A 133,935-nucleotide genomic window follows, 5' to 3' on the forward strand; every position below is an offset into this window, starting at 1 on the left:
GACTTCTTCCCTGGTCACTCACAGGCAGTCCCTCTGGCCATCGAGGCTGCTCGTGAGGCGCGAAGGGCAAGCGGCAAGGAGATCGCTGCTAATGCCCCCCGAACCGTCGACGAGCAGCTCCTGAGCATTGAAGCCTGTCTTTGTCCGGCCCACCGGCAGATGCGCCGGCTTCAGCGTGCCGGCGCCCAGGCGGTTGTCGCTTTGTGGCCGGACATGCCGGCTCTGCGCACCGCCAGTCGGACCGCCGACTGGTTGGAAGTCGCCGCCGGCCGTCTTGAAGCTTGGAAGGGCTCCTCAGCCTGGGCCGGAGCGCGCCGGGCCTTGGAGTTCGTCAAGGCGTGGTATCCAGGGCTGGACCTAGACCGTCTGGCCGCGTTCCGGTCAGAAGCCCAGGCCGAGCTGGAGGCCGTGGAGGGCGCCCTTATCGAGCGTGCGGCGGCCATCGCCGAGTACACAGACACGAGTGTCTTCGTGCCCGAGCGGGCTGAAGGCGGCGAGGAAGTGCCGCCAGAGTGGTTCGGGATGAACCCGGACTATGGCGAGGACTCGGCGGAGGTGATCGACTCAAGCACCGAGGAGGAGGACGAGGCGGAGGCCGAAGGCGAGGCGGAGGTGCCAGAAGACGGAGCAGGCGGCCAGCCTTAGCTCGACCGCGCCTCCAGCAACGAGCCGCGTCGAGAGAAGGCGACTGCCGCCGGAGGCGATCAAACCGAGACCGCCCAGCCGACTGCCCCGGCGCCTGACACCGCCGTCTCCTCCGATCCTCCGATCCCAGATGCCGCCTCCTAGGCTGCTTTTTTTGCCTCTGCTAGTCTGTCTTAGTAATCTTTTGAAAACTTTGTTAGATTCGAACAATTCCACCCATGGGGTGTATCTTGAACTTCTATTCGAAGATTCGGCCAAGGGCCTATGTAAATATTTATCCAATTTCTGTCTTTCCTTGCTTACTGCTCTTTAGGCTTTTCCCTTTGCCGCCTTCCTTTAGTCGCTGCCTTGCCAGTCGGACAGCCGCTCTGCGGACTGTCGCTGGGTCAAGTGCTTGGCTACTTCGGGAAGGCAAGTACTTGGCCGTTTAGAGTTTCTTTAGTAAGTTGGATAGAAAGCGACAGGCCGACTACCCAAGAGTCGGCCGTCCTTGATAGAGGTTAATAAAGACGGTGAGCCGACTACTCATGAGTCGGCTTTCTGCTTCAGAAATGCTGGGGGCCGTCTTACGCTATGTTCGTGCTTTAGGTCCTTAGCCATTTTTCGTGTGGGCGCCCGTTCTTCCTCACTCCTGCCTGCCTCACAGTCGCTCTGCGAGCTGCGGCTTTGCCAGGAGGCGGATTGGGTACCGCGCACTACTTGTCTGACTGCGGGAAGCTCCTCATAGCGCAAGGCGGCGAGTCCCCGGGCCGACTAGTCTGGCCCGGTGCCAAGCGTCTTGTAATGAAAGTAATGTACTCGAAGGCATAATTCTTATCATACAGATAACAAAAAGGGCAGTCCCCGAGCTCGTCTCGGGGGGCCCAAAGTCATAGTACTTTAATACAAAGGGGTAGTGTGATACATACTGCATCAACTGTAAAATCTTCGAAGAAGATTTGCATTCCACGGGCGCTCTGTCTCTTTGCCGGAGTCGTCCCTCTTGCGCGCTTGGGGCTTCTGAGCGTCGATCAGGTAGTAGGCGTCGTTCCCTAGCACCTTGCTGATGATAAAGGGGCCTTCCCAAGGTGCCGACAGCTTGTGCTGGCCGGCTGTTCGCTGGATCAGCCGGAGCACAAGGTCGCCCTCTTGGAAAGATCTTGGCCTGACCTTCGTGTTGTAGTATCGACGCAGACTCTGCTGGTAGATGCTGGACCGGCTGAGTGCCAACAGCCGGCCCTCTTCCAGCAGATCGACGCCGTCTTGACGTGCTTCTTCTGCTTCTTCCTCGGTGTACATGGTGACTCGTGGGGAGTCGAACTCTATGTCCGTTGGGATGACAGCTTCGGCACCATAGACGAGGAAGAAGGGTATGAAGCCGGTTGACTTGTTTGGAGTCGTGCGCAGACTCCAGAGGACGGCTGGCAGCTCCTCAAGCCAACAGCCGGCAGATCACTCCAGCGGTACGACGAGTCGAGGCTTGATGCCGAATAAGATGAGGCCGTTCGCTTGCTCCACCTGGCCGTTTGACTGCGGATGGGCAACGGACGCTAAGTCCAGTTGGATGCCCTGTGTCGCGCAGAAACGGGCCAAGGCGCCTTTGGCAAAATTCATGCCATTGTCGGTGATGATGCTGTGTGGGATGCCGTACCGAGTTGTGATGTCAGCAATGAAGGTCACTGCAGTCAGACCATTCAACTCCTTGATGGGTTTCACCTCCACCCACTTGGTGAATTTGTCCACTGCGACAAGTAGGTGAGTCAAGCCACCTCGTGCCGTCTTGAATGGTCCCACCATGTCCAGGCCCCAGACTGCAAAGGGCCAGGCGATGGGGATAGTCTTGAGTATGGAAGCTGGCTGAAGTGGCTTGGAACGGAAAATCTGGCACCCCTTGCACTTTTGGACTAACTCTTTGGCCTCTTCCAGGGCGGTTGGCCAGAAGAAACCGTGCCGGAAGGCTTTGGCGACGAGTGCCCTGGAGGCCGCGTGGTGACCGCACTCGCCTTCATGGATGTCTCTGAGGATTGCTTGGCCTTGTTCTGCCTCGACGCGGCGTTGGAAGACGCCGGTAAAGTTGCGCCTGACCAGCTCTCTGTTGACTATGGTGTAGGCTGCTGCTCGGCGTTGCACTTGTCGAGCCAAGATTTCATCGGTTGGCAGCTCTCTATTTACTAAGAACCTGAGGATGGGCTGGGCCCATGAAGGTGCTGCTATTTCTTCAACTGCCACTAGTGCGATTTGGACAAGGGCGGCCGGGCTGGGAGGCGGCGGGTTGGAGTCCACAGCCGCTTGCTGATTTGAAAAAGTCCCGGGGCCGACTGGAGCAGTCCCCGGGCCGAGCTCTGGAGTCTTTGATCTTGCCATTGCAGTCCCCGGGCCGGGTTCTGAAGTCCCCGGGCCAGCTTCGACTGTGTGTTTCTTGTAGTCGGATCCGTCTTCCTCAGGCGGAGTCGGCACAAAGATTGAATCCGATTCTGGTGACGGCTTGATAGAAGGCTTGAGGAGGCGCCGGAGGGCGACACCGGATGGTATTGCCTGGCGGGTGGAGCCGATTCGTGCCAAGGCGTCTGCTTGGTCGTTGTCGTTCCTTGGCATGTGGAGGAACTCGCACCCCTCGAAGTATCCGCTGAGTTGCTGGACGAGGAAACGATAGGTCGCCATATTTGTGTCCTTGGCGTCCCAATCGCCAGATGATTGCCATTAATTATTCACACATACACATGTATATACATATACAATTTCTCCTACATATATATGTTGCCTTTGGTGCCTCCGGAGCACGATGACAAGTGGTTCATGGGGGCAGTAGCGGGTAATAGTATTCTCCTGTGGGATATATGACCTGGTCGAGCAAAAATCCGGCTATTTCCTCTTGAAGTGCTAGTATGCGGTCCGATGGTAGGAGCTTATCCCGCACCGATCTGAACTGTTAAGAAGGAGATCAATATGCATGTGTGTTAGTTGTGTGACTAGATATCAATAATGGTGTGAATAGTGTTCTGACAAACGTACCCAGTCATGTCTATCAGATCTGCTCCTTTCGCACGTCATCATGCGAATGTTCTCGCAAACGTAGTATGCACACAGATTATTCCCCGGCGCCTACCTCAGGGCCTTTACGAGAATGGAATTGAATTAGATAATGATTAAGCAATCATAATAATTAATTAATGATATCGAAACAAGAATTAAAGAGATGGTAGCTAGCTAGTACTACTTAATTACTTACCTTGGGTCGATGCCAAAACAACTTTTTTGGCTACGTGCCTGGAGTCACCTTGATGAACTTTGCCCATGCCCTGCCCGCCGGCAAAGAAAATTAATAAAGGGGTTATTAAATAGTTCATATCAGGAAATGACGAACTAATAATTAATAGGCCGAGATATAGTTAATAATGATTGAAATTACCTGTTGACTATCCCCTTCACGATGGTGTAGTCTTTATCTTCTTTAGTTAGTGAGTCCAGTAATTCAACTTTTCCTTCCTCAACTTTAATGTCTAACAAGACCCAGTGCCAACTGCATACGCACACGTTTGCATTTCTTAATTAAGCGGGCATGTGCATAAAATTAATCAACTACCGTAAACCGTATACACTTAGCTAGCTAGTAAGCAAAAACAGAATTTGTAGTACAAGACAGTGTGACTCATGGGAAGTTGTAAGGAAGTAGTATATCTTCATTGCTATTGAGGCGCTTCAAGAACTCTAGCATGCTTTCCTCTACAGCATCTTGACAATGTTCAATCTGCCATATGTCTTGATTAATGGTATTTGGGTCAATGAACCCAACGCCATAGCGTGCAGCTTTTTTCATTTCATACATCTTCATCCTACATATAATACCACAGAAAAAGAATATAGTGAGGATAATTACATGTAACGATTGATCAAAATTATCACTACATAACTAGCTTGAGACTTAAATTACAGAAAGAAATCACTTACAGACAATAGCAACTGACGATAGACTTGTCGAGTGCGTCTTGATTGTATAACTGAAATAGTTCTGGATACTCAATGCTCAGAGCTTTCTCATGGTAATAATGCTCATGCTTGACATTCACCATGAGGGACTCTCGATTGGAAATCTTGGTAATGTTCATGTACCATTGATGAAATTGATACATTCTCGTTGGGAGGTCCTTGACCTTGTCTGGATGGACCAAAGGTTTGCCCCGGACATATTGCCATGCTATTTCTGATTCTTTAAGCGTAGGCGTGGGCTCGATTTCGAGGAGTTGTCCAACAGAGATATTGAGCATTTGAGCCTGCATTATATGATCCTCCGTTATTACCACATCGCCCTGCTGGGGAACGCTAATGGTTTGCCCACAATAATATTTGGCGCGCGTACTACTCCTCTCATGTGTTGTTGGCACAACAAGCGGGGGGATCACTTGCGCCGCCTGTTCTCCCGACTGGGGAACAGTTTTCCCGCATTTTTTGCCAGCTGCTTGTTGGCTCGAGCTCGAGCTCGCTTCCTTCTTTAGCCGTTCTCGATGTAGTTTCCTGATTTGGCGCTCATAGTCCGAGTCAACATGCTTGGGAGCTGGTTCTCTAGCCATACGAATGAAGTGGTCAATTACTTTCTCAGGCACTTTCTCCTTTGGCGGCGGTGCCGGTTTTGGTCCAAAATGGGCGTCCACTTGGACCTGCACTATGGCTGCATTTTGCTCCTCGGTCATGTCGTAAGGCCTCTAAGGAAGAGGAGCGAGGCTTGGACCATATTTATATCGCTTGTCTTCGCCTATACTTCCTGAACTACCTCGACTCGTACCGCTACGCACCAAAGTTGTGGCATGTCTCTTCTGTGATTGCTGAGACGGCGGAGATGGCTGACGTGGAGTTGGACCAGGAGAAGTGGCCTAACGATGTGCTGGACTTGAAGTAGGAGGTGTGGCATGACACGATGCCGGACTTGAAACCAGCGAAGGAGGTGGCGGACTTCGAGGAGGAGTCGTCTCACGCGTTCGTGGACTTGGAGGAGCGGGAGTCTGCTGACTCAGTGGCGGACTTCGAGGAGTCGGCAGACGATGCGGTGTCGGTGGACTTCGAAAGATGATGCAATCCTTTCTCCATAGGATGATAAGATGTATGGCCTCTCCCAGTGTGCACTCGTCTTCACCTCCAGGAATGTCAAGCGTTAGCCCCGAATATGGGTCCACCACTTCATCAACCATGACACGAGCATAGCCCTCTATAATCGGGATGCAATGGTAGGTTGCTTCGGGGGTCACTAGAAAAGCAACGCCGTCCGCCACCTTCATGGATATGTTCTTCATTTTGGAGTGTAGCTCACAGTTAGTGTTCTCTATGATATCATCCACATGGTATGTATCCAGCAGTGTGTCGCTTGGGGCAGAACCAACGCTTCTTCTCGGCATGGATGGGATGGTGCTATCCAATGATGGACGATCATCCGCTTGCTGCTGTCGCTGTTGAGACCCCCTTTCCTGGCTAAGTGAGTCGATCTGCTGCTGCTGCTGCTGGAATTTGAGTGCCAGGTCTGCATGCCTTGCTTCTAGGCCTTGAAGACGTTCTACGTCCTGCTTCCTCTGCTCCTCCTCTAGCTTCCTCTTCTTCTCCTCCTCCATCTTCTTTCTTGCACGGGACCTGTAGTCGTCATTCCAGTCCGAAAAGCCCTCATACCAGGGAATAACACCCATGCCTCGTGTTCTTCCCGGGTGTTCAGGATTTCCCAGGGCGCGCGTAAGCTCGTCGTTCTCTCTGTTGGGCGTGAACACCCCCGCTCGAGCTTCTTCTATTGCGTCAAGTATCTTTTGTTCGGCTCCTTTTAGACTTGCCTTCTTCGAAACCAGGCTTGTCTTCGGGTCCAACGCCCCCCATGCGCATAGAACCAAGTTCTGCACCTAGGGGGCAGCTCCTAGTAATCGGAGTGACCCCTGCACCCTCCATCTCTTGCTCAGACTTATCCCACTTAGGCAATCCCACCGCGTAGCCACCTGGACCCAGCCTATGGAACTGCGTCTTTCTTGCGGCATTTGCCTTGTTTTTCATCGACCGTTCCTTAGATAATTCTGAATCCTTGAAGGTCACGAAATTGTCCCAGTGTTCTCTTTGCTTCTCCAGTGTTCCCTTGAAATCTGGAGTCTTCCTTTCATTAGGGAGGTAGTTGGCCCATACAGTTTTCTTGTGGGTGTTGAATGCAATTGCCATCTTCTTAAGAGCAGCGGCCTTGACTTTCTCCACATCTGCTTTAGTAAAATGATCTGGTAGGGTGAAATGTTCCATCAGAGATTTCACCAGGTCTTCTTTGGCTCTGCCATCGACCCAAGTAACACCTGGACGTTTAGCCTTTGGATCTTTCCATTCTTGAATGGAGATCGGGAGTTTGTCCTTCACAAGAACTCCGCACTGACGAGTCCACTTGTCCGCAACGTTCTTAGGCGTGAGGGGTTCTCCACTAAGTTTGGTGGATTCGATGTGGTACTTTACACCATCCTTCAAACTGGTCAGGCACCAAAGACACACGATTTTATTCACCTCCTTGAAACTGGTCAGGCACTTGTTCCCCTTGGGAAGACGTTCGTGCCAGAATGGCATGTTCTCATCGAAGCATGCGTCGGTCATTTTGCGTTTTACCTTTATCTCCAGAGCCATGAGCGTTACTTTGAGGTGGGTATCCTCGGGCCTGCATCCTTCATACAATGGAGTAACCATGTCTATCTCCAGTTGATCCAGCTTGTCTTTCTCTCAGGCGGCAGCTCTTGCGTTATCCATTTGCTTGAGAAGCAGCTCTTGAATATGAGGGTCCTGCACCCAGCCCATCGATGGTCCATCGTCGTCTGCTCCGGCATCTTCATCTTCATGATCATGCCCTTCGTCTTGATCTTCATCAACATCATGTCCAGCATCTTCTACATGATGACTGTGTACTGCATCTCCTTCGTGATCATGTCCTAGAGATTCTTCGTCTTCTCGCTCGCCCTCGCCGCGGTTGTCTTGCTGCCCTTCCTCATTTCTTGCCCGACCCCCATGGACGACTTCATAATCATATTCATCACCTTGCCACCGATAGCCATCCATGAAACCACGCAAGAGCAGGTGGTCCCGCACCTTTACGGAATCCGGGTCCATAAGGCTCTTCAGCTTGCATCTTCGAAACAAACATCTTATCTCCGTCTTGTTCTTTTGAAGCATCTCGGCCTTCGCGGAGCTCAAAAACCTATTCACGATGCCTTCGGTCATCGTGCGGACCATGGTCGCCTGCAGGGTAGAGCAAAACGATATTTTAAAACCAAAAAAAATTGGCATGACTTTGCCTAAAAATAGGACCAAAAAGAATGCATAGTGCCAAATTCTCGCCGAAACGGAAATGAATCAACATTCCGGCAAAATATTGGCAACTATCGCATTTCAAATACCGGTACCTCCAAGCACAAACATATGCAACACCACAAAGATATGCAACACCACAAACATACGTAGATCTAGGCCATAAAAAGTGCATGTGCACGTTGTTGGAGGGAGAAAAAAGTAGATCTAGAACATAAAGAAAGCTTTCCCCTTACTTACCTATCAAAAAAAGAGAATTTACCACTTAATTTGGGTGAATCTATGGTGCAAATGAGGTGAGGAGGAGGACGCAGCCGAGACAAGCTTGGAGGAGGAGGTGGACAGAATGAAGTGGGGAAAGTGAGTGTGGTAGGTGGCTATCCAAAATATCTAGCTAGTCCCAGGTTACCAATGGCGCACCTCCTAAGAATGCGCCATTAGTAACCCTGGTTACTAATGGCGCACCTGGTATGTGGTGCGCCATTACTAGTTTTGAAAAAAAATAAAAAAAGTAATTGTTAGTAGTGGCGCACCGTGGTTCTAGTGCGCCATTACTAGTTTTAACTAGTAATGGCGCACTGTACCCAGGTGCGCCATTACTAGTTTTGAAAAAAAAAGTAAAAAAATTTGTTAGTAGTGGCGCACAGAAGGTGTGGTGCGCCATTACTAGTTAAAACTAACTAGTAATGGCGCACTGTCCCCTGGTGCGCCATTACTAGTTTTGAATAAATAAATAAAAATGTTAGTGGTGCACCGTGTGTGTGGTGCGCCATTAGTGATATGGACACTAATGGCGTACCTACACATGGTGCTCCACTGCTATATAGCAGTGGCGCACCACAAACATGGTGCGCCATTAATGTCCATATTAGCTATAGCCTTTTTCCTAGTAGTGAATGACCATATAATCCTCTATTTTCATTGTGTTTGTTGGCCATACATTGAATGATGTAAATAGGAAGGTCGACCTTATTTACCTATATATGTACAGCTATAGTCTTGTATCATTCCAAAGTATCACCGTCAAATGACAATACTTTATTCATTGTTTTTGCTAATCTTTTTAAGAGAGTCAATTTACCGATTAAAACACCAATTTGGGCAATATTTTCCACAGCAACGTGCGGGGAATCATCTAGTTATTTTGAAGTGCTAGCGCCGATAGTAAACATCATTTAGCAACTATTAAATTTGATCGACTAGTAATGGTACTAAGCACCATCAACGGTGTCTCAACTTACTCATTCGTATCAACCATGGTGAAAGGAAGCGCCGAGCAATCAATTTCTTGTGTCCTCGGCTAGGTCAAGATTGCTGCCCTCTCCCCCCTCCTCGAAAGTGGTCGTCGGCCACCAAATCACCCCGCCGCTTAGGTCAGGCTGCTGCCCAAATTAACCATGACACTTGGGTCATGCTGTTGGAAATATGCCCTAGAGGCAATAATAAATTAGTTATTATTATTATATTTCCTTGTTCATGATAATCCTTTATTATCCATGCTATAATTGTATTGATAGGAAACTCAGATACATGTGTGGGTACATAGACAACACCATGTCCCTAGTAAGCCTCTAGTTGACTAGCTCGTTGATCAATAGATGGTTACGGTTTCCTGACCATGGACATTGTATGTCGTTGATAACGGGATCACATCATTAGGAGAATGATGTGATGGACAAGACCCAATCCTAAGCCTAGCACAAAGATCGTGTAGTTCGTATGCTAGAGCTTTTCTAATGTCAAGTATCATTTCCTTAGACCATGAGATTGTGCAACTCCCGTATACCGTAGGAATGCTTTGGGTGTACCAAACGTCACAACGTAACTGGGTGGCTATAAAGGTGCTCTACGGGTATCTCCAAAAGTGTCTGTTGGGTTGGCACGAATCGAGACTGGGATTTGTCACTCCGTGTAACGGAGAGGTATCTCTGGGCCCACTTGGTAGGACATCATCATAATGTGCACAATGTGACCAAGGGGTTGATCACGGGATGATGTGTTACGAAACGAGTAAAGAGACTTGCCAGTAACGAGATTGAACAAGGTATCGGGATACCGACGATCGAATCTCGGGCAAGTACAATACCGCTAGACAAAGGGAATTGTATACGGGATTGATTGAGTCCTTGACATCGTGGTTCATCCGATGAGATCATCGTGGAACATGTGGGAGCCAACATGGGTATCCAGATCCCGCTGTTGGTTATTGACCGGAGAACGTATCGGTCATGTCTGCATGGTTCCCGAACCCGTAGGGTCTACACACTTAAGGTTCGATGATGCTAGGGTTATAGGGAATAGATATACGTGGTTACCGAATGTTGTTCGGAGTCCCAGATGGTATCCCGGACGTCACGAGGAGTTCCGGAATGGTCCGGAGGTAATGATTTATATATGGGAAGTCCTGTTTTGGTCACTGGAAAAGTTTCGGGTGCTATCGATAACGTACCAGGACCAGCGGGAGGGTCCCGGGGGTCCACCAAGTGGGGCCACCAGCCCCAGAGGGCAGCATGGGCCAAGTGTGGGAGGGGACCAGCCCTAGGTGGGCTGGTGTGCCCCCCCCACCAGGGCCCAAGGTGCCTAGGGTTTGGGGAGGAGGCGCCTCCACCTTGCTTGGGGGGCAAGTTTCCTCCTTTCCCCCCTTGGCCGCCACCCTAGATGGGTTTTGGGGCTGCCGCACCCCTTGGGGTGGGAACCCTAGAGGGGGCGCAGCCCCTCCCTCTCCCCTATATATAGTTGAGGTCTTTGGGGCTGCCAACATAAGAGTTTCCACCTCTCCTTGGCGCAGCCCTACCTCTCTTTCTCCTCGTCTCTCGCGGTGCTTGGCGAAGCCCTGCTGGATTACCACGCTCCTCCATCACCACCACGCCATTGTGCTGCTGCTGGATGGAGTCTTCCCCAACCTCTCCCTCTCTCCTTGCTGGATCAAGGCATGGGAGACGTCACCAGGCTGCACGTGTGTTGAACGCGGAGGTGCCGTCTGTTCGGCACTAGGATCTCCGGTGATTTGGATCACGACGAGTACGACTCCTTCAACCTCATTCACTTGAACGCTTCCGCTTAGCGATCTACAAGGGTATGTAGATGCACTCTCCTTCCCCTCGTTGCTAGTCTCTCCATAGATAGATCTTGGTGACTCATAGGAAAATTTTGAATTTCTGCTACGTTCCCCAACACATGCATCATGACAAATTGCTCCAACTGAGCGGAGACAATCACTTCACACAAAGTTATGAGTTATTGGTACAAGGCCTAATTAAGAGCAAGTACAATAGGATGATGTAGGCAGGATGTACGACTTTAAATAATATAATTTTGTTGAGTTGGAGAAAAGAGAAGATAAGTGGGTTACAGATTAACACTCGACTGCAGCTTGTGCTCCTCTCGACTTTATGAGAAAGGGAGGCAGTTCGTCTATCAATAAAGTACTACTTTCGTCCCCCATACATGGTGTATAGATTGAGTCATAAAGTCAATATACTTTCTAAATTTATCAAATATATAGATGAAATTGTTAACAACTATAATATTGAGTAAATGCATTACAAAAATATATCTAAATGATAGATATATTGATATTGATATTGGTTTGTTATTTTTTATCTTTATATATGCCATGTATTTAGGGAAGGAGGGAGTAGTACCTATCTAAATCTAACTATTGTACTTACCGACTATAAACTTGGCTATGGATGACAAGAAAACATCATACAACTAGCAATTGTTTATACTATTAACCATGTTCTAAAAGTTAAGGCAAACCAACATAAAGTTATGACTTTGGTTACCTTTTCTTTACAAAGTTAATAACATAATAAGTTGACAAAAGCGGATTACACAATTCCTAAAATAGGCAAGTTGATTAATAAAAAGAACTATCTAATCCATTGTAGCATATGTAGTCAAATATATTTTTAAAAATGGCCATTCTTCTATTTGTTCTATTGGATCGACAAAACTAGCTTTGGAACACCCAACGACATGCTAGTTTGGCTCAACTAAATGGTAGAGCGCATTAAATTCAATGAAACTTCAAATCATGTATAAATAAAATATAAATAGCAAGGTAAATTCCCATCTGTGTCAATTTGTATAGCGTGTAAGTTGTTATGTTCTAGTATGTGATGACCCACAAGTATAGGGGATCTATCATAGTCCTTTTGATAAGTAAGCGTGTCGAACCCAACGAGGAGCAGAAGGAAATGACAAGCGGTTTTCAGTAAGGTATTCTCTGCAAGCACTGAAATTGTAGGTAATGGATAGTTTTGTGATAAGATAATTTATAACGAGTAACAAGCAATGAAAGTAAATAAGGTGCAGCAAGATGGCCCAATCCTTTTTGTAGCAAAGGACAAGCCTGGACAACTTCTTATAATGAGAAAAGTGCTCCCGAGGACGCATGGGAACTATCGTCAAGCTAGTTTCATCACGCTCATATGATTCACGTTCGGTACTTTGATAATTTGATATGTGGGTGGACCGGTGCTTGGGTACTGCCCTTACTTGGACAAGCATCCCACTTATGATTAACCCCTATTGCAAGCATCCACAACTACAAAAGAAGTATTAAGGTAAACCTAACCACAACATGAAACATATGGATCCAAATTAGCCCCTTACGAAGCAACGCATAAACTAGGGTTTAAGCTTCTGTCACTCTAGCAACCCATCATCTACTTATTACTTCCCAATGACTTCCTCTAGGCCCAAATAATGGTGAAGTGTCATGTAGTCAACGTTCACATAACACCACTAGAGGAGAGACAACATACATCTCATCAACATATCGAACGAATACCAAATTCACATGACTACTAATAGCAAGACTTCACCCATGTCCTCAGGAACGAACGTAACTACTCACAAAGCATATTCATATTCATAATCAGAGGGGTAATAATATGCATACAGGATCTGAACATATGATCTTCCACCAAGTAAACCAATTAGCATCAACTACAAGGAGTAATCAACACTACTAGCAACCCACAGGTACCAATTTGTGGTGTTGATACAAGATTGGATACAAGAGATGAACTAGGGTTTGGAGAGGAGATAGTGCTGGTGAAGATGTTGATGGAGATTGACACCCTCCCGATGAGAGGATCATTGGTGATGATGATGGTGATGATTTCCCCCTCCCAAAGGGAAGATTCCCCGGCAGAACAGCTCTGTCGGAGCCCTAGATTGGTTCCGCCAAGGTTCCTCCTCGTGGCGGCGGAGTTTCGTCTCGTGAGCTTGCCTCTAATTTTTTTCCAGGATAAAACACCTCATATAGCAGAATATGGGCACCAGGGGGCCACCAGGGGGCCCAGGAGACAGGGGCGCGCCCTGTAGGGGGGGCGCGCCCTGTAGGGGGGGCGCCCCCCACCCTCCTAGCCAGGGTGTGAGCCCCCTCAGGTACTTTCTTTGCCCAATAATTCTTATTAAATCCAAAAATGACTTTCGTGGAGTTGCGGGACTTTTGGAGCTGTGCAGAATAGGTTTCCAATATTTGCTCCTTTTCCAGCCAGAATCCCTGCTGCCGGCACTCCCCCTCTTCATGGTAAACCTTGTAAAATAAGAGAGAATAGCCATAAGTATTATGACATAACGTGAAATAACAGCCCATAATGCAATAAATATTGATATAAAAGCATGATGCAAAATGGACGTATCAACTCCCCCAAGCTTAGACCTCGCTTGTCCTCAAGCGGAAGCCGAAATCGAAAAATATGTCCACATGTTTAGAGATAGAGGTGTCGATAAAAATAAAATATGGACATGAGGGCATCATGATCATTCTTATAACAGCAACATATATAGATTTTGTCATATGATTTCTTATGCTCAAGTAACAATCGATTCACAATGTCAAGTATGGAACATAAACTTCATTGGAAACTAACAAACTATAATCTTAATCATTAAAGCAATTGCAATTTATCATAACATCAAAAAGAGTCAAGAATAGAGCTTTTCAGCAAGTCCACATACTCAACTATCATATAGTCTTCTACAATTGCTAACACTCACGCAATACTTATGGTTATGAGGTTTTAATCGGATACTGAGAAAGATAGGGGCTTATAATGTTGCCTCCCAACGTATTCACCTTTAGGTGATGTCAACAATAATAATTCATGCCAACGAACATCCAATTGGATGTATATATCAGGATCTTTCTAACACGAGGTGCTTGCCAAAGGATAAAATGAAAAAGGGTAAAGGTGGAGATCACCTTGACTCTTGCATAAAGTAACAGACATAAAGCAGAAGATAGGCCCTTCGCAGAGGGAAGTGGAGGTTGTAATGCGCTTTTAAGGTTGGATACACAAAATCTTAGCGCGAAAGAACGTCACTTTATATTGCCACTTGTATATGGACCTTTATTATGCAGTCCGTCGCTTTTATTGCTTCCATAACAAGCTTGTATAAAGTTTATTTTCTCCGTACTAATAAGTCATGCATATTTAGAGAGCAATTTTTATTGCTTGCACCGATGACAACTTACTTGAAGGATCTTACTCAATCCATAGGTAGATATGGTGGACTCTCATGGCAAAACTGGGTTTAAGGATATTTGGAAGCACAAGTAGTATCTCTACTTGGTGCTAGGAATTTTGGCTAGCATGAGGGGGAAAGGCAAGCTCAACATGTTTGAATGATCCATGACAATATACTTTAACTGAGATGCGAGAAAACATAAACCATTACGCTGTCTTCCTTGTCCAACTTCAACTCTTTAGCATGTCATACTTTAATGAGTGCTCACAATCATAAAAGATGTCCAAGATAGTATATTTATATGTGAAAACCTCTCTTTCCTTATTACTTCCTATTAATTGCAACGATGACCAAAACTAAGTTTATCAGTTCTCAACAACTTTTAAGCCTCATACTTTCTATGTGTGAAGTCATTACTATCCATAAGATCAATATGAACTTTTTTATTCTTTTTATTATTTCTATATATTTTTTCTCAAGATCATAGCAAGATAGCAAAGCCCTTTGGCTCAACAACATTCTTTATTATAGATAACTCACAAACTCGATTACATAGTGATCACAAAGCAAAACTCAAAACTAATTTATACCAATACTTCAATCTACTAGATCAAGATATACTAAAAGGATCGAACTAAATAAAATGGTAAAGATAGGAGTGTGATGGTGATACGATACCGGGGCACCTCCCCCAAGCTTGGCAGTTGCCAAGGGGAGTGCCCATACCCATGTGATTATGTCTCTGGAGGTGGTGAAGTAGGCGTTGTAGATGATGTAGGCTTATCGTCCATCTTCCAAGGCATTGCTTCACCATCATAGAAGGATGATCAAGTCTCCGGGATCCTCAAATCTGCAGCCAAACTCATCCTTTTGAATCTATATTCATACTCACCGTTTTCGTTTTGCAGGTCATAGATCTGAGCTTGGAGGTGTTCAATTTTATCTTGAAGCTTGAAGATGGTCTCTCCAATGAAATTGGCATCCAGCTTATGGCTGCTGGTAAACTCCGTGATCATCATCTGGTTGGCGTTGAGTCCATGCTCCACCATTCCTTGACACTTGAAAACTTGCTGCTCTATGGCCTCGAGCTTTGTCTCCATGCTTCTGGTAAGCCTTGGTCCCTCCACATCGCGGATGTGGAGCATCCCCTCACGCATCTCAACTGTTTGAGGGTGTTGGAGCACCTCCGCGAGATAGGGGTTGATAACCCTCTCGAAAAACTTGTCCTTGGGAGCGCTTGGGGACGTCATGGTGCTGTAGATCTGTCAGAAAAATAGCTCGAAACAAAGACAGAAGATTTTTGCGTGAAACGGTGGTCAAAACCTTCGGGAGATTATATAATAATTTTTTACCGACCAAAATACATAACGTGCAAGAAAACGGAGTCCGGGAGGCACACGAGGTGTCCACGAGACAGGGGGCGTGCCCTGTAGGGGGGGGCGCCCTCCACCCTCATGGATGCCTCGTGTCCTTCCCGGATTACTTCTTTCTTCCATAAATTTTTAAATATTCCAAAACAGAGGAAAATTGCCATTAGAATTGTTTTGGAGTCGGTTTACTTACCGTACCACATACCTATTCCTTTTCGGAGTCTGAAATGTTCTGGAAAGTGTCCCTTATGTATTCCTCCGGGGTTACGGTTTCAATAATATTTGTTTCAACATTAATATGATTACCTGAGATATAATGTTTGATTCTTTGACCGTTTACCACCCTCGGACTTGTGCCTTTGAAGTTGTTGATTTTTATGGCACCGGAACAATAGACCTCCTCGATAACGTAAGGACCTTCTCATTTAGAGAGAAGTTTTCCTGCAAAAAATCTTAAATGAGAGTTGAATAGCAACACATAATCACCTACATTAAATTCTCGCTTTTGTATCCTTTTGTCATGCCATCTTTTAACTTTTTCTTTAATTAGCTTGGCATTTTCATATGCTTGGGTTCTCCATTCATCAAGTGAGCTAATGTCAAATAACCTTTTCTCACCAGCAAGTTTAAAATCATAGTTGAGCTCTTTAATGGCCCAATATGCCTTATGTTCAAGTTCAAGAGGTAAGTGACACGCTTTTCCATAAACCATCTTATGCGGAGACATACCCATAGGATTTTTATATGCAGTTCTATAGGCCCATAATGCATCATCAAGTTTCTTGGACCAATTCTTTCTGGATCTATTAACAGTCTTTTGCAAAATTAATTTGAGCTCTCTATTACTTAACTCTACTTGCCCACTAGACTGTGGGTGATAAGGAGATGCGATTCTATGATTAACATCATACTTAGCAAGCATTTTACGGAAAGCACCATGAATAAAATGTGAACCACCATCAGTCATAAGATATCTAGGGACTCCAAACCTCGGAAAAATAACTTCTTTAAGCATCTTAATAGAGGTGTTATGATCAGCACTACTAGTTGGAATAGCTTCTACCCACTTAGTAACGTAATCAACATCAACTAAAATATGTGTATATCCATTAGAGGCAGGTCCCATATAATCAAAGCCCCAAACATCAAATGGTTCAATAACAAGAGAGTAATTCATAGGCATTTCTTGACGTCTACTAATATTGCCAATTCTTTGACATTCATCGCAAGACAAAACAAACTTACGGGCATCTTTGAAGAGAGTACGCCAATAAAAACCGGATTGCAATACCTTATGTGCAGTTCTGTCTCTAGCATGGTGTCCTCCATATGATTCAGAGTGACACTTGCGTAGGATCTGTTCCTGTTCATGCTCAGGTACACAATGTCTAATAACACCATCTACTCCTCCTTTATATAAGTGTGGGTCATCCCAGAAGTAATGTCTTAAGTCATAAAAGAACTTTTTCTTTTGCTGGTATGTGAAACTAGGTGGTATGAATTTAGCAACAATGTAATTAGCATAATCAACATACCATGGAGCAGTACGAGAAGCGTTAATGACTGCTAATTGTTCATCAGGAAAGCTATCATCAATAGGTAGTGGGTCATCAAGAACATTCTCTAGCCTAGACAAGTAGTCTGCAACAGGGTTCTCAGCTCCCTTTCTATCAATAATATGCAAATCAAATTCTTGAAGCAAGAGAACCCATCTAATAGGTCTAGGTTTAGCATCTTTCTTTTCCATAATATATTTAATAGCAGCATGATCAGTGTGAATAGTGACTTTAGAATCAACAATGTAAGGTCTGAACTTATCACAAGCAAATACAACTGCTAAGAATTCTTTTTCAGTAGTAGCATAATTTCTCTGGGCAGAATCAAGAGTCTTACTAGCATAATGAATAACTTTTAATTTCTTATCAACTCTCTGCCCTAGAACAGCAGCTACAGCATAATCACTAGCATCACACATAATTTCAAAATGTAAATTCCAATCAGGTGGCTGAACAACGGGTGCAAAGATCAAAGCTTTCTTAAGTATTTCAAATGCTTCTACACAATCATCATCAAAGACAAACAGAATATCTTTTTGCAATAAATTAGTCAGAGGCCTAGAGATTTTAGAAAAGTCCTTAATGAACCTCCTATAAAAATCGGCATGGTCAAGGAAACTTCTTATACCTTTAATGTCCTTGGGACATGGCATCTTTTCAATAGCATCAACTTTAGCTTTATCAACTTCAATACCTCTTTCAGAAATTTTATGCCCCAAGACAATGCCTTCATTAACCATAAAGTGACACTTTTCCCAATTTAGGACGAGACTAGTGTCTTCACATCTCTGCAAAACTCGATCAAGGTTGCCCAAGCAATCATCAAAAGAGGATCCATAAACGGAGAAGTCATCCATGAATACCTCACAAATCTTTTCGCAAAAGTCAAAGAATATAGCCATCATGCATCTTTGAAAGGTAGCAGGTGCATTGCATCAACCAAAAGGCATACGTCTATAAGCAAATGTACTAAAAGGGCAATAAAAAGTAGTTTTTGATTGATCTTCCGCTGACACAGGTATTTGAGAGAAACCAGAATAACCATCTAGAAAGCAGAAATGTGTATGTTTGGATAGTCTTTCTAGCATTTGATCAATAAAAGGTAAGGGGTAATGATATTTCTTAGTAGCTTTATTTAATTTACGGAAATCAATTACCATCCTATAACCTGTAATAATTCTTTGCGGAATCAATTCATCTTTATCATTAGGAACAATAGTAATACCTCCCCTTTTAGGGACACAATGGACAGGGCTTACCCATTCACTATCAGCAACGGGATAAATTATACCTGCCTCAAGGAGCTTTAATATCTCCTTTCTTACCACTTCTTTCATCTTAGGGTTTAATCATCATTGAGGATCCCTGTAGGACCTTGAAGTATGTCTAGAGGGGGGTGATTAGACTACTTGACCAATTAAAAACTTAACCTTTTCCCAATTTTAGTCTTTGGCAGATTTTAGCTATCTTAGCACAAGTCAAGCAATCTTCACACAATTCAAGCAAGCATGCAAAGAGTATATGAGTAGCGGAAATTAAAGCATGCAACTTGCAAGAATGTAAAGGGAAGGGTTTGGAGATTTCAAACACAATTTGGAGACACGGTGATTTTTGATCCGTGGTTCCGATAGGTGGTGCTATCGTACATCCACGTTGATGGAGACTTCAACCCATGAGAGGTAACGGTTGCGCGAGTCCACGGAGGGCTCCACCCAAGAAGGGTCCACGAAGAAGCAACCTTGTCTATCCCACCATGGCCGTCGCCCACGAAGGACTTGCCTCACTAGCGGTAGATCTTCACGAAGTAGGCGATCTCCTTGCCCTTACAAACTCCTTGGTTCAACTCCACAATCTTGTCGGAGGCTCCCAAGTGACACCTAGCCAATCTAGGAGACACCACTCTCCAAGAAGTAACAAATGATGTGTTGATGATGAACTCCTTGCTCTTGTGCTTCAAATGATAGTCTCCCCAACACTCAACTCTCTCTCACAGGATTTGGATCTGGTGGAAAGAAGATTTGAGTTGAAAGCGACTTGGGGAAGGCTAGAGATCAAGATTCATATGGTAGGAATGGAATATCTTGGCCTCAACACATGAGTAGGTAGTTCTCTCTCAGAAATGGTAAGTTGGAAGTGTAGGTTCGTTCTGATGGCTCTCTCTATGAATGAAGAGGAGGTGGAGGGGTATATATAGCCTCCACACAAAATCTAACCGTTACACACAATTTACCAATCTCGGTGGGACCGAATCAACAAACTCGGTCAGACCGATTCAGTAAACTTAGTGACCATTAGGATTTTCGGTGGGACCGAAATGCAACTCGATAGGACCGATATGGTTAGGGTTAGGGCATAACGTAATCTCAGTGAGACCGATTACACAAACTCGGTGAGACCGATTTTGGTAATTAGCTAACTAGAGAGTTGGTCAGGCAAACTCGGTGGGACCGATTCGCTCTTTTCGGTGAGACCCAAATGTCATGAAAGGGAAACAGAGAGTTTACATTGCAATCTCGGTGGGACCGATCGCTCACTTCGGTTAGACCGAAACGTTACGAAGGGAAACAGAGAGATTACAATCCCATCTCGGTGAGACCGAGATCCCTATCGGTGAGACCGATTTGCCTAGGGTTTGTGGCAGTGGCTATGACATCTGAACTCGGTGGCGTCGGATAGAAAGAATCGGTGGGGCCGAGTTTGACTTTAGGTTTAGGTCATATGTGGATATGAGAAAGTAGTTGAGGATTTTTGGAGCATATTACTAAGCACTTGAAGCAAGAAACTCATCAAGCAACACCTCATCCCTCCTTGATAGTATTGGCTTTTCCTATAGACTCAATGTGATCTTGGATCACTAAAATATAAAATGTAGAGTCTTGAGCTTTTGAGCTTGAGCCAATCCTTTTGTCCTTAGTATTTTGAGGGATCCACTTTTATCATCCATGCCATGCCATTCATTGAGCTTTCCTGAAATATTTGTCTTGGAATAGTATTAGCTCAATGAGCTATATGTTGTTATGAATTACCAAAACCACCTAGGGATAGTTGCACTTTCAATCTCCCCCTTTTTGGTAATTGATGACAACACATAGATCAAAGCTTCGACAAATGATAATAAGATTGGAAAACATCGTCGCTTTGAGAAGTATGTGATAAGCAAGATCTCCCCCTAAATTTGTGCATAGTTTAAGATTTGCTTTGGACTGCAAATGCACAAGGAATTAGGCTCATGGGTTACTCTCCCATGTCACATACATCTTGGTGGAGCGCTCAAAATAATAAAGATTGAATACATGCACTCATCACCAAGCAAAGTGAATGATCATATAAGGATAAATAAGATAATATCATCTAACAAGCATACGTGTAGCTAATGATCAAACACATGATCATCAATGTCTCACAGATAATAGCATAGTATCTCAAGTAAGCAAAAGCAAACAAAGTTCAACCAAGAAGACAAGAGAGAACAAAAGCAAACTCTCTCTCTCTCTCTCGAAGCCTATGATCTATACATTTTTCTCCCCCTTTGGCAACAAGTTACCAAAAAGTTCATAGGAAATGCATAGTACTATATCGTCTCTCAGGCTTGGTCTTCAGTTGGTGGTGTAGAGATGGCTCCTTGGACGAAGACTTTAATTGATGTGGATGTTGCTGAAGGAGTTGTTGCTGGAGCTGGTTGCACTGGAGTTGTAGCTGGTGCAGATGAAGTGGCTCTGGTGTCTGTCACTGGCTCTGCAGCTGATCTCTGAGCTCGAGGCACTCTGGAAAATGCATCAGTAGTTGTCCTACCTTTCCTCTCCTGCATGTCATCCTGTAGCTGCTCCACAACTTACTGAATCTCAGTTACTTTTACATCAAGGTCATAGAATTTTTGTGCCATGATTCTTTCCAGGCTCTCTTGGTTTTGAGTTAGAGTGGACAACCCCTTCTCAATCCTCAGAGTTGATGCTGTCAAGTAACCAAGCTGGTCTTGCTTGCTCTTCAAAAAGTACTCAGATGCCTCCTCTAGAGTTGGCATCTTGGCAGCCTTCTCTTTCTTTGCTTTCTCCTTCTTCTCTTGAGCTTGCACTGAGGATGGTTCATTCTCATTCATGACAACTTGATTGTCCACAAAATCTGGATAGATAACAAAGTGTTCCTTATCCAACAGATATTTGCATGTGCCCATCTTTGAGTTGATCAGCTCCTGCATTTGTGGGGCATACCCACAACTTCTCTTTTGGTCTGCTGCTGTCCTTTTGATTGTCTCAACTATGAGGCTCATGACCTTGAATCTCTGTGGCCCATCAAATATGTGTAGCAAATTAATTGCATGCCCTCTGATCATGTTGTGGTCACCTGACTTGGGCAAAAGAGTGTGCCTTAGGATCCAGTTGATCGTTGGCAGCCCTGATAGAAGAAAATGGACAGACCCAAAATTGAAAGTCTCAAGTGCCTTGTCTGGGATCTCCTTGTACATATGGGACATGGAATTGTGATCCTTCTTCTTCTTGGAGTAGACATCCAAGTCATCTTCTTTCTCCTCTGGGGCATTGATCAAATTTGCCCATTCCTAAATAGTTGATTGGTACCTAGTACCTTCAGACATCCAGACAATTCTGCCATCGGGATAAAAATGAGCTATGGAGTAGAATTGCATAACTAGCTCATCATTCCAGTTTGTGAACTTCTATCCAACAAACTCATCAACTCCACAAGCCTTAAAGCTGTCAAATACTCCTAGGTAGTGTTCCTCATTGGCCTTCATGTATTTCCAATCTACCCACCTCATGTCATAGACTATGGGCTTCTTATCCAATAGCACAGTCTCATAGAAGTCCTGATGTTCCTTAGTGTGGAACCTGTAATCAACAGCAGTTCTTCTCCTGATTGCATATGGATCAAATAATCTCCACTGCCTAAGCCCTGCATCTTTCCTCAGCTTCATATTCTCAGCCACTGGATGAGCATCGTTGTGGTCTAGAATCTCGGGTTTGAGCTTCCTCGGGACTTGTGCTTCATCATCTTGCTCAGCAGCAACTTCAGGCATTGGGGCCTTGTTCTTCTCAGCAGCTGGTATGCTCCTGGTATTTCTCTTAGGTGCAGACTTGGCCTTGGAGGCAGCTTTGGGTGCTTCTTTGGGCTTTGATAATGCAGCCCCTGACCTTAATTATAGCATCACCCATCAGCTTTTGTGCCTTGGGTGCTGGTGCAGCAACCTCTTCTTCCTCCTCCTCTTCCATCATGGAAGGTTGTCCAACAACTCTGGCCATGGTCTTTCTGACCCTTTCCTTTCTCTTCTTTCTTGTTCTGGCTGTCACTTTGGTCTGACATGCTGAAAACACTGACTGCTGACCCTGTGAATAGTTATAGATGAGATAGAATGGATGAGCATCACAAAATGCAGAGATTTTTTGCAAAAGAATGATTCAAAAACTTAGCTTTAGTTTTCCACAGAAAGCATTTCGGATCAACCAATTTTCAAACTCGGTGATACCGAAGCAGCTTTGGAACCTAAACTAGTGATCTAGGTCAGACCGAGTCATAGTTCGGTGGCACCGAGACTGCTAGGGTTTCACTGAGTTCTAAAATCGGTCACACCGATTAGCAATTCTCGGTCAGACCGAGAGTCACTTGTGCAATGGCGTTAGCTGAATCGGTGGGACTGAGTTTTTCAACTCAGTGGGTCCGAGATGGTTTCGGCGGAAACCTAACCCTAAATTTTCAAATCTCATCTAATCTAAGGATTATTTTGACTGGATATATGAGTTTCAATCGTGGCAAGAATCATAATGAACACAATGTGCTGGGAATCAGACGAGGATAGCACTGTGATCGAGTTCATACCCTAATTTGGCGATGAACTCTCTACGGCGGCAATGGCGGGGATGAATTCCGTTGACGGCGGCGGAGACCAGCGACAGGAGGCGGCTGGCGACAAAGTCGACGATCCAAAGACCTAGGAGGCAAAGCGAGCTATGCGCGGGCGAAAGGTTTGGAGAAAGTTTTCCAAAATTTTGCCCGTGTGTATATATAGCCCGACCCTGTTGGTGTGACCGAGTGGAACAACTCGGTGGCACCGAGATGCATAACTGTTAACAGTTACAGCAACTCGGTGAGACCGAAAAGTTCAAATCGGTTGCACCGAGATTGAAAACCTAGATCGACTTAGTGATCTCGGTATGACCGAAATGGAAGAATCGGTCAGACCGAAACACACAAAGAAGTTTTGGAAGTTTAAGTCTATGACGAATCGGGGACTCCAAGTGCTCCTCACACAGAGTGGTTCGAATCTGACTTGATCAAATTTTGTGATGTAGCATGAATAGAGTTTGAAACAAGAAAAGCATAGATAGCTAGAGAAGGTTCTTAGGCATTCTTGTCCATCCACTTGGCAAAAGAAAAAGAAACCAATCAATCAAAGCAACAGGTGGATGTCCTCGAATGAGTTAAATATGCAACCAACATGCTCACACAATAAAATGGCAAATGAAATATGTGGCAAAGCATGCACAATCAATTCTAGCATCTATCAAACAATTGGCGATGACTAGGTCATCTATATATGAGTATATTGACTTAGGAGTCAAATGAGAACATTTGATCATAGGTCATACTCACCGTTTAAGCTCAAGTGGGGTTACCACTTTTACATAATGCATTGATGTGTTCACATCATTAGAGTTGCTTTGACTCAATTCTTAGAGTTAAGCTCCCCCTAGATGTGAGATCCCCCCTGTGAGGGATGAACTAACCTTGGGTTTTGTCGATGATGACTTCATGTAGGTGTTGAAGATGTGGATGCTCAATGTTGATGTAGATCATTTGGAGCAATCCTTTGGAGTGAGTTGCACTTTCAATACCTACACGGGTTAGTCTCACAAGGAACTAACAAGTATATCCATAGACATAGAGTGATGCACACACAAGATGATGTCCATGAAAGCATTAGGTTACCTTGTCCCTTGTCTTACCAACATGAGGGTTTGTGACTCCTTAAACTAGTGCAAGATGTGGAAGTTGATTGCACTTGTCCTTGCCAAAATGATATGAGTGAAGAATGTTGGCGGAGTCACCCTCAAGAACTCTCTAGTTCTTCTTCTTCGGGATCCACATCATCTTGATGGGAATCCTTGGAGTTGTAGTTGTGCTTGATGAAGTAGAACTTGGCGTAGTCTTGGGAACCCACTTAACCAAGGCCTTAGGTGCTTCTTCAAATGCATCAATCTCCTCTTGAAGCTTGTCCTTGCCTTTGTGCTTGTGGTCTTGTGGTGGAAGATCATCTTGAGCTTGTGTTCACTTGAAGGAAGTAGGATCATACTTCTCTTTTTGAGGAACAAACTTTGTCTTGGGGTATTGATCTTCTTCCCACTCAACTCCATTGGCATTGAACTTTCGTTCAAAACCAACACCGTGATTCTTCCGGTGCCTTCCTTGCTTGCATACAATTTCCTCGAATTGCTTACTTCCGGCAAGGCTCTTTTAAACTCCTTTCTCTATAATTCCCTTTAGTAAGCTATTTTCTTGCTCAAGTGTAACTTGGATAAGAGAATCATTAGTGGAATCAAGAGAACTACTAGAAGCAACAATATTGGATTTAGCATGATTATTCTTACTACTAGAGGAAGAATCCTTCTTGTTCTTGTTACTAGACTTGACTTGAGGCATGTAAGTAGATAAGAGTAAACGCTTGGCAATGTAAGAAGAACTTTTCTTGCGAAGATCATCATTGATTGCCTTTAAGAACTCATGCTCTTGCTCAACATTGAGCTTTTTAAAGCGTAACTTCTCATGAGTCCTCAAAAGTTCTCGATGATCCCCTAAGATAGTTTCATGAGATAGCTTAAGAGTGTTTAGTTCTTTGGTTATAAGCTCAATCTTATCCTTATCATTATCATTCGTTTTATCTTGTTTAGCATGATTAATTGACGTTTCATCATAGTATTCATCACTAGAGTTGTCAATAAGTAAATCATCATCACCTAACAAGTCATCTTCATCACTATTGAAATCAACATACTCGGGGTGAGTTACCTTTGGGCCTTTAGCCATGAAGCATCTTCCAATTCCTTCATTTGGTGAATCAAATATGTCGTAGGAGTTGGTCGACACAAGTGCTAGACCGACAACACCTTCATCTTGAGTATGTTCGGAGTCGGAGTGATAGCTTCTCTCGGAGTGATGTTCAGAGTTGGAACCGGATACCCATTCACCAACATGAGCTTGATGTCTTTGTTTTGTGTAGCTCTTTGATGACTTGTCCTTCCTTTCCGAATCCTTGCTTCTCCGTGATGTTCTTCGTTCATAACGATCATCTCTACTCCTTCTCTCTCTTGGCGGTGATTCTTCTCTTGGGAGAATCTTCTCTTATTTTGTAGGGTGCCGTACACTCATTGGAATAGTGTCCGGGTCTCCCATAATTGTAGCAATTGCGCTCTCGACTGGAAGATCTTTTTTCATTGTAGGACCTTGACTTAGAGCTTCTATCTTTGCTTCTACTCTTGTAGAATTTGTTGAAATTCTTCACCATTAAGCTCAATTCTTCATTGAAGATTTGTTTATCACTTGATGATGTAGGGGCTTCACATGAGGCTTTGTAAGCACCACTAGACTTGTTGTGAAGTTCCTCCTTATCTTTGAGTGACATCTCATGAGCAACGATTCTACCAATGACTTCTGTTGGATTGAGATTCTTGTAATTCGGCATCATTTGAATCAATGTGCACACGGTATCATACTTTCCATCCAATGCTCTTAGGATCTTCTTGATGATGAATCTGTCGGTCATCTCTTCGCTTCCTAAGCCCGTAATCTCATTTGTGATAAGAGCAAGCCAAGAGTACATTTCAGCGACACCTTCACCATCCTTCATTTTGAACTTGTCAAGATGACTTTGGAGCACATCCAACTTGGATTCCTTGACAGAGTCGGTACCTTCATGCATATCAATCAAAGTATCCCAGATTTCCTTTGCATTCTCAAGACGGCTAATTTTGTTGAATTCTTCAAGGCACAATCCGTGGAAGAGGATATCACAAGCTTGAGCGTTGTATTGCAGCATCTTCAATTCATCTGCACTAGCTTCACGGTTTGGTTCCCTCCCATCAAAGAATTCACCTTGCAAGCCAATACACACAATAGCCCAAACGGCGGGTGAGGGAGTCCTGGACTAGGGGGTGTCCGGATAGCCGAACTATCATCACCGGCCGGACTCCAAGACTATGAAGATACAAGATTGAAGACTTTGTCCCGTGTCCGGATGGGACTTTCCTTGGCGTGGAAGGCAAGCTTGGCGATACGGATATGTAGATCTCCTACCATTGTAACCGACTCTGTGTAACCCTAGCCCTCTCCGGTGTCTATATAAACCGGATGGCTTTAGTCCATAGGACGAACAACAATCATACCATAGGCTAGCTTCTAGGGTTTAGCCTCCTTGATCTCGTGGTAGATCTACTCTTGTAATACCCACATCATCAATATCAATCAAGCAGGACGTAGGGTTTTACCTCCATCAAGAGGGCCCGAACCTGGGTAAAACATCGTGTCCCTTGTCTCCTGTTACCATCCGCCTAGACGCACAGTTCGGGACCCCCTACCCGAGATCCGCCGGTTTTGACACCGACATTGGTGCTTTCATTGAGAGTTCCTCTGTGTCGTCACCGATAGGCTCGATGGCTTCTTCGATCATCAACAACGACGCAGTCCAGGGTGAGACCTTTCTCCCCGGACAGATCTTCGTATTCGGCGGCTTTGCACTGCGGGCCAATTCGCTTGGCCATCTGGAGCAGATCGAAAGCTACGCCCCTGGCCGTCAGGTCAGATTTGGAAGTTTGAACTTCACGGCTGACATCCGCGGAGACTTGATCTTCGATGGATTCGAGCCACAGCCGAGCGCGCCGCACTGTCACGATGGGCATGATTTAGCTCTGCAGCCGGACAGTGCCCTGGAGGCCGCACACGAGTCCGCTCCGATCCTCAATTCGGAGCCGGCTGCGCAGATCGAGGACGGGTGGCTAGACACCGCCTCGAGGGCTGCAACCTCTACGGCGATGGAGCCGAACACTGACCTTGTCCCTCATAAAGCTCGTGACTCCGAGGTGCCGGACTCCTCGCCGGACTCCGAACCTCCCGCGCCCCCTCCAATCGAATCCGATTGGGCGCCGATCATGGAATTCACCGCTGCGGACATCTTTCAACACTCACCTTTCGGCGACATCTTGAGTTCGCTAAAGTATCTCTCGTTATCAGGAGAGCCCTGGCCGGACTGCGGTCAGGACGGTTGGGATGCGGACGACGAAGAAATTCAAAGCCCACCCACCACCCACTTAGTAGCCACTGTCGACGATCTAACCGACATGCTAGACTTCGACTCCGAAGACATCGACGGTATGGACGACGATGCCGGAGACGACCAAGAACCAGCGCCTACTGGGCACTGGAAAGCCACCTCATCATATGACATATACATGGTGGATATCCCAAAGGATGGGAATGGCGAAGGAACAGCGGAGGATGACCCCTCCAAGAAACAGCCCAAGCGCCGGCGTCAGCGGCGCCGCTCTAAATCCCGCCACAGCAAGAATGGAGATTCCGGCACCGGAGATAATAACACCCCAGACAGTGCCGAAGACAACCCCCTCCAGCAAGATTCAGCACAGGAGGACGGAGATGCCAGCCCTCATGAGAGAGCAGCAGACGAAGAGGTAGAGGATTACATGCCTCCCTCCGGAGACGAGGCAAGCCTCGACGACGACGAATTCGTCGTGCCTGAGGATCCCGTCGAACAAGAGCGTTTTAAACGCAGGCTTATGGCCACGGCAAACAGCCTCAAGAAAAAGCAGCAGCAGCTTAGAGCTGATCAAGATCTGCTAGCCGACAGATGGACTGAAGTCCTTGCGGCCGAAGAGCATGAGCTCGAACGCCCCTCCAAAAGCTACCCTAAACGCAAGCTGCTCCCCCGATTAGAGGAGGAGGCATATGAACCTGCATCACCAGCAGACAATACGGCTGACCGACCACCCCGTGGCCGCGACAGAGAGGCCTCTAGGCCCTCCACTAGAACCGTACCCCGGCATCGCTCGAAAAGCACAAGGCCACAGGGGAACGCTCTGGACTTGCGAGATATATTGGAGGATAAGGCAAGACAATCAAGATCGATCTATGGATCGCGTGGGCGCCCCATGATACGTGACGACAACCGTCGCGCCGGACACAGTAAGTCCGGCCGGGCCGAACACAGTAGACAAAGCTCTTTTGAACTTCGTCGTGATATCGCCCAATACAGAGGCGCCGCACACCCACTATGCTTCACAGATGAAGTAATGGATCATCAAATCCCCGAAGGGTTTAAACCCGTGAATATTGAATCTTATGATGGCACAACAGACCCCGCGGTTTGGATCGAAGACTATCTCCTTCATATCCACATGGCCCGCGGTGATGATCTTCACGCCATCAAATACCTCCCACTCAAGCTTAAAGGACCAGCCCGGCATTGGCTTAACAGCTTGCCAGCAGAGTCAATTGGGAGTTGGGAAGACCTGGAAGCCGCATTCCTCGATAACTTCCAAGGCACGTATGTGCGACCACCAGACGCTGACGACCTAAGCCATATAATTCAGCAGCCAGACGAATCGGCCAGACAATTCTGGACACGGTTCCTAACTAAGAAAAATCAAATCGTCGACTGTCCGGATGCGGAGGCCCTCGCGGCCTTCAAACATAACATCCGCGACGAGTGGCTTGCCCGGCACCTAGGACAAGAAAAGCCGAAATCCATGGCAGCCCTCACATCACTCATGACCCGCTTCTGCGCGGGTGAGGACAGCTGGCTAGCCCGCAGCAACAACCTCAGCAAAAATTCTGGCAGTCCGGATATCAAGGACCGCAATGGCAGGTCGCGTCGCAACAAAAACAAACGCCGCATTAACGGCGACAATAGTGAGGATACGGCAGTCAATGCCGGATTCAGAGGCTCTAAACCCGGTCAGCGGAAAAAGCCATTCAAAAGAACTACTCCGGGTCCGTCCAATTTGGACCGAATACTCGACCGCTCGTGCCAGATACACGGCACCCCCGAAAAGCCAGCTAACCACACCAACAGGGACTGTTGGGTATTCAAGCAGGCAGGCAAGTTAATTGCCGAAAACAACGACAAGGGGCTGCATAGCGATGACGAGGAAGAGACCCGACCGCCGAACAATAGAGGACAGAAGGGTTTCCCCCCACAAGTGCGGACGGTGAACATGATATACGCAACCCACATACCCAAAAGGGAGCGGAAGCGTGCACTCAGGGATGTATACGCGATGGAGCCAGTCGCCCCGAAGTTCAATCCATGGTCCTCCTGCCCGATCACTTTTGATCGAAGGGACCACCCCACCAGCATCCGCCACGGCGGATTCGCCGCATTGGTTTTAGACCCAATCGTCGATGGATTTCACCTCACCAGAGTCCTGATGGACGGCGGCAGCAGCCTGAACCTGCTTTATCAGGATACAGTGCGCAAAATGGGCATAGACCCCTCAAGGATTAAACCTACAAAGACGACCTTTAAAGGCGTCATACCAGGTGTAGAGGCCAATTGTACAGGCTCAGTTACACTGGAAGTGGTCTTCGGATCCCCTGGATAACTTCCGAAGCGAGGAGTTAATCTTCGACATAGTTCCGTTCCGCAGCGGCTATCATGCTCTGCTCGGACGTACCGCGTTTGCAAAGTTCAACGCGGTGCCGCACTACGCATACCTCAAGCTCAAGATGCCAGGCCCTCGAGGAGTCATCACGGTCAACGGAAACACTGAACGCTCTCTCCGAACGGAGGAACATACAGCGGCTCTCGCGGCAGAAGTACAGTGCAGCCTCTTAAGGCAATTCTCGAGTCCGGCCGTTAAGAGACCGGACACGGCTAAACGCGCCCGGAGTAACCTACAACAAGACCACCTGGCACGTTCCGAGCACGCGTAGCAATGCGGCCCCAACCCCAGCCCCTGCAAAATTTCAAGACAGGTCCTTCGTGTACATCATTACGCTCTGGAGATACCATGGGCATAGGGGGAGGGGCACGACCACGATAGGCCCAGAATGCGGCTTAACCACACCAGGGGCTCTCAAGTGTGTCGTTCTTTTTTTCTCTCTTTTTCTTTTTTTACCCACAGGACTCCGTTCATCAGAGGCCCTGTCCGGCAGTAGACCTGCCGAACTCACGATGCAACAGCCAGGAAAGGAGAAAGGCTATGACGAATATCCAGGTGGTCTCCATTACGAGCATTAAATCTGTTTAATACACCATTCCGCAGCCTACCCCTGGAGGGGGACATGTTTAATAGTCCCATCCCTTGCTTATCGCACCATTTGTATCGTTCTGCATTCACAGCAGTATTTCTTGAATAAACAATGCAGCACCTTTTTGCTTATAATTGCATTTCTTTCTTATACATATATGACATGTTGCATCCGTACACTTTGGTACGGCTAAATACACCAGGGGCTTATGCTTCCCGCATCATGGTGTGATAAGTCCGAACACTTTCACAAGTGCGGCACCCCGAACTTATAGCATTATATGCATCGGCTCCGAATCATGTCTTGGGTCAATAGTTGGGTTTGCCCGGCTCCCATGTTTTGGTACCTTATGTTCCGTTGTATCGGCTAAGGTAGCACTGGGAGAACCACTGCGATTGCGCCCCAGTTGAGCTGGGCGAGCGCCTCAGTGGAGAAAGCTAAAACTGACCGTCATGATGAGGCGAGAGCCGGTCGCTGTTCGAGAGGTTTTTTCGAGTCCCTAAAGACTTATGCCGCTTAGAGCGAGGAACCGGCTTTGTCCGGCCCAGGCGTGGATAGCGCCCCAAATTCGGCCTTCCGAACACTAGGGGCTTCGCCGAAATTTAAAATTATAGAATTCTATGGCTAAGTGAGAGTGTTCAAGCATTATAAGTCCGGTTGCCTTGTTCGTTGTGTTGAGCGCCTCCCTAGATGGACCCAAAAATGGGAACAAGAGTGCTCAAATTTATCCCGAACACCCCAGCACTCGTGGCATGGGGGCTGAAGCCGACGACTTGCCATCTCTCAGATTTGATAAACGGCCGCACAGAAGGTAATATTTTAAATTAACAAGCGTTGCTTAGCGCATATGAACAAAGTTTTCAGCGCACAGGATAACAAAATGCGAGTCTACTCAAATATTACATCTTTGGAGCACTCACCCGCAATAATGCGGGCACCCTTCAGGACACTCTTATAATACATCTCGGGCGTGCGATACTCCTTGCCCGGCGGTGGCGCGTCCGTCACAAGCTTCTCAGCATCCATCTTGCCCCATTGCACCTTTGCGCGGGCAAGGGCCCGACGGGCACCTTCAATGCAGGCGGAGTGCTTGATGACTTCAACCCATGGACACGCATCCACCAGCCGCCGCACCAGGCCGAAGTAGCTCCCAGGCATGGCCTCCTTAGGCCACAGCCGAACTATGAGGCCCTTCATGGCCTGTTCGGCCACCTTGTGGAGCTCGACCAGCTGCTTCAGCTGGTCGCTAAGGGGCACCGGATGTCCGGCCTCAGCATACTGAGACCAGAAGACCTTCTCCGTCGAGCTCCCCTCCTCGGCCCTATAGAAAGCGGCAGCATCGGACACGCTGCGGGGCAGATCTGCGAACGCTCCTGGAGAGCTCCGAATTCGGGTAAGTGATAGGTAATTCACACTCACATGCTTACTTTGCATGAAAAATGCCTTACCCGCCGCTATTTTCTTCAACGCCTCGATTTCCTGGAGGGCCTTGTAGGCTTCGGCCTTAGCGGCTTTGGCACTCTCAAGAGCCGATGCAAGCTCGGACTCTCGAGTCTTCGAGTCACGCTCCAAACTCTCATGTTTTTCCACGAGAGCCTGGAGCTCTTGCTGTACCTCCGCCACCCGCGCCTCCTGCTTCTCTCGCTCGGTGCGCTCCGCGGCCGCATTACGTTCGGCCGCGGACACCGCCTCCTTCAGGGTCGCCACCTCGTTCGTGGCCCCTGCAATACCCATGTTATCCTTGTCATCCTTCTTGCAACCAAATCCTTTTCTGTAAGGTACAATTTTAATAAGGTGTTACTCACCTTCCTTATCCTCGAGCTGCTTCTTGGCACGGCCGAGCTCGTTCTCGGACCGCTCGAGGCTTTGCTTCAAAGTATTGACCTCCGCAGTCAGGGCGGCAGAGGTCAGCAGCACAGCCTGCAATCCCATATTGACATATTTTTTATGACTCCTGCGTATATCTTTTTAGATCCTCAGTCCGGCTTTTCTTTCCGAATACCGAACCGAGCATCAGGGGCTACTGTCTATGCGGTACTATTTTACATATATCAAAATTCTTACCTCAAAGCCTGTTAGAAGGCTGCTGCAGGCTTCGGTCAGCCCGCTCTTGGCGAGCTGAACCTTCTGAATCACCGCACTCATGACAGTGCGGTGTTCCTCTTTGATGGAGGCGCCGTTGAGCGCCTCCAGCAAGCTATCCGGCGCCTCCGGTTGGACGGAGGCCACCGGCGTCATGGTCTTGCCCTTCTTACGAAGGGGCCGCCCGCCGGACTCCGGAGCCACTACAGGTTCCGGGGCGGAGTCCGGTGCAAAGTCCGGGAGGTTGCCCTGCGGCACCTCCGGGGCCTCCTCCTCCTGGCGGGTCCCTTCCCGGGATCCCACCTCGGCATCGTCTGCATCACGGGGGGTGGAGGCGGTCGGAAGAGAATCCATATCCGACGCACCCAAGGACCCGCTCGACGAAGCGGGAAGATCATCCTTGGGCGGACTGCAGGGTAGTATGCGGCATTAGAAAGACACCATGTGGCGAAAAGAAAAACCATGAAGTTATTCGGGAGTCCGGATACTTACGATCTCGCCAGGGGCTTGGCCCTTGGAGGCCAATCCTCGTCGTCGTCGCCGGCGTTGGCAGAGCAGTCCGGGGGAAGAGTCCTTCCCTTCTTGGACCCTTCGGCCTCCCTCGTTGGGGAGGCCTTCCTTTTCTTCCCTCCCCCCGCTGGGGGAGAGGCCTCCTTCTTCTCCTCCTCGCCTTTGTGGGAGGAGTCTGCCTCGGAGTCATCGTCCGATGACACCTGAAAACGGGAACTCTTTCGAGTGCCCGTGGCCTTCTTCTTGGCCTTCTTCTCCGGCACCACGTGGGGTGCCGGAGCCAGCAGCCCCGTTAAGCGGGCGTCCGCTGGGTCTTCTGGCAATGGGGCCGGACAGATAGTCTGTTCGGCCTTCTTCAGCCAGTCCTGTCAAAGGAGGGGGAGTTTAGATCCCGCATAGAGTCAAACTATGGAAAACAAGTGTCCCGTAAAGGGCAAAATCGCTTACCTCGCTAGCCGGACGCTGCGAGCTGAATCCGCGATCTTCGGTAGCGGATGCGGGAGCCTCGGCGCCCTTAAACAGCACCCTCCAGGCCTCTTCGTACGTAGTGTCGAAGAGCCCGCTCAAAGTCTGGTGCTGCGCCGGATCGAACTCCCACATATTGAAGTCCCGTTGTTGGCACGGGAGAATCCGGCGGATGAGCATGACCTGGACTACGTTGACAAGCTTGAGCTTCTTGTTCACTAGCTTTTGGATGCAGGCTTGAAGTCCGGTCAGCTCCTCCGAATCACCCCATGTCCGGCCACTCTCTTTCCAGGAGGTGAGCCGTATGGGGATGCCAGATCTGAATTCGGGGGCCGCTGCCCATTCAGGGTCACGCGGCTCGGTGATGTAGAACCACCCCGATTGCCACCCCTTAATGGTTTCCACGAAGGTGCCCTCGAGCCAAGTAACGTTGGGCATCTTGCCCACCATGGCGCCTCCGCACTCCGCTTGGCTGCCCTTCACAACCTTCGGCTTGACACTGAAGGTCTTGAGCCACAAGCCGAAGTGGGGCTGGATGCAGAGGAAGGCCTCACACACGACGATAAACGCCAAGATGTTGAGGATGAAACTCGGGGCCAGATCATGGAAATCCAGGCCGTAGTAGAACATGAGCCCCCGGACAAAGGGATGGAGTGGGAAGCCCAGTCCGCGGAGGAAATGGGAAAGAAATACTACCCTCTCATGGGGCCTGGGGGTGGGGATGAGCTCCCCCTCGTCGGGGAGCCGGTGCGCGATGTCGCTGGACAGATATCCGGCGCTGCGCAGCTTCTGGATGTGCCCCTCCGTAACGGAGGAGGCCATCCACTTGCCTCCCGCTCCGGACATAGTTGGAGAAGGTTGAGGTGAGATGTGCGGACTTGGGCGCTGGAGCTCGAGTTCACGGAGATGGATAAGCAAAGGAGGAAGAAGGCGTAGGTAAAAGGGTTGGATCTTTATTCCCTTATATGGGCGGACGAAAACATGCGTCCCCACCGGCCTGATAAAACTCGCTTATCTCCCAAGCGCCGCAATCAATGGCGCGGTTGGGTTACCCACGTCCGTATTGATGGGAATCCCGGAATAAGGGGAACACGATCTCTGCTTCGACAAGACGTGCCAAGGAAACCGCTTCGCTAAACACGCTGAGACAATTCGAGTAAAGGCTTGGTAGTGGTGTGACGTCACGCCACAAAATACGTCAGCAGATTGAACTTGTGTAAATATTATTCTCTCTACGGTGGTATGTGGAATTTATTTTGCAGAGCCGGACACTATCCTGGTGTTCACAATCTTCTATAAATTATTCGGAGGAGGAACCCGCCTTGCAATGCCGAAGACAATATGCGCGCCGGACTCGTCGTCATTGAAGCCTGGTTCAGGGGCTACTGAGGGAGTCCTGGACTAGGGGGTGTCCGGATAGCCGAACTATCATCATCGGCCGGACTCCAAGACTATGAAGATACAAGATTGAAGACTTCGTCCCGTGTCCGGATGGGACTTTCCTTGGCGTGGAAGGCAAGCTTGGCGATACGGATATGTAGATCTCCTACCATTGTAACCGACTCTGTGTAACCCTAGCCCTCTCCGATGTCTATATAAACCGGATGGCTTTAGTCCATAGGACGAACAACAATCATACCATAGGCTAGCTTCTAGGGTTTAGCCTCCTTGATCTCGTGGTAGATCTACTCTTGTAATACCCACATCATCAATATCAATCAAGCAGGACGTAGGGTTTTACCTCCATCAAGAGGGCCCGAACCTGGGTAAAACATCGTGTCCCTTGTCTCCTGTTACCATCCGCCTAGACGCATAGTTCAGGACCCCCTACCCGAGATCCGCCGGTTTTGACACCGACAGCGGGGTTATGTCCGAGAATATGCATTTTCATCTTATGCTTCCAACTAGAAAAATTAGTACCATCAAAGTAAGGACCTCTATGGTGATAATTTCCCTCGCTAGACGTCATACTCTCCTAGGTTGTGAAACCAAGGCTATGACCACCAAAAGCTATGGAAATCAAAGCAAATGGAGACCAAGGCTCTGATACCACTTGTAGGACCTTGAAGTATGTCTAGAGGGGGGGTGATTAGACTACTTGACCAATTAAAAACTTAACCTTTTCCCAATTTTAGTCTTTGGCAGATTTTAGCTATCTTAGCACAAGTCAAGCAATCTTCACACAATTCAAGCAAGCATGCAAAGAGTATATGAGCAGCGGAAATTAAAGCATGCAACTTGCAAGAATGTAAAGGGAAGGGTTTGGAGATTTCAAACGCAATTGGAGACACGGATGTTTTTGTCGTGGTTCCGATAGGTGGTGCTATCGTACATCCACGTTGATGGAGACTTCAACCCACGAAGGGAACGGTGCCGGTCCAAGGCCCCCAGAAGGGTCCACGAAGAAGCAACCTTGTCTATCCCACCATGGCTGTCGCCCACGAAGGACTTGCCTCACTAGCGGTAGATCTTCACGAAGTAGGCGATCTCCTTGCCCTTACAAACTCCTTGGTTCAACTCCACAATCTTGTCGGAGGCTCCCAAGTGACACCTAGCCAATCTAGGAGACACCACTCTCCAAGAAGTAACGAATGGTGTGTTCATGATGAACTCCTTGCTCTTGTGCTTCAAATGATAGTCTCCCCAACACTCAACTCTCTCTCACAGGATTTGGATTTGGTGGAAAGAAGATTTGAGTGGAAAGCAACTTGGGGAAGGCTAGAGATCAAGATTCATATGGTAGGAATGGAATATCTTGGCCTCAACACATGAGTAGGTGGTTCTCTCTCAGAAACAGCAAGTTGGAAGTGTAGGTTCATTCTGATCGCTCTCTCCACGAAGGAAGAGGAGGTGGAAGGGTATATATAGCCTCCACACAAAATCTAACCGTTACACACAACTTGCCAAATTCAGCAAATCTAGTGACCGTTAGGATTTTCGGTGGACCGACATGCAACTCGGTAGGACCGATATGGTTAGTGTCTAGGGCTTAACGTAATCTCGGTGAGACCGATTACACAAACTCGGTGGGACCGATTTTGGTAATAAGCTAACCAGAGAGTTGGTCAAGTAAACTCGATGGGACCGGTTTGCTCATTTCGGTGGGACCGAAATGTTATGAAAAGGAAACCGGGAGTTTACATTGCAATCTCGGTGGGACCGATCGCTCACTCGGTGGTACCGAAACGTTACGAAGGGAAACAGAGAGATTACAATCCCATCTCAGTGAGACCGAGATCCCTATCGGTGAGACCGATTTGCCTAGGGTTTGTGGCAGTGGCTATGACATCTGAACTCGGTGGCGTCGGATAGAAAGAATCGGTGGGGCCGAGTTTGACTTTAGGTTTAGGTCATATGTGGATATGAGAAAGTAGTTGAGGGTTTTGGAGCATATCACTAAGCACTTGAAGCAAGAAACTCATCAAGCAACACCTCATCCCTCCTTGATAGTATTGGCTTTTCCTATAGACTCAATGTGATCTTGGATCACTAAAATATAAAATGTAGAGTCTTGAGCTTTTGAGCTTGAGCCAATCCTTTTGTCCTTAGTATTTTGAGGGATCCACTTTCATCATCCATGCCATGTCATTCATTAAGCTTTCCTGAAATATTTGTCTTGGAAGAGTATTAGCTCAATGAGCTATATGTTGTTATGAATTACCAAAACCACCTAGGGATAGTTGCACTTTCAATCCCTAACCGGTTTAGTGTCTTTCTCCACTTCTATTTTGTGCTGGCATAGAGTAGGACTAATGCCCTTAAGATCATCCAGAGTATATCCAATAGCAGCACGGTGCTTCTTCAGAGTTTTCAATAATCTTTCCTCTTCCTGTTCCTAAAGGTTGGCACTAATAATAACATGATATATCTTCTTTTCATCAAGATAAGCATATTTAAGATTATCGGGTAATGGTTCTAGCTCACACATGGGATCACCCTTGGGTGGAGGAGGATCCCCTAGGATTTCAACAGGTAAGTTGTGTTTCAAGATAGGCACCTGATGAAGGAATACTTCATCTATTTACCTTCTTTCATTCATAAACATACCATTTTCATGGTCTCGCAAATATTATTCTAACGGATCAGTAGGAGGCATGGCAATAGAAGCAAGACCAATTATTTCATCTTTACTAGGTAACTCTTTATCACGGGGTTGTCTACGAAATTTAGAAAAATTAAACTCATGGATCTTATCATCTAAGCCAATCGTAACAACATCCTTTTCACAATCAATCCTAGCATTAACATTATTCAAGAAGGGTCTACCAAATATAATGGGACAAAAGTCATCTTGTGGGGAACCAAGAACAAGGAAATTAGCAGGGTATTTGACTTTCCCACACAAGACTTCAACATCTCTAATAATCCCAACTGGTTTAATAGTATCTTTGTTGGCAAGCTTAATTGTAACATCAATATCTTCCAACTCAGCGGATGTAATATCGTGCATAATTTCTTTATATAAGTCATAGGGTATTGCACTAGCACTAGCACCCATATCACATAAGCCATGATAACAATGATCTCCTATTTTAACAAAAATAACAGGCATGCCTACAACAGGTCTATGTATCTTAGCATCTGGTTTAACTATATTAGTAGTTTCACCACAGAGGTAAATAACATGCCCATCTATATTATCATCCAGGAGGTCTTTAACCATAGCAATACTAGGTTCAACTTTAATTTGCTCAGGAGGTGTATAAGTTCTAGTATTACTCTTACGAACAATAGTTGAAGCTTTAGCATGATCCTTCATTCTAATAGGAAAAGGAGGTTTCTCAACATAAGTAGTAGGAACAATAGGATCATTATAAGTGATAGTATTTTCTTCAACTGTAATAGGTGCAACTACTTTTACTTCAATGGGAGGATTATATTTAAACCACTTCTCCTTAGGGAGATCAACGTTAGCAGCAAAAGATTCACAGAAAGAAGCTACTATCTCAGAGTCAAGTCCATATTTAGCGCTAAATCCACGAAAAGCATCGGTATCCATAAAAGATTTAACATAATCAAACTCAGGTGTTATACCTGACTCCTTACCATCGTCGGAACCCCAATCTTCAGAGTTGCGTTTAATTCTTTCCAATAAGTCCCACTTGAATTCAGTAGTCTTCAGCATATAAGAAGCAGCACAGGAAGTATCGAGCATGGTGCGATCATTGAGAGAAAGCCGAGCATAAATTTTTTGAATAATCATTTCCCTTTAGAGTTCATGATTGGGGCATGAATATAACATTGACTTAAGCCTCCCCCAAGCTTGAGCGATGCTCTCTCCTTCGCGAGGCCAGAAATTATATATGTAATTACGATCACGGTGAACAAGATGCGTAGGATAGAACTTCCGGTGAAATTCCAACTTCAATCGTTTATAGTTCCAAGATCCCGTATCATCACATAGCATATACCATGTCAATGAATCTCCATTCAAAGATAAAGGGAACACCTTCCTCTTAACAACATCATCAGGAATACCTGCAAGATTAAATAATCCACAAACTTCATCCACAAAGATAAGGTGTAAATCGAGATGCAATGTTCCTTCTGGTGCAAAAGGATTAGCTAGCAGTTTCTCTATCATACCTGAAGGAATTTCAAAGTAAACATTTTCAGTAGGTTCAGTAGGTTGAGGAGCAACTCTTTGCTCTACTGGTCGGGGCGAAGATACCTCGAACAAGCCCCTCAAAGGATTAGTTTCCATAGTAACAAGCGACAAAATTTTTTAGCACACTATATAAATGTTTCCTTACCAAGTTCCACTACCCAAAGGCGCTTCACTCCCCGGCAATGGCGCCAGAAAAGAGTCTTGATGACCCACAAGTATAGGGGGTCTATCGTAGTCCTTTCGATAAGTAAGAGTGTCCAACCCAACGAGGAGCAGAAGGAAATGACAAGCGGTTTTTAGTAAGGTATTCTCTGCAAGCACTGAAATTGTAGGTAATAGATAGTTTTGTGATAAGATAATTTGTAACGAGTAACAAGCAATGAAAGTAAATAAGGTGGAGCAAGGTGGCCCAATCCTTTTTGTAGCAAAGGACAAGCCTTGACAACTTCTTATAATGAGAAAAACGCTCCCGAGGACACATGGGAATTATCGTCAAGCTAGTTTCATCACGCTCATATGATTCGCGTTCGGTACTTTGATAATTTGATATGTGGGTGGACCAGTGCTTGGGTACTGCCCTTACTTGGACAAGCATCCCACTTATGATTAACCCCTATTGCAAGCATCCGCAACTACAAAAGAAGTATTAAGGTAAACCTAACCACAACATGAAACATATGGATCCAAATCAGCCCCTTACGAAGCAACACATAAACTAGGGTTTAAGCTTCTGTCACTCTAGCAACCCATCATCTACTTATTACTTCCCAATGCCTTCCTCTAGGCCCAAATAATGGTGAAGTGTCATGTAGTCGACGTTCACATAACACCACTAGAGGAGAGACAACATACATCTCATCAAAGTATCAAACGAATACCAAATTCACATGACTACTAATAGCAAGACTTCACCCATGTCCTCAGGAACGAACGTAACTACTCACAAAGCATATTCATGTTCATAATCAGAGGGGTAATAATATGCATAAAGGATCTGAACATATGCTCTTCCACCAAGTAAACCAATTAGCATCAACTACAAGGAGTAATCAACACTACTAGCAACGCACAGGTACCAATTTGTGGTTTTGATACAAGATTGGATACAAGAGATGAACTAGGGTTTGGAGAGGAGATGGTGCTGGTGAAGATGTTGATGGAGATTGACCCCCTCCCGATGAGAGGATCGTTGGTGATGATGATGGTGATGATTTCCCCCTCCCGGAGGGAAGTTTCCCCGGCAGAACAACTCTACCGGAGCCCTAGATTGGTTTCGCCAAGGTTCCGCCTCGTGGCGGTGGAGTTTCGTCTCGTGAGCTTGCCTCTAATTTTTTCCAGGATAAAACACCTCATATAGCAGAAGATGGGCACCAGGGGGCCAACAGGGGGCCCAGGAGATAGGGGGCGCGCCCTGTAGGGGGGGCGCCCCCACCCTCCTAGCTAGGGTGTGGGCCCCCTCGGGTACTTTCTTTGCCCAATAATTCTTATTAAATCCAAAAATGACTTTCATGGAGTTGTGGGACTTTTGGAGCTGTGCAGAATAGGTTTCCAATATTTGCTCCTTTTCCAGCCAGAATCCCTGCTGTCGGCACTCCCCCTCTTCATGGTAAACCTTGTAAAATAAGAGAGAATAGCCATAAGTATTGTGACATAACGTGAAATAACAACCCATAATGCAATAAATATTGATATAAAAGCATGATGCAAAATTGACGTATCAGTATAGGCAAGTGACTTGCAAAACACCCATGTCTACCGACATGGAGGACATGAGGGAGACCAAGAAGGTATATGTTCGGGATTGCCCTAATGAGATAAATAAAACAAACTAATATACACATACTTACCATTATTTTTTTACGGATGTGTCCATACTACACCTCTTCAAGAAATGGAAATTGTTCATGTAAGTCTAACATAGTCACATTGGACACAACACTTTAATCCCAAAACGGTAATCAAGGCTTCATATGATGCAACTTGCTGGTATGCAACTTAGTTAGTAATAAAAGAAAAGGAGCGAGAAGTGAGGCATGTGCATGATGAGTGCCCTGACCACACCGTGAATAATTTAACTACCATGGCAATGATGTGTACTATGAACCCTCACCATGTAGGACCAAGGAGTAGGTTAGGTTAGGACCAAACTCCTCAAGTCCGTGAAGATATTTTTACTATTATATGATTTATTCGGAGATATCGATGTTTGTGTTGAGTAACGAGAAGGTGGGGGAGAGAAAAATGGAAAAAAGGGCATAGTTGCTCAACATAGGAGGAAACCATAAATTAATACCGAAAAACAAGGGAACCAATGAATGATTGTTATAAGCTTGTTTTCAATCATGCTTAGTGGATGAATATACATATTGTTCTACGAAGGATGATGGCTATAAGCCTGACCACACTGTGAATAGTTTAACTACCATGTCAATGATGTGTACTATGAACCCTCACCATGTAGGACCAAGGTGTAGGTTAGGTTAGGACCAAACTCCTCAAGTCCGTGAAGATATTTTTACTATTATATGATTTATGCGGAGATAACGATGTTTGTGTTGAGTAACGAGAAGGTGGGAGAGAGAACAACGGAAAAATGGCATAATTGCTCAACATAGGAGGAAACCATAAATTAATACCAAAAAACAAGGGAACCAATGAATGATCGTTATAAGCTTGTTTCCAATCATGCTTAGCGGATGAATATACATATTGTTCTACGAAGGATGGCTATAAGCCTGTCTCAGTGGATGGTGTTGCGCTTAGAAGATGGCAAAGGGTAGTTTGGCACGGATGCAAAAAGGGCTCGAGCAGCTAGCTCGAGATCCTCCTCTGCTGATGTGACCTCACCTTTTTGAAGTCTAGAAGTGATAGTTGCCATCATCCGATTACATGCTGAAGTGAACCAGGTGCTCCCCATTATGGCTCATGAAATTATCGTCGGGTCATGCAGAAGTGATCCAACTCGTCCTCGTCATCCACTCCCAGCTCCGCGACCCCCTAAACTGATGAAAATCATGATCATAGATTTTATGTTTTTGTGTGCAATAATTAGAGATATTCCTTTCGGGGGTTGTACTTTCAATTTTTTTGTGCTTAGTGGGCATGTGCCGAGGCAACACGTTGGCTGTTGTCTACGAAATGGATGATGTGAACTGTTTGATTTCATTGTTGCAATGGAGCCAGTGCTGGGGCCATTTTCCTCTAAAACGTGAGAAGTTTCTTACTACTAATTCACGACAAGAACGGTCAGGTCTCGCCTCCAACTCCAAGCGCAGAAGGTGGAATCCTCACCCTGGTCAGTGGCTATATGTACCATTTTCCCCTTCCATTAAGACGGTATAATTACTAAACACCATGCTTGCGCTTGTTGTCAACAATGGAGAAAAGAACAAAAGGGAGAGAGCGCCATCGAGGGAGAAGCGCGAGGGCAGGTGGAGCAAGTAATATCTTTCCTCTTATGTTGGTTCGGAATCAAAGTAACTCGTTTGTTCGACCTTAAGATTTTTTTCCTCTTCGAGTTGATCTCTCCTATATATGAAACTAGGCAACCAACTCCAATTCCGAATCGCATTCGGACATCACCAAGGATGGCCTGAAATGACCCATGGCCTATTCAAAAATAAAAAAGAGATCAATCCACTATGTTCCCTACATGAAGAACGAAGCGCCATTTAAACTAGAACAAATAACCCTAACTATGTTGCCAATGACACACAACACAGTGAAAGACAAATATATCAAATCAATTCTATAATAAAAAAAACCAGTAAACATGTGAGGTATCACACCTTTAGCACAAGGGAACACACCATGAATCAATCAACCACACCCAAAACTATCAAATCACCAACCAATCATAGAGCGGCAACTTAAACCATCACCCCATCCCACCCACAGCAACTCCCGATCCAGGCCGTCCAACACTCCAACGGACGGCCAGGATCGTCTCAGCCCTGCCCATCGCACCCCTACCCCACCCTACCCTACCCCGCCGGAGGTTTCCTTTGGAAGCCATCCGCAGGAGTCGGCGCGTGGGAAGCGCGGCCCAAAACCTCCCCCAAGGTGAAAGAATTGCAGAGAGCGACCGAGGCGGAGGAGAGTGAGGAGGAGCGGCCCCACGCGCCAGCCAGCCAGCCAGCCAGTCAGCCGCAGACCCCATGGCCGCCGGCGACGGCGCCGACCCGATGGAGCTCGTGCGGGGGCAGTACGACGCCGACGAGCTCGCCATCGCCGGGGAGTTCCTCACCACCTGGCTCCCCTTCCTCTCCGCGGGCCTCTGCCCCTCCTGCGTCGGCTCCCTCCGCGGCCGCGTCGCCTCCCTCCTCCCCCCGCCGCCGCCCCCGCCGCGAGGTAATGATGACGCCCGCCCGCCGCGCCTGTGGGGGAAGGGAGGGAAAAGGGCCGCTTTTGCTAGGGTTCTTGCTGGGTTGGGTTCTCACGTCTCCCACCTAACTTTTTCTTGCAGCGGAGGAGCCGGCGCCGCCGCCGCCGGTCGAGAGGGTCGTTGCCACGGGGTGGGACTCGGATCCGGCCGCCCCGCGGCATCTCCCGTTCGAGCCCAGCGGGTGGGACTCGGATCCGCCCCCGCCGCCGCCGCAGGGGCAGCAGGCGGATGCGGAGAAGCCCCGGATGTCGTGGGCGGACATGGCGCAGGAGGACGAGCTCGCCGCCGCGGCGGCGGAGGAGGCGGCCGCAGACGAGGACGGGGAGGAGGGGGAGGAGGAGGAGGCCGGCGGGGCGGGGAGGCCGAGGGCGAGGCTGACCAGGGAGCAGCGGGAGCTGCATCGGTTCCGGAACGTGCTGCGGAAGGACGACTTCATATGCCTCGAGAGGGTCAAGGGCAGCCTCGTCAACATCCTCGCCGGCCTGGAGCTCCACGCCGGCGTGTTCAGCACCGCCGAGCAGAAGCGCATCGTCGACTGCGTCTACGGCCTGCAGGAGATGGGCAAGCGCGGGGAGCTTGGAGGTGAGCCTTACATACTGGCTTTCCTCCTGCTGTGTTGTGCTCGACTGTATGCCCGTTGCTTAAAATCCAGGGAAACGTTTGCTTCTAGTTCCAGGGGTGGTTAGAGAGGTTGTCTGCATTAGTTCAGGACGATGCAAAGTTCATGCCAAGTCTTTTTAGCTTTACTGCAGATGATGTGTTCCAAGTTCAGTTACATGACTGCTACTAAGGCTGTTTTACCCCGGGGGATGCGATGCTTCGGTTGAGTATGGACTATTCAACCTATTCCGTTGTCATGTTAACCTAGGAAGGTCTATCTGGACACAGTAGCCCTGTTGCGTAGAAGATTTTTATCTTCTCTCCGTCTTTCATTTTCGCGGGAATTCTTAATTTCTCCATCAAGGGTGTGACTAGAACATCTATTTTGGGAGCTATGACTTTCAGATTCACATTTGTTGTGTTAACTGTATGGGATCTTGACCCGAAGTTTCATAGATTTACATTTGTTATGTTAACTATATATGGGATCTTGACCCAAAGTTGGAAACTTTTCTTAAGTCATATGTTAGATTACCAGATCTATGAAAACTATAGCAGATTCAGCTTTGCTTGACTGTAATTAATCAAACTTGATGAGGAAGATGAATCGGTATTTGGTAATTTTTGCCTGTGCTTTCATGGTAGGAGCCAGTCATAGACTAAAATACCATATAATGCCAACTCTAGATATCTGGAAGTATCTTATTATGGAGAAATCTAGTGAATAGTAATGTACATAAAAAAATCCCCATCTTTTGGCACCTACTCCGTATCTATTTAATTTGCTCACATACTTCTGATTTTGTGATGCCTCCATTCACATAAATCTTAGGGTGTCTGTTTGTGTATCATTTGTGGAATTCTCTCTGATGATTTTGGCTTCATGTTTCTGTTCTCATATAATGAGTACTGACACTACTACAAATTACTCCCTCTCTAAAGAAATACTCCCTCCGTTCGGAATTACTTGTCGCAGAAATGGATGTATCTAGACGTATTTTAGTTCTAGATACATCCATTTCCGAGACAAGTAATTCCGAACGGAGGGAGTATAAGAGTGTTTCTTACAGTCCTGTATCCCATGATAATCATGGCTGAACTAACAATAGTGTGTAGGTGTGCTGTTGTCTCGCTACTTTCCTTTTTTTCTAAAGAACATATTTTTTGGTTGTTCTGACTTCTGACCACAGTTGCTTCTGGTATTTAAATCCACTTCTCTTTTGTTTTAATTTTTACGTACTATTTTAGAATGGGCTGTTCTCACAGTTGTTTTGCTGCATCACATTCTAGCATGACCTATTCCTTGGAAGCACATGTCCTGTTTGTGTCACCTATGATCATTAGCTGTACTAGAATTTCCCATAGCCTAGTGCACCAGTACACCTCAAGGTCAAGGGCCCAAGGTGCTAGTGCACCTAATATGCCCCCACTTCCATACCAAAGTTGATGACCATTGTGACCCACACGCACATCCCCTGGCGTGAACCTTGTAACATATAACCAAAAACTGGCAGAAATGTAATAAATGTAACTTTTCCTGATTCACCTTAATATGTTCCGTGTTCTTATTATTACTAGTGGTATCTTATTTAAGTTTATCCAATTTCATTATGTAGTTTCCACTTTATTTACAGAGAAAATTCTATGAAAATAATAATAATCATTTGCCTAACTGTTAAAGTGATTTTTGAAAACTTGTTACTTTTGTATTTCCAATGCAATGCTAATAATGTTTATTCCTTAATTTATGTTTCAATTGTTAGTAACATATAAATGTTCTCGAACTCTTAAGTTTTAATTGCATCTCCCCCAACAGTTCTGCTTTACTTTCTATGGCTAAACTTTACAACAAATATTTCCCCCTTGTCAGATCGTACATATACAGAACCTGAGAAATGGATGCGTGGTAAAGGGCGGGTAACAATTCAATTTGGATGCTGTTATAACTATGCTACGGTACTTACCTTATTCTTAATTCCATCTTCTTGTAAGCTACATTTCAACATTAGTGAAGCCTATTCGTAGATCTATCTCAAGGTGAAATTTCTAATGGCAGGACAGGAAAGGAAATCCACCAGGCATCATTCGAACTTTTGTTTCTGATCCGATCCCTGAACTATTTAAGGTCATGATCAAGAGATTGGTAAGGTGGCGTATTCTGCCAACGGATTGTGTGCCAGACAGTTGCATTGTCAACATGTATGACCCTGGAGATTGCATTCCACCACATATAGACAGCCATGATTTTGTTCGACCATTTTGTACTGTTTCATTCCTCAGTGAATGCAACATACTTTTTGGGTCTAGTCTGAAAATCGCTGGTCCTGGAGAATTTACGGGCTCATTTGCAATTCCTCTGCCTGTTGGGTATGTTGGTTATCTTCTCTCGATTTTCCTCTATGCTTATGAATATCATGCAGAATTGACACTTCCTTTTGCATGTAGTATTCACACTTAATTATGTAGCGTATGGATAGGTCTGAAACTCTGAATTGATTATATTTCTGGAGATTTGAGAATTTTGATTGCATATGAATTCAAAGACCTTGTCTGATTCATTTGCTTACTGCATGACATCTTGTTGTAGTTGCACACTTGCACTTGACTGTATATGTGTGGGTAGTTTCGATTTTATTTTTGGACATTCCGAAGTTCTGATCTCATATGAATACCAATATCATGCAAAGTCCGTTTGATACATGTAAATGATATTGCTCGATGCATAACACATTGAGGTGCTGAGCTTGTTAGCTTTGATCTGAAGTTGTTTTCTCAAGTTTGTGCCAAGATAAGCTATTTTCTAATGATTATGAGCCATTTTCTAGTGATTTTCTTTTTTATTGTTATCTTGTTTTCGTTTCTTTACCTGGGTGTCATGAATTGTATGTGATGTGTGCAGTGATCTCTCTAGTTTTATGCTGGAATTCTTTGCTTCCTTTGCTGAACACTAAATGTGAACATTCACAGGTCTGTGCTCGTCATAAATGGCAATGGTGCTGATGTTGCAAAGCATTGTGTTCCAGCGGTACCGTCCAAAAGGTTATAGTTGTATGTTGCATTATTTTTCTGAACTTGATTTGTTCACCTCTGACATTATGCTGGAACTCTGATTGATGTACAGGATATCCATTACCTTCAGAAAAATGGATCCTGCAAAGCGTCCATTCAGTTTCAAGGATGATCCTGAACTGCTGAACATCACTCCTCTCGAAGCACCAGCTGCACCCGAAACTAGCAGATCCTTGGATGAAGGCAAGGGGAAGCAGCTTGGCGCACAAACTCGGGATCCAGGCAGCAGATCATCCAGAAGCAGGAAATCCAAAGGAAGAACGACACCTGCTGGAAAGGCCGGATGGGGGGGCATTCTTGGAGACCAACCTCCACAGCACCCACAGAGCCCCATCTCCAGTGTGAGCTCTGACAGAGAGAGGGACTCCATTGGGAGGTCGAGAGAGCCAAGATATCCACCGAGTTCTGACAGAGAAAGGGACTCCGTTGAGAGGCCGAGAGAGCCAAGACATCCGCGTGACGCGCCATCTCAGGGCGAAGACCTCAGAGACCGGCTGAACAGGCTGCCTCATGAGAGGCCACCTGGCAGCGGCGTGTTCTTTGTCAACAACGGCGCGGACTCCCAGGCCAGGGGGCAACGGATGGAGCACAGGCAGCTACAGATGATCAACCGCACCATCAACGACGACATGGACTCCCTCTCCGTCGGGAGCCACGAGTCCTCCGAGCAGCCCCGCGTCAGCGTGCGGACCATACACAACAGGCCAAGGACCAGAATAAACCTGGGCTGGTAGCCAGCCATACCCATGTGCGACCGACCATGTCTGTACTCAAAATCTTGGGACGCCAATGTCGGAAAAGTTTATCGATACCTGGAAACTGGAAAGGGGAAGTTGAGATGTACATTTCAGGAACTGAATTCACTGATAGATACTGTAGTCAGGAGCCTACTGTGTAGATAATCGGAGCTGTTATTTTTTCCTGGAATGCTGTAATTGTGTCTTGGTGTGGATGCTGCGCTGCGTTGGCGGGATTATTGGTGGCCGAATAATATTGGCTGGGTGTAGGGCAGGAGTTCTTCCTGGAATTAATATGCTGTGATTGTGTCTCGAGTAACATTTTGCTCTTTATATTTGGAAAAAGATAGCAGTAAACATTTTGCTCTTGGCCTGAGAAAATTTATTATTGCGCTGCTTTGGTTTGCAGGAAAGATTCTGTGCTTGTTTTTGTTTTCACGCCTAGAAGGATTTGTGAGATTTGAAGTTTTGCAGAAGCAAAGTCAAGATAGTGTTATTTACTGTATATTCAGATATGCAAAAAACAAACAGAAAATGGAGAAGTGGGGTATTCAGTCAGATCTGCAAAAGCAAAAAAATTAAAATAAAGAGAAAAAAAAAGCTAATTGGAGAAGTGGAGTATCGATCCCCATACCTCTCGCATGCTAAGCGAGCGCTCTACCATCTGAGCTACATCCCCTTTCATGGAAAATGAAAATTAGCTAACTTACTTAATTACTCCCGCCGTCCATTATGTAAGAGCATTTGTGACAACGGTGTAGCTTTATAATTAGTGTCTTTTCTGTTTTTTGGAGAGCGCTACGCGCCAGCCGGCGGATCTTCTACGCGTCAGCCTCGCGAGCCATTGGATTTAACATGGGATGACTGTTAGCTGTTCAACAAGCATGATGTTGCATTCGGACATTTGTAGCAGAGTTCATGTTGCGGAAATTCTGCAGTAGATGTGTTGTTGCAGATTATTTTTGCAACTGAGCTAATGTTGCAGATTATTTTTGTCTTCATCTTTATATGGTGCTCCGAAAGCAAGCTTTGCAATATCACTGATATTGCAGAAATCCTGTTGTTCTTGCAACAAGAAGGATGTTGCAAGAAAAAACCTACCATGGTTTGTCGCGGTCTTCCATCAGACGGTTGTGAGGGAGGAGCGGCACCGCCGTCCCTGCCAACACGCCGCCACCGGCGAGCGCCAGACCTCTAACTAGGTCGCCACGCTGTCATCCTCCTCGTCGGCGACGACCATGCCGGAGCGCGGCGAGCACCGTGGTCTCGCATCAATAAATACCGACATATTGCAGAAACTTTGAAGATCCACCCTAGAACACTCGCACACGGAGTGACGGTGCCTCCCCTGAAATCCAGCGGCTAGCTACACCACCCCGACAGCCTTGTAGCATCTCCTTCCAAAAAGCCTGGTGACAATGCGGTCTGCAACAGGGGCCAAGTTGCGGAAACGCTTCTGAAACACGGGTCAAGTTGCAGGAAAGTGAAGTAACAAAGGTTGGCTACTTACCGGCGCGGACACACCATGGAGATTGAGCATGCAAAGCTTAACGAGAGGATAAGGATAGGGTGGTTGTAGAGGAATCTAGAGAGCACTTCTACATCGTGCGATCAGTTAGATCGGATGGCAGCGAGAATGGCCGACGCAGCCATGGTTTTCACCCAGTTGAACCAAAGACTTCCCCCTGTTTTTTTGCCGAGAAATTTACATGTCTGGTTGAAAATCGCAACTGTGTGGTGTATAAAAAGGTGGTTATGTATATCCTAACGAAAAACAGCCGTACAACTTTGAACCCTATCGAAAAAGGCTTTCACACCGCTTTATATATAAAGCAACGATCCACAAGCAACACAATACAAACTCACGCCACCACCGCACACGACACACACCCAAGGCAAGATACAAAGGTGCCAAGCACCGCCACACCACCCCAACGACTACTAAGCCGCTACACATTCGCGAGGATGAACCGCTTGTAGCCAACGGAGACCTCCAAGCCTCCGAGGAGAGGTGAGACGGAAAACGACGGGACAAGGACTCTAAGAAGGTGCCTCCTAGAAGGGAACACCCACTGATAGCTGCCACCATCCGATCCCAAAGATCGAGTTTTCACCCGGAGCAACTCGAAGGAGTAAGGGCACCGTAACAGAGCCTTCATGAAGGATATAGTGTCCACAGACGCCACCGCCGTCGGCCAATACAAGATTGGGCAAGTGATGTACCCCGGCATGCCCATCCATCCGACGCATCCTAGCTCCGCCACCACCAACGACCACCCACTCGCATGGCCATGGCCGCTCGCCCGCACACGAGGCGCAAGTTCCGCCCAAGAACGGTCATGCCTCCCGCCACCAGGGCCGCCGCCCAGCATCCAGACACCCCCAAGACCATCCAAAGAGATCAACTTTGAGCCACAGGGACACCCCCGACCGATGAACCGTAGCATATGCCCCGCTTTGAACGTCGTCGGTGTTGCGACACCTGCACATGGACGGGGAAAGGGGGAGGTGGGGGAGCGTACGCATCCGGAACGACACAGTGCCAGTGACGGGTGGCGCAAGCACGTCGGCGCCGCCCATCCCTCCAGCCAACCTCCCCACCGGACACTCCCCTATGTTGCCCACCGCAGCGGCTAACGTAGACCCGCGCAAAGCCACCGATGTAAATCCGACCACCGGCAAGGAGGACCCCCATGGACCACCGCAAATCGCCAAGAATACTCACCGGGGAGCCCATCTGCGCTGCCGCCAAGTACTACTTTCATGGCTAGCTTTGAACCCTACCATAGTTAGCCATGAAGTAATACAAGTATCTCATTCATAAAGTTTCCTTTTGATCTCGCGAATCAAGAAAGTTTCTTCATCTATCAACCTCCTTGTCTCTCAGCACATAAACGGCCTCGAGGCAGCCCGATTCAACAACTACGGGCAAAATACTCCATTGTAGAGCTGGCAAAACACCTTCAGAGATACTCCCTTACATTTTAGGACGGAGGGAGTAGCATTCAGTTCTGACTCAAGAGCATCCTGACATTTGATTATGTTCAGCATGTTGTGAAGATAATAGCACCATCGCATCCAGTTCTCGCTCAAGAGCTTTTTGACATCAAATCAGCACCATTCCAGTTGCAGCCAAGCCATCAATGACAAGATAGGAACCATCCGTGTTCATTTTAACCTAGCCAATGTCCGGTGCTTTCCAGTTCGAGCCTATGATCACTAGTTATAATGTTCTTAGTGTTGCTAGCTGTAGCTGGGGTCTTTCTTTACTGTTACTTCTATGACCGGGATTTGTGTTGGCCGACATTATGTGTTTCATGTCTTCTGTGTTCTTGTTCGTCATAGTGGGACGTGGTCTTGTTCCTTTTACCCCCAAAAAGGACAACAAAATTGTGCTAATTCCCAGAAAAATATGTATAGAAGAACTTGAACTTACAAAAAGATTAAAATGAAAAAAATGCGCATCCAGGGAATCGAACCCTGGTCGGTACCGTGGGAGGGTACTATCATTTCGACCAATAAAGATCTTCGTAGAATATGTAGGAGCCAATATGGGCATCCAGGTTCCGCTATTGATTATTGACCGGAGAGGTGTCTCGGTCATGTCTACATAGTTTTCGAAGCCGTAGGGTCCGCACGCTTAACATTCGTTGACGATATAGTGTTATATAAGTTATATGTTTTGGTGACCGAATGTTGTTCGGAGTCCCGGATGAGATCGCAAACATGACAAGGAGCTCCGAAATGGTCTAGAGGTAAAGATTGATATATAGGACGATGGTATTCGGACACCGGAAGTGTTTCAGAGTGTACTAGGTAGTCATCGGTATACCGTAGGGGGTACCAGACACCCCCGGGAGGGTAATGGGCCTATTGGAACATTAGAGGGGAGCACACCAGCCCACAAGGGTCTGGCGCACCCCCCTATGGCAGCCGGCTAAGTGGGAGAAAGGAAAGGGGGATTCGGCCTCCCCCTTCCTTCACTCTCCCCCCTTTCCTTCCCTCCTCCGAAAAATATGGTAGGGGGGTGCCACTTGGAAGGACCCCAAGTAGGATTTGGCCTACTTGGGGGCGCCTCCTAGCTGCTCCCTCCTCCCCCACCTATATATATGTGGGAGGGGGACGCCACACATAACCATGACAATTGCTTAGCCATGTGCGGCGCCCCCCTCCACCACTTACACCCTCAGTCATATTTTCGTAGTGCTTAGGCGAAGCCTATGAAGATAACTTCATCATCACCGTCACCACGCCGCTGTGCTGCCGGAACTCATGCACCACTTCACCGTCTTGCTGGATCAAGAAGGCGAGGACGTCATCGGGCTGAACGTGTGCTGAACGCGGAGGTGCCGTACGTTCGGTACTCGATCAGTTGGAGCGCGAAGAAGTTCGACTGCATCAACCGCGTTAACAAACGCTTCCACTTAAGGTCTACGAGGGTACGTAGACACACTCTCCCCTCTCGTTGATATACATCTCCATGGACAGATCTTGCGTGTGCGTAGAAAAGTTTTTGTTTTCCATGCAACGTTTCCCAACAATTTCCAACCTCCTCGAGCTAGTGCACGAAGCGACCAAAGTGGAGCGACAAGTGCAAGATGGCTTCAAGTACTCCAAGTACACTTCCAAGACCTACAACTCCTATACTCAAGCTTCAACAACTTCGACACCTCCAATTCATACTCGAGCTTCTCCAAACACCGGCGACAAGTCAAGCTCCAAGAAACTTACAACATCTTTAAGTTGAGCTCCAACAAGCAACTAGAAGCCATGATCTTCCTCTTAAAATCCTACAACGGCTGCTACCGCCAAGACAAGTTCCATTAAGTGCTTCATTTTCAAGGGCCGTGGCCATAAGACTTTCGAGTGCCCAACAAGATGCACCATGATTGCAAATGACGACGCCACCTATGACTCCATGAGGGCGATGACGAAATGAAGCACTAGAGCACGTGGCCATGCACCGCCAAGTGAACGAAGATGAAGATGCTCAAATCTTTTGCGACAACGTGGCCATGCACCGACTAGTTTTTTGTTCTGCCCTTGGTAGTATCTTTTCATGTTCAGTGCACACTTTGACTTTGGCACCTGGTCGCTCTTGTTTTCTTTGTGTAGATGTCTTCTGAGGATAATTGGTTTGGTGCCAAAGATTGGCATGCCAAGGTTTGACATTGTGCCAAATATTGGCTACTAGTACTACTTGGTTGGTTACCGAGTTGTCTTGCCATCTCACATAAAGTTGCCAATAGTTGGCAAGTGTTGGTATTGCTAATATTTGGCTAGCCAAATATTGGCAGCAAACCAATCATGCTCTTTATTAGTCACATTTTGAAAGCTGCATGTGATTTGGTGCTCAGCTGCATAGTTTTGTGTCCAATTGTTAATACAGTGGAAAGTAATTTGTGTCTGTTATGTGTCTAATTGCTACTTTGTTTCATGGACTTTCCACCATTTTAAAGAGGGGGGGGGGGGGGGTAGGAATAAGTTATGAGCTCTATTGATTGACTTCCCCCTGTTTACTTTCAGTTTTCATTGTTACTAAGGAGCGATTGTTAGTAGTTAGGTACTTCCTTAATATTTTAGTTCTACTAATTTTTGCAACTTGGTAGGAGTAAGTTATGAACTTTTGTTGATTGATTTTCACCAGAAATGAGGAAAAAAAGGTACTAATTCCTTCACGAGAATTCGTGCCATTTTAGTCATTGAAATGGTTAGTAGTTAGATACTTCCTTAATATTTTAGTCCTACTAATTTTTGCAACTTGGTAGGAACAAGTTATGAACTTTTGTTGATTGACTTTCGCCAGTTAGAAGAAAAAAGGGTTGATGCTTTTTTTTTCTTTTCTTATGAGGGGTGGTTGGTGCTTTGGTGATATATACAATCTTGTAATTGTTGCTATTATGCAACGCTGTTGATTCTATTTTACCCCAAAACAAAAGCAGCAGGAAATTGTGCTACTTCCCAGTTCACCATGATGTCTCCATTATCTAAAAAATTGGTGATAATTTGTCCGCTTCAGATGGTGACAGTTTACACTGTGACACCTCTGGTAGATGTAGAGAACAAAAAACTAAAAATTATGCTAAAAATGCGCATCCAGGGAATCGGACCCTGGTTCTATTTTGGTACCTCTAAATTGATTCCAGAGTACTCAGACCTGCAAAGAAACGAAAAAAGAAAGAATGGGGAAGTGGGGTATCGATCCCCATACCTCTCGCATGCTAAGCGAGCGCTCTACCATCGTAGTCGGCTTCTACCGGCTCCACACATCTGGAGAACACCGGGTTCTCTGGGTGTCATACTCGAAACAAGTGCAGTACTCTGTACTCATTGGGGCTGTCGTCCCAACTGAGTTGCCTGATTACTTCGTCCTCACAGTGGGATCGGACCAGCCAAGATGCATCCAATGGCCGACAGTTTCATAACAGGGGTATCCCGCTACCCTGTCCTTCAATTCTCCACCAGTCCACAATCGTGCTCGCCTGCATTGGGCAACATGGGCAACAGGCCTCAACATAACGGTATTTGACACCGTAGCCGAGACATTCTGCCAGATGAGCCGCCAGCACAGTTGGGTGATAAGGTGACATTGTTGGATATGGGCGGCTCCCTTGCCTTGTGCTGCACTGCCAATGACTGTGTCAATTTAGATGTTTGGGTGTTGCAGGACTATGATGCTGAGACCTGGGGCTTTCAGTACCGGATTAACTTAGCAGCAATGGAGGCATTGCCACCGCTTGATTTGAGCATTAAACATGCCCCTAGGATGGCCCTGATCAACGAGCGTGAACTGTTGATCAAGCAGTGTGTTGGCCGTCTGTTGCATTGTGACATTGATGGTGTGTTTTTAGGATATGTGGGAACCAAGGAGCCTGGGAACCACTTTATGCTAACTATGCAGCGCCTCCAAGAGAGCATGATTTCAGTCCCATTGTTTGAGGCGCAGGAAGAAGATGCTGTGAACAAGGAGCCTCCATTCGTCATGGTGCTATAAGATGCCAGGCTCCATCTTAATGATTTCGACTAGCTGTTTGCTGTGCTTATGGAGTATCTATGCTGTACGAACTTTTCAGTACTAGTAGAACCGAACACTTTGTATGTCTGAAGTAGCGCTTCGTCACTTGGTGCTTGTTATGCTATCTTGAGCGTCATGTTGACGTTGTAAACAAGGGTGTGTCTATGCTGCTGCTATATAGTACTGTTATCGTGTTCATGTTCACCCATGTTGACTTTCAGTTTGCGTTGTTAGTAAGGCATGGTTGCAGTTTGAAATGCCGATTCCTTGGTGAGAATTTGTGGTATTCCTTCCGTGGCTTAATATTTTGATCTTTCATGTTCACTGCATGCTTTGGCCCTGCTGATTTCGGCAACTGGCCGCTCCTGTTCTTTGTGTGGAGATGACTTTTACATTAGCCATATTTCGGAAGCTGCATGCCATTTTGGTGCTCAGCAGCATGGTTTTGTGTCTGATCGTTACTACAGTAAGGCTGCTGCTTCAGTGACCGGATTTGTGTTGGCTGGCGTTATTTTTCTGTAAGGCTGCTGTTACATGTCTTTGTGTTTGTGCTCCTCATAGTGGAACCTGGTCTTGTTCCTTTTATTTTACCCAAAACAATGGACCAGGTACATAGCTTGCATGGTCACAGATTCACCATGATGTTTCCATTATCTATCTACAAAAATGTTGATATTTTGGCCCATTCAGACGGTGACAGTTTCCGCAACAACACCTCTAGATTTACTGTATAAAAGAACTTAAACTTACAAAAAATAACAAAAATGCGCATATGCAGCGCCTCCAAGAGAGCATGATTTCAGTCCCATTGAGGCGCAGGAAGAAGATGCTGTGAACAAGGAGCCTCCATTCGTCATGGTGCTATAAGATGCCAGGCTCCATCTTAATGATTTCGACTAGCTGTTTGCTGTGCTTCTGGAGTATCTATGCTGTACGAACTTTTCAGTACTAGTAGAACCGAACACTTTGTATGTCTGAAGTAGCGCTTCGTCACTTGGTGCTTGTTATGCTATCTTGAGCGTCATGTTGACGTTGTAAACAAGGGTGTGTCTATGCTGCTGCTATATAGTACTGTTATCGTGTTCATGTTCACCCATGTTGACTTTCAGTTTGCGTTGTTAGTAAGGCATGGTTGCAGTTTGAAATGCCGATTCCTTGGTGAGAATTTGTGGTATTCCTTCCGTGGCTTAATATTTTGATCTTTCATGTTCACTGCATGCTTTGGCCCTGCTGATTTCGGCAACTGGCCGCTCCTGTTCTTTGTGTGGAGATGACTTTTACATTAGCCATATTTCGGAAGCTGCATGCCATTTTGGTGCTCAGCAGCATGGTTTTGTGTCTGATCGTTACTACAGTAAGGCTGCTGCTTCAGTGACCGGATTTGTGTTGGCTGGCGTTATTTTTCTGTAAGGCTGCTGTTACATGTCTTTGTGTTTGTGCTCCTCATAGTGGAACCTGGTCTTGTTCCTTTTATTTTACCCAAAACAATGGACCAGGTACATAGCTTGCATGGTCACAGATTCACCATGATGTTTCCATTATCTATCTACAAAAATGTTGATATTTTGGCCCATTCAGACGGTGACAGTTTCCGCAACAACACCTCTAGATTTACTGTATAAAAGAACTTAAACTTACAAAAAATAACAAAAATGCGCATATGCAGCGCCTCCAAGAGAGCATGATTTCAGTCCCATTGTTTGAGGCGCAGGAAGAAGATGCTGTGAACAAGGAGCCTCCATTCGTCATGGTGCTATAAGATGCCAGGCTCCATCTTAATGATTTCGACTAGCTGTTTGCTGTGCTTATGGAGTATCTATGCTGTACGAACTTTTCAGTACTAGTAGAACCGAACACTTTGTATGTCTGAAGTAGCGCTTCGTCACTTGGTGCTTGTTATGCTATCTTGAGCGTCATGTTGACGTTGTAAACAAGGGTGTGTCTATGCTGCTGCTATATAGTACTGTTATCGTGTTCATGTTCACCCATGTTGACTTTCAGTTTGCGTTGTTAGTAAGGCATGGTTGCAGTTTGAAATGCCGATTCCTTGGTGAGAATTTGTGGTATTCCTTCCGTGGCTTAATATTTTGATCTTTCATGTTCACTGCATGCTTTGGCCCTGCTGATTTCGGCAACTGGCCGCTCCTGTTCTTTGTGTGGAGATGACTTTTACATTAGCCATATTTCGGAAGCTGCATGCCATTTTGGTGCTCAGCAGCATGGTTTTGTGTCTGATCGTTACTACAGTAAGGCTGCTGCTTCAGTGACCGGATTTGTGTTGGCTGGCGTTATTTTTCTGTAAGGCTGCTGTTACATGTCTTTGTGTTTGTGCTCCTCATAGTGGAACCTGGTCTTGTTCCTTTTATTTTACCCAAAACAATGGACCAGGTACATAGCTTGCATGGTCACAGATTCACCATGATGTTTCCATTATCTATCTACAAAAATGTTGATATTTTGGCCCATTCAGACGGTGACAGTTTCCGCAACAACACCTCTAGATTTACTGTATAAAAGAACTTAAACTTACAAAAAATAACAAAAATGCGCATATGCAGCGCCTCCAAGAGAGCATGATTTCAGTCCCATTGTTTGAGGCGCAGGAAGAAGATGCTGTGAACAAGGAGCCTCCATTCGTCATGGTGCTATAAGATGCCAGGCTCCATCTTAATGATTTCGACTAGCTGTTTGCTGTGCTTATGGAGTATCTATGTTGTACGAACTTTTCAGTACTAGTAGAACCGAACACTTTGTATGTCTGAAGTAGCGCTTCGTCACTTGGTGCTTGTTATGCTATCTTGAGCGTCATGTTGACGTTGTAAACAAGGGTGTGTCTATGCTGCTGCTATATAGTACTGTTATCGTGTTCATGTTCACCCATGTTGACTTTCAGTTTGCGTTGTTAGTAAGGCATGGTTGCAGTTTGAAATGCCGATTCCTTGGTGAGAATTTGTGGTATTCCTTCCGTGGCTTAATATTTTGATCTTTCATGTTCACTGCATGCTTTGGCCCTGCTGATTTCGGCAACTGGCCGCTCCTGTTCTTTGTGTGGAGATGACTTTTACATTAGCCATATTTCGGAAGCTGCATGCCATTTTGGTGCTCAGCAGCATGGTTTTGTGTCTGATCGTTACTACAGTAAGGCTGCTGCTTCAGTGACCGGATTTGTGTTGGCTGGCGTTATTTTTCTGTAAGGCTGCTGTTACATGTCTTTGTGTTTGTGCTCCTCATAGTGGAACCTGGTCTTGTTCCTTTTATTTTACCCAAAACAATGGACCAGGTACATAGCTTGCATGGTCACAGATTCACTATGATGTTTCCATTATCTATCTACAAAAATGTTGATATTTTGGCCCATTCAGACGGTGACAGTTTCCGCAACAACACCTCTAGATTTACTGTATAAAAGAACTTAAACTTACAAAAAATAACAAAAATGCGCATCCAGGGAATCGAACCCTGGTCAGTACCGTGGGAGGGTACTATGATACCACTACACCAGATGCGCTTCCATGTTGCATTCTCTTTCTTTGCTCTAGAGGAGTTGGATACTAGTTCAGATCTGGAGAGAAAAGAGGAAAAAAAAGACAAAATGGAGAAGTGGGGTATCGATCCCCATACCTCTCGCATGCTAAGCGAGCGCTCTACCATCTGAGCTACATCCCCTACTTGTGTTTGAAAATTAATAACCCAGATTTAGTAGTCACTAATCTATATGTCTTATCGACAACCGCTATACCCAATTTCAGAAAGTTCAGCACGTTAACAAATTGGGATTAGCAAACGGATCTAGGGGCATGTCAAATGACAAGTTACATTTATCTGCGTATTATGGCATACATACGCTGATACGTACTCCCTCCGTTCCACAAAATAAAAAAGTGCCACAAAATAAACTTTAATAAAGTAAAATAAATAAATTTTAATAAAAAAATAACAACAGTTAGTAGAAACAAAATAAAATAAATAAAGCAAAAAATAAAGAATTTTCATAAAATAAATAAAAACACAAAAAAGAAAATAAATAAGTAGAAACAAAATAAACTTTAATAAATAAGTAAAAACAAAATAAATTTTTATAAACCTCTAGTATTATTGAAACTAAAATTATATAAAATTTATGCAACTAAAATTATCAAAGTATTTTTTGCTCAAAACATAAAAAAAATCAATTTTCATAAAAAAAATTGTTAGAAACTTTAATAGCAAAAAGAATTATCATAAAGAATTTTTTGTTATAAACTAAAATAACAAAATCTGTTTTTGAATATAATGATAAAATACAGTAATATTAAACTCAACCATGGGCCAAGATTGAAGCCCGCAGAAGGCCCAGTAGGGCCACAAACACATAGTGACAGATTAGGCCCGAAAGCCTGCAGTTGAGAGGAGCTCGAGAGGGTGGGCGCATCAGCACTTATAAAGCACTCTCGAGCTCTCTCAACTAGCGAGGTGGGACTAAACTTTTGGCCGCGACGCGGGCAACTCAAGGCCTTTTGTCCCTGTTGGTGGCACCAACCGGGACTAAAAGGGGGCATTGGTAACCACAACGGGACCAAAGGCCTCTACTTCCCGCCCTTTGGGCTGCTGAAAAGAGATCTTTGGTCCCGGTTGGTGGCACCAACCGGGACTAAAAGGGGTGTATTGGTCCCGGTTGGTGCCACGAACCGGGACCAAAGGTGTGCCTATATAAACAACAATTAGCAGTTTTCCATTCACTTTCGTCCTTCGATCTCTCCTCTCCCCCGACGGCATCGCGACCACATCGACGCCGCCAGGCTGCCGGACTATGCCGTCGCCTCCCCGAGCACTGCCCCGACGTCCTCGCCGTGCGTACCCCCGAGCCCGCCGCCGGCCTCCTCCTCGTCACCGAAGCTCGCCCTCGACGCCATCGCCGCGCCGCCCCTGCCCCGACACTGTCGCCGTCGCCGCGCGCGCCGCTCCTGCCCCGACCCCGTCGCCGTCGCCGCGCGCGCCGCCCCTTCCCTGACCCCGTCGCCGTCGCCCCGACCACGACCTGCCCTGACCACACGCGGCTGCCACGTTCGGTCCGGCAGGCCTTTCTCTCTGTTTTTAGATTATATGTATATGTGTGATTATATGTATGTGTGTATATATGATTTTATGTCCTTTTTTTCCAGATTTTTTGTTCGTATATATGATGATTTGTTTTTTGCATTTTTTATAAAAATGTATATATGTATGTATGTTCTCTGTGTATATATGTTCATATATGCAAAAGTTAGATTTTAAGAAAAGTTTTATCTATGTATGTTCCCTGATTTAGTGCATTTTAGGTTAGTTTAATTTTTATAAAAGTTTTATATATTTAGGAAGAAGGAAGAGAAGGAAGAAGGAAGAAGAAAAAAAGGTTTTATATATGCAAAGGTTACATTTTTAGAAAAAAATTATGTATCTAGCTAGGAAGAAGGAAGAAGGAAGAAGAAGAAAAACTTTTATATATGCAAAAGTTACATTTTAGAAAAGTTTTATCTAGGAAGAAGGAAGAAGGAAGAAGAAGAAAAAGAAGGAGAAGAAAAAGGAAAATAAGAAGAAGAGGAAGAAGGAGAAGAAGAGGAGAGGAAGAAGAGGAGAAATATATAAGAAGGGGAAAAAGAAAAAAAAAGAGGGGAGGTGGGGGTCGATATACCCCCTCCTCGATAACTTCGACATGAGGGGGGGGGGTGATGGAGTCATGTACCTAGGGTAGGGTCACAGACCTGATCTAAGTACCCTGCCCAAGGACACCCTTAGAAGAGGTCACCTTCCAGTCGACCAACGAGGGACTCACTCGACTGACTTGAAGGACTCGACCACGAAGACTCACTCGACCACCAGAGGTCAAGAGGCACTCTGCACTGCAACGGCCTGTAATTAAGTAGACTTTATGATAGTAAAGACACTTTATGTGGGACGTTACCAGTAACGCCCCGGACTTAATGTCCCTTAAACCCTTCATTACGTGGGCTGGCTGGGGTCCTGGCGCACTCTATATAAGCCACCCCCCTCCACAGGCAGAAGGGTTCGACATCCTGTAATTCGTATACACATAATCCACTCGACCGCCTCCGGGCTCCGAGACGTAGGGCTTTTTACTTCCTTCGAGAAGGGCATGAACTCGTACATCTCTTGTGTTTACAACCTCTCCATAGATAGGACCTTGCCTCTCCATACCTACCCCCCACTCTACTGTCAGACTTAGAACCACGACAGTTGGCGCCCACCGTGGGGCAAGTGTTTTAGCGATTTTGTGGAGAAGTTGCGGTTCTTCCGAGTACTTTTATCATGATGACTGCTGGAGTTTTGGTTGAGGGTCGAGAGATCCGTCTCGGTGCTCTCACCTTCGTCGCCGACGACTCCGCCTGGCTCCAGGAGGCTCCACTCGACGTCGATGCGCTCCCCGTCGCGGTGCGACGCATTTTCGCGCATGTGTCCGCGGCGTTCTGCTGCGGCAACCGTCGACCCCGTATCGGTCGACTCCCCATCGTCCACCCTCCCGGTCTCCCGCCAGCGCAAGCGCTCGGGCCGGTCGAGGCTTCAGCGGTGGGTGAGGCACGCGGCGGCTCGCCAGACGGCCACCACCCAAGTTGCGGCAATCGAGCCCGACGAATCTCTCTACGGCCTGTTCGATCTGTCGACTGGCTCCGTAGAGACTGCATCCGAGTGCGATAGCAGTGATCCAGCGGCGGAAATCCTGATGGTCGACGGGCCCCGCAGTCCCCTGGCTTCGCCCGTGATGGTGGAGCAGGCGACGGAGGCGACCCCGCACGAGACCACGAAGAGTACCAGCCCGAGCCACTCGACTCTCTGCAAAGAGAGGAACTTCGCCGCAGGAACGTGGATGCCCTGCGTACTCCCATCGCAGGAGAAACCCCCGAGGCTCGCGCCTTGGAGGAGGCACGTTTGGCCAATTTGGCCGAACGCACTCGACTGGAGAATCTTCAGCGAGCACTCGACGAGCGCGCGCGGCAACGAGTTCCCGACAACAGTCGACGTCAACTCTTCCCGCCGACTCAGGTATATCGAACCCCAATCCAGAATTTAGCAGCTGCGACCCGTATAGCAGAGTCCATCCAGCCCTCTCAGTCGGAAGCTGGCAGAGGCTTGATGCAGATCAGGGATCTGCTCCGGGCAGCAGGAGATCAGAATTCGGCCGTGTCGCAGTCGCGCAACAGAATTCACAGTCGATCCGTCGCTGCGAATACGGTTCAGTCGGCTCACAGCCCCAGATCGCCTCCGCGGCGTGAAGGGCGCGAGAATCGGCGAGACCAATATGGTGACCGACTCGACCGAGATGATAGGCGTCGAGTGCCCAATTCCCCTCCGAGGGGTGGGTCTTACGCTCCTCGGCAGCAAGATGACAGACGTCAGTTCAGTACGGGGCGAAGAGTTCCAGTCGACCCCAGAGAACCAGGCTTCGATGCGCGATCCATTATCGTGCAAGGTTTGGTCGACCGGAACAGAGCCCATCGAGGTGGACTCGACAGAGATGCGCCCACAAGCAGTCGAGTGCATGTTTCTGGTCCTGAATGTTTCAGCAGAGCTATCAGAGCCGCAGTTATCCCTCCCAATTTCAGGTTGGCAACAGGAGTCAGCAAGTTCACTGGTGAGTCTAAGCCTGAAACTTGGCTTGAGGACTACCGAGTGGCGGTTCAGATTGGTGGTGGGAACGACGAGGTGGCCATGAAGCATTTGCCCCTCATGCTGGAAGGTTCTGCCAGGGCATGGTTGACTCAATTACCTCCTAGCAGCATTTACACTTGGGAAGATCTGTCCCGAGTGTTCATCAGAACATTTGAAGGGACTTGCAAGCGACCGGCTGGACTGACGGAGTTGCAAGTCTGCGTGTAGAAGACCAATGAGACTCTCAGAGAGTATATTCAGAGATGGATCACTTTGCACTATACTGTGGAGAATGTGTCTGATCATCAGGCAGTCTGCGCCTTTAAAGATGGCGTCAAGAACAGAGAATTGAGTTTGAAGTTTGGTCGAACCGGTGACATGACCTTGAGTCGGATGATGGAGATTGCTACCAAGTACGCCAACGGCGAAGAAGAAGACCGACTCCGTAGCGGCAAGCACAAGCCGAGTCAGTCGGAAAAGGGAAACACCAGTCGGAAACAGAAGCGGAAGGCTGAACCGGCAGCTCCTGGAGAGGCTCTGGCCGTGACTCAGGGAAAGTTTAAAGGGAAACCAAAAGGATCCTGGAACCCTAAGAAGGTAAAGGATAAAGAAGGGAACGACGTGGTGGATATGCCGTGTCACATCCACACGAAGAAAGACGAAGAGGGGAATATCATCTACCCGAAGCACACCACTCGCTAATGTCGACTCCTGATCCAGCAGTTTCAGGGAAAACAGTCTAATAACAAGGAGAAAGAGTCGGACAAGGCCGAAGACAAGGAGGACAGTGAGGAAGGATATACGCATATCAACTCTACTCTGATGATCTTTGCAGATGTGGAGAGCAAGAGTCGATTGAAAGTTATTAACCGTGAGGTGAACATGGTTGCCCCAGCAAAAGCAAATTATCTGAAATGGTCCCAAACACCCATCACCTTCGACCAATCTGATCACCCGACTCATATTGCCACCCCTGGGAGGCAAGCTTTGGTGGTCGATCCAGTTGTTGCAGGCACTCAACTGACGAAAGTGCTTATGGACGGTGGTAGTGGGCTGAATTTGCTGTATGCAGACACACTGAAAGGAATGGGCATTCCGATGTCCCGACTGAGCACCAGTAACATGAGCTTTCATGGAGTTATACCAGGAAAGAAAGCCGAGTCACTCGGCCAAATAGCTCTGGACGTGGTGTTTGGTGATTCGAAACATTTTCGCAAAGAGAAGTTGACGTTCGAGGTCGTGGATTTTCAGAGTGCATATCATGCCATTTTGGGGAGACCAGCTTATGCACGGTTCATGGCTCGACCATGTTACGTGTACCTCAAATTGAAGATGCCCGGCCCCAAAGGAGTGATCACTGTCACCGGTGATCATAAAAAGGCAGAAGAGTGCTTCCAGAAAGGCTCAAAGATTGCTGATTCCCAGGTGACAGCGGTCGAGTTCGAAGAATACAAGCAAAACGCAGATCCGAGTGACTTGCTGCGATCCAAGAAACCCGCCACAGAGTCTGCATTTCAGTCGTCCGGTGAGACGAAGCCTGTTTACATTCACCCGACCGACCCCAATGCAGCTCCGACCCACATCTCCACAACACTCGACCCGAAATAGGAAGAAGCGCTCATCCAGTTCCTCCGTGAGAACTGGGACATTTTTGCATGGAAGCCCGCTGACATGCCAGGTGTTCCCAGGGGACTGGCTGAGCATCGCCTAAGAGTCGACTCATCTGCAAAACCAGTCAAAGAGCATCTTCGGCGGTCTGCCGTCCAGAAGAGAAAAGCCATTGGTGAGGAAGTGGCTCGACTATTGGCGGCATGATTTATCCGAGAGATATACCACTCCGAGTGGCTCGCTAATGTTGTCATGGTTCCTAAGAAGGACAAATCGCTCCGAATGTGCATTGATTTCAAGCACATCAACCGGGCCTGCCCGAAAGATCATTTTCCTCTCCCTCGCATAGATCAAATTGTTGACTCGACCGCGGGATGCGAGAGACTGTCTTTTCTAGACGCCTACTCCGGGTACCACCAGATCCGTCTGTACGGACCCGATGAGGTAAAAACAGCTTTCATCACTCCATTCGGGTGCTTCTGCTATATCACCATGCCATTCGGCCTCAAGAATGCCGGAGCCACATTTATGCGAATGATTCAGAAGTGTCTTCTCACTCAAATCAGTCGGAATGTGGAAGCGTATATGGATGATATCGTCGTCAAGTCACGAAAAGGTTCCGACCTGCTCGCTGACCTCACCGAAACATTTGCCAACCTCAGAAGGTATGATATCAAGCTCAATCCATCAAAGTGCACATTTGGAGTTCCTGGTGGCAAGTTACTCGGTTTTCTCGTTTCCGAGCGAGGAATCGACGCTAATCCAGAGAAGATCGGCACTATTCTCCGAATGAAACGCCCTGTGCGAGTGCACGATGTCCAGAAGCTTACTGGATGCTTGGCCGCATTAAGTCGATTCATCTCACGACTCGGTGAAAAGGCATTGCCTCTTTACTGACTGATGAAGAACGCAGACAAGTTCGAGTGGACTCCAGAAGCTGATGCAGCATTTGCCGAGCTAAAAGCTCTGCTCTCCACCCAGTCGGTGCTTGCTGCTCCAATCAGCAAAGAGCCTCTGCTGCTCTATATCGCAGCCACAGGACAAGTCGTCAGTACTGTGCTTACGGTCGAGCGGGAAGAAGAAGGAAAAGCTCTCAAAGTTCAGCGCCCAGTGTATTATTTGTCTGAAGTCTTGACTCCATCCAAGCAGAGATATCCTCATTATCAGAAGCTTGTGTATGGAATATACATGACCACAAAGAAGGTTGCTCATTATTTCTCTGATCATTCCATCACAGTCGTCAGCGACGCTCCACTATCAGAGATTTTGCACAACAGAGATGCAGCTGGTCGAGTGGCTAAATGGGCGATTGAACTTCTTCCCCTTGATATCAAGTTTGAAGCAAAGAAAGCCATTAAGTCCCAGGCAATAGCAGATTTCCTCGCCGAGTGGATTGAACAGCAGCAGCCGACTGAAGTTCACTCGGAGCATTGGACCATGTTCTTTGATGGCTCTAAGATGTTGAATGGTTCCGGTGCTGGGGTTGTCCTGGTTTCCCCCAGAGGAGATAAGCTCAGATATGTGCTCCAAATTCACTTTGATTCCTCCAACAATGAGGCAGAATATGAGGCCCTCTTATATGGGTTGCGCATGGCCATTTCACTTGGCGTCCGTCGCCTAATGGTTTATGGCGACTCGGATTTAGTGGTAAACCAAGTGATGAAGGAGTGGGACGTGAGAAGCCCAGCCATGACTGGATACTGCAGTGCAGTGAGGAAGGTGGAAAAGAAGTTTGAGGGGTTGGAGCTCCATCATATACCCCGACTGAAAAATCAAGCAGCTGATGATCTAGCAAAGATAGGTTCCAAGAGAGAAGCCATTCCGAGTGGTGTGTTCTTGGAGCATATACACACTCCGTCAGTCAAAGAAGATCCTTTCACCGAGGAAGCTCCACAGCCCAAGAGTGCTACAGATCCGACTGAGATTGAAGTCCCAGCGGTGGTCGACTTGATCATGGAGGTCTTGGTGGTCATTCCCGACTGGACAGTTCCATATATCGCGTATATCCTGAGAAAAGAGCTTCCGGAGGATGAGGAAGAGGCTCGACAGATCGTCCGTCGATCTAAGGCCTTTACCGTAATCAAAGGACAATTATACAGAGAAAGCGCGACTGGAGTTGGTCAGAAGTGCATAACACCAGAAGAAGGTCGACTCATCCTCAATGATATCCACTCGGGGACCTTTGGCCATCATGCGTCCTCTCGGACCATCGTGGCCAAAGCATACCGAGCCGGATTTTACTGGCCAAAGGCGAATGAGATGGCAAAGGAGATAGTGGATAAGTGCGAGGGATGTCAGTTCTACTCGAATATGTCGCACAAGCCTGCATCAGCCCTGAAGACCATCCCACTCGTCTGGCATTTCGCAGTATGGGGGTTGGACATGGTCGGTCCTTTGAGAACAGGGCGAAGTGGCTTCACGCATGTACTGGTGGCAGTCGACAAGTTCACCAAGTGGATCGAGGCTAAACCAATCAAGAACCTTGACGCCGGTGCTGCTGTTAGTTTCATCAGAGAACTAATATTCAGATATGGAGTCCCGCACAGCATCATTACGGATAATGGGTCGAACTTTGACTCGGAGGAATTCAGAGATTTCTGTAACTCTCAAGGCACACGAGTCGACTACGCTTCAGTCGCTCATCCGCAGTCGAATGGACAAGCAGAGCGAGCCAATGGCCTGATTCTCAAGGGACTGAAACCCCGACTGATGCGTGATCTCAAGCATGCAGCTGGAGCTTGGGTCGACGAACTTCCCTCGGTGCTTTGGGGACTGAGGACCACACCTAATCGGTCGACCGGAAGAACTCCATTCTTCTTGGTCTACGGAGCTGAAGCAGTCTTGCCGAGTGATCTTCTCCACAATGCTCCTCGAGTTGAAATCTACAATGAAGCAGAAGCTGAACAAGCGCGGCAAGACGCAGTCGACCTTTTAGAGGAAGAAAGGGAGATGGCTCTGATCCGGTCGACCATCTACCAACAAGATTTGCGTCGTTTCCACGCCAGAAATGTGAAAGGTCGAGCCTTCCAAGAAGGAGATTTAGTTCTCCGAGTGGATCAGAAGAAACAACACAAGCTTGCTCCTTCTTGGGAAGGACCATTCATCGTCACCAAAGTTCTCCACAACGGGGCGTACCGTCTCTACAACGTCGAGCATAATATCGACGAGCCCCGAGCTTGGAACGCGGAACTACTCCGCCCATTTTACACTTAAGTTTTATCACTCGGATGAGTTGCAATAAAGTACTTCTATAGTTCATGGACCTCAAAGTAATAGTGTCATAGTTCCTCCATAATTTTTGTCACTTTTTACTTTGTCCAATGAAATTTCCCCCCAGTGGGTGACTTAGCCGCGAATCCGTTTCGCCTAAGTTTGTAAAAAATCCTACCGAGTGGTGAGCCAGACTCCCACTCGGAGGCTTAGCTGCGAATCCGTTTCGCCTAAGTTATTAAAAATCCTACCGAGTGAAGAGCAAACCTCTCACTCGGGGGCTTAGCTGCAGCCCAGTGCTCGCCTAAGTTATCAAAAATCCTACCGAGTGATAAGCCAGACTTCCACTCGGAGGCTTAGCTGCAGTCCAAGTACTCGCCTAAGTTATCGAAATCCTACCGAGTGAAGGGCAAACCTCTCACTTGGAGGCTTAGCTGCAGTCTAAGTACTCGCCTAAGTTATCAAAATCCCACCGAGTGAAGAGCAAACCTCTCACTCGGGGGCTTAGCTGCAGTCCAAGTACTCGCCTAAGTTATCGAAATCCTACCGAGTGAAGAGCAAACCTCCCACTCGGAGGCTTAGCTGCAGTCCAAGTACTCGCCTAAGTTATGAAAATCCTACCGAGTGGTAAGCCAGACTTTCACTCGGAGGCTTAGCTGCAGTCCAAGTACTCGCCTAAGTTATGAAAATCCTACCGAGTGGTAAGCCAGACTTCCACTCGGAGGCTTAGCTGCAGTCTAAGTACTCGCCTAAGTTATCAAAATCCCACCGAGTGAAGAGCAAACCTCTCACTCGGGGGCTTAGCTGCAGCCCAGTGCTCGCCTAAGATATAAAAATCCTACCGAGTGAAGAGCCAACCTCTCACTCGGGGGCTTAGCTGCAGCCCTGTGCTCGCCTAAGTTATCAAAATCCCACCGAGTGAAGAGCAAACCTCTCACTTGGGGGCTTAGCTGCAGTCCAAGTACTCGCCTAAGTTATCGAAATCCTACCGAGTGAAGAGCAAACCTCCCACTCGGAGGCTTAGCTGCAGTCCAAGTACTCGCCTAAGTTATGAAAATCCTACCAAGTGGTAAGCCAGACTTTCACTCGGAGGCTTAGCTGCAGTCCAAGTACTCGCCTAAGTTATGAAAATCCTACCGAGTGGTAAGCTAGACTTCCACTCGGAGGCTTAGCTGCAGTCTAAGTACTCGCCTAAGTTATCGAAATCCCACCGAGTGAAGAGCAAACCTCTCACTCGGGGGCTTAGCTGCAGCCCAGTGCTCGCCTAAGATATAAAAATCCTACCGAGTGAAGAGCAAACCTCTCACTCGGGGGCTTAGCTGCAGCCATGTGCTCGCCTAAGTTATCAAAATCCTACCGAGTGAAGAGCAAACCTCTCACTCGGGGGCTTAGCTGCAGCCCAGTGCTCGCCTAAGCGGACTAAGGAATAAGTCGACTGCAGTAAGCGTCTTGCTTTGGGCTTGCAAAAGACATTTTCGAGCCAAAAGCAATCTTATTCAAACACCAAGTTCAAGTTGGGATCGATACCAAAAGAACCGAAAGTGCTCAGGCACTAGACCTGTTAAAGTTTATCGGTTACAACTCCACTCGGCATACCGAGGCAAATTTAAAGCGTCGAGCTTAGAAGAAGTTTTTTACCCCTCCTGTGGAGGGCTGGAAGGTGCAACAAACTCATCAAGATCAATTCCATCCGCGATCCGAGTGGCAGCCGCAAGGAAAGTTTCCATAAAGGACCTGAAGTCGTGTTTCTTGGTGTTGGCCACCCGGAGGGCCGCCAGCTTCTCTTCTCGCGCATCTTTGCAGTGAACTCGGGCCAGACACAGAGCAACATCTGCACCGCACCGAGCCGAGGACTTTTTCCACTCCTGCACTCGACCAGGGATCGTGTTCAAGCGAGCCATCAGCGACTCGAGGTCATTCTGAAGTGTCTCCCCGGGCCAGAGCGTCGAGTCGATGCGAGATGTGGCGACCTTCAGCCTTGCAAGATAGTCCACGACAGCTGCAACACGGAACTCCAGTCAGAAAACATTCATGGCAACTTCGTCGTTCACCGGAGAATTGACGGGGTCAAGGTTTGGTTCCAGCCGGTTAGTTTCTTCTTCAAAGTTTTGACAAAATTCTGCAAGGACGATCACTGAGTCAAGGCGATGGTCGAATGGAAAAACCACGATTGGAAATGATTACCGAGCATAGAGGTTTACCTTCAAGCATAAGGAACAGCTTCTTGGCAAGACCACTCAGGAAGGACTCCAGATCATTTTTCTTCCCAGTCAACTTACTGACTTGTTCGGTCAGGGCAGCTTTATCAGTTTTCAGTCGACTGACTTCCTTGTTGGCGATCCCAAGAGCAGCTTTCAGATTGGTATTGTCTTGTTCAAGCTTGGTGACTGAATCTAACTTCTCGTCAGCAAGCTTGATCTTCTCAGCTAATTCAAGGTCTTTTTTCTGTTGGGCCTCCCTTACCTTACCTGCAAGTTACAACAAGATCAGATTTTGAAACAAACGAAGGGAAAAAGCAGTCGTCAAGGTCTCACCAAACATACCTTCGGTCTCCTCCTTTGCCTTCGTCAGATTCTCCTGAACCAGCTTCAAATTCAGCTCGAGCTGAATGTGCTTGTTTTCCAGCTCAGAGTAGCGAGCCACAAGATCACAGGAGTTCTGCGAAGAACCAATCGACTAAATGTCAAATATAATTCACTTCCGAGTGAAAAGGGAAAAATCACACGTTTCTAAGACTACAGCCGAATACAAGCATTCGACCGTAGTCTCGGGGACTACACCCAGTGGGTGCACTCAGCGTGCCCCCACTAATCCTATCGAAGATAGAGTCGACCAGTCGACCTCAAAAAAAAATGATGTATTCTTTAAAAGACTGTAATCGACTGCAAGCAGTCGACCATAGTCTCGGGGACTACACCCAGTGGGTGCACTCAGCGTGCCCCCACTAATCCTATTGAAGACAGAGTCGACTAGTCGACCGGTTTCCGAAATCAATTCGCCATAGTCGAATGACGGAAAGACTGAAATTATAAAGCCTAAGGACGACTGCCAGCAGTCGACCTTAGCCTCGGAGGCTACACCCAGTGGGTGCACTCAGCGTGCCCCCACTAATCCTATTGAAGACAGAGTCGACCAGTCGACTGGCTTTCGAAATCCATTCGCCATAGTCGAATGACGGAAAGACTGAAATTATAAAGCCTAAGGCCGACTACCAGCAGTCGACCTTAGCCTTGGGGACTACACCCAGCGGGTGCACTCAGCGTGCCCCCGCTAACATGGAGTCTAAATCGACACACCCATTGGGTGACTACCGTAGATGTTGGAAAGAAATTTTTTTGATAGCATATCCTAACAGAACAGGCGATGGTCGACTGACCTGAACATTGCTTTGAAGGGCGGAACTGGCGTCGTAAGCTGCCTGGCTCGCATCCTGGATGGTCCTTAACTGCTCCATCATGATCCTTGCTTGGTCCTCTGGGACGTGGTGCGTCGTGAAGAGGGAGGGCTGCTGAGCACTCGTCAGTGGATCTGCGAAGGACACAGTGTGTCGAGTGGTGTTCTCCTCCTCCGCAACCAGAGTCTCAGGCGCCGTCACATCCTGGGGCACCCTGCTGGCAGACGTTTTCCTACTCCTTCTGTGCTTCAGCGGTTCCTCATCTTCATCATCATCTGGGAGAGTGATAACAACATTGGGTGGAGCTACAGAGAAGAATCAGGATTATAGATCATAAGTCAGTCGACTAAAAACGGCGTTAAGAGTATAGTACCTGGTTTTGAGGTTGCTGCGTCCTCCATCTCATGGTCATCAGCCCGGGCTGAGGTCTCGGAAGTAGCAGCACTGCAACTCCAAAGAATCAGTCGACTAACCCCAGCGCCAGCCAGAGATAAAGTTCGTACAAAATAAGAAGACTTAAGCAACATGATTACCCTGATATGGTAGGGATGGACACCTTCATCTTCGGCAGGAGCTTGGTCGGCTTTGACGGAGCCACCCTGAGCTGCTTCGACGCCTTTTCAGTCGGCGCCGGAGAGGTGGTCCGAGGGCGCTTGGTCGACTGTGCAACGGTCGCAACCCCCTTGCCACGTTCATTCGCAGGGTCGTGGACAAGCTTCGACCGCCTTTCCGAGCGTGGTGGTACGACCTCCTCCTCCTTTTCTTCCTCGTCTTCAGCATCATCTTCATCACCGTCATCGTCGTCATCGTCATCATCGTCCTCAGCAACGTCCGAGTCCCACTACTCCTCCTGGCTCTCGCCCCCACTCGCTTCACCCTCCTCAGTCGGAGCCTGTGCTCCATTGGGCATCGAGTACAGCTCGGTGAGGGCCTGGTAGACATCAAGACAAAGATCAATCGACCGATTGGCAGAATAAACAGAAATGAATATGACAAGAATACAGTGGGGAGCTGAGCAGGCATACCTTGTTTGGATCACTGTGGTGGTCGAGTGGAGGAATCCTTCTGGCTCCGCGTGGGTTATTCTTGTTTCCGGTAACGGCGGCCATCCACCTTTCCAGAGTGGCATCGTCAACTACTTCTGGATGGACCCGAGTCTCATCCTCAGTCCCACAGTACAACCACATGCAATGACTCCGGAACTGACGGGGCTGGATACGACGCCTAAGGAAAACCTCCAGGAGATCCATGCCCGTCACTCCCTCCCAAACCAACTGTACTACGCGCTCCATCAACATCTTCACGTCGGCTTTCTCCTCCGGAATCAACTTCAGAGAGGAGGGCTTGTTCACTCGGTCCATGGTAAACTGAGGGAGTCCACTCGACTGCCCCGGTGTCGACTGATCCTGGCAGTAGAACCAGGTCGACTGCCAGCCTCTGACTGACTCGGGAAATGTCATGGCTGGGAAGGTGCTCTTGTTCCTCACCTGGATCCCCAGGCCCCCACACATTTGGACAACTCGGGTTCTTTCGTCGCCTGGGCTCGCCTTCTTCACGGTCTGAGAGCGACACGTGAATATATGCTTGAACAAGCCCCAGTGCGGTCGACAGCCCAGAAAACCCTCACACATGGACACGAATGCGGCAAGATAGGCGATAGAGTTCGGGGTAAAGTGGTGGAGTTGCGCTCCAAAGAAGTTCAAGAAACCACGGAAGAAAATACTCGGCGGCAAAGAAAATCCGCGGTCGACATGGGTAGCCAGCAGCACGCACTCACCTTCCTCCGGCTGGGGCTGCCATTCTTTCCCCGGAAGCCTTGCAGCTCCATGAGGGATCAGGCCCTCGTTGGCCATGTCGAGGAGGTCCTTCTCCGTGATGGTCGACTGGATCCAATCTCCCTGGACCCAGCCCTTCGGCAGGCGGGATCTAGACGAAGACCCGCCGCGGCTGGTGGATCTCCCCTTCGCCTTCTCCGTCGCCGACGCCTTCTTCGCGCGTTCCAGCGCCGCCGTCTTCTCCTTGGCCATGGTTGCCGGTGAGACACGCGAGGAGAAGTTGTGCGGAGGCGAGAGCGAGCGCGTTGGGCGGAGACGAAGGGAGCAGAGAAAGAGAATGCTGAGGCACTGTTCAAAAAACCCTCGCCGGGCGCATTTATAAGGTCCCTTCCGAGTGGATGACAGGTGGGCCCGATCGATCTAATCATATCCTGGAACAGTTATGCAGGCGGGATACATGGCGAAGAAAGCGGCGCGGGAATCGAGGCGTCTATGTCCCGTCCCATCTGAACGCCGCGGTCCGCTCCGCTTCGCGCGTTTCCCCAAATTTCGCATCCCGCGGAATCCGCGAACGGCAGATCGGTCTGTCTGGCGCGGGATTTCCTGCGATCCGTCGCTCGGAAATCGTCGAAGCCCGAAAGATCACTCGACGAAAGAAAGAATGGATCGAGTCGATTGAAGACAAGTTGCTCACTATCAACGAAGAGATTCTTTGGTCCAGAACAACGCACGACCAGTGTGCAAAGGTTAATCGGAAACAACATCAACTCCTTCCTCACTCGAAGCCTCAATCCATTTGGGGGCTAATGATGGAGTCATGTACCTAGGGTAGGGTCACAGACCTGATCTAAGTACCCTGCCCAAGGACACCCTTAGAAGAGGTCACCTTCCAGTCGACCAACGAGGGACTCACTCGACTGACTTGAAGGACACGACCACGAAGACTCACTCGACTACCAGGAGTTCAAAAGGCACTCTGCACTGCAACGGCCTGTAGTTAAGTAGACTTTATGGTAGTTAAGACACTTTATGTGGGACGTTACCAGTAACGCCCCGGACTTAATGTCCCTTAAACCCTTCATTACGTGGGCTGGCTGGGGTCCTGGCGCACTCTATATAAGCCACCCCCCTCCACAGGCAGAAGGGTTCGGCATCCTGTAATTCGTATACACATAATCCACTCGACCGCCTTCGGGCTCCGAGACGTAGGGCTTTTTACTTCCTCCGAGAAGGGCCTGAACTCGTACATCTCTTGTGTTTACAACCTCTCCATAGCTAGGACCTTGCCTCTCCATACATACCCCCCACTCTACTGTCAGACTTAGAACCACGACAGGGGGGGGTGGGGGTTCATATGATGTTTTTTTGTGCATATGATGTTTTTTTATATATGTATTAATTTTTTTATTTAGGTTGTTAATTAGTAGATATCGATTTTAGGTTAGTGCATATGTTAGTGTAGAGGAAAAAGTAAAATAAGGAAAAGGAAGAAAAGAGGAAGAAGAAGAAAAAGAAGGAGTGGAAAACGGAAAATAAGAAGAGGAAGAAGGAGAAGAAGAAAGGAGAAGAAGAGGAGGAGAAATAAATAAGAAAAGAAAAAAATAAAAAAAGGAGAAGAAGAAAGGAATAGAGGTGAAGAAGAAAAAATAGTTCCTTTCTTCTTCTCTTTTTTTCTTCTTTTTTTTCTTCGATCTTCTCCTCTATTCCTTTCTAATTCTTCTCCTCTTTTCTTTTCTTCTTCTACCTCTTCTTATTTTTTATCGGGTATGTCATTGTCGATATACCACCTCCCTGATAACTTCGACATGAGGGGGGGGGTCGATATACCCCCTCCCTGATTACTTTGACATGAGGAGGGGGAGGGGGTCGAGGGGTCGAGGGTTCGAGGGTTCTGGGGTTCTAGGGTTCTAGGGTCGAGGGTTCGAGGGTTATCGAGGGGACGAGGGTTCGAGGGTCAAGGGTCGTCGACGGGTCGAGGGTTCGAGGGTTCTAGGTTCGAGGGTTCAAGGGTCCACCGCGCCGCACGAGCCCTTCCCCCTCCCTCTTTTCCTTTCTGCGACAGAGAGGGAACGAGCATGATGCGCCGTCCTCTGCCCCTTGCAGCGCCCGACGGCGACCTAGATGGACGGAGCGGCTATGCCCCTGTCGACCCCTTCGTCGGTCGCGCATTCCCCTTGCAGTGAGCGCGCTGTCGTTGAATGGATCGGTGGTGCTCTTTGACCCCTGTTGGGGTGGTTCTTCGTCCCTGCACCTCGGCTTGCCGATGCGTGTGGGGATCGAGAGGAACTGGCACGGCCTTGCGGCGACGCTCTTTGCCGGCGAGGCTCGAGGCCCTCTCCGGTGGGGTCTTTGCCCTTCTCTTTAGGATTCTAAGGGAGAGGAAGAATTTTTCTGTTTACACCGAAATCCTAAACCTATCAAGCTCAAAAGATATAAGTGAAGCACCTAGAGTATTCTAGCAAATTCTAATCAAATAGGCTTCTCCCAAAAGGTGTGTTACAGAAAGAATGATTGTGGTAAACTAACAATCAAATACTAATATAATACACGACGCTCCAAGCAAAACACATATCATGTGGCGAATAAAAATATAGCTCCAAGTAAAGTTACCAATGAACGAAGACGAAAGAGGGGATGCCTTCCCGGGGCATCCCCAAGATTAGGCTTTTGGCTACTCTTGAATATCTTGGGGTTCCATGGGCATCCCCAAGCTTAGGCTCTTGCCACCCTTTATTCCATAGTCCATAAAGGCTTTACCCAAAACTTGAAAACTTCACAACACAAAACTCAACAGGAAATCTTATAAGCTCCGTTAGTGAAAAAAAAACAAAACCACCACATAAGGTACTGCAATGAACTCATTCTTTATTTATTTTGGTGTTAAACCTACTTTATTCCAACTTCTTTATGGTTTATAAACTAATTTATTAGCCATAGATGTATTGAAATAAGCAAACAACACACGAAAAACAGAATCTGTCAAAAACAGAACAGTCTGTAGCAATTTGTAACTAACGCAAACTTCTGGAACTCTAAAAATCCTACCAAAATAGGACTTACTGGAAAATTTGTCTATTGATCAGCAGAAAAAAGAATCAATGCAAAAGCATGTTTCTGTGATTTATTGAATTTTTTCTCGTGAGCGCAAAGTTTCTGTTTCAGCAGAATCAAATCAACTATCATCGTAGCTTATCCTATAGGTTCTACTTGGCACAAACACTAATTAAAAGATAAAAACACATCTAAACAGAGAGTAGATGCAATATTTATTACTAAAAAGGAGCAAAAACAAAAAACATAAAGAAAAATTGGGTTGCCTCCCAACTAGCGCTATCGTTTAACGCCCCTAGCTAGGCATAAAAGCAAGGATAGATCTAACTAATGCCATCTTTGGCACTAGGTTCCTCAATAGAGCGCTTATAATCTTTAGAGGGTTCTCCCCTATCAGCAATGATTAAAACTTTGGGCAAAAATTCAAGAAATTTGGTTGTAGCAAAAGGTTCCTTAATGATAGAAAGACAATTGGGATAAACACTTTTGGATTTGAGGTCCGCGTCTTCCTTACTAGAGGTTTCACCCTTATTTTTAGGAACATAAATAAACTTGGTGGTTTTTGTAGGGGGTTTTGGAGTGTTTTTTATGGGAGAAAACGCCAAACCTAAGTTGGTAATTATATCCTCAAGTTTACCAATTCTAGCAGAATCAAGATCTATTTTTTCTTTAACTATAGGTTCTTTCTCTTTAAGATTTTTCAAAGTGACTCCAACCCTAGATTCATATTGAGTGATAAGATTATGAATCTTTTTATCCAAATTTTCAACCAACTCAATAGTGGCAATTTTATTTTCAATAATATCAAGGCGTTGCATAACGTGTTCTAAGCTTAAAACAGTTCCATTAACCAAAACAGGTGGTGAGCAAAACAAATTTAACATAGCATTATAAGCATCAAACGTATGGCTACTCAAGAAATCACCTCCGGCGACAGTATCAAGAACACATCTATTCCAAGGAGTGATGCCTACATAAAAATTGCGGAGAAGAACGGAAGTGGAAAGCTTCCTAGTAGATCTATTTTGAGCATTGCAAATTCTATGCCAAGCATCTTTTAAATTTTCTTACTCCCTTTGTTTAAAATTGAGGATTTCATGTTCGGGAGTAATAACGAGGATAGGAATACTAGCCATAAAGACGGAGCAAACGAGCAAACACACGGGCAATGGAAAAAGGCAAGCGGAAAAGAGAGGAGGAGATTGGGAAAGAGAGGGCGAATAAAACGACAAAGGTGAAGTGGGGGGAGAGGAAAAAGAGAGGCAAATAATGTAAATGCGAGGGAGATGGGTTTGTGACGGGTACTTGGTATGTCTTGACTTGAGCGAAGACCTCCCCAGCAACGGCGCCAAAAATCCTTCTTGCTACGTCTTGAGCTAGCGTTGGTTTTCCCCGAAGAGGAGAGGGTGATGCAGCAAAGTGTAGCGTAAGTATTTCCCTCAGTTTTGAGAACCAAGGTATCAATCCAGTAGGAGGCTCCTCAAAAGTCCCACGCACCTACACAAACAAACTGAGAACTGGCAACCAACGCAATAAAGGGGTTGTCAATCCCTTCACGGTCACTTACGAAAGTGAGATCTGATAGAGATAGTATGATAAGATAAATATATTTTTGGTATTTTGTGATATAGATGTAGAAAAATAAAGATGCAAATAAAAGTAGATTGAAAGCAAATATGATAAGAGATAGACCCGAGGGCCATAGGTTTCACTAGAGGCTTCTCTCGAGAGCATAAGTATTACGGTGGGTGAACAAATTGCTGTCAAGCAATTGATAGAAAAGCGAATAATTATGACGTTATCTAGGCATGATCATGTATATAGGCATCACACCCATAACAAGTAGACCGACTCCTGCCTGCATCTGCTACTATTACTCCACTCATCGACCGCTGTCTAGCATGCATCTAGAGTATTAAGTTCATAAGAACAGAGCAACATATTAAGCAAGATGATATGATGTAGAGGGATAAACACAATCAATATGATATAAACCCCATCTTGTTATCCTCGATGGCAACAATACAATACGTGTCTTGCAACCCTTTCTGTCACTGGGTAAGATCACTGCAAGATTGAACCCAAAGCTAAACACTTCTCCCATGGCAAGAAAGATCAATCTAGTAGGCCAAACCAAATCGATAATTCGAAGAGACTTGTAAAGATAGCTCAATCATACATAAAAGAATTCAGAGAAGATTCCAATATTATTCATAGATAAACTGAATCATAAACCCACTTTTCATCGGATCTCGACAAACACACCGCAAAAAGAGATTACATCGAATAGATCTCCACAAGAGAGGGGGAGAACATTGTATTGAGATACAAAAAGAGAGAAGAAGCCATCTAGCTAATAACTATGGACCCGTAGGTCTATGGTAAACTACTCACAACTCATCGGAGAGGCTATGGTGTTGATGTAGAAGCCCTCCGTGATCGATTCCCCCTCCGGCAGAGTGCCGGCGAAGGCTCCAAGATGGGATCTCGCGGATACAGAAGGTTACGGCGGTGGAAATTGTGTTTCGTGGTGCTCCTGGATGTTTTCTGGGTCCGTGAGTATATATAGGAGGAAGAAGTACGTCGGTGGACGCCCGAGGGGCCCACGAGACAGGGGGCGCCCTAAGGGGGGGGGATGCAGTCCTATCTCGTGGGGCCCTTGGAGCTTTCTTGACTTGCACTCCAGGCTCTCCGAATCAGATTTGTTTCAAAAATAACGCTTCCGAAGGTTTCATTCTGTTTGGACTCCGTTTGATATTCCTTTTCTTCGAAATACTGAAACAACAATATGGGTTGGGCCTCCGGTTAGTAGGTTAGTCCCAAAAATGATATAAATGTGTAGAATAAAGCCCATAAACATCCAAAATAGGTAATATAATAGCATGGAACAATCAAAAATTATAGATACGTTGGAGACGTATCAACAAGGCTCCGTCAACCATAGTGGGTTGAGCGCCCCCGATCAGGGCGTGGATCTAAGTGCCTGGTGGGCCGTTGGGCCCACACGGTGGAGATCATCCTAACAGTGTCATCTTAATCATCATCTTGTAGTCTGCTGGAAGGCTGGTGATAGTGGTGCCTCGAGGATCCGCGGTGTAGGTAAAACTGTCGATACGGGCCACCAAACGCATCAAAGCTGCATCTGCGTTCATGCTGTGCAGACCCATCCATGGTTTTGTGTAGTACATGCATTGTCATTTTTTTTTGTTATGAATCATTATTAGTTGACTTTCACTTGTTGGGAGAAAAGGCTTTGGATATCCTGGAAGCTTTGCGGGGTTCTTTTCTTTCCTGCTTGCTGCTTTTGGGTCTAGGATTTGGTGCTATAAGGCACTGCTGTTAGATTGTTTTGGTTTGAAGCCTGTGTATTGGTTCTAACATCAGTTTTCAGTGATTCCCTCGACAGAAAAAACATCAATTTCAGTGATATTTGGTGAAGCATATATAAAGATGAACATCGATCAATCATTGAGAAATGTAGCGTGATGGTGCATGGTGGTGTATCTGCAGTTCCTTTTCCGGATTGAACAATTAGCATCTGAGAATTACTAAGTGTCGAAGATAATGATAAGTTTTATCTCTGATATTTTTGTTATCCTCTCACGTCCTTTAGCGAGACGTGAATATGTTGACGTCCGCTGTACATTACTAATGTCTGCATGCCGAACAGCAGCGGCGCGACTGTGCTCGACGACCCACTGAAAAAAATAGCACGCTATAACCTCGCTAATAGCATGCTATAGTATATTGAGAATTGTCTCGCTAAATATACCAGTGTACAAAGTCTCGCTAATAGCACGCTAATAGCATATTGTGAGGTCGGCGCTATTTTGCTGTAGCACACTATTTTTTTCAGACCTACCCATGTGGCTCGTTGTTGGCGAGATCTTCATCCGGCTGCCATCTAGAAACGTACTCCGCTGCCACATCGTCTGCAAGTCGTGGCTCAGCGGTACTTCCACTGACGTGTTCATCCTCGACCACCATCGCCGTCAGGCCTCGCTTCTCATCATCAAACATGGAGATGGCATCTAGCGCTTTGCCGTCCTTGGTGTTGCCAGTGCGGAGCCTCAATTGTTCATCGATCATAGATTTGTAGCTCATCTTTACCAAAAAAGAAAAGGACCGGGTAAATGTGCTAATTCCCGGTTCATCTTTATCTGCATGAATATTTGTAGGTTTCTTGGTGACAGTTTCACCATGATGTTCTCCATTACCGGAAAAAGGGTGATAATTTGACTAATTTACATCTAGCGCTTTGCCGTCCTTAGTGTTGCCAGTGCGGAGCCTCAATTGTTCATCGATCATAGATTTGTAGCTCATCTTTCCCAAAAAAGAAAAGGACCGGGTAAATGTGCTAATTCCCGGTTCATCTTTATCTGCATGAATATTTGTAGGTTTCTTGGTGACAGTTTCACCATGATGTTCTCCATTACCGGAAAAATGGTGATAATTTGACTAATTTACATAGCGACAGTTTCCACAATGACAACTCTAAGATGTACAAAAATTAAGAAAGAGAATAAAAATGCGCATCCAGGGAATCGAACCCTGGTCAGTACCGTGGGAGGGTACTATGATACCACTACACCAGATGCGGGTTCATGTTTTGCGTGATTTGTTCACCCTATTTCATGTAGCAGCTAAATTTGCAAGTTCTCAGCTCTTCATCATCCGCATGAAGGTTTGTAATAGCTCACGCGGTGACAGTTTTGACCATGATGTTCCATCATCGAAGCAAACTGTGAAAACTTGTTGTAGTGGAATTTGGATTCTACAGTGCTCAGTTTTGAAAAAAATATGCAAAAACAAAAATGGAGAAGTGGGGCGTATGCTGTTCTGAGCTACATCCCCTTCTACATCTGAAAACTCTAACTATCTTGTGTCGATGCCGTATTGGCGAGATTGATCGACTAAGTAAATTCGGTTGGGTGTAGGGCAGAACATATAGACGAGTTTTTTTTTCTTCTGGAATGTTGTAACTGTGTCTCCCATATCATTTTGCTCTTTCTTTTTCTACAAAAAGGATGGTACCAAAATCTTGATAGTGGTATTTTGCTGCCTGGCCCGTGATTATTGTAATGGCACAGATTTTGGTTTGCAGCAAAGATCGTGTGCATGTTTTTGTTTTTCCTTCTATGTCTAAACGGAGTCTGCCCATGTTCATAAGATTTTTTTTTCGAAACGGAGGTAAAGATTGCCTCATCTATTAATTAAGCATAAGAGAATTGCCCAATTAATTATAGAACGATTGTTTTTTGTACTTTGATTAATTAATGAAAATTACCGTAGAACGATTGTTCTATGGTTTCGGCTCAAAAAAGAATTGCCCAGTTAATTACAGAAAACCGGACGAAAACCGGAACAACAAGGGCCAAGCCCACCCAAAGACTAACACACAGGGCAAACACGACCAACTCCGATGACAACCACGTCGCCCACACGACACAAGGTCCATGCCTTCAAAGCTGCAAATCTCCCGCCGCCACCGCCTCGACATCCACTGCTCCGTTGCGCCCTACACACTCAACCGACACCGCCTTCCGGGGCCGACGCCCCGACATGCCACCGCTCACCCTCGAGAAGCAACGCTGCACGATACAGCAGCCCGCAGCCCGCACTGCTTAGGACAACCGCACGCAGACCATGAACGCCGCACCACATCCGGGGCCGCCGCCTGGACATGCCACCGCTCACCCTCGAGCAACAACGTCGCACGATACAACAATCCCTAGCCCGCACTGCTCAGGACAACCGCACGCAGACCACGAACGCCGCACCACATCGGGGCCGCCACCCCGACATGCCGTCCAACCTCCCTCGCTGGGACGCGTAGACCGAGCCGACAACCTTGCCACCCACGCAGCTCAAGGTCCTCACCCACACTACTAGGGAAAAACCTAGTAGTAGCGCAGGCGCTACTACTATGATGCTATAGCTAACTTGTTGTAGTAGCGCGGGTGCCACCCGCGCTACTACTAATTATCTGTAGCAGGTCTTATACCCCGTGCTACCACTATTGCTTTCAAAAACCAAAAAAATATCGATCCCGATCGTGTTGTGAATGGAAGGAGTGGTTCAATCCAGCGATGGTTGGGGTCGCTGGAGGCGCGAACGAGCAACGGCAGACCAGATCTGGCGGTGGCTGCTGGAGAGGGCCCATTTCTATGGAAGAGCAAGGCATCGGTGTGGGGCTCCTCTTCCCAACCATGACAGATAGGTCTGGCGTGGGGCTCCTCTACCCGTCCATGGCGATAACCTGCACGGGCATGAACATGGGAGGGTGAGTCAAATCAGAGGAAGAGAGAGAAAAAGAAAACCGAGGGAGAGAGGAAGTAGATGGAGGGAGCAGCACAGCTTGTCACCGGTGGTGAGGTGGTTCGGCGTGGTGGCATGGAGACGCGGGGAAGACTGGCAAGCTCCTAGGCGCCGGTGGCGCGAGGCGGCGGCCTCTTTCGGCGTCGTGGAGGAGGAGGGGCGCATGGGCAAGAGGTCCATCTGCGAGCATAGGGAGAGAGAGGATGGCGAAAGAGAGGATGGATTTGGAGGAGGAGATGGGAATTTCAGGGTGGTTAAAACAGCATGTACTTAGTAGTAGCGAGTGGTATAAACCCGTGCTACTACTATCAACTTAGTAGTAGCGCGGGTTTATACCCCTCGCTACTACTATGGCATTGTCCCCGGGGGCACGGTAGAGATCACTTAGTTGTAGCGAGGGTTATAAACCCGCGCTACTACTATCAACTTAGTAGTAGCGAGGGTTATAAACCTGTGCTACTAGTAAGTAGCAGTAGCGAGGGATATAAACCCGCGCTACTAGTAAGTGTCTGCCTATAAGCTTTTTCCTAGTAGTGCCAAGCCATGTCGACAAACAACCCTACCTCCTGGAGCCACCACCACACCGTTGCCCGAGGCCGCCACCTCGGCTTTCAACTGAAGATCCCGGAGCCGCCGCCCCGGCATACACCGCTCATGAAAACGGGAGAGCCCGCACAAAATCCAAAGGCTGACCCTCCAAAGCGACGCCTCCAAGAAGGTTACGACGTAAAACACCGCCGCCGCCCACTCCAGAAAACTGAAGTTTAGGTTCTCACTTGGAGAGCCCAAGCACATGGAAGGAGATGAAGAACTTTACGACGACGCCTCCAAGAAGGTCATGACACCAGCAGGCGCCAACGTCGTCAAAAGCTTTCGCCCAAGTCCCTCATCTCCTAACAGAGAGCCTGCAGATCTGGGCACCATGGATACCCAGACCACCAGAGCCAAGCCTGCTGTGAAGAGCACCTCCCGTCGTCAGCCGCCAAAGCCCTCCCGTGATGACCCGCTACAACACCACATGCAACAGAGAAACGACGCGTTTGCCGGGGTCCCGATCTGCAACACACCGCCAACACCACGGATTCGACACCACGTTGCAGCCACCACCCGCAACACACTGCAGCCACCACCGGACCACCATCCGCAGCACACTGCAGCCACCACCAGCCGGCCCTCCGACCCGTGCTAGGGACAGTCGCCGACCGCCAGATGCATATCTGACCGAGAAGAGACCGGTCGAGGAAACGCTGCAACACGCACCCTCCGGCGACCTCCAGCCGCCCGCCGAGCAAGGAGGGCACCGCCACCCCGGCTTTCGCGCGCCAACGAGATGGCCGGACGACGCCCCAGCCGCTCCGCTCCTCCCCTGACGCCTCCAGACGCAAAAACGAAGCCCCTTGCCGCCTTTGGTAGGAGGGCCCGCCACCGCCGCGGCAACGGCGGAGATGGATCCCGCTGCGGGGGTTGCTGGGAGGAGTGTCGCCCCCGGTGCCACCTGGGGTGCGACCGGGGGGGGGGAGTTTTAAGAAATAGTCTAGTTTGGAAGTCTCTGGTTATGTTCATGAGATTTGGAGTTTGCAAAAGTAAATTCAAAATAGTGTTTCCACAGTGTATATTCAGATCTGCACACAAAATAAAATAAAATTGGAGAACATGTAGACATGTTTTTCTTTCTTTCTGGAATGTTCTAAATGTGTATCTGAGTATCATTTTGATGGTTCTTTTTGTACAAAAGGAACGGTAACAAAATCATGATAGTCATTTTTTGCTCTTTGGCCTGTGATTATTGTAATTGCACTTGCTTTGGTCTGGAGCAAAGATTGTGCACATGTTTTCCTCCTATGTCTAAAAGGAGTCTGCCCATGTTAAAAGTAAAGTCAAGATGGTGTTTTCCACAGTATATGTAAAATCAAATCTGCAAAAGTAGATATTGGAGAAGTGGGGTATCGATCCCCATATGCTAAGCGAGCGCTCTACCATCTGAGCTACATCCCCAATGCGTTAAGATGTGTACTTGGCATGTGTAATCGCATCAACACGGCTTGATATTCCGCACCCGAGATGGCTCTGATCAACGAGCGTGAGCTGTTGATCTGCCCGAGTCTTGGCCATCTGTTGCATTGCGACCATGATGGCGTGTTTTTAAGAAATGTGGAAACCGAAGAGCATGATAGCCGCTTGATAGTTACCGGGCATCGCCTCCAAGAGAGCATGATTTCACTTTCATTGTTTGAGGCGCAAGAAGAAGATGCTGTGAACAAAGGAGCCTCCGTTCAACATAGTGTGTCTTTTGTACTTTGTTCTTACTTCTCGTCAGTACTAGTAGTAGAGCCAAACACTTTGTGCGGCTCACGGTTGAAGTAGTACTTCTGCTATCACCATTTCGTGCTTGTCATGCTGCCTTTAGCATCATGTTAATGTATGTTCTGAACAATGGATTATCTATGCTATATAGAACAGTTCTACTGTTCTCCCCTGTTTACTTTCAGTTTGCACCATTAAAAGCATGAAAGGCAGGGTGGTTGCGGTTTGAAATGCTAATTCCTTCAAGAGAAGTTATTGCATTTATGTTGCTGAAATGGTTAGTTTACATGCTCCCCTCTGTAATATTTTGATCTTTTATGTTGAGTGCACGCTTTGGTCCTATTGCTTTTAGCATGTAGATCCCATCCGCAAGATAGTACCCGTAGTTGTATGTGCGGCCATTTGCTTCGAAGGTCACCGAGTGGTGCTTCCCCATTTGCTAACTTGGCAAAAAGAGGTGACCGATCGAGCATGTTGATGTCATTGCAAGATTCAAGCATCCCAAAATATGAACGCCAAATCCATGTTTCTCGACCGGCAACGGCCTCAGGAATGATAATGGCATCCTTCCCACAAACTGTCCATGTCATGCTCTTGGGAATTTTTCCCATTTTCAATGCATGCAATCGACGGACCCCAACATACCTGAAAAACCCACGATCTTTGTCCATCTCCAACAGCCTCTGAATGTCCTAAGCATTGGGAGCTCTCAAGTACACTGAGCCAAACACTTCTACCATTATCTTTGCAAAATTGCTTGACATAGAACATAGAAGTGCTCTCTGCCATCGCCAAGCTGTCATCAATGTAGTCCGCCGAAACACTGTAGGCCATCATGCGCAATGTGGCAGTGACCTTCTATTCGGTGCTATGTCCAAGCAACCCTGCACAATCCTCCTCTACTCGAAGGATCGATCATGCTGCTTCACATAATTGCAAATGTGGATGAACAAGTCTTTGGACATTCTAAACCGGCGTTGTAAGTACCTCTCCGAAAAATGGGTGGTGAACCGAAATAGTTGTGCATCAACCTCTTGTGCGCCTCAACCCGTTCTCTCCGAATGAACGCACGGCCATACACGGAACCGTCGTGCTTCGACTTTTTCCCCTTGTTCATCGTCACTAGCATAGCAATGTCCTCTTCTTTGTTAAAATCAAATTCCTCATCCGATGAGGAATCGTCCACGAAAGAGGAGTCACATGAGCTCATCTACAATGTGGGAAATCACTGTCAAACTAACTCTCCAACCCCAACAAAAAACCGTGAAGTTTCATCTTTTTTACCTTCAGGAATTTCGTCGAACACCTTGCTTGCGGAGTGGACGAAATCGACCGACTGCGGGTTGGGCGGCCGTTCGGCGGTGGCGGGTGCGGGAGGCAGCGACTGTCCCACAGTGGAGATGGTCGCAGGTCAGCACAAAAGAAGGCGGGAGGTCGACGAGGGCGGGCGGATGGCTTTGCATGGCCGAGGCTCGCGACCATCGGACGGGGGGCGTGGCGTGTCTCCCCTACCACTACTAGAGAAAACCTTATACATGGAGGCTTATCAGTGGCGCGTGTTAAAAAGAGGCGCTACTGATGCTTAACAACAACACGTTCTAAAGTCAAGCGCTACAAATACGGGGTTAGCAGTAGCGCGTTCTGTTAAACCGCGCTGCTGTTATGGCCAGCCCGGGCCGAGCTGCCCGTCCCCACTTAGCAGTAGAGCTTGTATTGGACTGGCGCTACAGCTAATGCCTTTAGCAGTAGCGTTGGGCCGAATCCCATGCTAGTACTAAGCCCATCTTATCATCGTCCTTCCCACCTGACCTCTCAGTCTCCCTTCCCACTCTGCATCTCCACTCTCTCTCCCATCCTCGTCAGTGCACCCCCGCACTGCTCCGGCCGCCCTCCCCACGCGCGGCTGCCCTCCCCCGGGCTGGCCCTCCCTCGCACTCTGGTCGCATGCCCCGGCATCGGCCCTCCCCCATGCGCGGCCGCCCTCCCCCGCTCCTACCTTCTCCATCCCCTTCTCGGCCCCGGGTTGCCTACCGCGAGTACCTCCTTCTCCTCTCAATTCACCCAAAAGCTAGGTATCTCTTAATGTGTTGGATAAATTAGCAAATGCAATATGTTCAGATTTTTTTACTAATTTTGTTCATATATATGAACCCTAGGTGTTCATATATATGAGTCCATTTCATCATTAGAGCACTAAATAAGTTTTTTGAGTACAATAGAATGTAGATATATGTAACCCTAGGTGTTCATATATATGAATACTACTAGTAGAAAGCTTATAGATAAATGGGTGAATGAAATTAGTTTTTTTATAATGCACTACTAGGGGAAACCTTATACACAGAGTCGAGTCTTATCCGTAGCGCGTGTTAAAGAGAGGCGCTATCGCTAATTAGTATTAGTGCGTTCTAGTTCCAAGCGCTACTAGTAGGTGGTTAGCAGTAGCACGTTCTGGTGAATCACGCTGCTGTTATGGCCAGTCCGGGCCGAGGTGCCCATCCCGCTTAGCAGTAGCGCCCGTCCCGTACCACCGCTACAACTATGGACTTTAGCAGTAGCGTTGGGCCTAAACACGCACTACTACTAAGCCCATGTTATCATCGTCCTTCGCGCCTCACCTCTCAGTCTCTCCCTCACTCTCCATCTCCACTCTCTCTCCCACCCTCGTCAGCGGCTTGCCCCCGCACTGCTTCGGCTGCCCTCCCCCGACCCGCGCCCGCCCTCCCCACACGCCGGCCCTCCCTGCCACCGGCCCTCCCCCGGTATGTCTCCCTCCCTCCCTCCGACTGTCCTCTCCCTAGCTCCGGCCCTCCTCCATCCCTCCTCCATCCCTCCCTCCTCTATCCCGCCTCCTCCCTCCTTCCTCCCCTTCCTCCCTCCCTCCTACCCCTCCTCCCTCCATCCCTTCTCTCTCTGTTCTTGTAGAATGTAGGTAATTTAAATGTAGGTTTTAGAATGTAGATATTGTAGAATGTAGGTTTTTTAATAAAATATTTTTTAGGTCATTTGAGTAAATATAGGTTCTTTTTGACTATTTTAGGTGTTTTGAATAGAATAGGAAATTTTAGGTCTTTTGATTATAAATTTTAGTAATGGAAATTTTTGGTTGGTAGAATTTTAAAAAATGTCCTGTACTTGTTATATTCTGAACTTAGGGCATATTTTTAGGGTTTAGTAAAAAAATTAGTAATAGAAACTTTTAGGTCCAAGAAGTAGACAATAGGTAAAAAAATCTATAGAAATGTATTAGAATGCTATATGAAAAATTTCTATGGTTCAAGAAGTAGACAGTAGGTAAAAAATCAAGGCATTGAATATTTAGTTGATAGCTTATAGGGTTTCACTAAGTTCTAAAATGAGGATAATAATGTTTTTGTTTATATCTTGTTTTTGTATAAATCAAGGAGCCTTGCATCATCCCTGCCGTTGTCCCCGTCACCGACCCCCTCCGACCTCGAGGTGAGACCAGCCAAATCCCCATGTCGATGATGATGTAGATGTTTTCATAGATGTAGTACAGTAGTAGATGAGTAGCTATGAAAATTTCCATGGAATAGAAAATTTTCAATGTAGGTCTTTCAAATATGATGGAGATTTAGACGTATGATATGTAGTGTTGTGTACTAATAGTGCTTTCCCAAGTGACCTATGTTTGCAGGGAACACCTCAGACTAGCCTATGTTTTGCCGGAGTGTTGATTAATTTCCATTCCAGCAAATTTCAGGCACTCGATATGTCCTTTTTAGCAAAGGTCATGCCGGATTTTTCCATGAATTTTGGCATGGCTTGTGCTACAATATAGGAAATATCGAGTGAGTTGGATTTGCCGGAAGGAGCACTAAATGACATTTTGGGTTGACTTTAAGTCTGTTGGGGCTCCATATATGACAGTCAAAAAACAGCGAGGGAGTGTCCACCATATATGAGAGAAGAAGAATGCCGACTGTTGTCGTGGGGGCGTTCTTTCTCTTCTTTCTCGTGATAGACCTTTTGGTAATGCATGAGAAGGAATAGAAGAACGACCATCACCGATGGTCGCAAATGTCTGAGAGGAATCAGTGAGGGAGAGTTTCCACCATATATGAGAGGATGAAGAATCCCTACTGTTGTCGTGTGGGTAGCTTCTTCTTCATTCTAAGGTGATGAACATTTTGGTGTAATGCACTTTGGAATGACAGGAGTAGCTACCATCACCGACGGTCGCAAATGTCAGAGATGAAGAATCTCGACTATTGTCGTGGGGGTCGCTTCTCCTTCATTAGTGTGTGCTAGACATTTTGGTGTAATGCACTCGGGGAAGAAGGGAGGAGAGACCATCACCGACGGTTGAATATATTAGAGAGGGAGCGCCCACCATATACACCACGTGAGATGAGAGTTTTAAAGGAAGACTCGATAGACCAAAAGTCAACCTATGATGAATATTAATGATCGAATTTAGTTTTTGTAGTACATATATTGAAATTCAGAAGTTTAATCTTTGAATTATGAACACAGGAGATGTCTGATGACGATAGGATCCCGGAGTGCGATTACTACTACGATGACTGGGGTTTGTGCGACAGGTTTCCTCACCTGCAAAATGATAGGTTTTCACCGTGAAGCTGGACGATACCTTTGATGTTTGTATGGTATGCAACGTCAAGCATTTCATCATAATTAATATCATCACTTGTTCTTCTTTCTTCAACGTGTAATTTCTGTATTTTTTTCAATTCAATTAGTACATCCCGTGCCATGCAAGACCATATGTATCGGAGAAGCTCGGTTTCAAAGACTTTGAGAATATGGAGACGAGGAGGGCTCACTTAAGAACTAAACATGGTTATGCATTTCTGGTTAAGCTGTACAATGCAGTCAATCACTCCCATTTTGGTTGCTCTAATTGCGAAGCTCTCTACAAGTCATATGGATTTGACGAGGGTATGCAAATAACATTTGATATTCGCCCCGAAGAAGATGATGATAATATCGATATCTGGTTGGATGTGGATATGCCTCCAGTTTTGCCTAAATGTGAGTTTGTCAAACTAATTTGTTAAGTTAAGTAATTTATATTGTTAATTTAAAAATATTTGATGTTCATCGGTACTAAACATCTCTATTTATAATTGTCAGCTTGTTTTTTTATCTTCCACAAATACTCGGAAGGCTGTAGACAGGACATACTACAACTATGACTCTAAGCTTAATTGTGAGGAGAAAGGTTATCTTGTCTCATTCATAGATGATGTTGATGCCTTTAAAACAAATCACTCTATCCTCCCAAATTTTATTGGATACTTGCCACTTGTCCATAAATTGCATGATGGTAACTTAATTGCCAAAAACTTGGTAAGATTTTGTTAATGATGGTAACTTCATTGCATACATTCTTCTTAAGTAAACTAAATTGCTAACTATATATGTTACTATTACGTTTTTCAACAGAGGCTCCCGAAGGAGGTTGTGCATGACAAGCTATTTACCGAAGGTGACATGCATATGGTTAGCTTACGACCAACTCCTTCGAAGGCTTACCATACTGCATACTCGATTTCTTCAAATGATGGAAGGCTCAAAATCAAAGAACGAGCAAAGTGATGAATGCGCACACGCAACTAATTGGAGACAACATGAATGTGCGCAAGTCACAAGTTGGAGATAGGTTTATCTTCATTCCCCATTATGAAGATAGACCGATTAATCTGTTTTATGGTATTTTACCTAGGAGAGAGGAGTAGGTTTTAGGTACTAAGAACAATTAGTTCGTGGTAAGAGTTGATGATGATGATGAGGAGGAGTTGTGATTATGACTAGTGACCAAGTTGTTATATGATGTCTCATGGACGAAAATGGTGATGATGAGGAGTTGTTATATGACAATGATGTATTATGATGATAAGTTGTCAATGATATGATGATGATGATGATGATGATGCGTTATTATACCATTGGGTGAAAGAACCACAAATTAGTTCAAGTGGATGGATCAAAAGTGACCAAGTTGAATTAGCGTGCTAATCCATGACTTGGTCACTTTGGACCCATCCACTTGAAAGTAATCCACCGTTCTTTCACCCAGTGATGTAATAAGTCATTATGTTGTAATAACATTATCTAAATTGCTACTGTATGAAAACTTGTATAATGGTGTATGAATACGACATAAAATAAAAAAGAAATAGAATATGTAATAATAGTAGTAGCGCAGGTAGAGCAACCCTACTAGTAACTACCAGTAGCGCGTTCTTAATAAAGCGCTACTGCTAATTAGGTATATCAGTAGCGCAGGTGAACCAACGCTACTGCTACGCTTAGTTGTAGCGCTGCAGTAGTAGATGGACGGATAGACAGATATGGTCCCCAGCACTACTGCTATTGCTAGGTATTTCCCTAGTAGTGATGCTTGGATAGGTGGATCGATAGACATATGGATAAAACTAGGTTTTTTAGTAATGCTTTGGATAGATGGATGGATGGATAGCTGTTTGGGTTAGTAATACAAATTTTTAGTACAAAAAACTAGTTTTACAAATTTTTAGTAAATGCAGGTCTTTTGAATAAGCATAATAATGTTTAGTTGATATCTTATAGGGTTTCACTAAGTCCTAAAATCAGGATAATAATGTTTTTGTTTATATTTTGTTTTTGCAGAAATCAAAGAGCCCCTGCATCATCCCCGCCGTCGTCCCCGTCACCGACCCCCTCCGACCTCGAGGTGAGACCAGCCAAATCCCCATGTCGATGATGATGTAGATGTTTTGATAGATGTAGTAGAGTAGTAGATGAGTAGCTGTGACAATGTGATGAAGCTAGTTTTTAATATTTTTTCAGTACAATAGAATGTAGATTATTTGCATGGAATAGAAAATTTTCAATGTAGGTCGTTCAAATATGATGGAGATCTAGACATGTGAGATGTACTGTTGTGTACTACTAGTGCTTGCCCAAGTGGCCATTGTTTGCAGGGAACACCTTGATACGTCCATTTTGCATCATGTTTACCTACTGTTATTTACTATGTTTTTATGCATAATAATGCCTTTTGGAGTAATTCTAATGCCTTTTCTATCATAATATGCAAGGTTCACACAAAGAGGGAGAATACCGACAGCTGGAATTCTGGACCTGGAAAAGCTACGTCAGAGCTACATATTCTGTACATCTCCAAATGAGCTGAAAATTTGCGAAGAATTGATTTGGAATATTGTAGCAAATAACTACCAGAGGGGGCCCACCAGGTGGGCACAACCCATCTGGGCGCGCCTTGGTGGGTTGTGCCCTCCTCGGCCCACCTCCGGTGCCCCTCTTATGGTATATAAGTCATTTTGACCTAGAAAAAAATAAGGGGGGGACTTTCGGGACGAAGTGCCGCTGTCTTGAGGCGGAACTTGGGCAGGAGGACTTTTGCCCTCCGGCAGAGCAATTCCGCCGGGGGAACTTCCCTCCCAGAGGGGGGAAATCATCATCATCATCATCATCACCAACAACTCTCCCATCTTGGGGAGAGCAATCTCCATCAACATCTTCAACATCACCATCTCCTCTCAAACCCTAGTTCATCTCTTGTGTTCAATCTTTGTACCGGAACCTTAGATTGGTGCTTGTGGGTGACTAGTAGTGTTGATTACATCTTATAGTTGATTACTATATGGTTTATTTGGTGGAAAATGATATGTTCAGATCCATTATGATATTTAATACCCCTCTGATCTTGAGCATGATTATAATTTGTGAGTAGTTACTTTTGTACTTGAGGTCATGGGAGAAATCTTGTTGGAAGTAATCATGTGAACTTGATATATGCTCGATAATTTGATGATATGTATGTTGTGATTCCCTTAGTGGTGTCATGTGAACATCGACTACATGACACTTCACCATATTTGGGCCTAAGGGAATGCATTGTGGAGTACTTATTAGATGATGGGTTGCTAGAGTGACAGAAGCTTAAACCCTAGTTTATGCGCTACTTCGTAAGGGACCGATTTGGATCCAAAAGTTTAATGCTATAGTTAGATTTTATCTTAATACCTTTCTCGTAGTTGCGAATGCTTGCGAGGGAGTTAATCATAAGTAGGAGGTTTGTTCAAGTAAGAACAACACCTAAGCACTGGTCCACCCACATATCAAATTATCAAAGTAGCGAACACGAACCAAATCATAATGATAAGTGACAAGATGAAATTCCTGTGTACCCTCAAGAACACTTTGCTTATCATAAGAGACCGTTTTGGACCGTCCTTTGCCAAAAAAGGATTGGGATACCATGCTGCATATTATTTGCCGTTACCGTTACTTGCTCGTTACAAATTATCTTGCTATCAAACTACTCGTTACTTATAATTCCAGTCCTTGCAGAGAATACCTTATTGAAAACCACTTGTCATTTCCTTCTGCTCCTTGTTGGATTCGACACTCTTACTTATCAAAAGGACTACGATTGATCCCCTATACTTGTGGGTCATCACACCTCCGAGTGGCCTATGTTTTGCTGGAGTGTTGATTAATTCCATTCCGACAAATTTCAGGCGATCGATATGTCCTTTTTAGCAAAGGTCATGCCATATTTTTCCATGAATTTTGGCATGACTTGTTCTAGAATATGCAGGAAATATCGAGTGTCCCGGATTGTCTAGAAAGATAATTAAACAACATTTCGGGTTGACTTTAAGTCTATTAGGGCTCCATACATGATAGTCAAAAAATCAGTGAGGGAGAGTCTCCACCATATATGAGAGAATAAGAATCCCAAGTATTGTCGAGGGAAGCTTCTTCATTTGAAGGTGCTAGACATTTTTGTGTAATGCACTTTCAATTGAAAGTAGGAGCTTCCATCACCGATGGTCGCAAATGTCAGAGAGGAAGAATTCCTAATGTTGTCCCGGGGGGCGTTTCTCCTTCGTTCCCGCGTGCTAGACATTTTGGTGTAATGCACTCGGGGACGAAGGGAGGAGCAACCATCTCCGACGGTCGAATATACACACCACGTGAGTTGAGAGTTCTCGAGAAAAGACTCGACAAACCGATAGTCAACCCGTGATGAATAATAATGATCTAATTTAGTTTTTGTAGTACATATATTGAATTTTAGAAGTTCAATCTTTGAATTATGAACATAGGAAATGTCCGACGACAACGATAGGATCCCGGAGTGCAGCTACTGCAGCGACGACCAGGGACTGTGCGATAGGGCTCACCTGGTAGACGGTCGGTGCTTCAGTATTAAGCTCGACGAGACCTTCGGTGTTGAAACGGTACACAACAACGACAAGTCATTTTTTGTAATTAAGTATGACTTCTTCTTCTTCAACGTATAATTTTTGTCTTTACAATTCGACTAGTGCATCCCCTGCCATGCAAGACGTTATGTCTTGTAGAAGCTGGGTTTGAAAGATCATGAGAATATGGAGACAAAGAGAGTACACCTCAGGACCCATCATGGTTATGCTTTTGCCATAAAGCTATACAATGCGGGGACCTACTCACATTTTGGTTGTTCAAATTAGGAAGCACTGTGCAAGGCGTATGGTTTTCAGGAGGGTATGCATATCACCTTTGATCTTGGTGATCCTGAAGATGACATTGACGAAGATAATATCGACATTTGGGTCGATGTTGATACACTTCCATTACTAACTCTATGTGAGTTTCTCAAACATATTCATTAAGTAATTTATATGGTTTATTTAAAAATAGTTAACATCTTATTTCCATTCTTCAAAACATGTACAAAAAGTAGTAGACAAAACCTACTACACTTATGGATCTGAGCTAACTTGCGAGGAGATAAATAATTTTGTTTCATGGATTAATGATGTTGATACTTTTAAGATGAATTATCATATCCCTCCAAGTTATTCTCAATACGTGCCACTAGTCCACGTGTTGAACTACGGCAACATCCATCGAGATATCATGGTAAGATTTTTCCATATATTCCATCGTGTTGAGACTTTTGCATATATTCTTCTTAAGCTAAACTACATTTTGCTAATTAAGTTTGTTATTATGATGTTCTTCAACAGAAACTCCCGACGGATTGTATCACTAGTAGAAAACAGGGCTTTGGTTCGGGCCTGGCCAGCCCATTAGTCCCGGTTCTTCACGAACCGGGACCCATGGGGGGCATTAGACCAAGTTCATGAGCCCAGGGGTCGGCCGGGGCCTCATGGGCATTGGTCCCGGTTCGTCTGGATCCATTTGTCCTGGTTCTAGGCATGAACCAGGACCAATGGGCCGCGCTCCTGGCCCACAGCCATTGGTACCGGTTCATGCTTTGAACCGGTACAGAAGGGGGGCTTTAGTCCCGGTTCCTGCCACGAACTGGGACAAATAAGTTGCCTATATATACCCATCACCGTGGCAGAGCACTCCAGCGTGCTCTATTTTTTCTGGCTGACGAGGGGAGGGCATTTGGGTGCTCTAGCTTACCTCCTATGCACATGAGGTGTTCGATAAAATGCCCGAGCCACACTAGTTAAGCTTTCTCCTCTCGAAGCTCGACCTCGGAGCTCCATTTTTCCTGAGATTTATCTAGATTTAGCGGTCCGTCATGCCCCGTCCCCGTTTTCACCGCCGTTGATCGCCCGCGCCGATCTCGTCGCCGGCACCATCGTGGTGAGCCTCTTGTTCTTATCTTCTTTCTTATTTTCTTACTTTAGATAGATACTTGTCTGATTTTCTTACTTTAGATAGATACTTGTCTGATTTTCTTACTTTTGACACACATAATTATATATAATGCACGCAGATGAACCGGCAATGGATGTGTGGTGACAGACACACCTCCGAGTACATTAAGGGCGTGCATAATTTTCTCGAAGTGGCTGAGGAAAACAAGCAGAATGGTTTTATGTGTTGTCCATGCCCTAAATGTGGGAATACAAAGTCTTACTCTGACCGGAAAATACTTCACACCCACCTGCTTTACAAGGGTTTCATGCCACACTATAATGTTTGGACGAGGCATGGAGAAATAGGGGTTATGATGGAAGACGACGAAGAAGAAGAGGACGATGACAACTATGTGCCCCCTGAATACGGTGATGCTGCAACGGGGGGAGCTGCTGAAGATCAAGAGGAACCAGACGATGTGCTCGATGATGCTGCAACGGGGGAAGCTTCTGAAGATCAAGAGGAACCAGGCGATGTGCCCGATGATGATGATCTCCGCCAGGCCATTGTCGATGCAAGGACGCAATGCGAAAGTCAAAAGGAGAAGCTGAAGTTCACTCACATGTTAGAGGATCACAAAAAAGGGTTGTACCCCAATTGCGAAGATGGCAACACAAAGCTGGGTACCGTACTGGAATTGCTGCAGTGGAAGGCAGAGAATGTTGTGCCTAACAACGGATTTGAGAAGCTACTGAAAACATTGAAGAAGAAGCTTCCAAAGGATAACGAATTGCCCGACAGTACGTACACAAGAAAGAAGGTCATATGCTCTCTAGGATTGGAGGTGCAGAAGATACATGCATGCCCTAATGACTGCATCCTCTAATGCAATGCGTACGAGGATTTGAACGCATGCCCGGTATGCGGTGCATTGCGGTATAAGATCAGACGAGATTACCCTGGTGATGTTGACGGCGAGCCCCGCAGGAAGAGGGTTCCTGCGAAGGTGATGTGGTATGCTCCTATAATACCACTGTTGAAATGACTGTTCAGAAACAAAGAGCATGCCAAGTTGATGCGATGGCACAGTGAGGACCGTAAGAAAGACGGGAAGTTGAGAGCACCCGCTGACGGGTCGCAGTGGAGAAAAATCAAGAGAGAGTACTGGGCTGAGTTTGCACGTGACCCAAGGAACATATGGTTTGGTTTAAGCGCGGATGGCATTAATCCTTTCGGGGAGCATAGCAGCAATCACAACACCTGGCCCATGACTCTATGTATGTATAACCTTCCTCCTTGGATGTGCATGAAGCGGAAGTTCATTATGATGCCAGTTCTCATCCAAGGCCCTAAGCAACCCGGCAACGACATTGATGTGTACCTAAGACCATTAGTTGAAGAAATTTTACAGCTATGGAATGAAAACGGTGTACGTGCGTGGGATGAGCACAGACAGGAGGAATTTAACCTGCACGTGTTGCTGTTTGTAACCATCAATGATTGGCCCGCTCTCAGTAACCTTTCAGGACAGACAAACAAGGGATACCACGCATGCACGCACTGTTTAGCTGACACCGAAAGTATATACCTGGACAAATGTAGGAAGAATGTGTACCTGGGCCATCGTCGATTTCTTTCGACCAACCATCAATGTCGAAAGAAAGGCAAGCATTTCAAAGGTGAGGTAGATCACCGGAAGAAGCCCGCCATGCGTACCAGTGATCACGTACTTGCTATGGTCAATGATTTACATGTAATCTTTGAAAAGGGTCCCGGCAGACTAGCTGTTCCGAGTGACGCTGAGGGACACGCACCCATGTGGAAGAAGAAATCTATATTTTGGGACCTACCCTACTGAAAATACCTAGAGGTCCGCTCTTTGATCGACGTGATGCACGTGACGAAGAACCTTTGCGTGAACTTGCTAGGCTTCTTGGGCGTGTATGGGAAGACAAAAGATACAACTGAGGCACGGGAGGACCTGCAATGTTTGCACGAAAAAGACGGTATGCCTCCAAAGTAGTATGACGGTCCTGCCAGCTACGCTCTTACCAAAGAAGAGAAGGAAATATTCTTTGAATGCCTGCTTAGTATGAAGATCCCGACTGGCTTCTTGTCAAATATATAGGGAATAATAAATACGCCAGAGAAAAAGTTCTAGAACCTAAAGTCTCATGACTGCCACGTGATTATGACGCAACTGCTTCTGGTTGCCTTGAGGGGGCTTCTACCAGAAAACGTCCGATTAGCTATTGTGAAGCTATGTGCATTCCTTAATGCAATCTCTCAGAAGGTGATCGATCTAGAAATCATACCAAGGCTAAGGAGTGATGTGGTGCAATGTCTTGTCAGTTTCGAGCTGGTGTTCCCACCATCCTTCTTCAATATCATGACGCACGTCCTAGTTCATCTAGTTGACGAGATTGTCATTCTGGGCCCCCTATTTCTCCATAATATGTACCCATTTGAGAGGTTCATGGGAGTCCTAAAGAAATATGTCTGTAACCGTGCTAGGCCAGAAGGAAGCATCTCCATGGGCCATCAAATAGAGGATGTCGTTGGGTTTTGTGTTGACTTCATTCCTGGCCTTAAGAAGATAGGTCTCCCTAAATCGCGGTACGAGGGGAGACTGACTGGAAAAGGCACGCTTGGAAGGGACTCAATAATATGCAGGGACGGATACTCTTGGTCTCAAGCACACTACACAGTTCTACAGAACTCTACCTTGGTGACCCCGTATGTCGATGAACACAAGAACAATCTGCGCTCCAAACACCCGAAGCAGTGCGACGACTGGATTACATGTGAACACATCAGGACTTTCAGCAGTTGGTTGGAAACACGTCTCAGAGGTGACAACACTGTTTGTGATGAGCTGTACTCGTTGTCCAGGGGACCATCTTCGACTGTATTGACTTACAAAGGATACGAGATAAATGGGAATACATTTTACACGATCGCCTAAGATCAAAAGAGCACCAACCAAAACAGTGGTGTCCGCTTTAATGCAGCAACCGAGAGGGGAAAGGACACATATTATGGTTACATAGTGGACATATGGGAACTTGACTACGGAGTAGATTTTAAGGTCCCTTTGTTTAAATGCAAATGGGTCAATCTGTCAGGAGGCGGGGTACAAGTAGATCCACAATACGGAATGACAACAGTGGATCTGAACAATCTTGGGTACACTGACAAACCGTTCGTCCTAGCTAATGATGTGGCACATGTTATCTATGTGAAGGACATGTCTACCAAACCGAGAAAAAGAAAAGATAAGGAAGCGTCATACGATGAGCCAAAGCGCCACATAGTTCTTTCAGGAAAAAGGGACATCATGGGAGTGGAGGGCAAGACAGACATGTCCGAAGATTATGAAAAGTTTCATGAAATTCCTCCCTTCAAAGTCAAGGCTGACCCAAGCATCCTGATAAATGATGAAGATTATCCATGGTTACGGCGCAATAAGGAAAGGACACAAGCGAAGAAAAAGTGAAGACTTTCTCCACAACTATTATGATGATACCAAGCCAACTTTCAACATTTTCGTAGTTCATTTGAAATGCCTGTTGTAATAGACAAGTTTCCGTATGAAATCCTGATACTTCGAAAGAGATTGTCCGTTTTGTACATAAAGTGCATCCAGTTTTTGTCATAACCCTCTCAACTTTATTGCACATGCTATGTGGATGAAATGATGATATCATGCCAACTTTCAACCTTTTCAGAGTTCATTTGAACTGCTTTTCAATTTCAGGGTCTTATAGCTCAAAATAATCAGTAAATGCATGAAAAATAACAAATGAAGTCTGAAAAGGTTGAAAATTGATGATGTGGCTTTGAATGGTGCATTTTGAACACACAAAAAGTCAGGAGTTCAAATAAGTTTTTAAAAATGAAATCCCTTTGTAACAGACGAGTTTCCGTATGAAATCCCGATACTTCGAAAGAGATTGTCCATTTTGTACACGAAGTGCATCCAATTTTTGCCGTAACCCTCTCAACTTTCTTGCACATGCTATGTGGATGAAATGATGATACCATACCAACTTTCAACCTTTTCAGAGTTCATTTGAACTATTTTTCAATTTCAGGGTCTTATAGCTCAAAATAATCAGTAAATGCATGAACAATAACAAATAAAGTCAGAAAGGGTTGAAAATTGATGATGTTGCTTTGAATGGTGCATTTTGAACACACAAAAAGTCAGGAGTTCAATTAAGTTTTAAAAAATGAAATCCCTTTGTAACAGACGAGTTTCTATATGAAATCCTAATACTTCGAAAGAGATTGTCCGTTTTGTACACGAAGTGCATCCAGTTTTTGCCGTAACCCTCTCAACTTTCTTGCACATGCTATGTGGATGAAATGATGATACCATGCCAACTTCCAACCTTTTCAGTGTTCATTTGAAATGCTTTTCAATTTCAGGGTCTTATAGCTCAAAATAATCAGAAAATGCATGAAAAATAACATATGAAGTCAGAAAGGGATGAAAATTGATGATGTAAGTAGAAACCAAATAAAATAAAATAAACTTTAATAAAATATATAAGTAGAAACAAAATAAAATAAACTTTAATAACATAAATAAAATTTATGGACCTAAAATTACCAAAGTATTTTATGTTCAAAACATTATAAGCAAAAAGAATTTTCCTGAAATAAATAAATAGCAACAGTAAGTACTTTGTTGTAAGTAGAAATAAAATAAAATAAATGAAGCAAAAAAAACTGAGAAAAAATTAAAAAAATGCCACCTACTAGGCCACCACGGCCTGAATACGACTAGAAACCCATCCATGGGCCAGGATTCAGGCCCGCAGAAGGCCCAACAGGCCCACAGGCATAGCAGTGCGAGATTAGGCCCAGAGGCCTGCAGTTGAGAGGAGCTCAATGGAGCTGGCGGGGCAGGGCTTATAAACCGGTCCTGCCACTCCTCGGCTAGCGAGGTGGGACTAAACATCCCACCGCACCGCGGCTTTTGGCAGCAGAACATTGGTCCCGGTTGGCGCCACGAACCGGGACCAATGCACACCTTTGGTCCCGGTTCTTGGCACCAACCGGTACCAATGCCCCCCCTTTAGTCACGGTTGGTGCCACCAACCGGGACCAAAGCCCTCTGCTTCCCGCCCTTTGGGCTGCTGAAAAGAGACCATCAACCGGGACTAAAAGGTGCATTGGTCCCGGTTGGTGCGGCGAACCGGGACCAAAGCCTTTGCTATATAAGCCAGCACTTAGGAAATTTTCAGATTTCCATCGCTAGTTGCCCCAGACGCGCCGACAGGCTGCCCCGCCGCCGTCGCCGTCGCCCGTGCCCACGCCGACGCCGTCCGCCGCCCCCGAGCCCATGCCGACGCCGTCCGCCGCCCACGCCGTCGCTCTCCGCCGCCCCCGAGCGCGCCCGGCCGCGCCCCCCTGCGCCACGACCCGCCCCCACCGTCGCCGCCGTCCGTCGCCGACCACGCCCCTTCCCTGGCCCGCACCCCCCCACCGTGGCAGTCGCCGACGCCCTCGCCGCCCCCGCCGTCGCCCTATCTGGCCACCCCCGATGTGAGCCGCCGCCGCCATGGCTTTGTTCAGTGCTTTTTTTTATATAATTTGTATTATTTTTTGTTCATTGCATTTTTTTGTTTGTATGAATAATGTGGTAGCTATATGATGAATGGATGTGGCTATGTATATATGAATATAATGTTCATAGCATTTTTTATTTATATATGTTTTTTTCATATATGTATTAATTTTTTATTTAGGTTAGTAGATATCGATTTTAGGTTAGTGCTTAGTAGTTGAACTAGTTGATTTAATAAAACTACTTTATTAAATTTTACTATATATAGAAGTAGTTTATTTTAAGTAAGTGCTACTTTATTTTATTTATTTATAGTAAGTGCTTAGTAGTTGAACTAGTTGATTTAATAAAACTACTTTATTTTACTATATATAGAAGTAATTTATTTTTAGCAAGAAAATTAATAGAACTAGTTTATTTTTTTAGTTCAAGCAATTAATCCCGCATCGATGTCGACAATGCCTATCTCGCATCCTCGTCGTCGACTCGGTGGAGGAGGCCAGCTTGATTAGAGGGGCCATGTCCGGGACTGGGCTCCGCCGGGCTGGTATTGGGAGGTGCTACCTTCCGGGGGGCGTTGGTTGCCGAGGAGCCAACCCGTTGTTAACCCGATCCTTGTTTGGTGGCGGTCGCGTGGGCAGTGACGGTGCCGAGGCTTCCGGACACCACGGAGGTGGTACGTCACCATGTTAGCGAGGAGGACGAGCATGTCCGTCGCTACATGGTTGCATTGGAGGGCAGGTTCGACAATACCTGGCAGGTTCTTCAGGGATCTCACTGGAGCTATGATCCTGTGATCACTACAAGAAATATGTCAACTTATGACCTTCTGTCAGTGACCCTCGAAGAATTGGTCATAAATTTATGACCATTTTAGACCAATTGGTCAAAAGCTGTCTGGGGGGCTCTAAACCCTAAACCATAACGACCATTTTGGTTAGAAAGGTCATAATTTCATTAGAGGAAATGGTCATAAAGCTAGTAGCACTATCCACTGCCTCATGCGTAGCTGATAACGACCAATATAAAATGGTCACTACACTTGAGTTTGAATGACTTAGGATGATTAGGCAGCCACCTCAGCAACCTCGCTTATGTGTCACTGTCTAGGTGTCATTTTTGCTTGAGTTTTAATATTCAACAGACAGACGGGGGACACACTGACAGGCGGGACCCATTTGACAGATGGGGCCGAGCGCTTAATTCGCCCAAAAAAGATGCACGAGGCGGGACTCGAACCCACGACCTCGCGCTTGGTTGGCTCGCATGCTACCGTTGGGCTAGAGAGGGACATTTGCTCACATCTGGGAGTTTATCTATACATTATATAGAACTACGGCTCTCTCGTATCATTGACAAGTGGGACCTTCCGACCAGGTGGCGGCGGGTGGCATCGAACAGAGCAACACTTAGCGTTTTTCTAGGTCTTCCGACCAGGTGGCGGCGGGCGGCGGCGGAAGCAACCAGCAAACGTCGCTCGGACGAGGGCGGGGCCGGTGGGCGGCGGGCGGCGGCCGGCGGCCGGCGGGCGGGGGCTGGCGGCCGAAGCAACCAGTAGGGGCCGCTCGCCTTGCCCACGACCTCGCTGCAGGTGACCTCGCCCATGACCTCACGGCGGAAGCAACCAGCAGGGGCGGAGGCGGGGGCGGAGGCGGGGCCCACGACAGGAACGGCGACCTCGCCGCTCGCGTCGCCCACGCATGGGGGACTCGCCGCCGGCGAGCATGGGGGAGTCGCCACCGCCGCAAGCAGACCTCGCCCACGTATGCACCCCTCTCCTTCCCCCTCCTCTTCCCCCTCTCCTCTCTGTTGATGTCAATGATTTGATGTAGATTTGTTAGGAGAATCTTCAGAGTGATTTGATGTAGGTTTGTTGTAAGCTTGGAAAAATCTCTTGGAAATGTCATTCATGAATTTGGTAGAAATTGTGAAGAGAATTTCTGTTGATGAAATTATTAGGAGAATTGTTGTTGATGAAATTGTTAAGAATTCTTTTGGAATTCAGTCAATTGTTACTGGTAAATTATGTTGTCAGCAATCTTGGAAAACTCTCATTGATGAAAGGACCTGAATATTGATGTAGATTAGATGTAAACTAGGAAAACTCTCACTGATGTAGATTTGATGCAATCTTGGAAATGGCATTCATGTAAATTGACAGTGGTGTTATCGTTGGTGGTTTAACCAAAATAGTTCTTAGTGGCAGCATATATTGTTATTGTTGGTTGTTTAACCACCTCTGTTTTTTGTGAACTATCATGTTTTAGTTAGCTTTTCTTTTCTCCCATGTGAAATCTGTATTTCCATTTGAACTACTTTTTATTGCTCCCATGTGAAATCTGTAAACCATGTGAACTGGACTAAAGTAGTGAGGAATTGGAAATAGCTGAATGTTGTGCTTAGGCAGTTAGCATATAAACTTGGGTGCCTACCTTATTTTCTGGAATTTTAGCTTCCATTACTTCCATCCATTTTCATTAATTAATGTTGATGCACTTAGATTGATTTGCTAAGTTGCAACAATTTGTTGTCTTTGGCAGATGGATAGAAGCTGGATTAGACAAGGAGTTAGAAAGTTTTCGAAAGAACATATGAAAGGAGTTGATGATTTCATGGCATTTGTTCGGGCAAATTTTGCCAACGATGCTCACATTCTTTGCCCATGTTGTAAATGCCTCAACCGTCCAAGAATGGCTCAAGGAAGAGTGGAAGATCATCTGCTTCTTAATGGGATGTCCAGCACATATGATAGATGGATATATCATGGAGAACCTTTAGACAGACAACCTCAACATTTTGAAGCTGATACAGAGGCCCCTCATATGATGGGTGGTGGTGATGCTGGCATTGATTTCATGGAAAAGGTTTTGCGAGATAATGCTGTTTTGGAGGAAGAGGATGGGCATGAAGATGATAGGATTCCTGACCTATTGAAGGATTTGTACGATGCTGAAGATCGTGCTGATGGACAGAAATCGTTGTTTGCTGAGGTGTTAGAGGAGGCGAAGCGCGCAGCTCATGAAGGGGGTAAATTTTCAAGATTTACCTTCACCGTGAAGTTACTCCACATCAAGTCTTTCTACCGGATTAGCAATGCCGCATTCAACGCAATACTCCGTCTTTTGAGCTTGCAATTCCCTGACAGTTGTGTTCCCAGATCTTATGATGAAGCATTGAGCATAATCCGCAGGCTGGGGTTAGGTTATGTGTCAATACATGTGTGCCCAAATAACTGTGTCTTGTTTCGGAAGGATTTAGCAAAGCATGACAACTGTCCAAAATGCAATGCATCTAGGTGGAAAGATGCTGATGGGAAGAAGTCAATACCGGAGAAGGTACTGAGGCACTTTCCCTTGATACCAAGGCTGCAGCGGATGTTCATCTCGAAGAAATCATCGCGTGAGGTACAGTGGCACAAGCTGAAGCGGCAACCTGTGGACAATGAGCTGAGCCATCCAGCGGATGGAGAGGCATGGAAAGAGTTTGACCGTATACATTTTGATTTTGCTGCAGATCCAAGGAACATAAAACTTGGCATTGCCACAGATGGGTTTAATCCGTTTGGGAACATGAGCACGTCTTATAGCATGTGGCCAGTTTTTGTGGTGCCGTACAACCTGCCACCATGGGCATGCATGGATCAGTCCAACTTCATGATGTCATTGCTTATCCCGGGTCCAGATTCTCCAGGAAAGGATTTTGATGTCTTTATGGAGCCCCTCGTAGAAGAACTGCTCCAGCTCTGGACTGGTGTACCTACATACGATGCCTTGAGTCCGGAAGAAAAGTTCAATCTACGTGCTGCGATCATATGGTCCATCCATGATTTCCCGGCTCTGCACACTCTGTCTGGGAGGATCACAGCGGGTTATCAGGCTTGTGTCCATTGTGACAAAGACCCTTGCTCAAAGAGAATAAGGAGCAAGATATGCTATATTGGGCACCGCCGCTTTCTTCCCCGAAACCATCGCTGGCGAAGAAGCAAAGATTTTAATGGTGAGAATGAAACCCGTGACAAGCCAGCTGAATTCACTAAAGAAGAGCTGGAGCAGCAACTTGAAAAGGTGAAAGATGTGAGACCAGGAAAGCTGGCGAAGAAAAGAAAGCGTGAGGAAGGTCAATGTTGGGACCGGAGGTCTTGTTTGTGGGACCTGCCATACTGGGCTGATCTGAAATTAAGGCATAATCTCGATGTAATGCACATTGAGAAAAACATATGCGAGAATCTGCTAGGGACGTTTCTGAACATTGAAGGGAAGACAAAGGACACGGTTAGTTCTAGGCTTGATTTGGAGGACATGGGCATAAGAGAAGATTTGCATCTACAGCACAATGAAGATGAAGATTCATTTGAAATTCCACGAGCATGGTATACAATGAATAAAGAACAAAAGCTTGCATTCTGTGAATTCCTAAGAGCGGTGAAATTTCCAGATGGTTATGCTGCTAACCTAGCAAAGTGTGTTACTTCTGATGGATTCAAGCTTTCAGTACTGAAAACCCATGATTGTCACATCCTCCTCCAAAGGATTTTACCGGCGGGCCTCCGAGGAATCATGCACAAGGATATATATGAAGCGGTTGCTGAGCTGGGAAATTTCTTTAGAGAACTGTGCTGCAAAACCCTCAAGTTAACTGTCTTGGAAAGACTTGAAAAAGAAATCCCAATTATTCTTTGCAAGCTCGAGAAGATTTTCCCTCCAGCTTTCTTCACCGTGATGGTCCATTTGGCGGTGCACTTACCCAAAGAGGCAATGCTTAGAGGCCCTGTGCAATACGGTTGGATGTACCCAATCGAAAGAAGGCTGCTTACTTGTAAGCGTTATGTGCGAAACACAGCAAGACCTGAAGGTTCTATTGCTGAAGCATATGTCGTTGACGAGTGCTTGACTTTTTGCTCTAGATACTTTGGTGATGTGGAAACAAGATGGAACCGGCCGGGCAGAAATAGAGAGCGGTCTGATTCGCAAAGTGGTGATGTCTCTGTTTTCAACCATGGTGTGAACTTTCTTGGAGCCTCACAATACTTGGAGGCTGGTGATGAGTATGACAAGATGGTTTTGTTTGTGCTCAGCAATTGCGCCGAGGTTCTACCATATATCGAGTACGTTATATCTTGTGCACTCATTATATATATATATATTTTTTTGCTTGGGTTGGCACCAGCCTAATATTTTAATTCACATGTTTTGTTGGCATTGTAGGAAATGCAAGGAAGAGTTAAATCAGGAAGAAAGCAATATCAATGTTGATAAAAGGGTTGCCAAGGTGTTTGCTAATTGGTTTAAGAATCATGTGAGATCTTTAGCCACATGTTTTATGTTTTCTGTGTTATTCACCCATTGTTAAATACCATTGTTTGCTAAATGGTTTATTTGTGCAGATTGGAAAGTTGCATGAGGAGAAGAAGGTCAGTGATGATCTATTTGCTTTGGCATGCTTAACGGATAAGCGAGTGAGAGTGTATTCAGCATGCATTGCTGACGGTGTCCGGTACCACACCGTTGACCGCGAGGAAAAAAGGAAGACACAGAATAGTGGAATCGTCACTGAGGGGTCACATGATGGTGAGATCATTGACTTCTATGGTCAGTTGAGAAGCATCGTAGAGTTGCAGTACAACTCTAGTGGAGGCATCCATCGCTCGGTTGTCTTATTTCGCTGTGACTGGTTTGAGCTTGGTAGCAAGAAGAGGAGAGACTCTTTTGTCAAATATGATGGCCACTTCAAAAGCATCAACACTGCAAGGTGCTGGTATAAGAGTGATCCCTTTATTCTAACAACACAAGCAACAATGGTGTTTTATCTGCCAGACACTCTTTTGCACGGAAAATGGCGAGTTGTGCAAAACTTTCAGCACAGACACTTGTGGAGTGTGACTGAAACTGAAGTGGAAAAGGGCCCCGGTGATGGTGGACTAACATACCAAGATGATGACTCTACGGAAGTTCCGTTGCAAGCTGATGATGACTCTATGGAAGTTCCGGTGCAAAGCAGAGTGCGAAGGGACCGGGAACGTGTGATCGTTGGTGCTGCAACAGTCAAGAAAAGAAGAAAGGTGGTACAGGATGGACATGAAAGCGAGGATGAGGAAAACCGGACTGATCATACTATGCTGCAATATTGTAGTGATGATGAGGAAAACAGGAGTGGGCATAGAGTTCCTTGTTTTCGTATCGACGACGATGAGTAGCGAATGGACATGAAGGTAAATTTGGTCTCCTTGGTGATCCTTTTAACTCTCTATAGTTTCCTTCTTGTGCATATGCATGGTGATCCTGATGTACTACAATTATCTCCAGGTAGCAAAATGCTTGAAGATCCTGATGGTTGTAGTGGTGTGATCCTGTGACAAAATGTTGATGCAAAATGCAAAACATTTGATTTCCTTGTGTAAGCATTTGATGTGATCCTGATGGTTGTAGTATTTTGTAAGCATTTTGGATGCAAATTGAACACATTTTGGATGTGATCCTGATGGTTGTGCATTTTGGATATCAATGAGACTTATGGTTGTAGCAGATGATCCTGATGTAGTTTTTGGTTGTGATGTGATGCTGTTTTTGGTGAACTGAAGATGTGATGCTGTAGCAGATGCTGTTTTTGGTTGTGATGCAAAACATTGCAAAATGATCAGACAGAATATGTTTAGTTCAAGTTTTGTTTAGCACATGTTGTAGCAGATGTAGTTTTTGGTTGTTTTTGTGATCATTTAGTAGTTTTGAACTGAAGATGCTTAGTTCAAGTTTCAGAACTGAAGATGTTTAATTCATGTTTTTTTGAACTGAAGATGTTTTGGTCAGAGCAACTGAATTTTGCAAAAAAATATGCGCAAGCGGGGACTCGAACCCACGACTGTGCGCTCGTTTCACTGTGTTTGTACCACTAGGCTAGGAAGAGGCTATTGATCATCTACTCTATGCCATATCTTTTCAAATTGTTAAACCAGGCAAGTATTTAACACATACCTCGCTGACAAGTGGGCCACTCAACCCACTCGCTGACAAGTGGGCCAGTCGACCCACTCGCTGACAAGTGGACCAGTTTGCTTCAACTAAATTTTAACTGAATTTTGCGCTATTTTAACTGAATTTTAACTGAATTTTGCGCTATTTTAACCCATTTCATTGTGAGCAAAAAGATATGCGCCAGCGGGGACTCGAACCCACGACCATACGCTTGTTTCACTATGTTTCTACCACTGGGCTAGGAAGAGGTTGCTGGTTTTGTACTCTATGCCCAGCCTTTTCAATGTATCAAACAACTCGCTGACAATTGGGCCCGCTCCTCCTCCTATCCACTCTTTTCCCCACTCCCCCTCTCCACTCCTCCTATCCACTCGACCCGCTCCTCCTCTCCGCCGCCACCGGCTTCTTCCTCTCCCACCGCCGCCGCATACTTTCTCTCCGTCGCCGACTCTCCGTCACCGTGGGTATGAATCCGCTTCCTCTTCCTCTTCCTATCTACTGTTATGATAGATTAGTGTTCTTGCAGCCGGATTAGGGTTTGATTAGGATGTTTTTTAGGGTGACGGCGACGCCTCCCCGGCGCCTCTGCTGGTCCGACGCCTCCCGCGCAGCTTGCCCTACGCCGCCGGCGACCACTTCTTCTCGGACTCCGCCGCGGTAAGCCATCCGCTTCATATCCTCTCTCCTTTCTCTTCTGCTCTAGGGTTTGAGAATCTAGTATTTGTTATGCATACTAGGTATGAACTGCATTTGTACAGTAGTTAATTCTCTTAAGATAAGTTGTAATGCATGTTTTTCCTTGGGTGTATCTGGCATATTCTGAATATTAAGTGGAAAAGAAGCTTGTCTCTGTACACATTGTTGTTTCTTTTGCCTAGAATCATGGGCTGTGGTCTCTGAATTTTTTTTGTGGAATTCTGTATGGTTTATTTTGACGATCAAGAGATGAATGCCAAAGCATGTTGGATGCTGCTAGTTTTATCTTGAGAAACTGGAGGCATCATAAAAATTCTGTATGGTTCTATTGATGATGCATGAAGTATTTCCTGCTATAATTTTCTTCAGTCACACTGTTGTTTTGCTGTGCTTGATAAACCTGAGACTTCTTTCTTGTGTAATATTGAAACTGTTGTTTTGCTGTACACTATTGGTCCATTTATAATAGATATGGTTCTGGTCAATTTATAGTAGATATGGTTCTGGTCAATTTATAGTAGATTTTAGTGTTGTTGCTGTTGGTGGTCACCTGATGATGTTGCTGTTGCTGTTGATGTTGATGTGCTTGTTTTAGTGTTAGTTTACTATGCTATTGATGTTGATGTGCTTGTTTAATTTACAATGCTGCTTTTCAGATAAGTGAGATGGCTGGCTTGGAAGGTTTCGAGTTCTTCGAGATCATAATTGAGAAATCTTGCAGTAGGCAGGTATGTTTATCATCACTCATTTCTTTATCATCACTCTGCTGTCTAGTGCTTGATTGCCACAATTAACCACTGCTTGACCCTCGCTGCAGAGGCTGCCTGACAAGTTTGCGAAGATGCTCGCCGGCCGTGAGCCCCACAAAGTGAAGCTGCGGGAGGCCGGCAGCGGGCTTCACAGGCTGTGGGAAGTGTTGGTGGTGTTTGATGGTGAAGGCCACATGTACCTAGGGCCCGGCTGGGAGCATTTCGCCCGCGCCCATGAGCTACAGCTCGGGTACTTCCTTGTCTTCCGCTACGACGGCGACGCCATGTTCACCGTGAAGATGTTCGACAACACCATGTGCCGCATGTACTACCAGCACGACGACGATGCCAGTAAGCTCTCTGCCTCTCTTCTTCCTGTCCTTTTGGCTTCCTCTACCTGCACGACGACAACACCATGTTCACACTTTGTTGCATTTGGCCAGGCAATGGGAGCAGCAGCGGGGATGACGAGGAGCAGAGCGGGGATGACGACGAGGAGCAGAGCGGGGATGACGAGCAGAGCGGGGATGACGAGGAGCAGCCTATTCTGGCTGACGACGAACATGCTATGGTGGTGGCTGACGACGACCCTGCTATGGTGGTGGCGGATGACGACCTTGCTATGGTGGTGGCGGACGACGACCTTGCTATGGTGGTGGCGGACGACGACCTTGCTATGGTGGTGGCGGACGACGACCTCGCGATGGTGGCGGCGCCTGCAATCCCACAGCTTGGCGACAGGACCATGCCAATTGTGGTAGAGGAGTACATCCGCGTTGGGATTCGCCACTCTGAGCGCATCAGGTTGATGAAGGAGAAGAAGGAGGAGTGAAGATGTTAAGAAGGTGTTCAGCATGTTAGGTTTAAGCTTGTTAGTGTAATATGAACATGTCAATGTTAAGTATGTCAGGTTTAATTTTGTGCATGCTCATGGATGCTGTATGACAGTGTCATCTAAACAAGTCATGTTTTTAACAATGAATATTCAGTTTGGTAATTGATGGGAATTGAAATTTTTTATGCATGCTCATGGATGAAAGATAAAATTATGGGTTTTTGTGCATGCTCCTGTATGAAACAATATAAGTTTCATTTTTTGAATGCTAAAAACATGACTCAAACCCTAGCCACGGACGACCGCCGTGACTAAATCCGCCGGTTTTTGAAAACACCGTAAAAATTCAAAAACCGTTTTTCATTTTTTGAATGCAAAAGACATGCGTTTTTCGTGAAGCGGCTACAAGGAGGGGCACCCCAAACGGCGCCATTCCATGTCTATCTCAAAGTAGACCCTATTTTACGGACGGTCGCCAAAAAGCATGCATTTCCGACCCTCGTAGCTACTCCCGGCAATTCGGACCACCTTCGGCCGATTCAGCTGGAACCGGCTGGAATTTGAACTGCGGGTCCTCCATAGCTTGCCCGTTATTTTCACTAAAAATGCTTTTTAGCTTCACAGGTAGGCATTCCATCACAGAATCGACAACAGATTTGCACGGCTCAAACCCTAGCCACGGACGGTCGCCGCGACGAAATCGGCCGGTTTTTGAAAACACCGTAAAAAATTCAAAAAAAATCAAAAAAATGGGAGACCTCCGCGTCACATCATCAAATGTGGCCTACCAACTAGCAAAAATACTAAACTTGCAATACCGGCGTTTTCTTGAAAAAGTGTTCTCAAAAACGACCTACCACGAACGAAGATTCATGCCTTTCAAGCCAAACTAGCAATGATATGGCCGCATCCGTTGAATAGTTTCTGATAATATGCCCAAATTGGGCGCATGCCTCCGTCTTGTGATGGCAAACAATGTTGCCAAAGCGAGGTTCCAACTTGTTTAACAAAAAAAACCGTTTTTCATTTTTTGAATGCAAAAGACATGCGTTTTTCGTGAAGCGGCTACAAGGAGGGGCACCCCAAACGGCGCCATTCCATGTCTATCTCAAAGTAGACCCTATTTTACGGACGGTCGCCAAAAAGCATGCATTTCCGACCCTCGTAGCTACTCCCGGCAATTCGGACCACCTTCGGCCGATTCAGCTGGAACCGGCTGGAATTTGAACTGCGGGTCCTCCATAGCTTGCCCGTTATTTTCACTAAAAATGCTTTTTAGCTTCACAGGTAGGCATTCCATCACAGAATCGACAACAGATTTGCACGGCTCAAACCCTAGCCACGGACGGTCGCCGCGACGAAATCGGCCGGTTTTTGAAAACACCGTAAAAAATTCAAAAAAAATCAAAAAAATGGGAGACCTCCGCGTCACATCATCAAATGTGGCCTACCAACTAGCAAAAATACTAAACTTGCAATACCGGCGTTTTCTTGAGCTACTCGGTATGATTTTAACCATGATTTCTACAAAGTTTACAAAAAAACCCTATTTTTTCTACACCCAAACCCAAAAGGATTTCCCTCCCACACCAAAATTTTCCCTCCACCAAAATTTCCCTCTCCCAAAATTTCCCTCCACTCCCTCTCCCACTACCAGGCAGGACCCACCACTCCCTCTCCCACTAACACGCGGGATCCCCTCCCCTCCCCTCCCAAAATTTCCCCATTCCCCTCCCCTCTCCCCGACGAACCCTAGCTTCCCTCCCTGCTCCGCGCCGCCCGCTCCCACTCCCACCTCCCCACCATAGCCCGCCCTCCTCTCCACCATAGCGCCGCCCCTCCTCTGCTCCGCCCCGCACCTCCCTGCTCCGCGCCGCCCCGCTCCCACTCCCTCCCCTCCTCCGTGCCGCGGACTACATCGACGACGACGGCGGCCACATCGACTACATCAACGACGACGGCGGCTACATCGACGACGGCGCGATCGACGACGACCACCGCTGCATCGTCAACATCATCTCCCCCTAGGTACTTCTCCCCTTGATCCATCTCCCCTCCTCTTGTGGATCCACCTCCCCTCTGGTGGATCCATCTCCCCTCTAGTAGATCCCCCTCATGGGTTAGGATATTCTAGGGTTTGGGTGGTTCGTTTATTGTTGCGTGGGGATGATCTCCCTCTAGTTCATGGGGTTAGGGTTAGGGTTCATGGGGTCAGGGTGGTTCGTGATTCGTTTGGTCCTCTAGTTCATGATCTCCCTCTAGTTCATGGACCTCCTGGTGGTTCGTTTGGTCCGCTTCATGGTTTAGGGTTCATGATTTTAGGGATGGGGATGGATGGGGAAGTGGATGATTTTAGGGGATCAACAGCAGCCTTGGAGTGGAGAAGAGGGTTGGGCTGGGTCGGAGAAGAAGAGCTGGGTGGAGCCAACGAGGCTGCAGGGGGAGACAAGCAAGGTGTGATTCTGTCGGGGTTTCGGCCCGATCTCCCTCCCTCACGGCGAGGCTGCAGATGGGGATGGATGGGGAAGTGGATGATGTCTGGTTGATGGTGCTTGTATCAGTACTTGCTTGTGTATGGTTCAATTACTCAGCTAGCATAGATGGTGAATTAGGTTTCCAACAGCACTTCGAAAAGAAGCTACTTGCTTCCTTGTTTGTATCAACAGTACTTTCTTGTTTGTTGCCCTTCAATTTCCTTCCTTGTTTGCTTGTTACTGTCAGTAGCACTATGCTTGTTTCTATTAGTAGCACTTTCCATGCTTGCTTGCTTGTATTATGCACTTTGCTTGCTTGCAACTTGGGTTAGTATGAACATGTACTTGATTGCTTGTAGCACTTTGCTATCAGTAGCACTACTGGGGTTTGTAGCAGTGTTCTTCTTTCACGATATGTGCATGAAGCTTGTGTTCTTCTTTCCAGTGAACACGGGAATGCTTAGTACTTATTGTGGTATTGGAATTCCTGCTGTGTTAAGGCAGTATGACTAGTTTTAATATATACTAGATTGGTGCTAGATAATTTTGATTGCTGTAATATACAAGGTTGATTCTAATTGTCAAAATGTCTTAACTTGTGTCATCTAGTCTGTAGCCATTTTTGGTGTGTAGAGACAGCATAATCAATAGTTGAGTATAGTTTTTTCATCTGCTTTTGTACTGCTGCAAGTATAGTTGTTTCATGCTTTACCAGTGGCAACATCTAGTTGTTTTGAAGGTCCTCATGATATACTCGTCTAGCTTCCTGTCAGACTGTCTAAGCATGTGTACATGACACCAATTCACTAGTTCATGTTGCTTGCTTGCTAGCATACATGTTGCTTGCTGGCATACATGCTTAATTAGGGTTTCCATCAGCATTACTTGCTTGTATCACTAGCACTTGGAGAAGAATCTACTTGCTTGCTTATTAATTAGGGTTTGTATCAATAGTACTTGCTTCCTTCTCTTCATTTTCCTTCATTGCTTGCTTGTTTCTATCAGTAGCACTTTGCTTGCTTGTTTCTATCAGTAGCACTTTGCTTGCTTGCTTGTATTAGTAGCACTTATGCACTTTGCTTACTTGCTCCTAGTGTACATGCATGCTTGTTTGGTGCACTTACATGTTTTCTTAATTAATAACACTAGATCACTGTATTGTTTATCCATCAAGTTTGTTTCACATGTATTACATGTATGTGCATGATGGTCCAAATGCTTTCCTTTATTGATACAAGTGCATCATTTTACTTTATCCCTGTTGTATCTGATTGTTGTTTATTCTATTTTGCAAGCACCACCTCAAGATCATCCATGGCAAGGAGGACAAGGTCAAGCATGAGGCCAACCGTTGGTATGCAACTTGCTCCTTGTGGCCAGTTTCATAAAATCTGTGTCTTAATATGCTAAGTGAAATGTATTGCTGCAATCTGAATAAGCTGGCTTAATTGTGCCTGTGTGCTGTTAGTCTTCCTTACCTGAATAACTAGGATTAAATGATAATAAAATTTCATAAGATATGTTTGGCTGCCTGTCCATGCATTCCAAACATTCACCTAATAGTTATGTTTCCTGTATCATGCAAAGAAGAGCCTCTCACCGAGTACGAGAAGGTTAGGGCTAGAAATATCATGAGGAACAATCGGATGTTCCAGTCCCTTGGCATCGGTGCAATAGCGTCGATGATTAGGAAAACAAATGGTGTACAAGAAGGTAGAAGTGATGAGGTTCAAGAGGGTAGTGGAGTTATCAATGATGACCCAGAGTACAATCCTAAGGAGGATGAAGTTATTGATGGAGAGGAAGTGGATGATGTTGTAGTCAACAGGATTGTTAAGGTGCAAACTCTGTCTTGCTTGGAGGGTTGGGGTTCTGTTATTCTATGTTATTCCTTGTGCTCACATATTTCTCTTGTGATCTAATGCTTTTTTCCGTGCTGTTTATACGAGGCACTGAAGGAATCTAGGACAAAGAGGCCTGGTGTTAAGAAGACAGTCAGCAAGAAGCACAAGAGCTCAGAAACATCTCCTGCAATGCCTCCAGGAAGGGTGATGGCCCCAGCTCCAGGACAAAAAAAGAGGATCCTGGAACCTGATGAACCTGCCCTTGATAGAGTCACAAGGCAGAAAGAAAGGATGGCGACTGCGACGGACCATCAGGAAAGTATGCTGCTCATGGACTCTCAGACCTCGGTGCAAACGGGTGATGAGTTGCCGCCCATCGATGAAGGAACCACTCTCAGCATGGATGGAAATGGCACTGTCTGCCTAGATGAAGCAGGAACCATCTGCATTGATGAAGCAGGCACTGTCCACACAGACCTCAGCCCTGTTGCACCTTCTATTGACAGGAACGCTGTCATCAATGAAGAAGAACAGCAGCTTGTGCTTCAATCAGGCAAGTTGACCTTTGCAATGCTATCTTTTACTAGTGCATTTTCCAAATGGAATGATCATGTATGCTTTTGTTGATTCCTGCATTTGTCGATTTCTATTCTAATTTATGAGTTCAGTTTCATTTTCAGATGCAATGACTCCCAAGACTAGACTTAGAAAGGGCAGAGGGCTAGAGAGGATCACCAAGTCGCTTGGTAGCAAGGTGCCTATCCAAATTGCCGAAGGGATGATTCGTCCAGAGAAGCCTCTGCAGGCAGCAAAGCTTGCTTCTGAGTGTGGACTCGTTGCAAAAAGCCATCTTCCGGTTCTTCCTCACTTCAAGCTATACAAAAAAATGCTAGTCTATTGGAGAACTACATTGGAAAAGTTGCTGTAAGCTACTTGTTTCATAGTTAATGTGCTATCTATTTTCTGTTACACCTATGCATGATCACTAATATTGTTCCTACCTTGTTTGCTATCTTGGTAGGCAAATTTTGAGATGAACACGGACTCGGAGACCATCAAGACCTCGTGCAAAGATATTCTGCAGAAATATTCAAAGAACAGACGCCATCAGATCAAGAAGAAGTATTTTGATACCGTAGCCGCAAATAAAGTCAGCATTAAGTCTCCGGTGCCTGATCTAACGGATGGTGAATGGCAAGCTCTGGTGGAGATGTGGTCTACCCCAAGACACAAGGTTTGTCTCTGCTTTGTTTGATGCTTTATGTTCTGCACATGATATGCTAGTGCTAGATCATGCTGACAGTATGCTTTTTTGTAGGAAACCTGTTTGTCGAACAAGATGAATCGACAAAAAGTCGTGTACAATCAAAGAACTGGTTCCAGGCACTACACAGCACACATTTTTGCCACTGTGAGAACTCTTCTCTAGAGACCTTACCTTTGGTTCCTCATTGAATAACATTTCTGATTCTTGCTGAATAACATTTTGATTTTTGTTGAAAAACATTTCAGAAAGAAGAGCGTAAGGGTGAGGAGCTGTCTGCGATTGACTTGTTTAAGGCCACCCACAACAGCAAGAAGCACGGGTTTTCGGAGCCAGTCAAGACTGCTATAGTAAGTCACTCCATGCTTTGCCCTGTTTGATTCACAGCCAGCTTTGAAGCTTTGATGATTTGATGTTGTTTGACTCGGAGCCAGTCAAGAACACATGCTATGTTCCATGCTTTGATGTTGTTTGATAGTTCAACAAAGATATCAGAACTTGCTGTAGCTATTTGATGCATTTTTTATGATATGATGAAATTTGATCTGAATGTTAGTTTGATGATCGTCTCACTCGGGAAGCCATCTTATATAGAACCACCATTCTAGGCTTAATGAAGTGATCATATTGTTCCAATTGCATGTCTCCAGGTCACTAGTCATCATCTTCTTGTATAGATTTTGTGTGCTGGTTTGATTACTTCAAATAATCCATTTGTGTGCTGGTTTGGTTTCTCTTGCTTGGTTTGGTTTGCAAAATGTGAAATAGATCTCCCACTAATGCCTATCATTTTCCTCCATATGCTAGCTTGAGATGGAAAAAATGAAGGAAGCGCCGGTACCAGAAGGTGAAGAGCCAAAGTCTGCTGTTGAAATTGTCGAACAAGTCCTCAAGACCAAAGCCAAGGAAAGCACATTCCTCAGGAATGTTGGGCTCCAGTCATCTAGGAAAACTCCGGCAAAGTTGCTGCTCATGTTCGTGACCTTGAGCAGAAGCTGGAGAGGTCCGAGCTTCAAGCTGAACTGGTGCAAGAAGAATTGGCGGCAATCAAGATGAAGGCGGAAGAATCTGAAGCTGCACGCGACAAGGAACTTGAGCTGCTGCGCAAGAAGTCTCAAGAACAGGAAGAGAAGTTAGCCCACTTGATGGCTCTCTTTGGAGCTAAGGTAGTTTGATGGCTGTGCTATGAACCTCTTTGTCTTTGAGCTAAGGTAGTTGTTGCATTTTGAACCTGTGAACCTGGGAGCTGAGCTGAGAGCTGTTGCATTTTGTTGCATTTTGCTGTTTAAACTAGAGCACATGGATCCTGTGAAGTTATGTGATCACTTGTGAACCTGGGCCTTTCTGTGAAGTTATGTGGATCATTTTGTTTATTTTCTGTGAAGTTATGTCGATCACTTGTGCACCTGGGCTTGTGGATCACTTGTGCACCTGGGCCTTTCTGTTTATAGTTATGCAAAATGAGAACCTGGGCTCTAAAAAGGCCAAGGCCCAAACAAGAATTAGACCAAAAAGGCTTGGGCCTAAAAAAAGAAATGACTGTAAGAAAAAAATATAAAAGGCTGCATAACAGAAAATAAAAAGGCCGAGGCCCAAATTCGAACTAGACTAAAAAGGCTGTGGCCCAAAACAATAGTGGAATATAAAAAATCATCAGAAAAAGGCTCCATTCCCAGAAAATAAAAGGCCAAATTATTGGGCCAGGCCCATGCAGATAAGCAAAATAAAGAGAAAAAAATTAAATGGGCTGAATTATTGGGCTTGGCCCATCAAGACGGCTGAAATGGACCGGGCTGATTCTATTTTACGACCTTTTCATTTGGTCGTAAGTCTGCCACGTCAGCTTGCCACGGTGGATCTGACGTGGCGTGGTCGGATTGCTAGTGACCAAAACAGTTGGTCGTTAAATCTACGACCTTTTTTTGGTCATAAACGTTTGCGACCATTCCAGAAGAAAGGTCGCTATAGTCAGTTTACGACGCCCAGCTTTTGACCTTATGTTTTTGGTCACAAAAAGGTCATAAATGGAAATTTGTGACCATTCAGTGACCAATAGTGGTGGTCATAAGTTGACATATTTCTTGTAGTGGATGGTTCCTTCTCTTTGGGTGTCCACCGCCCGCGACAATACCCGTCAGGCGCGACGGTTCTAGCTGTATTAGCGATGCTATATGTATGATAGTATTCGAGGAGTATTAGTGATAATATTCGACAATGTACGGACACAAGAGATGATGTAGTTTTGCTTATAATTTAACGCATGCTAATTTGAATACTACTTTATTTTACGATTTGGTTTTGCTTATTGAATGCTCAAATTGGAAAAGTACTCCTACTTTGAATGCTAAAATTGGAGAGCACTATGCAGAAATCTAGGAGCCCCCTCCATCATCCGCACCGTCGTCCCCGTCACCGACCCCCCTCCGACCTCGAGGTGAGACCAGCCAAATCTCCATGTCAATATGAGTCCTATAAATTGAGTCCTGGGTTGACTTTAAGTCTGTCGAGTCTCCACCTATATGAGAGGATGAAGAATTCCGACTATTGTTGTGGGGGTAGCTTCTCCTTCGTTCCCGTGTCCTAGACACAATTTGGTGTAATGCACTCGAGAACGAAAGGAGGAGCTACCATCACCGACGGTCACAAATGTCAGAGAGGAATCAGTGATGGAGAGTCTCCAACCATATATATATGAGAGGACGTAGAATCCCGACTGTTGTCGTGGGGGTAGCTTCTCCTTCATTCCCGTGTGCTAGACAATTTGGTGTAATGCACTCGGGAATGAAAGGAGGAGCTACCATCACCGACAGTCAAATATGTACACCACATGAGCTGAGAGTTTTTAAGAAAAGGCTCGACAGACCGATAGTCAACCCGTGATGAATAATAATGATCTAATTTAGGTTTTTTAGTACATATATTTAATTATACAAATTTAATATTTGAATTATGAACATAGGAAATGTCGTACTCGGACGATGAAAACCGCCCGGGGGAGTGCGACTGGTGCCACGACGACCGAGGTATGTGTGACAGGTTCCTTGAGCTGGACGAAGATCGGCGCTTCAGCATTAAGCTCGAGGAGACCTTCGATGTTGAAACGGTACACAACAATGACAAGAGTTTTTTTTCATAATTAAGCACGACTTCAACTATTTCAACGTGTACTTTTCATATTTTCCAATTCGACTAGCTTATCCCATGCTATGCAAGACGCTATGTCTTGGAGAGGATGGGTTTTGAAGACCATGAAAGTATGGAAACAAAGAAAATTCACCTAAGGACCCATCATGGTGTGGATTTTGAAGTAAAGCTGTACAATTCTGAGAGTCTAACCCATTTTGGTTGCAAAAATTGGAAAGCACTTTGCAAGATGTATGGTTTTGATGAGGGTATGCTTGTCACCATGGATCTTGGTGATCCTAAAATTGAGCAAGACAATATGGACATTTGGGTCCTTGTTGATACGCTTCCAATTCTTCCCCTATGTGAGCTTCTCAAACATAGTTATTAAGTAATTTATATTGTTTATTTCAAAATAGTTGACAGCTTATTTTCATTCTTCAAAGAATGTGCAGAAGATAGTAGACAAAACCCACTACACCGATGGCTCCGAGTTAACTTATCAGGAGAAAAATCATCTGATCGCATTTTGACTGATCTTGAGAATTACAATATCTACAATCAAACTCCTTAACATTATGGTCAATATGTGCCACTAGTGCATGTGTTGAACTACGGTAACTACCATAGATACCCTGGTAAGATTTTTTTACTGTTACGACATCCGTGCATCTTTTGCATACTTCTAAAACTAGTACATCATTGCTAACTACGAAGTTATTACTATGTTTTTCAACAGATAATCCCGAATGATTGTGCGCCTCATCTGATGTATTAGCATGGTCGCCTTGATGTTTTGAACATACAACCAGGTCATCCTACGAATCTCAACTGTCCATACCGGATTTCTAAAAGAAGTGGAGACATGACAATCAAATAATGGAAAAAAATGTATGCACAGTCGTAAGGAGGTTCTTGGAAGCAAAAGGAAGCGAAGCGCAAGAATTGGAGACGGGATGATCTCCATTCTCCATAATGGAGAGTCAGGGTCTATATTGTTTTATGCTATTTTACCTTAAGGGTATTTAGGTCCTACCTAATACTGATGATCATGTGCTAAGAACAATTAAGTAGGGTTGGTTCGATGACTATGAGGATGATGATCGTATGACTTGTTATTAATAATCAGTAGAAGTTGTATGATGATGCATGATTAGTAGGATTTGTTATTATATATGATGATGCACGATGCGGGCATGAAGAGTTATTATATATCAGCGGGTGAAATGAACATAGCAGTAGTGTTGGTAAACGAAGCACGAAGATATAAGAGAGGACACTTCTCTCTATTAGCTAGCTAATAACAACCTAAATTAACCCCCAAAACCCCTAAACCAACCCCTTTCAAAAAAAACCTCAACTCTAGCCAGCTGCTGAAGCGTGGATGCCTTTTGGTCCCGATTTATGTCACCAACCGGGACTAAAGGCCCCCCTACCTGGGCTGGACGCAGCGGCCACGTGGAGGCCCATCTGTCCCGGTTCGTGTAAGAACCGGGACTAAAGGCCAAGGGCATTAGTAACGACCTTTTAGTCCCAGTTCCTAAACCGGGACAGAAGGCCCTTACGAACCGGGACAAATATCCTTTTTTCTACTAGTGTATACCTAGTCTTATGCAAATGAAAGGTGACATGAGAATTGTTAGCTTACAACCAAGTAGGCCTACGATTCACCGCAGTGCATACACAATTCATCGAAGAGATGTCATCCTCACAATCAAAGACTGGAGAGAAGTTCTGAATGATCACATAGAACTACTTGGGGGCAACATCAAGTGGAGCCCACAAATGGGAGATAGGTTCATCTGTATCCTCCATAATGGAGAATTAGGGGTTTACCTATTTTATGCTATTTTACTTTCGAGAGAGTAGCAGGTCTTAGGTACTTATGTGCTACATTGTGCTAGAATGATGAGCTAGTTCTCATATGACTATGATGATGAGTTTTTATCGTGATAATGACGATAAGTTATGTGCTACATTGTGTTAGAATGATGAGTTAGTTCCTATATGATTATGATGATGGTTGTTATTATAATGATGATGATGATGATGATGTATGCGTTCTTATAGGAATGTGATGATGAGTTATTATGATCATGTTGAGTTATTATATCATTAGGTGGGAGAAATCTTGGTCACATGAATCTAATCCGTGTTTCTCCCACCAATGATATAATAAATCAACATGATCATAATGATATAACAATCCCTTAATTGCTAATATATCAAAATTTGTATAACGATGTACAAATACAAAGGAAATATGCAGGATTTTTTTCCAGAAACTAATAGCAATAGCGAGGGGCATGACTTTAGCAGCAACGAGCAATTACCAGCAGCACGTTTTACAAACAGACGCTACTGCTTCCTACTGCTAAACGTTCGCCACCATGGCGCGGCGCGCCCACGCCGCCGCCGGCGCCGGCCACCCGCTGCTACGCCTCAACCCGCACCAGTGCGTCCCTTTCCTGGAGGCCCTCTTCGGCAGCCGCCGCGGGGAGGCCCAGCTCGAGGCGCTCCTGTCCCCGCGCCTCATGGACACGCACATGCCGCTGGCCATGATGCCGGCTGGGGGTGCGGGCCGGTGCAAGGTCGTGTACGTCTGCAGGGAGCCCAAGGACATGGTCGTCTCGCTGTGGCACTTCCACCGGCGGCTGCATCCCGAGCTGGTGCTAGCCGACGTCTTCGAGTCCGTGTGCGGCGGCGCGGTGGGGTACGGGCCGGTGTGGGACCACATCACCGGCTACTGGAGCGCCAGCGCGGCCAGGCCGGACGGCGTGCTCTTCCTGCGGTACGAGGAGCTGCTGCGCGACCCTGCCGAGCACGTCCGGGAGCTGGCGCGGTTCGTGGGTCTGCCGTTCTCCGGCGCGGAGGAGGATGCCGGCGTCGTCCACGACATCGTCAACCTCTGCAGCTTCGGGCACCTCAAGACCCTGAAGGCCAACAAGACGGGCCACATGAATACCAGACTCCCGATCCCGCGTGACGCGCTATTCAGAAAGGGCGTGGCCGACGACTGGGTGAACCACATAACGCCGGAGATGGCGCGACGCCTGGACGACATCGTCGCTGACAAGCTCCATGCGGCAGGCCTCACCTTCCACCAGTGACTGACGCTTCCGAGCACACTTGTCCGGTCGATTCTACGAGTACACTTTCCTACTCCATCATATATTGAAATAATAGTAGATGGCTGTGCGTCAATCGATGCAGGAAGTCGTTTGCTATTCATGTGTGCTTTCTCCGCTTTCTGAAAATATTGAAATGTTCAGTAATTTGTTGATGACATCTTGATTATTTTCTTGTAGAAAATGACTGGGCAAGGATTATTTTGACCAACAACTTCGTTTGAGACAATTCACTTTTACTTGAAGAGATGGGAGGGTTTTCCTTCTTTTTTTTTTACAGTCTTGCTAAGTTTCGGTCGAAGTCCTGGTTGATGTTATATTTGTAAGATTTTACATTGAGATCCGTGTAAAATTTTATTTTCAGTCTTTTCCTTTTCTCTCTTGCATGTTATGTTACTTAACTGATACTTGATTAAATCTAAGTCAACTGAGACCTAGCCACGCCCATTTTTAGTACACTTTAGCTACATTTCAGTCAGCTGACTTTTCACTTTGTGGTAAGTCGATTTTCTTTACGTTGGATGTGCTTTGACATGTGTGCTGTTTTCATTTTCTGCCGTTTAATTTTGTTGTTGGGTTGGGCTGTGTGAAATCGTTTGACCCCTATTTTGGGTTAGTCGAATTGCTTCTTGGCCTCATTTTTATTCTTCTAGGTTGCGTTTTTCTTTTCATTATTGGTTATTTTTTGTTTTTGTTGGTTTTTGGTTGAGTGTAATTATATACATACAAACACTATATAATATGCGACCAAATTTCATGATTATATGATTATTTTTGCATATTACAATAAAGTACCACTTCGGTGCAAAGTTGTGCCCAAGTTTTTTTTAAAATTTTCTCTCTTCTTAAAGGAAATACCAATGCCACTAATTCATTCCATTTCAGAAAAAAAAATTATTTTGATATTGTTTATCTTTACTTCATTTCATTCTACTTTAAGGTTAATACCAGTGCCACTATTCATTTGTTCTTAGATTTTGTTTTTAAAAAAGTTCCACTTTTATATGCTTATTATTGCATAATTTTAAAGGGACATTTACATCTGTGCCCCTAACTCGAACTCACTACTCAGATTTGCCCCTAATTTTGAAGCATCCTCAAATTTACCCCTCCGCCGTTAAGTCACTACTCAGAAATGCCCTTCCGTGCAGTACTGTAGCACTTCCTGTCCAATACTGTAGCACTTTCCGTCTGCTACAGTACACATGGGCCTCTGACGGTCAAAGGCCTTTGACTGGATGGAAGGGCATTTCTGAGTAGTGACTTAACTACAGAGGGGCAAATTTGAGCATGCTTTGAAATTAGGGGCAAATCTGAGTAGGTGGTTCGAGTTAGGGGCAGAAATGCAAACGGCCTATTTTTAAAAGCGCAATTTTAATGTATTGTGCAAATTTTGTAAGAGTTTGTGATATGTGCTTTTTCCCATTTTCTTTGTTCTTAAATGGTAATACCAATGCCACATATTCATTCTTTCTATTGTGGGTATTTTTGCTTTATTTTTTATTCTAGTTTTTCGTTTTTTGTTGATTTTTCTTTTTTCTCTATGTATTTTTTGGATGTTGAGTGTGTGTAAATATATGCAGAGAAGTACTACATGTATACATTATATTAGAGTCTGGAAGTTTCACCACTGTATGTTTCTTCCTACATATTATAAAAAATATAATTTTTGTACTAATCTTGACGAAATTTTAGTTTTAGTTTTTATTTTACTTCTCTCTTATTTAAGGATAATACCAATGACACTAATTCATTTCTTCTTTGAAACTTATTTTTTTATGTAAATTCTACTAGTATATGTTAGTTGTTGCATAGCTATAAAAAGTGCAATTTATGTGTAAATTATGTGTAAATTTGATCATGATTTAATTTTTCATTCCTTTCTTCTTAAAGGGTGGTACCAATGCCACTACTTCATTCTTTTTTTGAAAATGTTATATTTTTGTGTGTTTTTATAAGTATACATGCAAGTACTATACAACACGTGTGTAAATTGTAGTAGAGTGCGATATTGCAATATTATATGTTCCTTGCTTGCATATTACTAAAACTGTAATTTCAATGCAAACTTGTGTGCAAATTTTTCCTCTTTTTCTTTTCTTCTTAAAGGGGTTCATTATTTCCCTAGAAAACTTTATTGTTTTGATTTGTTTTAGTTTTTTTATTTTGTTTCTTCTTGAAAGGTTTCATTCTTCCATAGAAAACTTTATTATTATGATTTTGTTTTTGTTTTTATTTTATTACATTTTCTTTCTTTAGGGGTAATACCAATATCATTCCACTATTTTATGTTTTTGTGTTTTGTTTTGTTTTTTTGTTGCGTATAACACATTGTAAAAATGATATATGTGCATGTATGTATTGTATGCACTGACAATTGCATTGCATATAACGCATCCTGTTGTCGTTCGGATAATGGTTGTGACGGGTGTTTTGCTTGTGATTAATTACATGCTAATGGCCGGTGCTTAATTAGATTACCCAGTTGGCTGTGCATGCATGTGTCCCACCCAGGGAATCGATCCGTGGGCAGCAAATCGACTGAAATAAAATTTGGTCATTCGATTGACACAAATTTTGTTTCAGTTGACTGATCTATAGCCTGTCCTTTTTAATAAGAACTTCATCTTTTAATGAAATAAATTTTGTATTACTCAATAAAAGAATATAATCACGTTCTAGAGTATCCAGAACGTCATTTGGTCTAGACCCAAGCCATACCATAGTTGGGCCTTGAGCTCTACCAAAATTTGCCAAAGCATGACCAGAAGAGTTTTCTTTTTGAGGGAAAGCATGACCAGAAGAGTTACAAGTTACAACTACAACGAATATGAACAATACAAGAATTACATTAGGACATGCTAGCTTTAATCTCTCGAAGAGGAAAGCATGCAAGGAAAGGCTAGCCGCCGCCTCCACCTTCCTCCACAAAGAAGTTAGGGTTTCTGCCTCCCCCGTCGCCGCCGTAGGTCCGCCTCCTCTCCGGTGGCCCTAGGGCCATGGGGGCGCGGTGGATCTCGGCAAGGGCCGGCGGGAGGGCTCCATTTTTGGTCGTTTCTTCCAGTTTTGCTAGGGTTTGTGTTCTGCTCAGGAAGACGAGACGGCAACGGCTCCCTGAAGATGGAATAAAGGTCTTCCCGCCTAGTCCCCGTTCCGGCGGCGCGTCTAGCACCGTTGGTGGGCCTATGGAGGTGTGTCTCCGGCAGATCTATCTTTGGTGGATTTGCTCGGATCTCGTCGTTGTTCGTCTATGTTCGCGTGCCTTCGGATTGAATCTTTCTGATCTACGTTATTCTTCATCTGCGGCGGTTGCTGTTCTGGTGCGCTGGTCCTACGGGGCCTTAGCACGACGACTTCCCGACTGTCTACTACAACAAGTTGTGCCCGACTCGGACGATGGAGGGGCGATGATGGCGGCGCGCCTTCGGCTCGCTTCAGTGCTGGTAGTCGTCGCTAGGTGGTCTATGAATCTGGATGTAATTTTTATTATTTCTGGTATTCGTTGTACTGCCATGATTGAAGATGAATAGATCAGAAATTTTCTCGCAAAAAGAAGAAGAGGAAAGCATGCTTTCAATCTCGTTTGTATCTCCGCTTCTCACCATGTTGGCTGCCTCCAAACTATCACTTTCAATGTCAATTGGAGGTTACTCCATTGCAAAGCTAACATGAGGCCCTCTCGAATCACTAAGATATCACAATCCAGTTCCAGCACATCATTGCATAAGAAAAGATGCTTGCACGAGCTGAAGATTATGGCACCAAAGTGATCTCGAAGCAGCACACCTGTCCCTTCAACACCATCTTGGATAGAACCTTCAGTATTTAGTTTAGGACTGTGCTAACCTCCTAACGTACTGAATTTAAGCAACATATCCGAACACATTTTTATTTGATTCAATTAATTAGTTTGCATGTATGCCTAGTGTGCGTGCATCTATATGCATGTCCACAAGTACTGAGTTAAATTAGAAGCACCTAATTACATGCATGCAGAAGAATCAGAAGTGATGATGTCAGCAGATTATTTTCAAAATTGAAAAATCAAAGTGTTTTGTAGCTCAGACGGTTCATCGGATTGGAAAACTGCCTTGACATAAAAGATTCTCGCGATGGGACACTACTAGGGAAAACCCTAGTAGTAGCGCGAGTTTTGATGCTATCAGCAGCGCGGGTGGCCGCACTACTATTACGGCGCTACAGCTAACAGTTAGTAGTAGCGCTTTCTCGACCAGTGCTACTACTATTGACTATATCAGCATCGCTTTTCTGGTACGCGCTACTATTAAGTAGCTGTAGCACTTGTCTATCCCCGCGCTACTGCTGTATCTTTCATCATTTTTTCCTGCTTCCTACCCCGTTTCAATAAACTGCAATTTCACATATACCAGATAACAATACAATAAACTGCAATTTCACATATACCAGATAAAAATATCATTAACCACAATACCATATATATCTTATATAGTCAACATGCATCCTCACAAAAATATAGCATATATGATAAGCAATACTAGGTAGTCATACAGCCACACACACGTATGTGGTTCTAGATGATATCGACGATGATCATCATCCTCAAGCCTGGGCGGTGGGTGTTCCTAATAGTAATTAGGATGGCCTGTCCAACACGAAGATTCTTGCCAACGAGGAATCTCTTCCACCCAACCGAGTTTAAGTATGTGCGACCGTCCGTGTCGACACCGTAAGTACAGGTGGTGACGGAGCCCCTTGCGGTAAGGCGTATTCCAGTTGAGCCTTCCTCATCAGGCTCGATACCACAACTCACAGATAGACTCCTTGGCAATTTCTAAATAAGAAAAACATATCAATTAATAAGTAGCCTCGCACACACTCTTGCAAATATATTTCTACTAAGTATAGATTTCTACACTATCAAAAGACACAGTACTGCACATTTCTAATAAGCATAAATTCTACTAATAAGTATATATGGATTATCTACACTATTAATAGTTCTTTGGATTCTACACTAATAAGGATGTGATCAGACTCTACACTAAAGCATATCAATAAAGCATATATATGTCATCAAATTACCACAGTTAGTATAACATACCATATCATGTCGATCGATCATGGTATTTGTCAGACGGGTCATGAGTGGCACCCCGACAAAGTCATCACGTGGCGGAATTATGTCCCATAGGTTGCACACCTCCTCCTCGCTCAGCTTCATTCTTTGAGCTACGATGACTTAATGAAGTGGGTCCTCATCATCTTCATCATCTTCATCATTGTTGATATAAATGATAGCCAGCTTGGGTATTTCTGCTCCGAAGGAGAACCTGGTCAACTCACCATCAGTAAAACGCATGCGGGCAAGGAAACGGGCCCATCCATCTCCTCCAATCTGCGACATATTGCGTCCTTTCTCGACCTCCATAGTGTAGGGCCCCCAGGATCCTCAAAGGTCACAATGTCTCCTGTCAGCTTGTTAAATTTCAAACTCACATTGCAAGGGACGATTTGTTTAAAAAAAGCAAAACGACACAATGCATTAGTGCCAACACTAAAAACAAAATAGTTGTTACATTTCATATAATTTTTTACCGCCGCATGATGAAAAATTGGCTGGAAGTAGATGCCGAACAACTTGCCGGTTGCAAGGCTGCTGGCGCACCTTGACTTGCACAGTCGACATGGTGGTGGTGGTGGTCGCGCCATTTTCCTAAAGCAATATGAGCAAAGATGAACGATCCACTTCACAGGAAAAGAAAACAATAACATAAAGTTCTCAATGCATCGATCTTAATCAGAAAACATAATATTTAGGCTTAGTAACTAAAATTAACATATAAGATGATATGAGGTTGGCAACAAACATTACATACAACAAGAACTACCATATAACAAGAACATATATCAAAAACAGTGGTACACTAACTTCAATATAGCATAAAAAACAACTACTGCGAGGAACACAAAAACCCTAGAAACTATCCTATATCAAAGTGTTATATATGACCACAGGCTTATATGAACTAAAAACTATCAACTGTGTCTAAATTTTTATTAATCAGTTAATCATATCAACTAAAAACTATCAAGTATCACATCTCTCTCTAAATGTTGCATATCAACTAGCCTATTAAATTAACTAAATCAAAATGTTCTAAATCAACTAGCCTACTAAATCAACTAAATCATATCAACTAAATCAAAATGTTGCATATGAACTAGCCTACTAAATCAAAATGCAGCAGGGAGGAGGGGTTGTGGATGGAGGAGGGAGGAGGGAGAAGGAGGGGCGACTGGAGGAGGAAGGAGGACGGAGGACGGAGGAGGAAGGCGGAGCGAGGAGGGGCCGGCCGGCGGCGAACGGCGGAGTGGAGGGAGGACGGATCTAGGAGGAGGGGGCGGGGAGGAGGGCGGACAGAGAAGGATTACCAAGTCCAGGGAGGAGGAGGAGGTGACGGCGGCGCAGAGGGGGGAGGGGTAGGCGACGGCGGCCGGTGGGGGCGAGGGCGGGTGCAGGGTGATTGAGGGGGAGATCGAGTGAGTGTGAGTCTGAGTGGAGAGAGAAGAGTGAGGGGCGGCCGTTTGGGGAAGATAGAATGGCTTAGCAGTAGCGCGCTATAGAGAAACGCGCTACTGCCGAATGACCTAGTAGTAGCACATTTCAGCCGACACGCGCTACTGCTATGTGTAAGCATGTAAAAATATACATCAAAAATACATTGATCATCAATGATCTTTTTGTGTACAATCTGAATTGTCAATATGAGTCCTCACCGGTTTTGAAACCGGAGAAGACTCATATTGCGGCCACAATTTCTATACATAGAGTTCAATGAAGACTAAGTGGATGTGATAGTTTGAGAATTAACATATTTAAGGTGATAAAAACCCTGTTCACGGAGCGAGGTGGGACTAAATTTTTGTAGTAAACTTATCAGTAGCGGGTATTGAGATAAGGCGCTACTGCTATGATCTGTATCAGTAGCGCCCTTTGTATTAATGCGCTGCTGCTATAACTAGCTTGGTGGCGGGGTCGTGGCAATTATAGCGGTAACGCGGCTTATTGAGGCCGCGCTACTGCTAAATTTGTTTCAGCAGCGCCTCATGTTGGAGCGCGCTATTGCTAAGTAGCAGCAACGACTTTTTTTAAAGCGCGCTGCTGGTAAGATTCTGTGTATATAGGCTTTTCCCTAGTAGTGAGACATTCGAAACTAGATCCCATGTTAATATGTTTCAACAATTTTTTTGTTTAGGTCCAAAGTTACCGGCATATACTACGTTAGTTATCATGTCTGCAACACATCAGTTACCAAGTTGTTTTCATAGAAATTACCAGGCAAGAGAAATGGTCATCAAATCTTTCTTCCCATGTGCACATGCAAGCATGCACTAGATGACAAAAAATGTCATCCTAGATTCTCCCTATTTTGAAACTTTAAAATGTTTTGTCGCTCAACCCGTCGGTCTGATCGAAAAACTATTTTCACATAAAGGATTCACCGAGACGAAATCTTCGAAATTAGGTCCCATGTTGTTATGTTTGGACGCCTTTTTTGGGTAAAAAATTGTCAGGATGTTCTATGCAAGTTATCATGGCAGTTGAGCATAAGTTATCATATTGTTTACACAAAAAATATCAGGGTATAAAAATGATAATGTTAGGGAAGATTCTACCGAAATTCAAGAAATCTGAAATGCTTTGTAACCCAAATCGTCGCTCCAATACAAAAATCATATTCACATAAAAAAAATCATTGTGGTGGTACCTTCAAAACTAGATCTCATGTTGATATATGTTTCGATAACTTTTTTAGGCCAAAAAGTTGTCAGACATGGGCTAACTAAGTTATCAACATTGTTGTGTGTATATTATCATGCTATTCACACACGAGTTGTCGAAGAGTGTTTTTCAAACAAGTCTCATCCCACCCTCCTGGTCAAAGGTTATCACACCTGGACTAAGTAACTTATCGGCTCAATTGTACATATATTACTATGCTATTTACATATGAGTTTCCGGGTCAAAAGATATAAACATGTTTGTAGATAAGTTATCAGGTATGCAATGCGTAAATTACCATCTAATTCACACATAAGTTACCAAGGACATGTTGCTTCAACTTTGTTTTAACGGGTCAAAAATAACCAACGTGTTGCACATAAGTTATCATGTCTATGGTGCATAAATTATCATTTTGTTCACACAGAAGTTATTCGGAGGTGTATTACAACAACACCCACCCATGCCAAAGTTACCATAGTGTTTTTACATAAGTTATCTGATGCGATATGCATAAATTACTATGCTCTTCACACTGAAGTTATCCGATGTGTATTACTGTTGGAAACATACACTACTAGGGAAAAGGCTAGCAGCAGCGCGGGTTTTAGGTGTATTAGTAGCGCGGGGGGAGGGGGGAGGCGCTACTAATAAGGCGCTACAGCTAACACATAGCAGTAGCGCATGCTCACTGGCGCTACTGCTACACAAGTGTAGCAGCAGCGCGGTTTGTGGGAGCTCGCTACTGCTAATAGCTCTAGCGCTCTTTGCCTGGACGCGCTGCTGCTAACTTTTATACACTCGCTATTGCTAATTTAACTAGTTTTTTTTGTTTTTTTCGGCATATTTGTTTTGTATTTGAACAGGCTTTATAGAAGAATCTTTAGCACATAGAAATATCATCATGATACACATACAAATGCCCGCAAGACCACAAATGTAATCATAGCATATACATACAAATAGTCTCATCATAATCATCATCCAACACAAAGTGATATCTTGTCATCATCTCGAAAATAGCGACACATGCAAGTCTCGAATACTTGCAACTACAACAACATCATCCATCTAAATAAAGGTATACGCAAGAAGTGCTATCACTATGAGTGAGAGCGGAACTATGCAGTACATGAGATGGCGGTTACGAGTCCTCTCTCGCGCTAGCGTGAACCTCAAGTAACTAGCTTCTCCTTCTTGTTTGCTTTTGAAGCCTTTATGGCTGGCGCCCGTGAACCCATTCACTTGCGCCTAACACTCATGCTACTTGTTATACACCCCCGGAACCTTCCCTTTGTACACGACATAGCAATTCCATCTCGCCATCAAGAAACTAGGTACCTGTTAGAGATGCATGTTCATGAAGAGGATGTACAATCATATATATGCAACAAAATATACTAGAGCAACACCGAAAAAGAAAGGGTTAGCAACTAGATGCAACATATAGTACGCAAATTAATTAACTAGAGGTACGCAGGTCATCGTACGCAAACTAACAAAGTAGCTTACGCAAGTTCGGCAGGGACCGTGGACATCACAAAGTTTCATCGCTACAAAAAGTATACAAGTTCAGCCGACACATATCATCATCATCGGCATCATAAATTACTAGAAGTTCCATCCTTCTATATCATCGAGGATTAACCCTAGCTTCTTGAACGGCGTGAGGTCTAGACGTTGCATGCCTATGCGAGTTCAGACGTCAGCTCGTGATATAGGGCCGTGGTGGAACATCCCCTTCTCATCGACGACTTCTTTCATGATGATCGTTGCAATGTCGCTTTGGATGCGAAAGAAGTCATCTCTAAGTTTAAAATCCGCTTCTCCATGAGATTCTAGCCACTTGTGAATATGATCATCATTTCTGCTTGTCATGCGAAGCTTTTGGTGATCCGTGTTGAACTGAATCATGAGATGGACGATGTAGAATCCATCCTTCTTACTTGGTTTTGGGACATGGATGCAGGAGAAGTTAGTTTTATGCGCGAAACCCATCTTCTTGTTCCTTTGTTTCCTGATGGCCACCTCTAAAGCTGAAGCCTTGGAGAGCATCATCTAGAATATTCATTATGTGGGTGTAGTCTTTTTTCTCGTAGTCTCTGGAAGGGTCAAAATACACGGCGTGGGAGACTTGCGGGTAAAGAACGATAAGGACGGCGCACCCGTTGCTGCGGGGAAAAGACACCTCAAATTATTCCCCATATGAGAGAGAAGGAATGATTGAAATGTACGAAAGAGTTGTCCGGAACTGACTTACTTTGGATGATAAGGCACGAGGACAATTTCCCGGTCCTTATTCTGTACCATGAAGTTTTGGAGGTACTCCCACGCTCAAAGTCACCGAGACTCAAGAAAGACTCGTGCATGTAGTACGGATCCGCCACACAGATTTGCGACACTTCTTCACTCTTCATGACGGAGCTCATATGTAGCGCAAAAAGGCGGACGATAGTAAAATCGAGCCGCCTTGTTAGAAACATCTCAAAGATATGGTCAAACCGCAGGAAGAACACCTCCGCGGGCCGTGTGTCGATGTAGCACTTCCCCTCAGGCACACGAGCCGCGTATGTCAGATATCCTGGATCCTTTGAGGCTAGTAGGCTTTTCTCAGTCGACAACACATGGTCGTGCAGTCTCCTGAGATCCCCTGATAGTGCCTCCAGCGGTTTCGGCGGTAGCATCTGCTCGCCCGTGAGATGGAACATGACCGCACCTTTCACGGGTACACGCTCTTCAGAATGCATCGTCTGGCTGCTATGTGCTCTGGCTTGTCTGGAGGCACTTACCTTCCCCGATCTCTTCCTCTCCTTTTTCTTGGGCACACCTTTCGACCCTTCCTTAACCCCTGCCCCAGTGTTCCCGGGCTAAGTACTGTACGACCCTCGCGCCCGGCTAGTTGAGCCTGTGTTGAGACGGCATCTTCAGGCGTGTCCTGTGAGGATTTCATGAAGAGAGACTTTTTGCAATCCCTGCTACGACCCTGCCCGGGCATATCATCCATATCCTCATTAGCAAGCTGATAGCCCGATTCGTCATATGGTTGACTCATCATATCTATGTCACAGTCATATGCGTTTGTATTGATGAAATCCATAGGGTCGACCTCCGTCTCATCATCCATTCTCTGTTCTACAGGAGAAATTACATCAGCCAGTACTATTGCACCCCCTTCATCATGTCGTCCGCCACTCTCACCCGGCACTACAGGAGCTAGTAATTGCGTAGGCGGGGTGGTGGTCTTCGCACATGCTTGTTGATGTGTGGTAGTTATTGGTGTGCTCTCGGCCGGCTCCAAACGAATAAGATTCTTCGGCCATAGCAGCACCCAATTCTTGCAGCTTCCAATCTGCGGCGGGGTCTCGTCGTCCGCTCCCACATGCTGTACTGGACTTTTCGAACTCGGTAGCGCAAGTGTCCTTGAACTTTTCGAATTCCTGTTCCGTAAGTGTCGGATTTTCCTCCAGAATCTTGGACAGGGGTTCATCAGCCTCAATAGCTCGTTTCACCCTCCCTTTCCAGGAGGCCAAATCATTGCTGAACATGCCCATGGCGTGATTGTTCATCTTTTTCATCTTCGGATCATCCCACGGTTGTTCTATGTTATCATCCCGGTCGGGGAACTTGAATCTCTTGTGCAACTTTGTTAGGAGCAACTGCGTCAAATGTTCTTTACTCCTTAAGTCATCGTCGTTGATGCTCGCGCATTCCCGTAGGATGCATCCTACTTGGTTCCCATACCACTTGCGAGGTTCTTCCGTCTCAAACTTGCCAGGTGCCATCTTTGTGATCACAAGTCGTCCAATCCCTAGTTTTTTAGGTTTTCGTATCCCCTGCTTCTTATGCTTCCTCTTTTCGGAAGTGGCATCGGGGCCGGTACCTTCCCCGCCGATACCTTCCCCACCAGTCTCGGTGCCGCCATCGGTGCCGGCGCCGTCGGTGTCGATGTCGGCGTCAGTACCATCATCGAGGCTAACCTGCAAACCTTGCTTAGCAGTCAAATAGTCGAGGTACTCTTGTTCACCCTCATAATCCATCTCGTCTGCATCTTGGTCAGAAGGCCCAATTTCTTCGTTGTTCGACATGTTTCCTATGATTAAGTGTCCGCATTTATTTCTAAAAGTATGAATAAATGAGAAATGAGATAAAAAGAAATCTATGTGCCAGCACTCGATATGCCAACTATGTAGCACAAATCATGCCTTTATTCACGGGAAATTTCGGCATGACCTTTGCTAAAAAATGGACATATCGAGCGCCTGAAATTCACCGGAACGGAAATGAATCAACATTTCGGCGTAACATAGGACACTCGGATCATTTTCCAAACATGACATGTCCAAAACATGACATATGCACATATCACATGTCCAGTTCAAATTTGCATATAAATTCAGCTAATTTTGAAACCTAGCTAAATTCATAACTAAATAGATAACCTAAGTAAATTAACCGAAGAACCCTAGCAGAGAGAGGGGGGTTTACAGAGGGTGCAGGGGCGAGGGGGCAGGCCTGACGACGGCCGGGAGGGGAGAGGAGGGAGGCGAGGGCCGACGGGTTA

At 45.8% G+C, this 133,935-nt stretch overlaps 2 protein-coding genes and 3 non-coding genes across 5 annotated transcripts; 2 read left to right on the top strand and 3 right to left on the bottom strand.

The window, feature by feature from the left end:
* Positions 1-43,278: 43,278 nt before the first annotated feature.
* On the top strand, positions 43,279-48,375 carry LOC123087904 (RNA demethylase ALKBH9B). The gene is made up of 6 exons (XM_044510026.1): positions 43,279-43,616; positions 43,732-44,232; positions 46,121-46,206; positions 46,307-46,617; positions 47,218-47,289; positions 47,372-48,375. The coding sequence occupies exons 1-6, from the start codon at positions 43,424-43,426 to the stop codon at positions 48,051-48,053; spliced, it is 1,845 nt and encodes a 614-aa protein (XP_044365961.1). The 5' UTR covers positions 43,279-43,423; the 3' UTR covers positions 48,054-48,375.
* Positions 48,376-58,508: 10,133 nt separating this feature from the next.
* TRNAG-CCC (transfer RNA glycine (anticodon CCC)) lies at positions 58,509-58,579 on the bottom strand. The gene has a single exon. It is a non-coding gene; the product is annotated as a tRNA-Gly (tRNA).
* An 85-nt stretch (positions 58,580-58,664) lies between these two features.
* On the bottom strand, positions 58,665-58,737 carry TRNAA-AGC (transfer RNA alanine (anticodon AGC)). The gene has a single exon. It is a non-coding gene; the product is annotated as a tRNA-Ala (tRNA).
* Positions 58,738-80,261: 21,524 nt separating this feature from the next.
* TRNAG-CCC (transfer RNA glycine (anticodon CCC)) lies at positions 80,262-80,332 on the bottom strand. The gene has a single exon. It is a non-coding gene; the product is annotated as a tRNA-Gly (tRNA).
* A 40,527-nt stretch (positions 80,333-120,859) lies between these two features.
* LOC123084200 (cytosolic sulfotransferase 1-like) lies at positions 120,860-121,591 on the top strand (the record flags this gene model as incomplete). Its single annotated transcript, XM_044505925.1, has 1 exon — positions 120,860-121,591. A coding segment is annotated over one exon (732 nt), but the record flags the coding sequence as incomplete, so codon positions are not given.
* Positions 121,592-133,935: the final 12,344 nt, after the last annotated feature.

This window comes from Triticum aestivum, chromosome 4A (assembly GCF_018294505.1).
Source record: "Triticum aestivum cultivar Chinese Spring chromosome 4A, IWGSC CS RefSeq v2.1, whole genome shotgun sequence".
NCBI lineage: Eukaryota > Viridiplantae > Streptophyta > Magnoliopsida > Poales > Poaceae > Triticum > Triticum aestivum.

Bases quoted from the DNA above. Each gene is read 5' to 3' on its own strand.
- LOC123087904 (XM_044510026.1), top strand. From the start codon at position 43,424: ATGGCCGCCGGCGACGGCGCCGACCCGATGGAGCTCGTGCGGGGGCAG. The intron at 46,207-46,306 runs GTACTTACCTTA...TTCTAATGGCAG, and splicing joins GCTGTTATAACTATGCTACG to GACAGGAAAGGAAATCCACC. The intron at 46,618-47,217 runs GTATGTTGGTTA...GAACATTCACAG, and splicing joins GCAATTCCTCTGCCTGTTGG to GTCTGTGCTCGTCATAAATG.